The sequence below is a fragment of the Phocoena phocoena genome, chromosome 9, assembly GCF_963924675.1.
Source record: "Phocoena phocoena chromosome 9, mPhoPho1.1, whole genome shotgun sequence".
Taxonomy (NCBI): Eukaryota; Metazoa; Chordata; class Mammalia; order Artiodactyla; family Phocoenidae; genus Phocoena; species Phocoena phocoena.
The window spans coordinates 71471355-71615533 of record NC_089227.1 but is presented as its reverse complement, the minus strand read 5'-3'; the positions used below and the strand labels follow the sequence as shown (position 1 = coordinate 71615533).

Here is a 144179-nt window from a genome sequence, read left to right as displayed (position 1 = left end):
TATATTTAGTGTAGAATGCTTTTTGTTTCAAGTGACAGAAAATCCCAGCTCAAATTGACTTAAGCAAAAGTGTCAATTCACTGATTTTCATTGCTAAAAGTTGAGTTAGATCTCACTTCAGGCATTACTGAATACTGGGGCTCAAAATATGTTACCAGAAAAAAAGTGTTTTGTCCTTTTGTATCGACTGCCTCTGTTTTGACTAGACTCAAATAGGCTTTCTTATGCAACAATATGGAAGCCAGTATCTCCCAGGAACAGATATGTCCAGCTTCAAGTAAAGCATACAACAAGCAGGAGCTTTTGCTCCAGCAAATATCCTGAGTGCTTCTCTCAGGACTAACATCAGTCATGTGGCTGTATAATATCCAGGTTACAATAGGCAACACTGACTGGCTTGGATCTAAGTTACCTGCTCCTTCTTTAGGGTTGGGTAGTAGCTGTTGAACTGGTGGTGGGGGAAGGTATCTCATTAAGTGAAAATCAGGGCTAATGTCATGAGGAGGTGTTGAGGTAAATTACAAATAGTCAGTATAGTATGGTCCCGCTCTGTGTTTACTTCTTGATAACGTGGATTTATGGTTTGTCTATATTATTGGTTTTTCAGAGAATAAGTGCTTGTATTTACTTGAAAAACTTACCGTTTTCTAAAACATAAATTTCTACCTTTAAACAATCTTTTTCACCTGCTTTCTTTAGTTTTAATTTGTTAGTGTCTAACTTCTTGACTTGAATGCTATAAATCTCTTATTTACTTATGTATTAAGTTTTGAGTTAAGTTAAAACCAATTGGGCAGAAGCATCCAAAATTGATGAAAAGTAGCTTTACAGAATGAATTCAGTCCTACATAAATCTGAGCATCTTATTGACTCCAACTCAGCTTCTCATGGCTGCACAATTTTCAGTTGTCCTATGGCACAATACTACCAATGGAAAGAGGTATCATTATATTCAAGTAGAAGAATGTCAGTTCCCTATGAAACATGCATAGGAAAGTGGCATAGTGAGGGAGTCATTTTGGAACCACTCTAAAGGTAATATGATTTATAATCACAAATTGAGGGTCTTTTGACACGGCATGAATAGGTTACAAAGTGAGACTAATGGGTGTAATAAACATATATAAAGTTTCTTCACTGAAATAAGGACAGACCACCATGAGTCTAATGCAGATTTTTTATGTAGACATACATTAAGCTCTTTAACATCCAGTTTATAAACTAGCGTTCCACACCTCTCTATCTGCCCCTGTGTTTGTGATGGCACTTCTTTAACTTATATGTGCTGCTTTCTTGCTACTCCTTAGAAAATAAGAAATTGTTTAATATTAAGAGTAGCCACGCTTGGCTAGAGTGAGACACCGTGGAGTGAAGCTGTTCATAATTCTTTTACTGAGGCATTTAATTTAACAACAACGATACCCTTTGTGTCCAAGACAACCTATTTTTTCATGGAAATAACAGCACAAAAGGTCTTACAGGCATATGCTTTCTAAAGAACCCTGACATCCTTCTCACTGAATATTTTTGAGCATTTTCTTTAAGTTATGCTCCCAAACATCACCAGATCTTGCTGTATTTTTGTTCCCCCCCAAGCCTATATAATCACATTTCAGTCTTCTGAATAAAATCATTGTAATCTTATAGCAATGTTCCATTAGATACTACAGTCAAGAAGTAAGCCACTCGGGGCACAGCTGGCATTGCCTGTGAGTAAATGAGGAAGATCCAAGATGAAAAACCTTTCATTTCCCAATGCAGCCTGACTAAAGCACAACCAAGGTTAATTTACAAAGCAGCATGATAGTTGACCCCGGTGTTGCTTCAACACATTAATCTTGTGTCTAAGTGGCAGGCTGTGGAAGACCTTACCTCACCCACCTTATGAAACACTCTACATAAAACAAACACAGGGTGAAATTTATAAATTACATTCAGATAAAACTTTCTGCGGAGTGTAATGGTTATGAACACAGCTGGTAGAGCCAAATTTCTTTCCTATGTTCAAGTCCTGCTTCTGCCCTAGGTAGCTCTGTGACCTTGGGTGGTTGCTTTATCTCTCTCTGTCTCAGTTTCCACATCTGTAAAATTGGGATAATAATAGAACTTACTCCATAAGCTTCTTAAGATTGAATGAGTTAATATATCTACAGTCTGTGTAACAGTGTCTGCCCTAGAGAAAGTACTGCTCTTTTGCATTTCTTTTTTTAGTGAGGCTGCCCACACATATCCTCTACCTTTGTCTAATGTTTGGGGCCCCTATACAGTTATTATATATAACGTCTGGATGTTATATATAATGTTTAAATATATCTAAAGCAGTGGAGCCTGTGGACTTGAAAGGGCGTTCACACTGAAGCACAAAGCAAATAGGTGTTAGGATTTCTGTGACTTGGGCTGCTCCTCAGTCTGTGGAGGAAGGTGGCAGAGGTGAGAGCATCAGGGATTTGGTGCCTGATTCCCCAAGTAGTTCAGCTCTTCTCTGGCCAGAGAAAGTGACCCACAAAAAACAACAGGCAAGAGTAATGAGAATCCAGTAACTCCTGAGGCACTTCCTGCTCCAAGTCAGAAGGCTCCACTGCTCTGTGGGACTCTCAGAACAATTACTGTGAAGTTCGGTCCTCTCCTGATTTCTCAGACCTGAGACCCCAGAAGCCTGCTGCGTTATTCTCTCAGCACCCGTCCCTGACCCTGCTATCTGGCTTCAGGGTAGCAGAACCAATCAGCCTAAGCTTACTGTTTTCTTGCCCATAACGTTTGGCAGTGTTTCCACTGTGTAGCCCTCATAAGGCATGTAGCATAATCACAGACGTGAAATTCTTCAGGCAAAACCCTGAGAGCAGGGAGGCTGTTAGTCTTCCAAAAAACAGAGAGAACGCATCAGAGAACACACCTGCTCTCTCTGCCAAAAGCGATTGGCTGTAAAAAGCCTTTTTAAAATCCTAGTTCAGGCTTAGCTTTCAGATTAGAAGCAGAGCAGAAGCCAAAGGGTTAAGATCTTAGCCCAGTGCCAGACAGGTGACAAGTCTTCTATAAATGCTAGTTGTAATTTGATGATAATGGTGATGACGATGATGACTAAAGAGACAGAGTAGCCATTTACAAGCACATAAAAAAATAGCCAGAGAATTTTTCAGGGGCATTAGAGAAATCAAATCTCCTTAAGAATAGCATCAAAAAAGTTTGTACTTAAAGGGGATGGGACTACTAGAGCAAAATTACATAAATTTTCTTGGATAAAAAGTCTCACTGTTTCAGCCTTTCCTTAGACTTTCAGATGCATCTTCATCCTCCATAATCTGCTTGCTCCTTGACTTGTGGAATTCTTCCAGATGGCAGCCAACTCACGCTTCCAGACTCATTTAGCTTGGAATCTTGGCTGACACTTCTTGTCTTATTCCATTTCGACTTGTTAACCAGGATCCAGATTGTCTACTTCATGAATAGCTTATAAAGCACAAGACTTCCTAACACTAGAAACTGCCCTCTGTATTGCCTCTCTCAGCCCTAAGTGGGTCCTTAGAATTCCCACCGTAAGAGATCTGACAAAGATGGCCCCAGGAAGGGAAAGTGACATCTCAGCACTGTCAGTGTGGACAAGCACCCAAGGACTACCAATATCTGGACAATTTATAAGGTTGAGAAAGCCATTTTTGCTCAGAGACTGTGCTTCAGGAACAAGGGACTCAGTTTTCCTCAATCCCCAGTAAAGAATTGGATATTTGCATTAGAGCCTTATTGTACAGTATGGACAATTGTTTATTTTGAGTTCAATCATCCTAATCTAATTTTTTGTTACGTTTAAAGAGTCCGAAAGGGTAGATTATATCTATTTTATCAAAACATGGGTGTATAAAGTGGGGGAAACAATGAAGCAGAATCTCTTAATGCTGCCACATAAGAATTTTCAGTCTATGAGATGCTACGGCATTAAATATGAAGACCTTCAAGAATCTATTGTTTTCCTCTACTGATGTGGTCTACCTTGTTAATTTTTACAAAATTGAGACCAGGATCATCTAAAAAGTGAGAATCATGACTTCTGACTATTTTTACTATAACGCTCATCCTCACCCTAAATTTTTCTCATATCCTAAATTATTTCCTTCACAGTTTTTATGGTAACTTGTAATTACTTTTTTAACATATTCATTGTATCTCATGCTTTGTAAAGTTGATTAAAGCAGAGACTTGTTTCCTTGTTCAATGTTAAATTTTCAGCTTCAAATACAGAGCTGAGTACATAAGTGCTATGTTAACATTAAATTAACCTGGTCCAATTCCTTCATGTCGCATTTATAGAGGAGGAAGTGAGATTTAGTGGAATTATTTGATATATTAGATATCTTTTGTTCAATGGCAAAATCCAGAATTGAACACTAGTCTCCTGGCTCTTAGGAGGTATTATTTTACCTTCTACAACAAGTTATCTCTCTTAATATGTTGTTTTTAATGTGGTTCTCAGCTCTGAGTACACATTAGAGTCACCAGGGGAGTTTTATAAAACCCGAAGGCTCAGACCACACTCCTCAATTACTCAGAGTCAGTATGTTTGAAGTTCTCTGGAAGATTCCAAAGTGCATTAAGATTGAGAACCTGTGTGTGTGTGTGTGTACCTGCAGGTGCAAAAGGGCCCAGCCAGAGTTTAGATTTCATTCAGGAACCAATCAATCAAGAAGCAAAGCCACGTTGTGTTTTGTTTTTTTTTTTAATTTTATTTGAAGCATAGTTGGGTATAATATTATATAAGTTACAGGTATTACAATATAGTGATTCACGATTGTTAAAGGTTATACTCCATTTATAGTTATAAAACATTTGCTATATTCCCGGTGTTGTACAATATATTCTTATAGCTTATTTTATACCTAATACTTTGTACCACTTTTGAGAAGGCTGATCTAGCAGCTGCATAGGATAGCTTGGGGTAGATGTCAAATGACAGCAAAGCAACCTATTGCTAATGCAGTAAGAACCACCTGAGCTGAGGTGTTAACAGTTGAAATACAATAGAGGAAATAGGGAATGTATGTGAGACACATTGTGGAGACAGATCTATGAGATTTGGCAGTTGATTGAAATTTCTCTCCCCTGTAGCATTCACGTTCAGAGAGCCTTGACAATTGTGCCTAGCCTGATTCCAGAAGTAATTTGTTACCCACATGTGGTAAATTAATACTTTGAGTGACAGTATACCAATTTGCAAATTACTTCTTTCAGGACATTAATGACTGAAGAGCATAATCACCATGGCATTATTTTTATTGGCATTCGCATTAATAAATATTTCATGAGCAACCAAAAATTACAGTGCCTATATTTTGAAGAATAGGTATTCCTCCAAAATATGAAATACAAACCTCAGGCTATCACCAGTGCCGAAAATTCTATAAATATTTATAAACAAAATAACAATTCATTTGAGTAGAAAATTAATTGAGATGACTTGCAATTATGCTTAATGTTAAGTAGTTTTGTTTATGTCATTATAAATTGGAGGGCTTGAAGAACTGAGCAGCAGGAATTCCAGCAACAATTTAACTGTAACATTGGGAGAGTTTCATAAAGTCTCTAGATTTCAGTTGCCCCATCTGTAAACTGAAGAAAATAATATTTTGTCTATCTGATAGCAACAATTTGAGCCAGACTTTTCCCCCTTACTTTAGGTCTGCAAGGTAAAAAATATATGAATGGAAAGTGAGATAGTATGGAAAAAGCACTGGATGAGGAATTCACTGTTTTGAAATTCAGTCTATTTTCAAGCGATGCAAGAATTAGACAAATAATTTTTTAGTTTTCTTTTGCATTCTAAAGTTCAAAATTCAATATGGAGTTGACTCTTTCAGGAGGATGGGTGTAACAAGATATCAAGGAAAAGTAGCAGATTGAATTTCTAGAAAGATGAGGAGATGGTGGCTTGGATCCAAGAAGAAAAGATGAGTCAGAATTGTTCTTGAGCCTTTCTTCATCCACTGATGTTGTGAAAGTGCCTGAAAACATGATACCAATTCAAAGCCTTTCTAAAATATATTTTTTTTAATTTCATTTTTATTTTGTTGCCACTTTCAAATTTAGGGAGACAGGCTTTTGTTTTATAGAAAAATTGAAGAGAATTTGCAGGAGAAGTCTTCTGCTCTATACAAATGCCAGGGATGAAATAAAGAAGGCACTTTATTTTGTGGCATTTATGCAGATTCCTTTTCACCATGCCTATGTAGGCATGTCAGTAAAATAAATTCATGATTTAGTAGGATTGGGTTGATGAAGTGCAGCAATAAATACTGCCAGGTAGAGGAATAATTCAGTCTTTTATTTTAAGCCACTCAAAAGCTTAAACACCAGAGGGAAATAGTCACAGCATCAGCAAACCCTTAGAAAATGCTTTCACACCATTGGGAAAGGCTCTGCCAAATTTTTCAAGAAATTATGAAGTGAACCAGACAAAATAAGCCAAGTCATCAAACATTAACAAGACAGGTGTGAGTGGCTGGTCAGCACCATTTTCCTGACACATGTCATTTAGACAAGCAGGCCAGAGGATTATATAAAATGCAAATGCTAAAAAATTTAACATTGGGATGACTGCCTCAGTAAGGTTACTTTGAGAAAAACAAGGTTAAAAATAGAACTCTTAAGAACATGGTTCTGAGTTCTGGTAAAAATGGCCAAGTTACTTAACAGGAAAAGTAGAAAGAAGTTATTCAGTGTAGATGAAAGAAACAATTCAACAAATATTTATTGAACCTCTACTATGGGCCAGACTGTGCTCAGATCCTTCAGATGCCTTGGTGGGGCTTACATTTTGGAGAAAGAAAAACAGAAAATTAACATAGTAAATTAGACTTGTACATGAAAAGGGGATATGCAATAATACAAAGAGGAAATAAAGTATGGTTCTAAAGTTTCAGTTTTACTCAAAGAGATTACAGAGAGAAGAGTCGGGGTAAGATTCATTCAAATGTAAGCAAAGACTTAAAATCTTAGAGCATTAGCCAAGTGATAAGGGGAGAGATGTGTTCCAGGCAGAAGGAATGGATAGAGCCAAAGTCGTGAGACGTGAGTGTGCATGGCACATCGTGGGACAGAAAGGAGCCTAATGGCTGGCAAAGCAAAAATGGGTGGAGACTGTAAGTAACCAATGAGGTCAGAGAGCAAGTAGGTGTGCATACACTGTGTAATCAAGTTGAGCCTAGAGGACATCTTGGAAAACACTTTGGCTTTGACTCTGGGTTTTAGGCAGAGGAGTGCCGTGATTGGCTCAGAGGCTTTAGAACTTCCATGCTGAGAACAGACTAGGAGTGGGGCAAGGTAACCTGCTCGGAGGCTATGGCAGTATAGAAAGAAAATAGCAGCATCACTTTCATAAAGATGTGCTCTGAGCTGCTCACCTGGGAAGGGAGAGAGTTGTGTGGTATGTTACCTATACCTGCTTGATCCTACCGAAGACTCTCCTTCTAAGTGCATAAAGAACAGTGGGGATTTTGGAAGGGATGAAAGGAATTGACCAAACCAGGAGATTTTACTGCTGTCTCTTTAAACATCTGCTTCAGAAAGTTCATCCATTTCTTAATCCAAGTGCTTTCTTCCTCCTCTGAATCCAATGCCATTTTGCTGGTTCTTACCTCTAAACTGAGCTATTATTCCTTGCCTCCAACCCTGCTAGTTTCCACCTGGCCATGTGCCTATTTCCCCAAATCAGTGTTTCTAAACTTACCTTGTCGCCACACAACATAACTGTCTTAATCATGAGTCCACAAATGTGTCAGTTATTCTGGGTTAAAATCGGAAGACACTCTGATTCCTATCTTTTGATCCCATACACCTAGGCAATCTTTGAAAGGTGTTAATGATCCCTTCAGAGTATCTCTTGCTTCTCTTTCCTACATCCATCACCTAAAACAAAATGCACCTCATCCCTGTATTATTGTAATGGTTTCCCAAGTGTTACCCCTTCCATCCTACTTGATCCTACCGAAGACTGTCATAAACACTATTTTCATTGACACGCAGAACACTTCAACGGTCGACAATGTATACACGTGTCATCTAAAGAATCATTAAACGCACAAATATTGTTGGAGCAAAAGAAAAAGTCAATAGTTTTGGTTGTATGAAAATTAATATTATGGCATATCAAAAAACCTTTGAAAGACAGAAACCAGGAAAAGTAAAAGTTTTTAAAAATGAGATTCCATGTTTCCATAATCAAAAGTTGTTTTCAGTGATGACATTCATTGTTAATGGGTATTGGTGGGGAGGGGGGTCAAATGGGTCCAACCTTCCTATAAAGCAATCTGGTAATACCTACTGAGAGCTTTTTAAAAGTCCCACTGGCAGTACAATTAAAGTTCCATTAATTTTTTAAGGAGAATTTCAGGAAAAAATATGTTTATAAATATATTTTTCAAAGAATTAGTTACAAAGAACGTCTTTCATATCTATCCCATCTTCTCTATCTTTAGTGCTTCTGTTTCATAAAGGTCTTTGTCTGGACTCCCAAGATGTTCTTCTGGACTCTAGTCTTGTTCCCTTCCAATGCATCTTCCATGCCCGCCACTAGAATGAGCTTCCTAAAACACTGGTCTCAATGGTACATTCTGCAATGATGGGAAAGTCCTATATCTGGACCATCCAATATAGTAGCAACCAGACACACATGACTGGGCAGGTAAAATGTGGCTAGTGCAACAGAGGAAATGAATTTTTAATTGTATTTAATTCTAATTAAGTTGCCAGGTAGTCATATCATCTCCCATTTTACAGATGAAGAGAACGAGGCTTAGTTTAAGTCATTTATCCATTATTATATAACTGATAGTATGAGAGCAGGAGCAATGGATGAGATATGTATAAGCAGCATGATTGGATCCTAAAAACTTGATCTGAGTGGAAAATATAAATAATCCAATGTGCAATAATTGGATAGTAAATAAGCACTTATAATTAAAAGCTATATGTGAAAAAAAACCACTCAAGACACACTTAAAATATGTGCACACATACTACATATATGTATACTTATTTATATTTATATATTAAGATGATTGAGGCAGAGGGGAGTGGGGGCTGTGGATAAAAGAAATTGAATGAATGAATGAATGAAAATGAATGGATGAATGAATGAGTGACTGAATAAATGAATCTAAAGAAGCCTCTTGTTTGAGCTAATTATAATATGTCTGGACCTGGAGAGAGAGGAGAGAGAGAGAGACTGACACAGAGAGAGAGAATAAAACAATGTGTTAATTACAGCAAATGGTTTTCATTATGCTGAATATGTTAATAAGAGCAATTGTAATTGCCCTCAGAAGTTTTAAAATGTAAATCCATCACACTCTGTGCATTACTGAATGAAGGAGGTAGGAGCCAAAGTTGAGATTTCAGCAACATTCCTGTTATTACTCACAAATGCACTTATGTTTTGCTAGGGAACTGAGAAGAGTTAATTTTGTCAGTTTACCATTTGCTCATTTTATTTTCCAGTTGTCCACCACATGTTTATTTTTAAGCATTGATTCTCTTAGAATGAAAATTTCTGAAGAGTTGTTAGCTATTTAATTCACTTGATGTATATCTTCATGTAGTCATTCATCAAAATTATGTCTATATCTATTTCTGTCTCCTACTATGTGCCCAAAGCTATGCTGATCTCTTTAATGAATGTAAAATACTTCTGATGATGATGAAGTATGAAGTACTCCCCAAAACTGATTTTATTTTTTTCTTTAACCATCAAAGCTTATCATGGTTAGTACTAAATTTAGTCCTAACATCTAGAACAATCAAATCTATGGTAGGATATGCAGATTGTTTTAATTTTATAATTCCAGCCAGTCATTCCAGAAAATGATATCAAAGAAAGATTAAACTGAAGCCCTGAATAGCAGAAAGTGATACTAGAAAGATCCTATGTGCAAGAAATTTGATCCCTATTAAATTATTCTTCAAGATGTTTGTCAAAATTTTGCTTCCCTTTGCGTTCATCTGTGTATACGTTTCTCACCAAAATGACTGGCAGAAGAAAAATATTTTAAAAGTAATGCCTAGTCCAAAAAACCCAATATTCTTTTCCTTTGTTGTTGTTGACTGACTAAATCTGGTTCTAATACCAAGTGGAATTTCAAAACATGACCTGGGTCAAGACAGAAAGCAAAAGTCAACATATTGCCCAAGGTATTAAAACTATCAGAAGGAAGTTCTAATATTTCCTTAAACACACACAATGCAAAATGAATCAAGATATGATGTCATGCTTTATTGAAATATTTATTTTCATAACAATTCGCACAGTTCTTCAAGGTCAAAATGACACTGGTCTTACTAGAAAATATGGGATTTGCGTTGCATAAATCATTCTCTACTGTTTAGAAAACAAGCCATGAATTTTCATGAATTTGGGACACAACTCTAGGAACAAGATGGTATCAAACTTCAAAGATAAGTGACAGTATTTCTTTTCTAAAGGCTTCATTGGAAAAAGTTTAACTTTTGTGGTTATATCGGAAAAAAAAAATGCAAAGACCAGTACAGCCTATCCTTTTTTCTTTTAGAAGTTGTGGAGGCCTTTTTTTCAGCAGTGTGATTCCCTGACATCCCCCTACTCTGTCATTCTACTAAATTTCCTCTCACATCTTCTATACAGCCCCCTCCCACATACACAGGACAGAAGTGGAACAAGTGGAGAAGAAAATGATGAGAGTAATGCCGAGGGAAGACAGCAGTGTGTTTAACATCACAAGATCAGAGGGAGCCCGGAAGCAGAACCTAGAAAAATCCTTTCACAGCATGCAATATAGAACAAAAATCCCCAGAAAACTCAAATACTACTATTATCATGTTTCAAAACAAGAAAGCTAAGAAAGGTGACAAAAGGACCCAAGAAAGGATAGCACATACTTTCAGCCACCTGTGTGTCAGGTGGAAAGTTTTCATCAGAACGCTTTAATTCTTCCCTTTGATGTGTAAGCCCAATCAAGACAATAATATGTCCTTGAACCAAAATGAATCCTCTATGATACACTATCACTCTCCGTGATAAACAAAGCTTTAAAAGACATAAACTAGCTCCGTAGCTGGCCTTCACTCACTCCAAGAAAGCTTTTGATTAAAATAAAAATGTATGTAGGAACAAAGTTGAATAAAGGCATACCAAAAGTTTTATTCCATTTGGGAGAAATAAACACAAAAATGAGACCTCTTCGATACCTCTGCAGAAGTAGGCAAATTGATGAAACCAAACAGTAAGATAAAAGGAGAAATAACAACTTCCCTTCAACTGCCTCAAGATTTTTATTTTTAGGAGAATTATCATCAGGGGTTGAACTACCCCTAAGTAGTTCTTTTCTGTACTGTTGTCTAACGTGTTCAACAACAAATATGACCATCTGCTCATGGGCTTGGTTAAGGAAGCTGAAAAGTGAACGCAAGTTAAAGGAAGCTGTGACTTCTGACCTAATGGCAATCTATTTTGAGGAAGTCTCCTCAAAAGAAGAGATGAATAATGATGCAAACAAGTAAAAGAGACCAAAAAGCAAGTGAGAAATGGAAGAATAGTGGGAAACAAAGGGAAGAAACGGAGGCTGTATTTCAGCATTATGAGAAGAAATTCAAATGGTAGATATTTCTTCTGGCTCATAACTATAGGAAGCTACAATAGAAACGGATACCTTACTGCCTAGTAAAAATGGAAATATGGAAGAACTAGTTATTGGATAACACAACAAGAAGCAAGTATAATTATTGTAAATTTAATCACCTAAGAGAATATTCTGTTGGGTGTTGAGTGTAGCTTAAGACTTTCTAAAGACAACTCTCACAAAGGCAACTTCATGGGCATGATCACTAGAAGCTCAACTGTTTTTCAGACTTTGGAGCAGGTAAAAGATAATTCAAAATAGAGGATACTATTAGCAAACTCACCATTTAATTCCTCAAAGAATACTAGAGTACTTGAAGATGTCAGAGAATAGTGCCAAGCCGTTCATTTCAAGTCCTCTGAAAGCACATTTTTAAAAACATGAACCATTTGGGGAAGAGAGAGGTTGGCTTTGGTTAAGTTTTGTTAAATTTAGTTAGTTACTGTGTTTCAGGAGAAATAAAAAACTTAAAACTTACGTTAACCAACATTTTTAAGCTACTACACAGAAGTTCTGCTGATGGGTTTGATGGTTTGTGGAACAAAAATGTTATAATCTCACTCCACTACAGAGAAGACATAAAATAGAATGTTTTATTTTTTCATTTTAACTTTTAAATTTTTAATTGTTAAAAATTAAGGAAATATTAAAACGTTAAACATGTAAATAAGAAGATAAAATTTTAAGAATTCAAAATATTCTTTCCTGTAGTGAAATGAAAGTGAATGTAATGAACACAACAAACTACTCAAATTCTTCTACAATTCAGGTTATTGGACCAATCTTTCAAATCATATGCAACCAGATAGTAACAATTCTTGACTTGTCTTAGTAATAGGGGATGATAAGACAAGAAAAAATAAAATCAATATTCATTACCCAAACCTATTTAAACCAATGTTTTCCATGTTTCTTTTATCAAGTATATTTATTTTTTTATATCAGAACTGCAAATAATCAATGACATTTATAAATTTTCTAACAACTGGGACTGTTTTTGAAAGTTATATATATTTCACTGTTGACAGAGTGCTAAGTGCTTGAAGGAAGCATCAAAAACATTTATAATTATTAGTGTCCATAAGGAAATCATGTACCAATGAATTTAGGCAATCTTACTGTTTTATTCAAATAATTTTAATGATTCAGGGTAAGTGATGTTCGGTTTTGCATAAAGAATACCAGATAAATGAATCATCAGATTAAAACTGATTTTTAAAATATCTGGCTTCTAAACATTGTTAGCATTTTTTTTTCCGGCATTAAAAACTAGAGGTTTGGGAAATACAGATTACAAAAAGAAGAAGAAAAATCATTAGAAGTATCCTAATCTCACCAATTAGAGACAACCACTCTTAAGTATATTCTCCTGACAGAGGAAAAGTGTGAGCAAGATGGGAGTAGGGAGCAAGAGAGAGAATATTTTATGAAATTGAGGATTGACTATTAAAAATGAAAAAGAGCAATGTATTCCTATATAAAGATAGTGATACTTTGCCTGTAAATATTTGTTGTAATAATCTTCCCACTTACACATTTTGCCTAATAATTGTATATGTGTTTTTGAGTCATAGTCATTTCATTGTTTTGTGCATTCACATCAGTTGCTCTTTTTCTTAATGATTTCTCCATAGCTTTTAAGTCTAAGTCACTAAAGATTTACGTAGAAGGTATGATCTGTTCAGAGCTGTCTTTTGGAGCAACAATTCTCTAACATTTACTTCCAAAGAATGTGTATTTATGTTGATTATATCTGTCAATAGTTTCTAAGTTAGAAATTAAAATCAAGAAATTAAAAAAATCTGTATTTATTAATTCATCCAAAAATAGCAATAATAAGCCTTCATACATTAACACATATAGCATGTTTTTGTGAAGTATTTTTCAAGAGAAAATTATTCAGGAAGAAAAATTTCATTGATTTACACGTTAGCAAATCTCTTTCATGCCTGACTTAATAGAAGAAAGCAAGAGTCTGATACCTGCTTTTGTATTCAGTCTGTTGCAATATGGTCTTTGGTTGAAATATAGGAAGAAAATCCAACCTCACATGAATATGTCAATGGAAAAAAGAAAGAGTATCTTATACTCTTTTATCTCTTTTATACTCTTGTATTTTGTCTTATAATAGCCTTTTCATATAATCATGGGTATTCTTTTTTTATGCCTCACCAAAAAAAAAAAAAAAGAAAATGACAAGTAGTAGTAATTTCTTAAAGATTAGTTGCAAAGAGAAATCTAAAGCCATATCAATAAACTTTTTGTACTGTCGCATTAAAATCCATTGACCTGTCTTACACTTTGAATGGTCTTTGACCCATACATGATTTTTAAACACCGTTCATTGGTCTTTGGAAAACTTAGCTCCCTGAGTTTATAAGATCTTCCAAATGTTGACACATTTCATTATAAAATATTTTAAAAATCACATTCATTGCTATCTTGGCTGATTTAATTTTAAATCCTTTTAAAAAAAGATTTTGCATATTGGATACAAGTTTTCAAAACTCTAATTTTCACTTGAAAGCTCAAACGTTGTTATTTGCAACAAATACCACCAGTTGTGTTTCTTGACGTGACAGATTTAGTTCATCAATTTTTAAGACACTGTCTGCCAGATACCCAAGTCTGGATAACAATAGTTTGTCTACTAGTAATTCTTTTATGTAAAAAATGGTGTACCATGAAAAAAGTGGCTTGTTCATCTCACAATTCAATCATACAAATGTTTTTCCTCAAGACAATCATTTTACTGCAGCAGGCAGAAGTGTTCTTCTAATTTTGTCAAGCAGTATATTTTAAAAGTCTTGTGCCTAAGGGCTGAGATTTAATACTGCTAATAATTATTACTGCTTCTTCAAAGATATTCTCGAGTGAAAAGTCACCTTCTTTTAATTTATGTGGAGGTTCATTCCAGTTGAGCGCACTGCAGGCAGCATCACTCTCTCTCCTTGTTTACAGCATCAGCCTCCCAACTGTCTCCTTGCATCTACTCTATTCTCAAAATAGTAATCAAAATTATCCTTTTAAAACATAAATCATGCTTCCAAAGCATGACATATAGAAAGGAAAAAATAGTAACTGTAAGTGGAGAAATGTGGCAAATACTACCATAACCAAATGATGAAGGTCAGTATCATCAATGAGGTCATGCAGATATCATAAACCCTTTGATATGACATGACAGGATGAGCACTTCACCTCTGGGAATTCTTTCCAAAAACGGGTGACTTCATTCTAATCATGAGCTAAACATCAGACAAAACCAGAATGGGGGATATCATACAGAATAATTTGGCCACTACTCCTCAAGACTGTCAAGGTCATTAAAAATAAGGATGGAGAGACTATAATGGACCAGAAGAGACCATGGGGACCTGCCAACCTAAAGCCATTCAAAGCATGGCCTGGATCATGGACCAGACAGAGGACATTAATGGAGGAACTGATGAAATCCAAATAAGTCTGGAATGTGGATAATAGTAATGCACAAATGTTGGTTATTTACCTTGACAAAGAAACCATGTAAGACGTTAACAGTGGGGAAACTAGTGAGATGTACATGTACGGGAACTCCCCCTGCTATCTCTGCAAATCTTGAGTAAATTTAAAATTATTTCAAAGTGAAAAGTTTATTGGCAGAGAATATTTTTTAAAAGGCACATCATTTTACACCTCTGCTCAAAATTCTCCATTTGCTACTCATCTCACTCAAAGCTGAAGTACTTAACAATCCGTATATAATCTGGCTACCCATGAACTATTATCTTTTCCTTATAGTCTTTCCCTGGCTCACTTTGCTTCAGCCATGCAGAGCTCTCTGCCATTGTTCCTACCACATTAAGCATGTGTTTCCCTCAGGGCCTTTGCGCTGCTTTTTTCTCTGCTAAGAACTTACTTCTTCCAGATAGCAGCATTATTTATTCCCTGACTTCTTCAGGCCTCTGCACAAATTTCACCCTATTAAAGAGATCTTCTTTGACCATTTTATATCAAATAGTAGCCACCTGTCCCACTCTGGCAAGGCTTATTCCATTTACTCTGCTTTATTTTTCTCCATCTGCTGGAACATCAGATGGAGAAAATTTATACTTGTACATTTGTTTAATTCTTCTCCCTGGAAGTTAAACTTTTTGAAAGTAGGGACTTTGTTCACTGCTGTTCCTTAGCATTTAGAACAGAACCTAGCACACCACTCTCAGTAAATATTTTTTGAATAATAAGTCAACAGTGTTCATGGGTTCACTTCAAAACAAGAAATGCAAGTAATATATATTTGTTTCTGCCAACCACTACTTCTTGAGAAAACTTGTAATTTATTTTGATATTATATCTCTGATTAATTTTGTTTGTTAAAATCTTTGATGATATTAACAGGGGTTTTTTTAGTAATGTTTTTTCTTAGCAAAATAAAATAGTTGAAAATCTTATGTTTGTTCTCACAACCATTTCTGGAAATTTTACTGATCTAAGAAATCCAAAAGTCTGATTTTAAACTTCTATATACTACAAAGTTCTAGAGAAATTCAGATAAAACATGTACCAAATATCGGTATGGAACTGCATTTCAATAAGCACCATCATTAATTTAAATATTACATGTGTGAAATAGCAACACAAGTTTTATGTCTTATAATTCTGGTCACTTCTCTCAAGAATTAGGTAAAAAACACCTCTCAATCAATCTTCTCAAAGGGCATTGTTTTCATCTATTTGTAGAACAGAGAAATTGGCTGGGGATAGATTTTAGGTTTCTGCTAAGATAAAGATTTAGTTAAAGGATGTAAATTTTTAGGTTTATCTAATTATTTACCATATGAATATGTAGCTCTGCTATTTTTAAATATATACGTTCCTTATTTTAATTCACACTGTCACTAGGTAAGTGACAATCTAAGTAAAAATTACACAGTATTAGAGAAAAAAGTCCTTCAAAATCTGATTGCATTGTCCTTCATTAATTGTGCCTAACAATTTATTGAAAGTTTGAAAGTTTTTTTTAAAAATTATGCTTTACACCATTTATAAATAACAATAGGAAATTAAAGGCTATGTTATTCTATTTTGAGTTACCGTATTTCTTAAAAGACAAATTATTTTTTTACGTATTTTTCAGATTTCTAAATGGTAAAACACTTTCACTGGATTCAGACAGAGCTTTATTCAAAGGTAACTTCTTATTTTTTAATTGTTTTATTTGGGATCCACAGATGGTTATGGTTGGCCTGAAAAAATGTGCATTTTAAAATATTTATAGAACTGATACATTTAAAAATTAAACATGCTGATTCCCCATCTCTCCTGCCTCCATGGTCCCCACCTCCCAGAAAACTCGGTCTAGATTCTGGGTAATTGGTAGACTTGGTAGACCTGATAATAATATTTTATATATGGCAAGTATGTACGTATTTTAAGGTCATCAGGTTATTAGGGCATGGAAGAAAGTTCTGAGGTTGGAAGTACATTGAATAGTTGCTCTTCTAATAGAAAAATTCTATTGATTTAAACCCAGCTCAATAATAATCCTAAACTTTAGGTGTCAGTTTATAACCTTGTAAAAGGCTTATATGCATTTCCACAATTCTGTATAAATTACTTTTTTTTTTTTAAACTGGAAGTTTGTACCTTTTGATCACCTTTGCCCATTTTGCCCACTCTCCACCCCCTGCCTCAGGCTACCACCAATCTGCTCTGTATCTATGAATTCAAGTTTGCTTTTTTTTGTTTGTTTTTTTCGTTTTGTCAGATTCCACAAATTGGTGAGATCATACAGTATGTCTTTCTCTTTCTGGCTTATTTCACTTAGCGTAATGCCCTCAAGTTCCACCCATGTTGTTTTATGGCGAAATAATATTCCGTTTCTGTGTGTGTGCGTGTATGTGTGAGATATATATTTGAAAAATATATACATATAAATATATATGTTTTATATATATATATATATAGCACATTTTCTTTATCCACTTTTTCATTGATGAATACAGGTTTTTTCCACGTCTTACCTATTGTAAACAATGCTACAATGAACATGAAGGTGTGGATATCTTTTCAAGTTAGTATTTTTGTTTCCTTCAGATAAATACTAAGAATTGGAATTGCTGGATCATATGCTAGTTCTATTATTAATTTTGGGGGGGAACCTCCATACTGTTTTCCATAGTGGCTGAAGCAATTTACGTTCACACCAAGAGTGTACAGCGTTCCCTTTTCTCCACATCCTCTCCAACACTTGTTATTTATCTTTTTGATTATAGCCATTCTAACAGGTGTGAGGTCATATGTTACCGAAGTTTTGATTTCCCTAATGATTAGTGATATTGAGCATCTTTTCATGTACCCATTGGCCATCCGCTTGTCTTCTTCAGGAAGACGTTTATTCAGATCCTCTGCCCACGTTTTAATCAATTTCTTGGGGCTTTTTTGCATTTTGAGGTTTTTTATCTTTGGTTGGTTGGTTTTTTGCTTTTCAGTTGTATAAATTAGATTTTATTATGTTATAGTTGCTTCCAGTCAAGCGGTCAAGGTAGCATTGTAAGTTCATCCTTTGAGGTCCCCCATGCTCAAAATACATAGCAATGTGGAAAACAAAATATAATTTTTAGAAAAAGAAACTATATATATATGTATATGTATATATATATATATATATATATATATACACACACATATATAGCTTCCTTTGTGTATCTGAGCTCATGGCAAGCTGAATGGCTCTGTGGAATAGACTACTGGAACAGGTACACATAGTATAAGTAAAGCTGAGGCTGTGGGCGTGCTGGGCTCCACACCCAGATCAGGTCAAGACAGCAGGAGGTTCACTTACTGTGATGTAATGAATATTACATCAGCCTCAGTTCTTAAAACAAAGGTTTGGGATATTGTTTCCTATCCTTGCCCCCTGCTCCCACTGTGCTTTGAGAGGACAATGAAAATAGCTGCTTTGGATCACTAAGGACTGTGATTTAAAAGATGACACATACTTTGAGAGACTGGAGGGAGGGAACTCAGATTTGAAGCCAGGTCTGAACCCAAAACAGATATTGGCTCAATTAATCAATTTGAAATATCCCCAGTTGGGAGCAGCTAGTCATCAGCCTAAGACCTGATTCTGACAAGGTGGCCCTAGGGGACCAGATAGAGCAACTCAAAAATTCTTAGGCAGTAGAGAGGAAGACCTGGAATTTAGAGAGAGAAACAAATTAAAGTGCATTCAAGAAGAAGATTCAGAATGAACATTCAAAACACATGAGAAACTGCCACCAAGAAAGACAACAAACAAAATAAAAATTTAGAACATGAATTCACATCAAATAAATATAATTGAACAACTTGACAATAACTTAAAAAGTTTGGTTCATTCAATAAGTAACCCCGGGGGCTTCCCTGGTGGCGCAGTGGTTGAGAATCTGCCTGCTAATGCAGGGGACACGGGTTCGAGCCCTGGTCTGGGAAGATCCCACATGCCGCGGAGCAACTGTGCCCGTGAGCCACAACTACTGAGCCTGCGCGTCTGGAGCCTGTGCTCCGCAACAAGAGAGGCCACGATAGTGAGAGGCCCGCGCACCGCGATGAAGAGTGGCCCCCGCTTGCCACAACTAGAGAAAGCCCTCGCAGAGAAACGAAGACCCAACACAGCCAGAAAAATAAATAAATAAACAACTGTGGGGTTTTAAAAATATAATTTAAAATTAATCAATACAATCATAAATAGCATGTAGGTCAAATAATAAAGCATAATTAAAATTAGAAAAATATTAAAAAAAAAAAAAAAAAAAAAAAAAAAATAAGTAACCCCGGGAAAATAATTATTCAAGAAATAAAAACTTGTTCTACCTTTCCTGTTAATGACCATTAATAGGAAAATAGTTAATGTCTATGAAATTATTTAAACTTGTTTGTTGGGAGACAATCCTCCATGGCACCGCTCACATTTCAGCATGTCCTGCAAGAATGTTTGTGTAATGAATAGCCTTGGAAGATAGAGATCGTATCTCCCTCTGGAGCTCAGGCCATGTTTGTTTACTCTCCACTATAATAAACATAATATCTTCCTCCAGGGAAAAAGTATAGCTGGTTTGCTCACAGCTGATTAATAAAGATTTGGGTTCGCTAAGCTTGGGTCACTCAGTCTTCTGCATATGCAGGCATTGCCTGTTCTTCTTTGTGTTACCCTGTGGGAGTTGGAGTTCAGGAAATTCGTATAAATGCTGATACTCTGGATGTTGCTCTCGCTGTTAGTAAAAAAGTTCTTTGTTTCTAACAAAGGTGTCTGTTGTCTACCAGCATCCATGAAATTGCGGCAAGCTAGATTTAACTTGCAAATAGACTAAAGTCTCAGACCCTTCACAGCTGCGGACATCGTTAAAAAGTTGAACTAAGTCTCTGTAGAATGATGTGGAAAGATCTCTGAGACATACTGTGAAGGACAAAACAGAACAAGAATGTATATACGAATACACACATACCACGTAGAGTATAAGCCCATATTTGAGCACAACATACACAAATAGAATGTAAATATTTAAAGAGAATTCTGGAAGAATATACAGCAAATAATTTTAAAAAGCTTACTTATCTACTGGAAGAGAAGTATGGTAGGCATTTGAGTTAAAGGTGGGTGGGGCAATGAATAGGGTGCTATGATCCATTCAGTCTCCTTTGGAGTGCGGAGCACCCCTGGGTGAAAGAAAATGAGGAAAAGTGAATTGACCTAATCTCCTTATCAGCTGGACTTACACGTAAATAGACTAATAATATTTGCTGGAAGAAAGTGACCTTATTCACAGAATTCTCTCAGCAAGCTGCCCCTGACTAAAGGATTACTATAGTAAATAAATCCAGGATCTATGTATGGATTTATAAGGCATGACTCTTGGAGAATGTCCCTTAAATTATAGAATTCTCTTGGGTGTAAAATGGAGATGTTTCATAACTTATATGTTCCTGATTGTGTCAGGTAACACTGTAAAACCTTTTTTGGAGGCCTTACGTTATTTGGGGCCGGGGATAGGATGTCTGTTGCAGGAGGAATGACTTGGAAAGCTATGTGGAAGTTCCAGACCTATCTGTTTCATCTGTGCTTCTTTTCGAGGACATCCTTAAAATTATTTATAAAGCTTGATACTGGGTGAGATATCAGATTTGTGTCAGTCTGCTTTAATAATCCAATACTTTACTCCTCAGCCCACTATTCTCCTGCCCTTCTCTACCCAAGGTATTTTGATTGTTCTTGACAAAAATCATCAAAAATTCAATGAACTCTTTTCAAAGTCCTCTTATATATTTGCCTAATGAAAATTATCATTTGCTTCTTTTTCAGTGACTGTTTCTTGAACTCTATTACATAGTTTCTTCCTGGCACTTTTCTACTTTTCTAGTAACTCATCATTTAATGAGCATTTACGTTATCCTAGGTACTTTGCACATATTTATAGTACTCATAACACCCCTGTGATCTAAATGTTATCTCTGTTTTACAAAGGAGCTCATGAGAATCAAAGAATGCACTCATCTGCTCAAATTCAAATAGAGCCTAGATTAAACCCAAGCCTTTATGATCCCAAAGCCTGGGCACTAACACTTCTTTCCCCATCTTCTCCTCTCTAACCCTTAAATGTTATTTTCCAAAACTTCTTTTCTTGTACTTCCACTCTTGCTCCAAATTTGTGTTTCTTAAACTTTTCTGGGTCAAGGAATACTTTGAGAGTTTGATGAAAGCTTTGGGCTTATTTCTCAGAAAAGTTTATCTAAAAATAAATACAAATATATTTCATACTTTTTATAGGTTTACTTGTGAAATCTGACCATGTCAAGAGGTGCTGGTCTGTGTGTCTACTCTAGTGATCTCGTTAAGTTGAGGAGCTTCAACTAGCACCTATTTGTGTTTTTTTGGTTTTTTGTGGTTTTTTCTTGTGGTACACGGGCCTCTCACCGCTGTGGCCTCTCCCGTTGCGGAGCACAGGCTCCGGACGCGCAGGCTCAGCGGCCATGGCTCACGGGCCCAGCCACTCCGCGGCATGTGGGATCTTCCTGGACTGGGGCACGAACCCGTGTCCCATGCATCGGCAGGCAGACCCTCAACTACTGCGCCACCAGGGAAGCCCCGATTTGTGGTTATCTTTTATAGCAAATACATCTGGTGCCCTGACTCACATTTGCTAAGTGACATCTCTGTTTTTAGCTATGAATGGAGCTGATAGTTATGCGGGGCTTCTACCTATCTCATGCTGACCAAATCTGGCATCAAGTAACCCCTTACTGGCTTCCTGCACTAGAGTTTCTAGTTCAGACCTGTGAGAGTTAGGTGGGCCAGAGCAAGCACAGCTTGGAAGTATGGGTGTCAATACCCTCGGGGGATGTCGGCCAATGGAATAGAATGTTATAGATTAATGCCCTGGCCTCTTGTCCTCGGATACACGTTTCTGGGAAACATTCTGTGCCGTTCTTAGCTGGTACTAGCAGAATTGAGGCCCACTGCCCACAGTGACGACCTCAGTAACACCTTTAAATTGGTTTTTCCTCTTCGCCTGTGTCTCTCTCCCTGATCCCTCAATCCTGCTCTCTGGATCACCTCCCAAATAAAGTAAATACAAGTTCTTGCTTCGGACTCTGCTTTCAGAGCAATGCTATCCAAATTAAAATAACTCTCAAATTTACTTTTCTTGTCCTGACTTCTTTTTAGAGCTCCCGTTCCCCGTGTCAGGCTGCCTGGTTATTCCATGCGTATGCGACCCTTATTCTTAGCACATTGCATTCATCAAACTTCCTTTATGTTGGTTGCTGACACGATCATAAGGTGGTTCAAGATAAAACCTTTGGTGTCATCCTTGACTCTTTCCTCATTCTCATATCCTGTTACTAAGTCCCACATAGTCAATCATCAGTTTATCTCCTGAATGTCTCATCCCCCATCCTTTAACCCCTCTACCATAGACCTAGGAGCCTTAAGTATTGGACCATCGTTGACCTCTCTATAACAATAGACCAACATATCTGGTCTCACTTTCTTCCTTCTCTCTCCCTCATTTCCAGTACCTTCCCATCTATTTGCCTAAATGACCTATCTAAAACACAAATCTGAAACTGCCTTTTCCTGCTTAAAATTATGGCAAGTAGAATAAGATCTGAATTATTTGGCATAGCATAAAAAACAATTTAACCACAGCTTATATTCTCAGTCTCATCTTCCACCCCGTCCCTCTCACGTAAGTTGTTTTTTAGCCACTTAAACATTCTCTGGTCTTACTAGGACATGCATGTTCTTCCTTTATTTGTAGATGCTGTCCCTTCTGCTTGAACTGTCCTCCCTCCTCTCCTTGTCTGCCTGGGAAATGTGAAATCATCTTTCAAGAACTGGCTCAAATGATATTTCCAACCTAATTCTCATTCCTCCCAAGCCTTGGTCTTCTGCAGTCCCAAACAGTTTTCACATTTCTCTAAATCTCACAATGCATTTTCATAATTTCTTCACGTCTTTGTTTCCCTCAGTCTACCGTGTGCTCTGGAAATGCAGGAGCCTACTCTGATTTAGCTTGTCTTCCCAGTGCATAGTAGAAAGTGGCCAGTTAAAAGTGTGTGCAGAGGGACTTCCCAGGTGGCGCAGTGGTTAAGAATCCGCCTGCCAATGCAGGGGACACGGCTTCAAGCCCTGGTGGGGGAAGATCCCACATGCTGCGGAGCAACTAAGCCCGCGTGCCGCAACTACTGAGCCTGCGCTCTAGAACCCGCGAGGCACAACTACTGAAACCTGTGTGCCTAGAGCCCATTCTCCGCAACAAGAGAAACCACTGCAATGAGAAGCCCGTGCACCACAACGAAGACCCAACGCAGCCGTAAATTAATTAATTAACTAATTAATTTAAAAAGGGTGTGCTGAACTTAGCTGAATGGTACTAAGAATGTCGAGAGAGAATTAGACATTGAAGAGAAACACAGGGGTAAGAGGATGATGGACTTAAGAGAGGATATTATAAACAGGCAATTTGGAGGAAGCAGTGAAGAATGATTGAAAATGGAACTTGAATATAAAAGGAAAGTCAGAAGAAGAAAAACATCTGCAGATAGAATGCAAAGAGAGGAGAGATACAGATGATACAGACAGCTGTTCAGGGCTGTTGCTGTAGTTAAAAAAATATCCTACAGGTTATTAGCACTAAATTTCCTAAGTACTATTATTGTTTATACAAACTGTGGTACTCTCAGGGTTAATTTGATTTCGGATTTCAATTTATTCTTTAAAAGTTTTCTCTGTGAAGACAACATGTACAAAATAATGTTAAATGATTTAAATGATCATTTCTATTTTGAAAATATTTTACATTCTGGCATTTCCCTTTTGAGAATCTTGATGGTCCAGACTTCTATATCAGAATGGTGAGCATCACTCTGAGTATCTCATATTTTTCCTGATGTAAAAGCCAGAGGTGGAGCCCAATGAGCAGTGGTATCGGGCTGCCAAAAAGACTCTGAAATTTTCACAAATGAAAAACTCGACATGCTTTCATCATACAAGTAAGTTCAGCAGAACTTGATTTGAGTTATAGTGTTAATTCCCCTTGCTAGACTATATCGAGCAAGTAGAAAAGATTTGAAACTTTTTTTGATTTTAATATAGAAGATATGTTGGAGAGATACTAGACCTATTAGACTGTCCGAGATTTCTGAATTCATATGAAAAAGGATTTCTCATAGTTCTAATAAAAAGAACTTCCCCTACGAGTGCAGTGTTCTTTGTTGCTGTCTTGCAGTGACATGATATTCTTTGTGCCACGATACGACGTTCCGTGAATCCTTTTTTTTTTTTTTTGATACACTGTCAATGGTCTCTGTTACTATTTTCTTAATACAGTATGATTGTATTTTTCTGTTCTCTTCCTATCCACGTCTTCTGTTTAGCTGGGCTATTTTGCCATGAATTTTTCCTTTTAGAAGGAGACAACTGGGATTCTAATGCCTGTAATATAGTCAGATTTTGCTAGAAAAGAGTCAGCAACCCTTCTTCAAAACAGTTATTCTGGTTATTCTTCCAGGATATATAGGTGATTACATCAAACAAGGAGATACACACACACACACACACACACACACACACAAACACACGCACGCACATATTTTTATCAACACAACATAAAAAGCTTACTTCTGGGATTACTTTATACTTAAATCATATTTTTATACTTAGCTTATGTGACTGTCATAGAAATTTGTATTTGTAGCTGAATTGGAAGCAATCAGGAGATACAGAAGGCAAACTGAAAAATGATACAAACTGTTTCTAGACTAACTGAATACTATTGATACGTTGCACATATAAACTTAGATATTGTATGATTTTTATTTTTCCTTGATGAAGTTCAATATAGGTTATTAATATTTGTTCTGTCAGATTTTTTTTAATACATATATACCAGTTTCTCCCATTACCTTGTAGGAGTTTCTAGACCATAAACTATCCCGGCGAATTGATCCCACACTCCCTCAAATAAGACTTTTCATAAGCCCGGTCCTTTAAAAATACAACATTTCATATATTTCTCAGACTACATGTCAAATCAGTATCATGCAAACATAATACTTTTACTACTTTCTTAGAGCATGGTGTTGAGAGGAAAAAATTTAATATATCTGTGCTACATCTCTATTAATGCAGTGGTGCAATATTGAAACTGCTCTTATCTGCCACATTTCTCAAATGAAAGCAGCAGCTAAATTTTATGGTAGTTAAACCGTGAACCTTGCACACAATCTTGCCTGTGTGGATGTGGCCCTTTGGTATTATTAAGGCAGTAGTCTTTATTTTGTATCTTAGATGTTAAAATTTGCTGTGGATATAAGAAACCTATCATGTGGTCATGTCTACGCTGTAAAATCTTTTCAAAGTATGCAGCAAATTTTTGATAGAATTCATAGGCCTTTCAAGAAATTAGAGCAAAATTTTGCCTGGCGTTTCCGAAGCTGGCTATAGAGGAGACTGCGGTCTACCTAGGCTTCCAAAGACCATAGACATAGATTTATCAATAGCTCTTGAGTGGATTGGGAATAATCTACCAATTGTTTGCACCTCCTGCTGTTTACCTTATAATCTTATATCTCACACACAAGGAAAGTGTAAATTCCACCATTTGAACCAACAATGCCTACAATTAAGTGTTTTGAGATAAATATGGTCTCTATTAGAGTTTAGTTAAATCTTTCAGAGAAATTTACCATTAAGCTGAAAAGGGAGCTGCAGATAAACCACTTCCCATGCAAATGTGTTTAAATGGCTTAGAAAGGGATTATGTTTTAAATATTCTTATACCTTTATGTAAATTGAGTATGCTAGCATCCTTGCTGTGATGCTGATAAACTCCTCTATCATCCACAGTCAACAATATCTTTTCTTTAGCTGTCCTGATTAAATGAGAGACATTCACTATTCGCAAATCCCCCCTGGAGTAACGTGAGCTCCTGTGCCTAGCCACAATACCAGTAATGACATGATTCTGAGGGGATTTGAAACTCTACCTCAACAAATTTATTTCTGTTTTTCAACCTATATTCAAAGCAATACTTTGGCATTGTAATGCGATTCTTGACAGGGCTAAGGTAAATTCATCATGCTAAACTGAAATGTTTCTGGCAGATGTCTACTCTGTAACAATCAAATTGTGTGTGCTGTAATATATGACAACCACAGTGCTACTTCTAGTTGTAAAACTTACAAGTATAATTCTTTATTAATGCAAACGTGGCATGTAATTATGCAGTGTATTAGCCCACCATAGTTTTCATTTAGAAAAACTTTTTGAAGACAATCTGCCATCTTCCAAATGACGGGAAATTTTGAGTGAATATAGAAAGAATACAACTTTTTTGTCACAAATATATGCAGGCATTTGATACTTTTCAAAATCAGACACTTGTTGAAAATTAAGAAAGGATAAAAGTAACATGTTTTCTCTCATTAAATATGAATTTTACTCCCCATGGAAATAGTCATAGGCAGATACTCTTCTTTAAAGAAGAAATGATTAAAATGCCAATAGTATGCACTGAAATATTTTAAAAATAGATATGTTTTGAGCTAGCCTCTGACTAATTACTAGTACCACCTATATACTTCAGTACAGTTTATCATATTTAAGGTCAAAGAACCTAAACAACAAAACGTTTTGTTTAAAGGAAAATGTAATCTAAATAAATGGCAACCATTTGACTTCATAATATATGAAAAGCCTTAGCATATGACTCCTTTTATTCTATGATGTGATCTCTGAAAACAAAAACACTCAAGGAGTCAAAATAAACATTTTAAGAATCTAGCCAATTTAAGCTTTGGTTTGGATTTCCATTGCCTTGTCTTCCATACTTTCAATAATTAGGAAATATTTTCATGAACAGATAAAAGCCCTCAGTTCATATTTTATGATCTAGTTGCCAGATGCAAGTCAAACTTCCACCTGGGCAGCTGTATTGTGATTCCCTTCAAGTACCAGCCTCCACCACCAGGGACAAGTGGCTTCCTTTTGCCCTGGTGACTCTCCTTCTCCCTTATGATCCTTAGGACACACCTATATTTTAAAGACCTCCTTGGAAATTCATTAGTATTTGCAACGTGAATTTAAGTATTTACATTTTAACGTAATTATTTTGTAAAAAAACAAAATTTAATTCTATGATCTTTTGCAAATTTTTTGCGAAGAATAAAATAGTTAAAGCAGGTTTGGGTCACTTTGTTAGATAGAACTAAGGAAACAATGTATTAGGTAACGTATGACCTCAGACATGATGGGAACTGGACTTACTCACTAAGCCAATTAAAGAATGATTCATTTAACCAGTCAGTAATCAGTAACTGGTTAGGGATCTTTCGATTTAGTTAAAAATGATCCATCCATTGTGTGCGTAGCCCAGTGAAAATTTCCCCCCTCTTTCAGTTATTATGCCCGTAATTTTCATCCAGTGTGTTGTAGTAATACAAATCCAATTCTGCACGTTGTTATTCATGATATACATATACATATATGTTCATTTATTTACTCATTTGTTCACATAGTAATTCAGTAACTATATAAATGAACACCTCTTATATGCCAGGCACTCTGGAGATCCTTTGTCCATGTCCCTTTGCTTCTGTTTTTCTCTCACTTCTCCCTGTTAACCCCTGGCTTACATCCATTAGCATACATCCCTAGCATACTAGGGAAGTGGAAAATTTTACTCTAACATTTTTCTCACTGGTTCACCCACCTGAACACTATGTATACTACCATTCCCATCATATAAACCCTAAATGGAATTCTGACAAAGTTTCCTAATATTGGTGAAACTGTTTACAAGTACTTTCCGATCCATTAACTCACTAGTGAAGACATGACACTGGTGGCCTGAAACATGTATATACTTTAAAATTTCTATGAATTTGACTTTGATTTAACATTCATACAGTTTTGTATGCAAACACGGGGCACATTTAACTCGTTATTTCACCTGGAAGAGTCTTTCAGTTCTCTTTCAGAAATGTCTTTAATTCTGTCCCTGCCCGTGGCGCCCCCACCCCCACCCCCCAATCCGTTTCTACAGTCAGTGCCTTAGGTCAGGCCCTCACCATCTTTTGTGCAGATGGACCCACAGTCTTTTAACTCCCGACCCACGTTCATCCTCAGTCCCCTCTAATCCATCATTCCTCTGCTGTCCCAATAAAATTATATCCAAATATCAATTTGATCTTGCCATTTCCTTGATTTAAATCCTCAGAAGGCTTCATTTTGCCTACAGGTCAGAGTTCAGAAGACTTCAGCAAAGCAGTTAAAGTGCTGCCTTGTTGGACTCAGTTCTACTTCTTCCCATAATCACCAACTCTATCCTTTCCAACATTACTGCAACTTCAGAATGCACCAATAACTATTTACTTTCTTCAAATATTACCTCTTCTAGGAAAACTTCCTGGCTCTCCTGGGGAGCATTAGTCAGCCTCCATTTCTCCCCTCTCTTAGCAATTATACTGTCTCTATTATAACTCTTTAATTCTATCAAGTTAATCTGCTTTCTCTCTCTAACCTGAGAATTCGTAAATGGACGTCTTGCTATCCCTGTTCCCAGCACAGGGTCTGGAACAAACAGGTTATCAGTAAAGTCTCCTTGACTAACTGGGTGAATATTGAGGCATCAATTAAAATGTCGTCAGTTTACCAACTTGGGGGTTGAACTGGAGGACCAAGGTTGATACTGGACCTACTTTAGCTTAGAACTGTTTGACCCTGAAGGCATACAGATGTCGTATTCAATTGTTTTATTACCACTGGTTACATTCACATAGAGTCCCCAGATAGGACATTTCTGGAGGGATTCATTTCCAGGCTAAGGTTTCTATTGTGGGTCTGCTTATGTCAATAATGTTGAATCGTTTTAGGTTGTAGGGAAACAGGAAAACCTCATTATCTCTAGGGATCCTAAAGCTTTATAAACTCAATAAACTTTGGACCATTCATGGTAATGATACCCTCTTTCTTTCCATCTCCCACCCTCAGCTTGTTATAGTCTTAAATATTAGCATGGAGAGGTGTGATCGCTGAACCTGAAGTTGTCAAGTACGTTTCTGGAGTGTCTAGTGTAGTTCTTGCGATATTAAATTAGACTGTCCATGTTAGAGACAGACATCTAAGAGACCACCAGGATTTACGTTACTTTGATAAATCTTAGAAACACATGATAACAGTATCGGATTCAGACAACATGTGCATTTGCACACACACAAACTCACTTTTACTCATTAGTCAGAGTACTGGCAGGAAACAGATGGCTCACTCAAAGGGCTTAATTGAAGAGCATTTAATAAAAGGGACTGTTTACAGAGGAACCGTCAGTTGAAAGGTAACAAAACAGGGATTTTTGAAGTTCCAGGGACCAGCAGAGGTGGGAAATATTACTTCCCCATGCCGGAGGGGGCAAGATCACGGAGCTGTAGCTATGGGACAGGGGTCACTGCACAAGATCACCTTATATGGAGGAATGGAGTTGTTAAAAATCACTGCCTGGCAGGAAGGGGGCCTAGGAGCACAGTGGGAATTAGTACCTTGACCTCTCTCTCCTCCCACCTTCTGATTTCGCATTAGTGCTTGCCATCAGCCAGAGCCAATTAGAAATCAGAGAGCAAGGGATCCCGGCACAATGCAGGCAGAGACAGAGAACAGACCTGCAGGGACCTACGGAGAATGACCAGCAAATAGTCTTATGAAGAACATCTAACTCTTGGGTCTTCCCTGGTGGCACAGTGGTTGAGAGTCCGCCTGCCGATGCAGGGGATGCGGGTTCGTACCCCGGTTCGGGAAGATCCCACATGCCGCGGAGCGGCTGGGCCCGTGAGCCGTGGCCGCTGAGCCTGCGCGTCCGGAGCCAGTGCTCCGCAACGGGCGAGGCCACAACAGTGAGAGGCCCGCATACCGCAAAAAAAAAAAAAAAAAAGAGAACAGCTAACTCTTGACTCCTCATCCATCTAGGAAAAAACAAAAAGACTCATTGATAAGTAGGAACAGGACAGTGAAATATTGTGAGTTGATTGACTTTGGGGTCAATGTGTATAATAAGAAATAAGTAGCACATATAAGTATCTTCAGATAAGTAGCTATGATTTTCAGTCTCCCTTGGAGCCCATGCCAGGACATCCACTGAAGGTAGGAAAGATGGGAAACAAGGAACAAGGCAGATAAGAATTCAGATCCCAACTTCCTCACTCCAGTTTCAATCAGAGGCGTTGCAGCTGAATCTCTTTATTATATTAAGTTGTATATAAGATTGCTTAAAAAAATATACCTCTCTAATGGAAAGACCTGGGAATAGAAATCAGGTTTCCTACATTCTATCAGGGACTGTGTGGCTTTAGGAAGTGAACTTAAGCAGTCTGTCACAGTTTTTTCATCTGTAAAATGGAGGTAAAAATGTATATCTTGGATAAATCATGGCGTTGTGAAGATCAAATGAGAAAATGTCTATGGTTTCCTTTTGAAAAGTTAAACAGGCTCTACAAACGTCAGGCCCTATCACTTTTGGATACTATCTTATAAAGCTGGTCCCTGAGTATAAGCTTGCCAATCATCACATCCTCTCTTTTGGGCTATCTTTCCTCTACACATGGAGCACTTCACTCAACTCCAACTGAAACATCACATATAAAGAAAAGATAAGCAGTAAGAAAATCCAAATGTGTTGGCAATACCACTGCATGTTAAAAGGAAAGAACTAGACTCAGGTTGAACTCCGTTTTCGTGGTGCATAACTCCCCTTTCCGTAGGTCCTATTAACTTCAAAGGGGGCTCTGTGCATGTAAATGATTATATTTATTGGATGCGCCAACTCATTCCTATCCTCCGGGCACAATTAGAAATATCATAGAAAAATGAATGTAGAGACTTGGATCCATGTTTGATATTTTATGGGAAATTTCCCATAGTTACAGATATTAAAATCCTACAGATATTAAAAATGGTCCAGTTACAAATTTGTAGTATTTCTTCTTCTATCATCCCTAGAATTATTTTTTTCTCTGATTTTAGAATATTCTTTTTTACATTAAAGGAAAAATATTCTCTTTAGGTCCAGATAAGCTAGTGATAAAATCTGGGCTTGTTGTACAACTTGGTATTGTAATACAAATTTAGACTGCAAACCCCTCTCTCTTCCAAGGAACGATTAGCACTTCCCTGAGAGTATATCATTAATACTTACAGCAAACCTGTTCCCACTTCAAGTTCACTCTGGGAACTGCTGGTTGAGACAGTGTCTAGGAACTAAATTCCTGGGTGTCCAGTTTAATATTACATTTCACTAAACCATACTGTAATTTCAGTGTTTGTTGTAAGTTCAGGCCATTATCAATATTCTTGTTATCTAGTTGTAAACTCGGGTTTTTTTTCCAGTTGAAATTGCCACAGTTAGTGGAAAGAGATGGTAGGTATACGGAGAACTGTACTTACTGTACTTTTCATAATGATTTATTATTTGTTCTTTTTAAATTTTTAAATGTCTCGTGGTTCTTGGTAGAACTGTCTCTAGAACTAATTCTTACAAACAACTTAATATATTCACCCAGTGTTATCAGTGAATATAAGGGCCTTGCAAGTGTTACAGGCATGGCTTCTCAGCCATGCTATGTATATTATACACCCAAGAGGGCAGGTCAACTCTTTAACTGTACATTTTTTTTTTGTAAGTGACAAAAAAGAAAAATGGAAGAAGCCCCTCAAAGTGAATATTTAGAACTATGATGAAAGAGAAAACAGATACTATTCAGTGTTGAAAACCTTCACTGGAAATGTACCCACATGTGGTGGGTAGTGTGAGAGATACAAAGATTTTTTTAAATACTATTTTATTAGCAGTATGATTTACAAAAGATCATTCTAACTAGCCTTATAGAGAAACAAATAAAACCACATGCACAAAGTAATTGGGAACCACTTTGAATTATCTGTAAGAAACAAGTAAGCAAGGCAGTTTAATTTTAGTAAATATTTATAGGGCAAAACAATCCAAAGTATATATAACAATCAAATTTCTAGCGAAAATGTGTGTAAGTAGGTTTATTTTGAAAGGAGAAGTCCTACTCCCAGTGTCATAACCAATTAAATTCTCCAGGTAATGACCCCATTTGCATAGTGAGCGGAACCCACAAGTGGGAATTTTAATGGGCACACCACCTGAGTACAGTAATTGAGAGTGACACAACTTGAACTAGTTTTGTGCTTACCCCACTGAAAATTCGACTCATATTATTTTTAATGTCAAGCTACAAGTCAAATTTCAAGATGATGGATTTGTTCTTTTTTAAGCACTGAGTTTGAATAAAAGAAATGCTTTAATTCTGTTATGCATTGCATATCTTTGCTTTAACTAATCTGTAGTTCTGATTCTCACCATTGCTTCATTTTCTTCAGTGATTTGAATTTAATTTTATTCATTAATTTGTGAATAATTAGATAAAAAAATATCATGTCCTCAGCCAAATTGCTTTAGGATTGCCATTTAATGTACTTTTAGCAGAATATGTATTATCGTTAAGCTGGCATAATAGTTTACTAAAACGTAATTGTGTAAATATGCCCAATTATTCTTTCTGATGATCTAACAAAACCTAAGATAATATGTATTCATGGGCATCTCCCTCCTCCTTCACCTCAACACCAATAAAACGCAGTTCCTGCAGAGCTGATCACAGGTGCCTTGTCATCTGAAGGTGTTACTTTTAAAAGATATTCTCCTTATCTCTCAGGCACTATTCATGTCCTTGAAAGAATTGTGCATTCTGATTGAGGGATCATATGACGTCCACATTAAATTATATAATAAAGGTGATCTCGAGACTCTGAGAGTCAGACACATATGATGAACTGTGCTATCTAGGTTTTGAAATGACATTTTAAAACTTCTTTTGTTTCACTCTAAGATTGCTTGAGATCCTAACTATTTGTAGGTGTTTGACACCACTCCGCCACGTCTGTAATTGGCATAGCATCCAGCAGACAGGCTCTGTACATCTTTACACTGCAACCTACCAAGTTAAGAAATGTATTGGTTCAATATAAAACAGCAGGCTGTTTTTAGACATAGTTACTAGTGCACAAGCTTTAATATGGCTTGGCTTCATCCTATAATGAGATCTTTTGGTTCCCTGCTCAACGGGCTTTTATTCCTTTGCAAAAGGCTATGAACTATGTCAAGTGGATCAGCTGCTTTTGTACACCCTCTTTCTTGGCTTTGGAATGTAATTCCTTTGCTTCTACCCCTTTATGCATCAGACAGAACTTAAGAACCTTTTCAGTTTTTCAAGCTAAACTTAGAATTTGTTTGAATTTGCTTTTCACTATTTTCCTAATAATTACATCCTCCACTGAACCTCAAAGACCTGCCTGAAAATGAACACTTAATTGCAGAGCTATACTTTGTCTTTAACACACATAGCTATACTCGATGTTGGTAATATGTCCAGGCATGGGTATCTAAAGTGATTTCTTCATGGTCACCTCACAAATAAATTCAAGAGTCTCTTTCAGCAAGGGCTGAGGTGAGGGATCAAGGGCGTACATAATGGACAAACAACAGAACTGGAACTAGTGGCCGCGGTTCAGTTGGAAGGGAGGGAACTACTCAGGTTGACATTTGGCAGCTTAGGGGCTATAGTTGTTACCCTAGTGGGAGACGTCACACTGTTGTCCCAGTCTGATAAAGAATGAGGTGGTGCAGATTTCTGCTTGCCTAGATAGAGATCCTGCTTTCCAGGTGAGGCTCAGATGTGGCTTTGCTTAGAATCCTTTTCACGTGCAGATTGCCGGTTGACTTTATTAAAATTTGATCATTCGGATGATACTGATTCATAGTCCTTTAAAGTACAGGGAGCAGCCATTGTTCACTGGGAATTTTGCAGTGTGAAAACACATGGTGGATTTAGTCACCAATGACAGTTTTTGCAAAAACCACCCTCTACATTAGGGCTGCATCATAACGGTATTCCCTCTCCACAACCCCTCCCACTTTAACCAGAATCTCTAAAAGTAATCTGAAATGAGCAAGTATGTATCAGTAGCCTCACTGTTGGAACTAACAGTTTTCTCACGGGAAGTGCCAAGCTTCTTCCCTAGGATGAAACATCCTGAGGGTTTTTTGGCTCCCTTGAGGGGCTTAGAGAAAATAGTCACTATAAATTTATTGGTTATAGGGGACATGGAGATGAAGGGTTAAAAAGACTGCCTTGTAGTACCTAATCCTCGATTTTAAGATATAAATAGTGTAGAATAAACCCTATCCCTGTATTAACTGCCGTTTAAAACAAAAATGGTATGATTTCTTATATTAGTATTAAAATAAGAGAAAAATGGATATTATGGTATCTGATTAAATTTTATCTTGCTTGTCAGATTAGATGTAATAAACCTACAGGCCTACAAATCACAAGTAATTGGAAAGGGCATAAAGGTCTTGAATAATTTGAAAAATAATCTTATTAATAAATAAACTTATTCATTAGGTGGTTGGGTAAATCTAGGCATTTAAACTGGAATTCAAGAAGGCAAGCCACAGAGACTCTGGACTCAAGTCTTATTTATGTTAGGCAGTGAGTTTGACGTTTATAACATTAGAATCTAGGGCACTGATAGAGTTTGTATGGATAAAGAATGAAAAGTTATTACATAAGGTTGCCTTGGTTACTCCTTGAACTGTTCAGAGAAGCACTGACTGCTTCAGGTGAGGAAAATGGATAGAGTCGATATACTATGAAAACACAAAAATAAAATTATTATATTCCTAAGTAAAAAGGCTTCTCCTAAATAAAGTGATTTTGGGGGTTAAATACTAACAGTAAAACATTTTCTGTTACTTAAAAATTGTGACACTAAAGATCTTAGTTGAAAGTACTTCTGATGATTTACTCTTGGGTGAAATTCATTAAATTTAATACCCAATTGCACAGCTATTTTGTGTTTAATTTCAGTACACATATTAAAAAAAACCCTACCACAGTTTTTATAAGTTGGGAGATAATTCCAAAGCAAATGAGTAAAAGCAATTTACTAAAAAAATGTACAAAACATGCATTTTGCTCTATTGTGAATTTTTAAAAGAAAACTATGTTTTGAAATCATTTGTCAACTATGATTTGCAGTATAAACTGATCTGAATCTTTCATAGTTCATTTATGGGCATGAGCCATGTGATTTACATAATGAGACTAGAAAATCTTTAGAGAGGGATGTAAGGAGAAAAGAAAAGCTTAAGGTTTTAAATTATAGTTGAATTCGTTTAAATATCAATATATCAATTAGATTGAAAATAGGCTAAAGAACAATAGAGAAGTCATTTTTTAAATTTCAAAATAATATATTTGGGATAATACAGATCCAGTTGAAAAATATTTAAGATTAAATTTCCACATTTAAAAAGAGACCAAATCTGTAACTGTAAACTAGAGCACTTAGTCATGATGACCATATAATTCAACAAAACATTTTACATACAGAAATTCTAAAATACATATTGAAACTATTTTCACATTTGCCTACTTTTGTTTTTTTCATTTAGTTTTTAAAAATCATACATGGTACTTTATGGAGTGACTGCAGGATAGACAGAGCAAAAGTACTGTGAATATAAATATGAGAATAAAATTCTGCTATCAACTAATGCTCTCTGTTACAGAGAAACATTATTTTAAAAGTGCTAATATCATCATCGCAAATAGTAGCAGAATACACTTAAATATTAGTCAAACCATTTGGCTGAAAATTTTTGCAGGACAGAAAGTATAATATTTTAATGATTTCAGGTCATTAGGAGGTTTTATATGTCAATATAAAGTTGATACTCTCACATCCTAATATATATGCATAAGTTAACTCTGGGTATATGTAAATACTCAGACTCTGGTTACTATGAAATAGTAGAAAGATGTTCTTATATTTCATTTGTTACATCAAAGATGCTCTTTAGACAAGGAACAGAAAGACAGCTGTTTACTAGAACTCTATTTAAAACGGATAATTTAACAGTGTGTGTGTGTGTGTGTGTGTGTGTATGCGTGTGTGCGTGTGTAAACAGTACTGAAAGGGGGATTCAAGAGTCTGCTAACTTTTTTTTTCTTTTTTAAGCCTTTTAAGTAATGATATAAGTAGAAACTAAGTTTCATCTCAAAGGAAAAACCGTGGGTCTCATACCCATGCTTTAGGTTTAAAATCTTTCTTAAAAGCCTAAATTTACTAAAAGGCTTCCTAAAAGTATGCATTTGTTTTTACTGTCAATTTGATATTCAACTGGAAGAATCAAAAATAGCTATTCATCCAAAGGTATACTTTCAAAATTTCTACAAGGAATTACATTAAATCAAACCAAACTACAATTTGGGGACATCAAACTTAGTAGGAGAGCAGGTAGTATGAAAATTTACCCTCCCTTTCATCTGCATCACACGAAGTCTCTATGTATTAGCAACTTTGTAACTTACTAAGTCGCTAACACTTAGTAAGTCTTGTAACTGACTAATTTCTTTATACTTAAGGATATTTATAACCTGCCATAATGGTTTCATTTAATATAAAGTTGCAGTACTGAAATTCGGTCATAGTAGTGGATGTCAAGATTCCTACTGAATTGGAAGGAATGGTTTGCATTTAAGATTAACTGTGTTTATAAATATTGGGGGGTTTTCGGTTCGTTTCTTAACAACCCCCCCCCCCCAGCAAAAGACTTAAAGCTCTCAAAAAGAAAAGCTTTTGAATAAATCAAAATGAGAATGCTGAGATTTTAATATTAAAAAATCTCCTAATTTAAGTGTAACTTTTCAAAAGTATTCCACATTCTTTAAAAAACATAGCTATTTTAATAAAGCATTGTTTTTATCAAAACTTTATCCTATCTAAATTATGTAAAAAAATGCATATTATTAGTTAATTTTATAGTTTAAAGAAAGAAAATACATACGTAAGGCGTTTTTCTTCTAACAGCTCAAGGGCACACACAGCTCAGGCTAGTCACCTAAAACTTGGTCCTAAATCTAATTCATTCGAGCAGCAGATGAATCACTCATCCTAAGAGGCCTCCTTCAAATGCCAAATTCTCCTTGAAGCCTTCTGAATATTCCAGCAGACATTAGCTTTCCTTTCTGTGTATTCCTATAGCCTTTTGAGTTTCTCTCTCTCATAATCCTCACTTCAACATGCCCTGTGGGCTGGTTTATTCTTTACAGGTCTCTTTCCTCTTCTAAACTTTCCTATGCTCCTCTGGATTGGAGCTGAATGCCATCCATCTCTGTGTTGCAGCAGGAGATTACACACAGTAGGCACTCAGCGTTTGCTGAGCGAGGGGCGAACACGGCATGGAGATGAACACTGGGTCCCCAACAACTGTGTGGGTTTGTTTCCCAAAGTTTAAAGAATACTTACTTTTAACCATTAATAAACGTCACAAGTAAATTGTCTGATTTAAATAACCACCGAGAAATAATACGTTTGGAGCAGGGGGCTCCTAAGAATGGTTAAAAGAAATAGAAATAAGTAAATAAAGGAGGAGACATTTTGTCTTTTTCTTTCTCCCTCCCTCTCTCCCTTCCTTCCTCCCTCCCTCCCTCTCTCCCTGCCTTCCTCCCTCCCTCCCTCTCTCCCTTCCTTCCTCCCTCCCTCTTTCCCTTCCTTCCTCCCTCCCTTCCTTTCTTTCTGTTTTGTCAAAATGTCCCTCAGTCATTGTAACCTATTAAGAAGTCTAAAAGTAGTTAAAATTTCACATATTAAACCATGTAGATTTGGTTAGAGGAAAAAAAAAGGCTCTCAGAGATTTCCTAAAATAATGAGTTAACAGTGCAAATACTGGACTGTTTGATGAGAATCTTACCACGTGCTTTTCTTTCCCCCTTAAAAGAAAAACTTTAAAACACTCTCCAGTTTTAATGCAAACAGAAGATAAATATTTACGAAGGAAAACAAATTCCACAGCATTCCATACAGATTTCCAAACAGTCTGATGATTCACAACAGGCATCCATGATGCCACAATCCATGTCACAAGGGCAGTTACAGTCATCTCCCATTTCATCTCCGCAGCAACAGCAGCAGGCTTCAGAGGTGCAGATGCCACACGAAGCTTGTCCCAGGACAATATTGCAGAGGGTCAGGAATTCACAGAACAGGCAGGCCAGGATACAGTGGACACAGCAATCTTCATTTTCAGTTGGGAGGAGGCCACGTAGTCAGAAAAAGGAGGAACACAAAATATATAAATCATCAATATACTGAATAATAAGAATTGATGAAAATAATTGAGTGATCCAGAACCTAATGACATGCAGTCCTAGTAGTCGTTTGTGGGCTGGAAGCATAAAAAGAAACAAGTTAAATTCTAGATAAGCAATCTTTAGAAGTAGATACTGGATCTGGAAAAAAAAAAAAAAAAGATTGTACTTGTGTATATGTGTGTGTGCATGTGGGTTAGAGTATTACTCACACACGGTGCACTGGTCCTGCACTTTTCTATGCTTCTCATCCATCTTCGCTATCTACTGCTCTCTGCTAAATGACTCCATGACATTATAGTCCTTCAGAAAATAGAAATTGCTTTTCCACTTCCTGTGTGGCAAAGTACTTTACATTTCTATTATTTCCCGAGACATCTCTAGTGATGCCTCTCTAAACAATAAATTTCATGAACTGATATAAAAAAGTGAGAAATCAAATGGATTACAATCTACTAAATTTAGTACACCATGTTCTAAACTTCTTTCCTGTAGAATTTTGGGGCAAGTAAGTAAAAGGAACAACTGAAGAAAATTTCTATTTCTGGAGGACTTAAACACATGCAGTAAAAATAATTTAAGACCAATGTTATAAGACATTTGTCTATTTTCAGAAATATTTGTGAATTTTTAGCAGGATTATTTCTGGGTTTGTATTTGTGTTCCCTTCCTTCTTTTTCTTTTCTTTTTAAAATTTCATACAATGCAAGCTTTAATGAGGGGATTCTGCTTCCAACAACAACAACAACAGTACAGAACAATCCCTACCCGCATCCCACTGTCACATGACTTGTGTATTTCTGTATTCGGCTTTACGACTGAGTGCCTTTGATGGAGTTTCATCAAATTGTGTATTCCGTCATAAACTCCCCAACTCCTTGAACATTGCCGTTTCTCTGTAGTCTCTAACTTTGTAGAGAGTCTGTAACTTTGTAAAAGGGGGAAGTGTGGGAAATACATACTCTACATTGCCAGATGGCAAAAAGGGGAGAGAGTCAGAAAAAACTCAAAAAGGAAAACTCCAGAGTTGGCTGCAGAAATAAAGTCTAGGAGTTCTCTGGTGGCCTAGTGGTTAGGATTCCCGGCTTTCAATGCCGTGGTCCGGGTTCAATCCCTGGTCAGGGAACTGAGATCCCGTAAGACATGTGGTGTGGGGGAAAAAAAAAAAAAAAAAGCTAAAAAACACACCAATGTTTCCTCCCAATCTTCTCAGTGCCAAGCCCACTCTCATGTAAAATTGTCTATGGAGCAATTGGAAAAAGATCACAGAACTGTAAGACTGTGAGCTTCTCTCCATCTTCCCCTAATGTGTTTAGTGGTACAGTAGTCCTCCTTTATTACTGGGGGATACATTCCAAGACCCCCAGTGGATGCATGAAATCACGGATAATACTGAGCTCTATATATTACTATTTATTTCCCATGTATACACACCAATGATGAAGTTTAACTTATAAATTAGGCAAAGAGATTAACAATATTAACTGCTAGTAAAAGAGAACAATTATAACAATATTCTGTAATAAAATTTATGTGAATGTAGAGTCTCTCTTGAAATATCTTGTACAAATTTAATGCTTTTTCTATCTTAACTACAAACTTATTAGGTACTGTGGCCATAAGTTTTTACAGTTTGAGGTACGACAGCAAAATTATCACAAATTTCTTTCTCCTTCTTCACAATTTCATGGATAAAAGAGGCATTCTTACCGTAGACTTTAGCAACCTCAGCATATAATTGTTTTTCTTTCCTTACTGAGAACTTTCACCTTTTCACTTAAAGAATTACTTTACAGCATCTCTTTGGCATACCTGAGTTGCCAGCATCACTACTCTTGTGCTTTGGAGCCATTATTATGTAAAATAAAAATTACTTGAACACAAGCACTGCAGTATTGCGACAGTCGGTCTGATAACCAAGAGGGCTGCTAAGTGACGGTCAGGTGAAACATGCTGGACAAAGGGATAATTCATGTTTCGCGTGGGACGGAGTGGTAAGGCATGAGATTTCATCATGCTACTCAGGGCGACATGCAATTTAAAACTTATGAATTGTTTATTTCTAAAGTATTCCATTTAATACTTTGGTATTGCAATTGACTGTGGGAAAATGAAACCATGGAAAGCAAAACCACAGATAAGTGGGGATTACTATATCCAATCATATTAGGAGAACAGTAAGATCAACTTCATGGATCCAAGTCCACAGCCTTGGAAAGTTCTTTGTTTCTAGAGAGTCTATAGTTGCCCTCTTTCTACATTCTTTCTATAAATTTTTATCCTAATATCTTATATGTACCTGTTCAGTAGAGTTTTTCCAGGATTATGTTATCGCGATTTGTAAAATATCTGAAATGTTATAAAGAGCTAGCTTTATTATTATTATTCCTATTAAGAAACTAGTGTTTAACTGGAAAGCAGCCCAGTTCTATTCAGTATGCCTTCAAACAAATCTCCATATTAACTAATTCTAAGGACACTTCTAACCTTAACTTTGTATTCTACTGTGGAATGCTTATATTTCAAGACTAAGAGGAGGAATCCACAAAAACTCACTTGATACCGAAAAACATTAAGTATAGTTATTGAGCATTAGATTCTTTATGTGTTAATCATAAAATATACATTGAACTGTATGTAGTGAATCTATCAATCTTAAAGGGGAAAGAATGGCCTTCCCACCCAGCCTTAGAAATAGAGGGTAATGATACCTTTGAAGCCTCCTTTGGTCCCTTCCTAAATCATCTTCCTCTTCCCGTGCTTTTCATTGTACTTTATACAACAGTCAATGTGTAAATATCCCTACATAATCTATCAGAAAGGAAACGGTACCATATAAATTCCCATAAGTAGCATTTTTCCTCAGTATTATGTGTTTCAGACTTACCCTTCTTGATTCATGTAGCTAAAGTTCACTTGTTTTCTAGATGTACAGTATTCCATTGATTTAATACACTGTAATTTATTTATTCATCCTACTTAGGAATATTTTGGTCATTTCCAGTGTTGTGCTATTCCAAACAGTAATGTTTCAAACAGTTTTGTGCAGGTCTCCTAGAGTACACATGCCAAATAACTAGCAGTAGAATTGTTGGGCCACAGGATACGCATATGTTTAATCAAGTTAGGTGATACCACATTTGCTTTCAAAGTGATTGCTGCAAAATGGATTCCCACCAACCAAGTATGGGAATGCTCGTCGTTCCACATCTTCACCAATCTATGAAACTGGCGTATTTTCATATATGCCAATTCATTGAGTGTGAAATGGCATCTCATGGTGGTTTTATTTTGCATTTACTTGTTTACTAATAAGTTTGAACATCTTATCATGTTTTTGGCCATTCACGTTTCACCTTTGAAACAGGTGTTCAGGTATTCCCCTCACTTTTCTATTGAACTGCCTTTTTCTCTTACTGATTTGTAGAAGTTCTTGATATAGTCAAGACATCAGTCTTTTGTCAAGTATGATTGTCCTCTCTCAGTATGTGGCTTTTTGTAGTTAAAAGAGATAAGATACAGATGAGTTATCGTTTAGACCTTGAGAGTTTGAACTGATGAAGAGAAATTCAAATCTTGTTTTTAGCTGAAGATATGGGATAATAAGGCTGAGGAAGTAAAGTGGCAGATAGCCAAGTTTGGCAAATGAGTCAGTGAAAAGGAGAGGAGGCATTAACAAGATTCAGTGGCAGAATGAGATAAAAAGTTTTAGCGTTTGATTCAAAACAAGGGAGTCCAGCCATTCCCATATACAGAAAGGGAGGGGAAAACAATAAGTAATCAGGAGGGAGGGACTGAATGTAACGTGTGAAATCAGCTGCCCTCAGGATGACGAGGAATGGGAGTGACATTCCCAACTAAACAACTCATTGGTGCTCATAGAACATATTCATTTGGGAATCAAAGTCCCTTCCAGGGGCTTCCCTGGTGGCGCAGTGTTTGAGAGTCCGCCTGCCGATGCACGGGACAGCGGTTTGTGCCCCGGTCCGGGAAGATCCCACATGCCGCAGAGCGGCTGGGCCCGTGAGCCATGGCCACTGAGCTTGCGCGTCCAGAGCCTGTGCTCCGCAACGGGAGAGGCCACAACAGTGAGAGGCCCGCATACCGCAAAAAAAAAAAAAAGTCCCTTCCAGATCTTAGACAATAATGATGGTTGTTACACAAAAATCCGAAGCCCTAAGCCAAGAATAGAATCTCTCCAAACTCCTACCTTTAGCCAACAAGATCTACAAAGTAACTGAAGTCTGTTAAACTTTGCATTTTTAGTAAACAAGGAACATGAAAAAATAAATTCTTAGCGCAAGCAGATCGAACACTCGTTTTCTAGACTGTCTTCAACAACATAGTGTAATTTCTCGTTTTTTGAATTTTATTTTATTTATTTTTTATACAGCAAGTTTTCATTATCTGTTTTATACATATTAGGGTATATATGTCAATCCCAGTCTCCCAATTCATCCCACTCTCCACCCCACCCCCATCCCCCAGCTTTCCCCCCTTGGTGATAAGTTTGTTCTCTACATCTGTGTCTCTATCTCTGCCTTGCAAACTGGTTCATCTGTACCATTTTTCTAGATTCCACATGTATGCGTTAATATACGATATTTGTTTTTCTCTTTCTCACTTACTTCACTCTGTATGACAGTCTCTAGGTCCATCCACGTCTCTACAGATGACCCAACTTCATTCCTTTTTATGGCTGAGTGATATTCCACTGTATATATGTACCACATCTTCTTTATCCATTCGCCTGTCAATGGGCATTTAGGTTGCTTCCATGACCTGGCTATTGTAAATAGTGCTGCAATGAACATTGGGGTACATGTGTCTTTTTGAATTATGGTTTTCTCTGGGTATATGCCCAATAGTGGGATTGCTGGGTCATATAGTGTAATTTGTACAATAGATACAAGCGGTGGTTTTACAGAGAATAAGAAGCCTGGCATTAATGAAGAAAAAAGCATTTATTAATTAAGAATGTGTAATCTTAGCAGAAGAGATATTTTCATCACTCTTTCACTTTTTTTTAACTATTTAAGAAACTTGGCAATTCTGTTGAATTCTAGTTTAAGCTCTTTACAAATACTAATTCATTTGATTCAAATAACATCCCTAAGAAGCAGTAATGGTATTATCCCCATTTTACCACAGACAGATTACAGAAAACTTAGGAAATCTTCTCAAAGTCACAGAGTCAGGAAGTAGTAGGCAGGGTCAGAACCCACACAACCTGCCTGTGTAATCCATGGTCTAATCCAGTGTGTTATGCTGCCAATACAGGGATGGGTCACTTCTAACAGCTCATCTTCCTGGCGGGAAGAAGATCAGTTATAAATCCAACTGATTTCTGCTGATTTGTCTTGCTGATCTGTTTTCAGCCCCGACTCACATTTCCTTTCTAAAGATGATTCTGAATTTTAGTTTTAATGAAGACTTGATAGTAAGTATTATCCTTCCACACGTTAAGAGCAGAGTTGATGAGTTGGAGAACTCGTAAACTTCCAGTTACATTGTTGAAACAGACGTAAGACGTAGGCAGCCAAGAGAGAGACGATGTGTCAATCAAAAGAAATCTAAATTTAAAAATTAAGGTTCATATTTATATGAACAGAAGCACTGTAGAGATTATATAGGAACTCTACTGGTAAAATATACGGTTATGACAGAGTTCTCAAAAGAATAAGCCCTTCATGTAAATACTAAAACTTACAAAAATAGTCATCCTCTTAAAACATAGGTCCTACATAATTCACCAGACAAGCACTTTGGGCTGCTCTGAAAAATCAAATCTATGAATAGGGCACATAAAGAAGCCACAAACCAAAATTCATTTTAGAGATTAAAGTGATATTAAGCAAGGTGCATTTACAGAAACATCTACCAGAAACACATTCATTCTGTAGTTTATAAGTAGAGAAATACTTAAGACATGACAACAAAAAAAGAAACCAAAAAATGAATCCCTAAATTCTATCAAATCAATTTAATAATCTGGTTTGTATTCCTTTCCAAAAGCATTTTTCTTTTCAGTTGTGTTCTAGAAAGAGTAGTTTGATTGTGATTAGGGTAAGGAAAAGGTTAAAATAAACTAAGAAGAAACAGTTGTTACAGTTTCTGTCACTGCCACCCCTCCCACCCCCAGGGGGATGGAGAATCATAAAAGGCATTATGTTGTTGGTTTTATTTGAAGCAAAGGAGAGGATCATAAGAATTAACAAACTAAGAAGACCTAAATGGAGAAACAAACTTTAAAAGAGACGAGTCCTCTGCATCCATGTAGTTCACTATCAGAAATAATTGTTTTTCCTGCTGTTCTTGTGGTTTTTCGTTTTCATGGTTTTATTCGGTCATATTTGCAGTTTTTTGCCAAAAGTGTTTAACCTTTGAGAAGCCAACTAGGTTCTGGGAAGAATGCCTGTTCCAAACTAGGCCCAAAAGAATTGCACAATTCAGTGTATTACTGAGAGGAGAACTCAGCACAAGACTGACAGCTACTGTAAATTTAGGAAAACAGAGAAACATACCAGCAGCCAAGGAGCTAAAAAGATAGCATAAAAGGAAATCTTTAGCACAACATTTGACTCTTAAAAAAACTGTTATGAATTACTTGCAGACACAAACCCAAACAAAATCTCTGAGTCCTCTGAAAGGTCATCAGTGTTAAATCCATGCAGCTGGCATATCTGGCAAGTGTCTAGCTTCCCAACACCCTGAAGGTAACAACTGAAACTTACTTAAACAGCATCTTTGATGACTGGTGAAAATATCTGTGACTGATCTGAGGGCCTTTGTTCTCTTGAAATGAGATTGAAGACTTATTTTTATAAGAATACACGAATTTAATAATAAAATCCCAAATTGTTTTACCCAATCATAGGTGGCTCAAAATACTAGGCAAATGTGAGGAAAGCAGTTATAGTGAAAGGAACCCTGAGAACCGTCAGAAAACTCTTTGCACAGGAAACTCAGCTGTATTCTAAACAAGTCTATTTTTTTTAGTTTCCTTCTTTTAAGATGTGGTATGACAGGTGCTTTGAGTCTCTTGAAGCAAAGACACTGTACAGCAGAGTACAGGGAAGGGCAAAGAACAGTGAATTCTGAGAATAACCCACAACCCATTTTTAAGCGAAGGTAGATTTGTATGTGTCTTATCTTGACTGATCTCTAATAACATTTCCTGTGACTGAAAATGCTTGAAAATACTTTCTTAATCAGGTCCCCGTCATGTAGACTATATACTAAGAAACAGGGGTTCATTATTTTTTTCAACAGGTCAACAGTATGCCAAAGAGCAAATGCAGGTTAAAGCATGAACAGTCAGTTATGTGTGATTAGTAATTTGGGAAATTGTATTGCGATCAAACCTGACTCTAGCTTTATAATCAAAGCCACAGAGAACCCACAGGTGTCCCCATGTCTTTAGCTGCTAAGGCTCACATCCGCCCTGGGAGGGCACAGGGGGACTCACCATGCAGAGCAAGAGGCATTCCTCTTCCCAGATATTGCTTTGCTGCAACTGTTTCTCAATACAAAATCAAAAAGCAGGCTAAAAGTGGGTTTTGGTCATCCTGAATTGCAGCCAGGATGGCTAAGTCAGTATCTGGCCTCTGTGAAAAGCCAGCTGTGAGGGACGAGACACAGACATCTCCAGGGAGTTCTGCTCCTCAAGTGATCACGGGGGCAGGAAATATTTACTAAGACGGCACGGTAGCTTAGCTCCAAGTAGCTGCATGTCTCCAAGGCAGAGGACGCACAGCATTCTGGCCTACAGCCCTAGAATGACCTGCTGCTTGCATAAATTGGCCTGAAGTATGCCTCCCACACAGAGCCCTCTGGCACACTGCTGTCCCCTCGAGGCCATGCATCTTAGCCAAAACACAGTCAACATTTTCCTAGTAGGGAAGAAAGTGAGATAGGTCAGGAGGTAAAAGAAAGAGAGGAGCTACATTTTCCACTGCAGCACAAAGAGGACCACACTTACAGAAACTGAACAATAACCTTTACTATTATCTCTCCTCTCAATAAACTCAAAAGAACTGTAGAAAAAAACAGTACCTTTCTCCCACACCCCACAAAAGGACTCCTCAATCATATACCTAACACGTGTCCAAATCCTAGAATCCGTCCTCCTCCTGTGGGAAGTGCATTCATATTTTAAATTACAGTAAGTGGATAGCACAGATTTTTTTTGATTCTCTTATTTGTTTACCCTGCTGCCTCCTCTGTTGCTGATTCATTAAATATTCCAAACTCTCAAGAGAGATTTGATCCAGTAATTGTTGGTCATGACTTAACTATAGCACTGATTCAAGTATTCCTTTCTAAAGAGTCACACTTTATAAAGTCTAGGACGATAACATATATATCAGGTCACCTTTTGTTTCCCAGGAGCTTAACACACAAATCTGCCAGGGAGTAAGCACTCAGTTAGTAGAGGTGTTTATTTAAAACACTTAAAATGCAAAGTTAGTATGTGGACAGAGAGGCAGGGAAAGAAGAGTGAAAAAATAGCAATGGTGCAAGTATTATGCATATGAGTTTACTGAATCCCTACAGTACTTTAAGATCACACATTTGATAGCTGGTAAGGATTAAAAGAGACAATGTATATAAAGTACTCAGTAAAGAATTCGTGTACATACTTATTAATATTACTGTGATAGCAACAGAGATAATGGCAAAATATTTATTCTAGAGAGGGTACAACTCTCTACCTTTCGATGTTTCATTCGCTCTGATTACCACAACAGAATAGGGCCATTCAATTTTAACCTAAGGAGGTTTATAAAAGGCTGTTCATAGTTCAAATACTTAAAAAGAGAGAATCAAGAAGGTCGTTCTAAGAGACAGAATCTGCAGAAGAGTGGAGCAGAAATCTGCCCAGAAAGATTTAGTCAATCTTATGTTTGGCTATGACAGGAGATTTAAAAATAATAATCATTTTCCATATTTAAACTATTATCCATTTATTTTCTCAGGAAGCTAGAAAGCAAAAACAGAGGAAAACCATACTTGAACCTACTCAATGGTAATTTTATTAAGTTGGCCAGTTGAAATATCTCTAATCCAAAAAGTTTAATTAATAGGAAGGTTGAATATAACTTTTGGATAACAAAATCTACTTTAGATCTTAAAAGCATTTTCCTAGAAAGAGTCACTGTATAAACAGTCTGCTAAAGTTGGTCGCAATACCATCTATGGTTAGGACAAAAAATAAGTAAATCCTCTAGGTTTAAGGAAAATATATATTTGTATAAAAATGATGTAAGAAATCTCTCCCAAAAGCTTAATATTTTCCTGTTTTCACGTTTGCAACTGTGTTTATTTAACAATTCGCCTTTCAATTTCATTGCTGATTCGTGCTTGTTTAAATATTGTGCAAGGTATATTATGAAGAAAATCAGCCTTTTTTTTTTTTTTTTTTTTTTTTAAGCCATGTAGTACTGCAGTTGGGTGCACGGGCTTCTCATTGCGGTGGCTTCTCTCACTGCGGAGCACAGGCTCTACGCGCGTGGGCTTCAGTAGTTGTGGCTTGCGGGCTTAGTTGCTCTGTGGCATGTGGGATCCTCCTGGACCAGGGATCAAACCCATGTCCCCTGCATTGGCAGGTGGACTCCCAACCACTGAGCCACCAGGGAAGTCCCAACACTTCTTATTTCTTGTCTTTTTGACAGCAGCCATTCTAACAGGTGTGAGGTGATATCTCATTGTGGTTTTTTGAATCATATTGTTTGTTTCTTTGCTATTGAGCTATATGAATTCTTTATATATTTTGGATATTAATCCCAATTTGCATATACTTTCTCCCATTTAGTAGGCTGCCTTTTCATTTTGTCGATGGTTTCCTTTGCTTCGAATAAGCTTTTTAGTCTGAAGTAGTCTCACTTGTTTATTTTTTGCTTTAAAGGCAATGCCTTCGATTTTTGGATCAAATCTAAAAAATCATCACCAAGACCTATATCAAGGATCTTATTACTACCTATGTTTTCTGCTAGGAGTTTTATAGTTTCAGGTCTTACATTCAAGTCTTCAATCTATACTGATTTTTGTGTATGGTGTAAGACAGTGGTCCAGTCTCATTCTTTTGAATGTGGCTATCCAGTTTTCCCAGCATCATTTATAAAGTGTCTGTCCTTTCCCCATTGTATATTCTTGGCTCCTTTGCATAAATTAATTGACCAATATCCGTGGGCTTATTTCTGAGCTCTCTATTTTGTTCCGTTGGTCAATGTGTCTGTTTGTTATGCCAATACCATACTGCTTTGATTACTACAGTTTTGTAATAGTCAAAATCAGAGCACATAATTTCTGAAGTTTTGTTCCTTTCTCAAGCCTGCTTTGACTATTCTGGGTCTTTTGTAGTTCCATACAAATTTTAGGATTGTTTGTTCTATTTCTGTGAAAAATGCCATTGGAATTTTGATAGGGATTGCATTGAATCTGTATATTGCTTTCGAGGGTAGGGACGTTTTAATAATATTAATTCTTCCAATCCATGAGCACAAGTATTCTCCCATTTATTTATTTTCTTCAATTTCTTTCAACAATGTCTTATAGTGTTCAGTGTAGAGGTCTTTCATCTCCTTGGTTAAATTTATTCCTGGGTATTTTATTCATTTTGATGCAGTTATAAATGGGATTATTTTCTTAAGTTTGATAGTTTATTATTAGTGTATAGAAATGGAACAGATTTTTTTATACTAATATTGGATACGGCAACTTTACTGACTTCACTGATTAGATCTAACGGTTTTTGGAAGTGTCTTTACACGGTTTTCTACAAGATCATGTCATCTGCAAACAGAGACAGTTTTACTTCTTCTTTTTAAATTGGATGTCTACTTCTTTTTCTTGCCTAATTGCTCTGTCTAGGGCTTCCAGTACTATGCTGAATAAAAGTGGTGAGAACAGGCATCCTTGTTTTGTTCCTGATCCTAGAAGAAAATCTTTCAGCTTTTACTGTTGAGTATGTTAGCTGTGCGCATGTCATATATGGCCTTTATTATGTTGAGGTATGCTCCCTCTCTGCCCACTTTGAGGGTTTTTATCACAAATGGATGTTGCATTTTGTAAAATGCTTTTTCTACATCTGTTGAGATGATCATGATTTTTATCCTCCATTTTGTTAAGGTGGTGTATCACACTGACTGATTTGTGGATGTTGAACCATACTTGCATCCCTGGAATAAACACCAGTTGATCATGGTGTAAGATACTTTTAATGTATTGTTGAATTCAGTTAGCTGATATTTTGTTAAGGATTTTTGCATCTCTGTTCATCAAGGATATTGCCCAGTAATTTCTTTTCTTGTGGTGTCTTTGTTTATTTTTGGTATCAGAGTAATGCTGGCCTCACAAAAATTTGGAAGTTTTCCCTCCTCTTCTCGTTTTTGGAAGAGTTTCAGAAGGATTGGTATTAATTCTTCTTTAAAGGTTTGGCAGAATTCACCAATAAAGCTATCTGGTCCCGACTTTTGTTTATTAGAAGGTTTTGGGTTTTTTCGGGGTTTTTTTGCTTTGTTTTTTATTACTGATTCGATCTCCTTCTTAAAAATGGGTCTTTTTGGATTTCTATTTCTTCCTGATTCAATCTTAGTAGGTTGCGTATTTCTAGAAATGTATCCATTTCTTTTAAGTTGTCCAATTTGTTGGTGTATAATTGCTCATAGTAGTAGTCTCTTATGTTCCCTTGTATTTCTGTGGTATCAGTTATAATGTCCCCTCTTTCATTTCTGATTTTATTTGAGTCACCTCTCTTTTTCTTGGTGAGTCTAGCTAAAGGTTTAGCTAAAGGTCTATCAATTTTGTTTATCTATTTCACTTATTTCCACTCTGATTTTTGTTATTTCCTTCCTTCTACTAACTTAGGGCTTTGTTTGTTTTTCTTTTTCTAGTTCCTTGAGGTGTAAGTTAGGCTGTTAGAGATTTTTCTTGTTTCTTGAGGTAGGCATTTATTACTGTAAATTTTCCACATAGAAGTGCTTTTGCTTTGTCCCATAAGTTTTGATATGTTGTATTTCCATTTCATTTGTCTCAAGGTATTTTATTTCTCTTTTGACTTCTTCTTTGACCCACTGGTATTTGATAGCATGTTGTCTAATCACTACACATTTGTGAATATTCCAGTTTTATATATACATATATATAGTTGATTTACAATGTTGTGTTCATTTCTTGTGTACAGCAAAGTGACTCAGTTATGCAAATGACATTTTTTCATGCTTTTCATTATGGTTTGTCACGGGATATTGAATATAGTTCCCTGTGCTCTACAGCGGGACCTTGTTGTGTATCCAACCTATATATAATAGTTTGCCTCTGCTAACCCCAAACTCCCATTCCTTCCCTCTCCTAACCCCCCCACCCCCACCCCTTGGCAACCACATGTCTGTTCTCTATGTCTGTGAGTCTGTTTTTGTTTCATAGATACATGTGGAATCAAGAGTATGACACAAATCAACGTAAGTTATATAGTATCTGTCTTCCTCTTTCTGACTTACTTCACTTAGTATGATAACCTCTAGGTCCATCCATGTTGCTGCAAACGGCATTATTTCATTCCTTTTTTATGGCTGAGTAGTATTCCATTGTATATATGTACCGCATCTTCTTTATTCATTCACCTGTTGATAGACATTTAGGTTGTTTCCATGACTTGGCTATTGTAAATAGTGCTGCTGTGAACATAGGGGTGCATGTATCTTTTTGAACTATAGTTTTGTCTGGGTATATGCCCAGGAGTGAGATTGCTGGATCACATGGCAACTCTATTTTTAGTTTTTTGAGGAACCTCTATACTGTTTTCCATAGTGGCTGCACCAGTTTACCTTCCCACCAACAGTATAGGAGGGTTCCCTTTTCTCCACACCCTCTCCAGCATTTGTTATTTGTAGACATTTTAATGATGGCCATTCTGACTGGTGTGGGGTGGTACCTCATTGTAGTTTTGATTTGCATTTCTCTAATAATTAGTGGTGCTGAGCATTTTTTCATGCATCTATTGGCCGACTGTATGTCTTCTTTGGAGAAATGTCTATTTAGGTCTTCTGCCCATTTTTTGGTTTAGGTTTTTTTTTTGGTTATTGTTGAGTTGCATGAGCTGTTTGTATATTTTCGAAATTAAGCCCTTGTTGCTTGCATTGTTTGCAAATATTTTCTCCCATTCTGTAGGCTGTCTTTCTGTTTTGTTTATGGTATCCTTTGATGTGCAGAAGCTTGTAAGTTTGTTTAGGTCTCATTTGTTTATTGCTGTTTTTATTTCTATTGCCTTGAGAGACTGACCTAAGAAAACACTGGTATGATTTACATCAAAGAATGTTTTGCCTATGATCCCTTCCAGGAGTTTTATGGTGTCATGTCTTATGCTTAAGTCTTTAAGCCATTTTGAGTTTATTTTTGTGCATGATGTGAGGGTGTGTTCTAACTTCATTGATTTACATGCAGCTGTCCAACTTTCCCAGCACCACTTGCTGAAGAGACTGTCTTTTTCCCATTTTATATTCTTGCCTCCTCTGTCGAAGATTAATTGACCATAGGTGTATGGGTTTATTTCTGGGCTCTCTATTCCGTTCAGTTGATCTGTATGTCTGTTTCTGTGCCAATGTCACACTGTTTTGATTACTGTAGCTTTGTAGTATTGTCCGAAGTCTGGGTGGGTTATGCCTCCTCCTTTGTTCTTTTTCCTCAGGATTGCTTTGGCAATGCTGGGTCTTTTATGGTTCCATATACATTTTAGGATTATTTGTTCTAGTTCTGTGAAAAATGTCATGAGTAATTTGATAGGGATCCCATTAAGTCTGTAGATTACTCTGGGTGGTAGTGCCAATTTAACAATATTAATTCTGTGAGTCTGTTTCATAAAGAAGTACATTTGTATCAATTTTTTTAGATTCCATATATAAGTGATATCATATGATATTTGTCTTTCTCTGATTTACTTCACTTAGTATGATAATCTCTAGGTCTAATCCATGTTGCTGCAAATGTCATTAAGTCATTCTTTTTTATGGCTGATTGCAGGATCATACGGTAGATCTATTTTTAGTTTTTTAAGGAGCCTCCATACTGTTCTTGGATGGAATGTTTTGAATATATCTGTTAAGTTCATCATGTTGTTTAAGGCCAATGTTTTCATACTGATTTTCTCTCTGGATAAGCTATCCATTGATGAAAGAGGAATATCAAAGTCCCCTACCATTATGGTACTGCTATTTCTCCCTTTAGATCTGCTAATATTTGCTTTATATATTTAGGTGCTCCAATGTTGGGTGCATAAATATATAGAAATGTCATATCCTCTTGTTGGGTTGACTACTTATTGTAGTTAAAGTTATTTTTACTACTTTTGTCTTTTAACCTCATAATTGCTTTATAAGTGATTAATCTACCACATTTACAATGTTAGATTATTCTGAATTTTACTATATATTGACCGTTACCACTGTGATTTATACTTTCATGTTTTCCTGTTACTAATCAGTGCCCTTTCTCTTCAGCTTAAAGAAGTCCCTTTAATGTTTCTTATAAGGCCAGTCTAATGATGATGAACTTGTTTTGCTTTAGCTTTTTTGGAAAACTCTTTATCTCGCCTTCAATTCTGAAGGACAACTTTGCTGGGTAAAGTAGTCCTGGTTGGAAGTTTTCTTTCTGCATTTTGAATACATTGTGCCACTCCCTTCTGGCCTGCAAAGTTTCTGCTGAAAAATCTTATTGTCTTATGGGTGTTCCCTTATGAGTCACAGTTGTTCTTCTCTTGCTACTTTTAAGATTCTCTCTCTGTCTTTAAATTTTGACATTTTCATGATAATGTGTCTTGTGGGTCTCTTTGGGTTCTCTTATTTGGAAATTTTGGGGCTTCCTGAATCTGGGTATCTGTTTTGTTCTCCAGGTAAGGGGAGTTTTCAGCCATTATTTCTCAAAATAATTTTCCACGCTTTTCCCCCTCTCTTCTCCTCCTGGGACCCCTATAATATCTTCACCCTTTTTTTTTTTTTTTTTTCATTCTGCTGCTCTGATTAAAGAGTTCCACTGCCTGTTTTTGAGTTCACTGACCCTTCCTTCTACTTCATCTAGTTTGCTGTTGAATTCCTCTAGTGTATTTTTCAGTTCAGTTTTGTGTTCTTCAGCTCTGTGAGTTCTATTTGGTACTGTCTCATATTTCCATCTCTTTGTTGAAGTTCTCACTATGTTCATCCATTCTTCTCCTGAGTTTGGTGAGCATCTTTATGACCATTATTTTGAACAGTTATCAGGTAATCATTCATCTCTTCTTCATTAAGAGCTTTTTTTGAGAGTTTTTTCTTTCTCGTTTTGCCATTTGAAACATATTTCCGTTTCTTCAATTTCTTTGACACCCTGTGTTGACTTCTATGTCTTAGAGAAAACAGCCACCTCTCCCAGTCTTGAAGGAGTAGCTTCACATAGGAGATAAACCTTACTGTTCAATCCTGCCCTAGCTTTTGGTTGTCTCTCAAACCTTTGTGATTGTTGAAGCAGCCTATTTTATTTTTAGCAGCTCCCAGTATTTGAGGGTGTGCCAAGACCTAACAGTGTCCCTAAGAGGAGAATTTCAGTCAGCACCTAGGTCCAGGATGATTAGAAGCTAGACCTTAGTTAGCAGCTTTTAAATATATTACACTTCTGTGGGACCACAAGCATAAGTTCACTGGCCACCAATCTAGAGGTATCCCCTGGGTAGCAGTCACAAAATCAGGGCAGACGAGTTTACACGTTCCTTTCCAGGAGATACTGGTGATCTGCAGCAAGGAAGAGAGGCAGCGCAAAGACGGCATCCATTGACCTCCATCCCCAAGTGTAGCTCTGCAGCCCCCTAGATAAGTGCCAAATCAGAAGCCCGCCCCTCCGGCCAAAGCTCAGTTCAAGCAAACAGGCATCTTTCACAAAAACACTGGGGATGTGTTTTAGTCTTCTGTCTGTGAAGTGCCCTGGGAGTGATAGCTAGCCAAGAACTGTCTCTCCATTTGTTACGTACCGTGGGATCTAGGAATGCAAGACCTGCTGGCCTCCCGAGCTAGGCGATCATGGAGCATTCCCTGGCCCCCGGGTGGCAACCATAAAAACTGGCCCCCAGATGTGTATAAAAGCTCCCCTGGTGGATATATGGGTGCTCCAGAGCAGAGTGGAGGAAGAGCACACAGACAGTGCCTGCCCTCAGGTTTACATAGCAGGCCCTTAGAGGTGTGTTTAATTGAAAGCCTGCCCCTCAGGCCATAGCTATGAAGATAAGCTAATAGGCTTCTTTCACAGAAAGATTTTCTTAGACTATTGCCTCTTGATGTGTGTGTGGGGGGGGGTGGGGGGGGGGGGGGGTGTGTGTGGCCATTTAAGAACTCTTTGGTGATGGTCTTCTGGGACCCTTGAGCATAAGCCCCAGTGGCCACCAGAGCTAGGTGATCTAGAGATATCCCTGGGCAGCAGCCATAAGAATCAGGGTGCTAGAGGAGGGTACAGGTTCCTTTCTGGGAGATACCCAGTGAACTGGAGGGAGGCGGGGTTGGGGGGGGCACAGAGATGGAGCCTGCCCACCTCTGTCCCCAGAAAGAACTTCAGTAGGCCCTTAGATGTGTGTTAAATTAGATGCCTGCCCCTCAGGTCGATACTTTAAGTTAAGCAAATACGTCTCTTTCACATAATGTTTGGCACCTCTCGATTGGTTGTCTTTGCACTGGTCCCAGGTGACAGGTGAGTCACAGCAAACAAGCCCTTTAAGACTTGTTTCTCAGTCACTGTAGCCTTGTTGGTCTCACAGAAACGAGTCCCACTGGTAATTAAATCTAGATGTTTTGGGAGCTCATCTCCCCGTTGCAGGTCTTAAAAGTTGGTGTCTCTGATATGAGGTTTAATTTAAACCCCTCACCCTCAGGGAGAAACTCCAGGTTTTGAGTTCTCTCCTGATTGTGGGTCACTGCACCAGGGGTGGGGTTTACGGTGAGATTGTGTCTCAGCCTCTCTTACCTTCTTTGATGTGGGTTTTTTTTCTCATTTGCCTGATGTGTAGGAGTTGCTCAGCTAGTTTTTAGGGTTCTTTTTAAAGAGGAACTTGTCCACTATGTAGATTTGGTGTGTCTTTGGGAGGAGGTGAGTTCAGGATCTTCCTATATCACCTTCTCCCCGCGTAGAATGTTTTTCTACACGGGGGTGTAGAAAAAGGCCAATATCAGTGACTATTACGGAGCACCCAGGGTTGGCCATGTGACACGAGGTTTTTGTGGCAGTGTGGGAGTAAACAAACACGCTAAGAGGAAGCTGACAGTACACACAAGGCTGGGGTCAGGCACAACAACTCTCCAGGCACTTGAGCGTTCCTTCGCAAGAGTCCAAAGGGCTGAGCGGCCCCAGCAGTGACTGTTCCTGCAGGCCCCCATGGAGGCAGGGCAGCATCCCCAGCAGGACGCACAGGCCTCACGCAGGCAGGAGGAGCCTCACTTGAGAAGGCCCAGGATGTGCTCCCTGGCCCTGACAGAAAAGCCAGGCCCCAACCAAAGAGGCACAGCAGTCAACAGACACTGCAGGAAAGATGAAGGGAAACAAGCCGAGTAAAACGTTAGGGCAAAATGAGATACCAAAGCACATTTCAAAGCTGTGCACAGGAGGTAAATCCTGTTATTTATGGGATTAATTTGTGAATCAATGATGCCATTGTTCCTCTTTCCACATTGCTCTCTCTCCACCCATGTTATCTGTTAATACCATCTGATTTTTTTTTAAGGCACCATTACAAGTCTTAGATGAACAGGACATTGAAATTATAAGGTATAAATACCTCCACCTTAATTTAGCGTACAAAAAACTCCAGAACCAAGAAAAATCTATGATCTTGTTGTCTGCAATACTCTAGAATCGACAACAGCGTATAAACCGGGTCTTCTCATACAAAAAAAAATTGTGTCGCCTTGTTAGTTATAATCCTGTAAATTGTGGAAAAGAAGCTAAAACCCCTCTTACTTAGCTGCTTCCCAATTCTCTGCACTTCATCAGGGCCACGCCCCCAGCTGAGGTTTCCCTGAGTCACAGCTCATTACCTACTACGACAATTCAGGCAGCAAATGGCAGAACTACCAAAAGAAATGCTGTAAGTGGTGGTGGTTGCTGTTTGTACGTCTCGTTTTGTGCCCCCAAGAACGTTATTTCCCTGTTGCTGGAAGCCTCATCGAAACCAAAGATGTTTCCATTTATGATCACCCTGCCAGCTTCATGAGTGGCACAGACAGCCAAGTATTATCCTATGTATTAGGATCTGGAAAATTAAACCCTGTTTTCTAGTCTTGACTCTGTCACTCGTAGGCTCAGTGACCTTGAGCAAGTCATTTCACTCAGTGTCCATATGCATAGAATGAATGGGGGGGAAAATGATCTCCAAGTTCTTTTCAAGCACTACGTTTCTATGATGATACAATCTACTATTATCTATCTATAAACAAACAGTAGATTTTAAAGCTCAGGGTCTTTTCTTGGCCTTGAAGAGAGCCATTGCTTGATTAACACAAAGGTCAAAGCACAGTGGAAAGTTAATTAATGCTGAACAGGAGTTGACTCCAAGGCAGCTAAGTCCCAGGAGCAGATGGTCAGCTAGCATGTGTTTGTTTGTTAGGTGAAGAGAAAGCAAAGATGGATACAGGTGGTGGAGAGGCTATGCAAAGGCACACAGACAAGAATATGGTAGTTTTAGAGATAAGAGTGGCTCGGTATTGTTGGAGCAGGAAACCCAGGTAGAAAGCCTTAAATTTTCTATTTCAGAAATGAGGAGGTAGGGACAGCATCAGTGGTAATAATATGGTATCAGTGTGGGTCAGGCAGGATGACTCTGAGGAATATTAAAGAAGGTGGGATTAGTAAGAGTTGATAAGACCCTGGGGAAGCAGTGATGGGAAGAGAAGAGTCAAGTGTGACTTCCTGGAGCTACTGACCAAGAAAGAAATAGAGGAAGGGAAGAAAAATAGTTTTGTTAAAAATATTTTGAATGTAAGACAGGTTAAGCCTGAGAACACTCAAATAGAGATGTCCAAGAGGTGGCTGGAGACACTAGTTTGGAGATTGCGCGATAGTCAGAGCTGGGCTAGGGAGTAAGGCGTGCCTGAAACTCTTAAGAGTGAATAAAATCAAGTAGCCCAGGGAGAATGTCCCGAATGAAAAGAGAAGAGCTGCAAGGGAACAACAGCATTTAAGGAAAGGACTGAGCACTGAACAAGGGAGCAGAAACTCCAGGAAAGGGATGTGCGTTGGAAGCACGAGAGAAAAATATTTCTGGTGTCAACTCTGTTTAGCCAGAGAACTTTCAAGGATGGAAATGAATAGCAGTGAGATAAGGAGTGAGGACTGAATAGAGAAGTAGGGACTACAAATGCAGATAGCTTTTCAGGAAATCTGTGAAGGGAAAGAAAAACCTGAGGAAGCACTACAAAGGGACGCAGAATTGAGAAAGAGACATACACAAACACTTGGATATGCTCACAACATATATGCTGTGAGACAGGGAAGACTTGCCTAATTGCAAGAGTTAAAACAATATGGGAAGGGGTACTCAGAGGGCTAAGTGGATGGCAGGACCTGCAGTAACAGGATGTGCTGCAGCAGAAGGGAGCCATCTGTTCCTTTGAGATGGGAGGTAAAAACAGGTTCAGATTATTTAGGTAAGTTTGCGGGAGAGGCTCGAGGTGGGGAGATACTGAGGAAATGCTGGATGGCCTCCTCTCCCCGGGCAGAGTGAGGGCAAGTTTCAGAGAGCTTTGTTGAAAGAGTAGCAACAAAATGAAGCAGTCATTGTGGAAGATGGGAGAGGGCAGGTCTGCACAGTTTGCTGCTGTATCCTGGTACCTGAGGGTCTGTGAGAATCCAGCTGAGACCCAGGACCACACATGGGTAGTGACAGTGCTTTTTATGGATATCAAGGCTTCTTCACTATTGTTCAGCTCCTTGGTATAGAGAGAAGGTGAAAAGACAGTGTAGATTTGGGGTTCTGAAAGACAAGTATGTCAGAATGACAGGGTCTCAAGCAAGTTACGAGATTCGTCAAGAGATCCAAATATATATATATATATATATATTCCAAATACATATAAAAAGAATATATTAGTATATATATATTCCAAATACATATAAAAAGAATATATTAGAATATATTTATTTTAATGTATATTATTTGCATATATATTAAATGCCATCATATAGATACTATTATGTATATATATATTATAAAATGGTCAACTGGGGTTCAAGAGCCAGTATGTTCATATTTATTTCTGACTAAAACTATAGTTTTTTAAAAAGTAACAACAGTAATCAAAGGCACTAGGTTAAAGAATAAAATGGCACTGCTGTACAGAATTTAGTGCACAAGCCTGGGCACATGGCAGACCCTTAGTAAATACCTGTTGACTTGAAGAAAGTCGTTTGTAGGGCCTGAGGCAAAGATTCCTTTTGAGTTTACTTTCACTTCTCCTATCACTCTACAGAACACATTTTCTAGGAGATAGCTACCATCGACGTTAAAAAGTTCTTTCTAAAGTAACTACTCTTCTATCATTCCAAAATACAATTTCTGCATCCCTCACTGAGCATAATTATTAGGAAAAAAAATAAACTTCAACTTCTAGTGTCAACTTTAAATTATGTTATGTTATGGGATGTTATTCCCCAAGAGGGCCGGTTCCTCCAGTTTGATTTCCCAAGAGAAGTCAGAGTAGAAATTTAGGCAGGTTTAATACATGGTTGGAAAAGTAGGATATTAATCCATTTTGCTCTTTTCTTTCAATTATCTTCACATTTCCCCCAAACTCCTGGATTTCTCAGTCTTTAGGAGACAACTACTATTTATTTGTATGAATATTTTCCCCTTCAAAATAGGAAATGATTAATTTCCCTGAGCAAACTTTTATAATTTTTCGATTTTTTTTTTTCTTCTAATTGCTTCCTATATCCACTTGAGAGAGGTCTACCACCTTCCATTTTCCCTTCTGTCAAGCGTACAAGAAGTAGGGAAGCCCGTACAACTTACAAAGGACCTGTGCTGGGAAGGGGCCCGAGGCCACACTCTGCTATATATCAATTAAAATCCCTTCGGAAGATTGATTAGTCTGAAACATTTTTCACCAGATTGTTGACTTTGATTCTTTCCTCTCCTTTCTCCCATACTTATTTATGGAGACTTACATTAAGATTATTCAAATGGTGGCAGGCAAAACCATGAAGTTAATTCTCTCCATGCCTCTGTGTCCTGGTATTGCCGATAATGCCTTGGTAAAAGAATATCATTAAAATGTAAAAATAAGTACAACAGTAACTTAGGGATTTACTATTTAATATAATTTTTAAGGTAGAAAATTGAATACGTCAATTTAATATGAGCAACACTTAAAAAGCTATTTACGAAAATGTGTCCCCTGCATTATGAAAACCGCACACAGAAATGTAAGTTTACAAGACAAGTATGTCACAAAAGAAATTTATACTACGAAGAATGTTATACTACAAAGGATGCTTAGGATCCAAAGGGAGCTAGAGTAGGGATCCTTGTTTATTTCCAAGTGCCATGGACACGAAATAATATTCTTAAAGGTGTAAAATGAAATATAAAAGATTTCAATGGAAACCAATTATGCTGGAATAGTTATCATCATAGTATTAAAAGTTGAGATAAATATGTGCTGCTTTTTTTAACACATTAAAAACAAGCTCTAGAGATGATCTCATAACTACTATAATTTTAAAGTAGTGACTGACATAAATAATATTTCATGATTTCTGAAATAACTGTAATGTAATATAAAAATATCAGTCCCAGGTACTACTAACGCTACTTAAGTTTATTGCTTTCATTTATAATTAAGTAAAATTTAGCATTTCCTTCAACGTTTAGCAGTTACTGACATTAAGTTGACTTTTTTTTTTCCCCATCGAAGTCATGGGCTCCCCCCAAAGCTAAGAACTCCTGAACTGAAGGATTGTAAGTGGATCTTTCAAATAGCTTCCTTGTGTATTCAACTGAACCCTTCTATATAAAACATTTTTCATCTTACAAGAGTTTTTCAGAAATATGGCAACTTTATACCACGAGCTCCCCTCTATCCTATTTCATACTATACTAGTTGAGAGTCATATAAATTAACTATAAAAGGTCCTCAAAACTGTCATAGTTTAACACTATATGTAAGTATTAAAATTAATGAGAAAACTTCTAAGAGAAGCTAGTGTTTTTGTGTTACCTCAATTAGTTTTAGGACTCAGGCAGGGTCATTTAAGAATGCGGTTTAAAAAAAAAAAAACAAAGTACCTATGTATTCTGAAGGAAAAGAAATCAACTCAAATTCAACCTAGAAAAGAATCACCGTTAAAAGTCTTGGGTCTTAGAGAATTTTGGAGTTGCTTCTTTTAAGCTATATACCGATACAAACATACAAACTAAGAATAGTTTCAGATAGTTTTATCTGAAAAGAGTACTAAAACATTTTTATTGAAAATGTCATGAATCACTGCCATTTGAGTTCCTCTAAATTGCAGTAAATTGTTGAGTGAAATCAGGCAAAAGCTCTAACTGAAATGAGTCAGGAGGGAGGAAAGACAGAAAGTAAGAAAAAGAAATGAGGAGGCAGGGTGTTGAAAGACTGACAGACAGGTGGACAAAGATACAGAAGGTATGCTTTAGAATAACAACCAAAATAAGATAACCAAAATCCTGGGCTCGCAGGCCAGATCTTTAAAGATGGAAGCTTCTCTGATGAGTGTACAAAGCAGACATATTTCTAGACGTGTTCCTGTTCCTTAAGAATCTTCTTTTTCAAAAATTCTTTGTTCAAAGTTTATTTCCCTCCAATATTACAGTTCTCTGTTCATAAATATTTTAGTGTCTATTTAGCCAATAAAACACGAGATCCTTTAAGTGTATAGAGAGAGCGGTGGCAGGCACACGAAGGAATTGGAAAAAAAAATCTAATAATAAAACACTGGGGAAAGGGAAAAAGAAGGAAATTTACAACAGCACCAAAGATAGATAACAATAAAAAAGTATAGTATTACTGAAACCGTTTTAGTTAAAGACAAAGGTATGTGAATAATCGATTTAGGTTTAAAATTCTGAATTTCCTCTTTCCTCCAGATTGTCAACGGGCAGACCACATGGCGTTTAGACGTGAGCTGAGGGACAAATTATACATCAGTATTTTCTTCAGTTCATCAGCTGAGGTAAATATTTTTATTCTTCTATCCTTAGAAATGAAACTAATTTTTAAAAAGTGAAAAACACTTTAGCTAAAGTGGTAAAAATTTAGGCTAAGGTGAAACACAGAATGTAACGAAAATGTGTTGATTTGTCATGAGCATCTAAGATAAAGTTTTGCCCTAGGTGGTCACCTCAAATGTTTGACGACAAATTAGATTAAATGAACAATGCTCTCTGATACTATTTTTCTTCATAAACTACAAGAGACTAATGAGTCACCAGCCAGTTTTCGTCAGAAGATTCAAAACATCCTGCATCTCTTCCCAAAAACTTCTTCCTTTGGGAATTGTAGTATTATGCAGTGTCTAGTGCTATTATTATAACTAGGAAAATAATATTTTGAAATCCTTCTAAAATGAATGGAAACTTCTAGCATACTTTACAAATGATAAAATAGTTTCTTAGATGGAAGGTTTGCAAAACTGTAAATCCACAATGTCAACTCCTACTGGTCATTTGAAAGGTCACCGGTTAAATAAATACAAAGTGCCTCATATGTGTAAGCCTACTAAAGAAGGCACTGTAAAAGATAATGGCAAAAAGTGGGGCTTCCCTCGTGGTGCAGTGGTTGAGAGTCCGCCTGCCCATGCAGGGGACACGGGTTTGTGCCCCGGTCTGGGGGGTCCCGCAGGCCGTGGCCGCTGGGCCCGCGTGTCCAGGGCCTGTGCTCTGCTGCGGGAGAGGCCACAGCGGTGAGAGGCCCGCGTACCGCGCACACACACACACACACACACACACACACACAAATGTGGCCACTTTTTGCTAATGATCTAAAATCTGAGAGGGGTGATAAGAAATAGATACAGAAATCAATAACTACAAAATAGGCACCTTCTAATGGATCTCTTCTGCTTCACCTACTCAAGGACATCCTTGTCCTGCAGAATCTACCAACTTCTTCTCCTCTACTAGCTCATTACCAATAACACTCAACCAATACATCCCATTTCTAAAAATATTCCCCTTTAGCTCACAGCCCTTTTACTATTCTCCTCTAGGAAAACTCCTTGAACAGAGTAGCCTAGACTTGCAGTCTTTAATTTTTCTCTCTTTTCATTCTCTCTAGAACCCACTTCAATCAGACTTTTGTCCCCCTCACAACACCAAAAGTATGACGGTCACCAATGACCTTCACAGGACAATGTCAATGGTCACTTCTTATTCATCTTACTGGTCTTCTCAGTTGCCATTTGACACATGATCACTCCCCTCCATCTTGAAATACATTCTTCATTTGGTTTCCAAGTGGCCCCCTCTTTATTGGTTTCTTCTCCATTGCTGACTACTCCTCCCATTTTTTTCAGTTCCTCTTCATTTTCTGATGCCTACACGTTGGACTGGTCCATAGCTCAGTTCTTGGAATACGAATCAACTTCCTGGGCAGTAGTTCTCAACCCTACATGTATATTAGAATCACGTGGGGAGCTTCTAAAGGATGCTGATGCCTTAGCCCCACTCCACTCCAAATGAATTAGATCCTCTGGGGTCTATACCCAGAGTGATATTGCACATCCTACTCCCTTTGCCCAGAAATTCTTACTCCAGGTACCCAGGTGCTGGAATTGAGAACCAAAATCCAGGGGATCCCATCCACTGAACATTCTGTACCCTGACGACTCACAAAACATCTCAGGATGCAGAGCTTTCCTCTCACCTCCAAACTCCTCTATCCAACCACTTAGAACGACCATGGGCATCTCAAGTCCAACATGTTCAAACCGAACCCTGTTCTTCCCATCTCTGTTAATGGTAAATCCATACTTTCAACCGCTCAGGCCAAATAACCTGGAGTCATCCTTAATCCCTGTCTTTCTCTCACAGTGAAATATCATGCTTCAAGAAATCTTACTCTGCCTTCAAAATACATCCGTATACAACAATATCTCACCACTTCCACCACTGCCACCCTGATCCAACCCCATCGTCTCCCATCTGAATTACTGCAAGGGTCACATAGCAGGCCCCGCTTCTTTGGCCACCGGGTACCTGGGGTCTACTCTCAGCACAAAAGGTAGGTGATACTTAAAAATGGTAAGTCAGGTCATGTCAGTCATCTGCTCAAACCCTGTCACTGGCTTCCCACCTCACTCAAATCAAAATCCTTACAGTGGCTCATTAGGTCCCCCATACTCTGCTCCTCACTTTACTGTTTAGTTCTTAGAGAGATTTGATTTTAGAATAAGACAGCTGAAGGTATCCAGGGTCTTTTGTTACCTTCAGGAATAACACAAGCTCTAACAGGATTTTGTTACTACCTTAGAAACCAGAGGGAGAGAATCATAACTGTTGTTGGATTTTCAAAGAAGCCCATGAACCAAATATAATCAGAATCTCTAAGAGACTATCACAATTAAATTAATTGGAATTTTGATTGTCTTAACCTTTTAAAGCCTTTGCTGGTGATAGTAATTCAGTGCAGAGTAGACCACATTAAAACACAAATATACTTTCAAAACATTTTAAAATTAAGCTACTGGATTCTGCAGTAGTTTCCTTACTCGTGTTTCCTACACCTTTCTTCTAACTCTTTAACTGCGTGTTTACGTTCTATTTCCTGTCTTATACTATACTGTGTGTCAAAGCTATGGTTAAATTCAATCGAGGGCCTTAGCAATCTGAAGTGTAAGAAGCTATCAACTTCCATCAACTTACGGTCTCAAACACAAGTCAGGAATTTGGAACTCAGAATCATAAATGTCTGCCCTGTCAATGTCTTCCATTCAAATGCAATTAACGCTCCTGGAATGAGGTACGAGTGGGGACTTGATAGGCTTTTTAATCATTTCTTCATACCAACGTATTCCATAGAAGTTACTCAAAAAGCTTCTAAGATTAATCAACCGTACAACCCATAAAGAGTGGAGTTACCTAGGTTAACAATTCAGTAAATGCTTCTCTGATTACTCAGTTCTCATGCTTTGATAATGGATGTGCATTTACATAATTCAGTATACTGAACTCTAGATCTAAACTCTAAAGAAATGACACGCTGGCTTGTCAATAAGGGTATCATTATTGCCTTCTTAAATCTTCAACCTTTCCCCCTCTCCAGGATCTTTTCCGTCCAAATGTAAACACACACAAACCTTTCCCATCTTAAAACAAAACAACCCTCCGTGGACTCTGGCCTTTCTAGAGCTATTGTCATCAGTGTGTTTCTGTCATCAGTGTGTTTCAACCACAACCCCCATCATTCTGGCTTCTCCATAAAAATGGCTCTTAATTAGGTCACCAAATGACATCCACATTGTTAAATCCAACAGAATTATTTCAGTTCTCATCCCACTGAGGCTGTCAGCAGTAACTGGGGCAATATTGGGTGCAGGCCTCTTCTCTGGCCTCCACGACACCACCCTCTCCAGTTTGTTTCTTCTCTCACCTTTCTTACTGATTCCTCTGGGCCAGATCATCCTCCTCTTCTCCTTTCTGACCTCTCCCCTAGGCTATCTTATCAGTGCCACGGCCTCACTCCGACGTCACCGCTGGAGAAAAGTTTGAACTTTCCATGGGACTGTCTCCCAAGTGCTCAAGCTGAATCCACGCTCCCATCCCACCAAGCTGGCTGTGTCACTCAGTTCTCAGCCATGCGACCTTTGCTCTTAAATCTCTATTTAAGAAATCTCATCCAGATGCATCGTTTCAAATATCCCCTCTATGAGAACAAATATAAATTTAGTATGCTTGCTCCTAACTCCTTCTCTGAAGCTCCAGTGGTATATTTCCAAATGTTCTTGGATTGTATAGCATTATTTGAAATTGAACAGGTCTAAAACTCAGCTCATGGTCAGCCTCAAACGATATTCAGCTATTCTGCATGATTTCATGATTTCCTAATTTCTATTCATTTTCCCAACTAGTTGAATGAGACGATGAATGGCAGCCCTGCTTAGAATGCCTCTCTGACTGCTGCTTCAGTTCTTTCTATTCAGCTTTAGTCCTGGGCCAGAGCCCTTAAACTCAATCCTGAAACCCTAAAGAAAACCTTCACTGCCCACACCTGGCACAACTCTTGGGGTTGAAAACAAACTGTAATCTGGGACAAGCCTGGCTGCTGCACCTACCTGTTACTGTTTCACCTAATAAAACATCACCTAAACTTACCATCACCAGATAAAGAAAAAATTAAAACCTGGATATATTAATAGGGTCATTAGATTTATTCAATTCTTCTTTCCACTTAGCCTATTATTCTGAAGCTGGGTTTCTAAATAGTCTCTTCACTCAGCTACCCCACACCCCAGTGCTTCCTGGCCAATCTATCTGTATCTCCATTGTTTTATTTCCTCCCCACCCATCTCCTGAGTGAATGCTAAGCTAATTTAAATTCTTAGAGCAGTGGTCTAAGCGTGCCTACAAAACCAAAACACCAAAGGTGGAGTCCACATACAGTGGATAGCTGTGTCTATCTCTTCTTTAACGTGGCCCACAAGGCTGTAGATTTGAGGCATATTTTGAGGTGTTTCAAATGTCAAATATATATCAGAACCTTGTGAAATCTTTGCTTTTCATCAAATGCATGGATATGAGAATAATTTACTGTAGATCATAAATTACAAAGTTAACCTATTTTCCTAAACTCAAAAGGAAGTGTACTTAAATACTTACTTTTGGTCCTAAAGTAACACTTAGCACTTGTAAATACTTTGATAGATAATTGTTTTAATTTTTTAAGGACAGCTGATTCAATCTTTCAAGTAAATAAGAAGCAATGATTATATGTGCAGAGTGACATAGTCAAGTTTGATCATGCCTGCTCTCCACACACACATACAAACACCCTTCTCTTTGTGTTACTGTTGTTCCAGTTAGCTTGCTGGCTGAGCGATGAAATTTATTAAAATCCTGTTTTCCACTGGACTGGCAAATATTGCATCGGAAAGCAGAATTCTAAACCTTTCTCCCACACAATTATTCTGACATGGATTGGAAGGCACTGTGCCTGAGAAAACAGAACAAAACACCACATCATCCAAGCAAGTTAAGTATTTTGACGGATGCAGCAATATATCTTGCCAAAGTTGCAGGAAACTTGTTTCTGGAATCTCAGATTATAATACTATGGTCATACTATGGTCACATCATGAAGTCCTGTTATTATCATTCCGCTAAAATACTAGTACTTCTACAAGAGAATTTTTTATGGGGGAAAAAAGTGAATAAGATTTTATAATACTATTAAAACTAAGAATGAACCATTCAATTCCAAGTTTACCTAATTTTTTTTTTTATGGTTTTAGGATTTGGGCACGTATAGTTGACCGAAAAACCATACGGAATAATGAGAAAACCTGAGGGGGCTGGGAGACAGGAGTTCTGAGTTCCAAGTCTGCCCTGCCTCAGCTGAGTTTCTTTTTTACCTTTCTTTTAGCTCAAATAGCTGCTCTCCCTTTTATCTCCCCTAAGGCTTTCAGCAGTTCCTGAGGTTTCAACCATAATGTCTGTGAAATGTTAAAGAGTAAGTATCTATGTTCTCCAATTTATGTTCCTTACCTGAAAAATGTTATGTTTCAACATTTATGATAAGTCAGGCACTAGGCTGTGTGCTCGAAGCTAAAAGATGAATAGAACAGAATCTTTGCCTTCAATGAGATTACATTTTAGTGCCGAAGACAAGAGAGTAAAAGAAACAAACTCCAGTATCATTTTGTATTTGGAGGATACTATGGGGACCCAAAAGAAGAGCAATTAGCCCAAAACTGGGGCATCAGGAGATGATGCTTGAGTTCTGAAAAAACTGTGTAGAGGTCCGGAAGGCAAAGTAAGTTATAAGAACATTCCAGGATGAGGGAAGATAAGCGGCGAAGGCATTCAGCTGTGTCATTAACCATGTGTGCAGGGAACTTCAAGCATGCAGAGAAGGCACAATTTCAAGTGCAAGGAGTTAAGCCAGGGTTTGCAGATGATGAGGAGAGAAGGGGAAACGGTGAGGTCAAGGAAGGAGGGGGAGGGATCTATCTGAATCACCTAGTGGGCTTTTCAAACTGTCCTGCTCAGTTGTGCTATATCTCCTTTGAAGGCTGTGTGCCCCACCCAGACTGCCTCCCGGTCATGGCTGTACTCCTCCTACTGGTGACATGATGCCTGTCCCTATGGTAGTTGCGAAATACGGCTACACTATGAATGCAAGGGGAAATGCACTGAAAAGAAGAGGAACAGGAGTCTAAAAGCAAGACCGAGGAAAGGTAAGAAGCCAAGAGACTAGTTTAAAGAAAGGGAAGCAGAGAGAACGAGTAAAATGGGAGGACTGGGCTTAAGTCCCTCCCTATAGGTCCAAAGCTTTCCTAAAGAACTTGTTAGCATCCCCAGCTCAACAAGTCTGAGACCAATTCATCGTTTTATCTGTGGTAATAGTTCTTTACTAAAATACAAAAGGATTATAAGGGCAAGCAGAGTACAGATGCTTAACACATAGCAGTCTTCTGGGTTTACATAATTGCAACCATAGAATTTCTGCATCATGGAGAAAAAAGAAATACGTTTCGTGATATAAAATGATGTCCTTCAGAGAAGTTGTAAGTATCTGGCTACATAGTTTTGGAAGAACAGGGCATCCCAGGCTGCCTAGGGACTGGTCCTTCCCAGTCTCATCTTTGCTACTTTGACTCCTCAGCAAAATACTATTTGTGGTTCTCTGAACAAAATACATTATTTCACAAGCCCCCTTCAGCCTTGAATGCCTCTTTCAACTCCCTAACCTTGTCTTATCCTTCAGGTCTCCATCCAGGCATTGCCCTGTCCAGAGAGCTGACATTCCTGACCCTTCCTTCCCTGTGTGCTCCTTCATGATGATGACGATAACAGCAGAGCCTGGCCCGGATGAAGTATACGCTAACTCAACGGAATGCAACATCAACTCAACTCCTCTTCACAACCGTCCTATGATACAGGTAACTAATTCTACCCCCATTTTACAGCTAAGACCCTGAGGCACAAAGAGATTAAGTAACCTACCCGAGGATACAACATGGGCCACTGATAAAGCCAGTATTTGAACCCAAGAAGACTGGTTCTAGAGTCTGCTCTAATCACCAGGCTATGCTGCCTCTATGATTTAAAACGAGAGTGTTCCTAGATATTGCCACGTACGCAATGCTCATGACACTTTTGTGCAGCATTTATGTTCAATGAGCTGCTGGGATGGGATATGCAATTTCTCTGTAAGTACTAAATCTAATATGAAGTATGTTAACTATCAAATATTCCTAAAAAGTATAAAAATCTCTTTCCAAAAATATCTTCGTTGAAACTTAATTTTTACAAAAACATATAGCTATAACTGGCACACCTAAGACGTGTTAGGGTTTACTATTCCCATAAGAAAAATCGTCTTAGAGTCTAATGAAAACCCTTGGTAATTTGAATATTATAAGATACTAAATTATACTATAATTATTTCAAAGGTCAAGAATCTTAAACATTTAGTCTTAAAACTTTCTACCTGGGTGATGCAATCAGGAAATTGAAGTATGTGTGAAAATAACAAGTAGAAATCTACTAATTTAATAATCTTTAAATAAAATGTACAATATTTTCCCACATGGGTTTTTTTTCCCTCTATCTCATAAAAGGAACTTTTTTAAAGAACATTTTTTTTTAATGAATATGAGTACATATTTTAACTTTCCAGTGCTAGTTTCAAGGAAGTGGTTTGGTTTCAAGGAAGTGGTTTGGAATAAAACATTGCATCACTTATTAACTCGTGTGAAACTCTATGGAGCTATAGTACTGAACACCACTGTAAATTTTTAAAAACTGGACTCAGACCCAATCCAGCCTCTTCAGAAATTTATGGTCTAGTAGGGAAGGAAAATGGACACAGGTGTGAGAACTGTTTTTAAAATTTTAGAAGAATTTAAAGAAGGCAAATGTTTACTAATCAGAAGATCCCTGCCTGACTCACAGCTGCAATGATATGAACATCCCCTGTGATGTTAGAATGGCCACTAAATTACCTTTTCCTCAGAGAACTTTAAGGCAAAATACCATAGTGGTTTCGAGCGTAGCCTATAGAGCCAGAATGATCTGGTTTGAGTCTCATTTCTATCATGTATTAATTTGACTTTGGCGGGTTCACTTAACCTTTCTGTGCCTCAGTTCTCTCATTTATAACTAAATAATTACATACAGTTCATAGAGTTATAGTGCTATTAAGAGGATTAAATGAGCTCATGTGAGTGAAGTAGGTGGAACAGTACCTGGTATACAGAATGAACCTACATAACTATGAATCAACATAGCTTAAAAAGAGAACCTGATGAAACTGTACTGAGGCCTTAAATAACCCACAGTTCAAGACATATGAAAAGATGTCACCAACCCACTGACCCAGTTATGTGGCTGGGTCCATCCTTACCTCTGTATAAGCAATGGACCCACGTCATAGCAGTGTTTTCCAAACTTGGTCAGCAAAGCAGCCCTTAGTGCCCTTAATGAAAGACTGTGAAAGAGTTATACATTTAATTCCACCATCTAATTCCACCATCTGAACCAGAACAATGTCCCTCTGGTTGTCAATATTGTCTATGTGCAATACAAAAATCATAACCGCAAGCACCATTTATCCAGAAAAAAACACATTGCCAAACTGGGCAAGGTTAACTGTTTTCAGCGAATATTGTTTTGCTAGCATTTGCTCACTTTGCTATACGAACAGGCATAGACGATGAAGATTTAAGAAAAATGTGAAACAAAAAGAAAAACATAAAATGAGAAAAGTCTAGTAATTAAATCCCCCATTGTTTTTTAAAAAATAATTTCTATCCATTTTTAATAGTATCACAAATCAAGCCTGTTCACTGTTCAAGACCTACTGTTCTGACATACAGGCCTCCTGAAATCCAGATATTATCTCTGTTTATCGAAACTATTTACAATAGCCAAGACATGGAAGCAACCTAAGTGTCCATCGACAGATGTATGAAGATGTGGAATATATACACAATGGAATGTTACATACACAATGGAATATTACTCAGCCATAAAAAAGAATGAAATAAGCCAAAGACAAATATCATATGTATAGACAACAAATATTATATGATATTGCTTATATGTGGAAAGTGGGGGGGGAATAAATTAGGAGTTTGCAATTAAAATGTAAACAAACACTACTACATATTAAATAGATAAACATAAAGGACCTACTGTATAGCGCAGAGAACTATATACTCAAGATCTTGTAATCTCAAGATCTTGTAATAACCTATAACGGAAGAGAATGTAAAAATATATGTGTGTATATATACACACACACACATATATATATAAAACTGAATCTCTCTGCTGTGCACCTGAAACGAACACAACATTGTAAATCAATTATATTTCAGTAAAAAGAAATAATTAAAAAAAACTTTCTCCCGTTGCCCTGTTCTATCAGCAGTTATTAGATTTCTACTTGCCCAGAATTCACATATTCTATACAGCAAGAGACCTGTTCTGAGAGTCAAGCAGCTTTGCTATAAAGAAATCACCACAGAATCCTGGAATCGAACCTAACCTTTTAGATATCTAATCCAAGGCATTTTCTAGAAAAAAGCAGCCCCAGACCCAAGTGTCCCAGCTAGTTGGTGGCAGAGCTGAGGTCCTTTTCCTTTTAATTTGCCATCTACCAGTTCCGTGCTTTTTGTTTGTTTAAACTTTCCTTCAAAACTGAAAGTCAGAAGAAACAATAAAATTTGAAGGCACAACCTTAATAGCAGCAAAAAGCAGGAAGATGTCTAGCTTTGAGAAAATATGTAGTAGGACAATGGAATTTTCATCTAAGGTCAAGTAATCACAATAAAAGGAACCTACCATCAGGCTAAATTGTATAGTGTAAGAGTGAAGTAAATGGGTAGGACATTGTACAGTATATTTACACAGCTCCACTGGCATTTCCTACTCCTCATACCCCCGATCCAATCTGGAACAGATTTTGTAATAAGAAGAGAAGGATTACAAGGGACTTCCCTTATCCACACCTTTGTGGTGTGGGGAAGAGGAGGATAGTAGAGAAAAAGCAAGGAAGAGGAGAGAGGAAGGGAGAGTAGAATTATATTTCATTTATATTACTTCATTTATCTAACTCCTGGTTTTCCTCTTCCTTCATACGTTACTTACAAAGCTGCATTCTTCCATTAGAAATCAATTCAGACATGGTATTAAAAATAATAAGTGAATAATAACAAATTTTATAAAAATTCCATAAGCTATTTCAAGTTGGATATGCAAATGTTACCATTATTTAAAATCAGTAAATATCAAATGGCAAATTAGAGGTTAGGGGCACAATAAGAAAAGTCAAATGTATGAAACAAGAAGATTTCAGTTGCATTCAATTATTTCACCCAATCACCTAGAAGCAAAGATTCTCTCTCAAAAATTGCATTGCCTTCCCAACTCCTTGGAGAGCCAGTTTAGTTAACAGCCTACCTATGCTTCAGAGATGACCACGCAGCTTACATGTCAAACTCATTTTAAAGTGTCAATCATGTCCCTTTCAATCTAATTAGTTTGGAAAGTAGTGTCACTGACCTGGAACTATGCAGACCATTTATTATCATATCATTTGATCAACCTAACACTTTACCTCAGTTGAGTCTGAGACACCTGTAGCCAAAAATGTAATATCCTTTCTCCCACTCATTACTGGTAACTCTCAATACAATTTCCTATTTACAACTCAATTTCTCTCTCTATGAATAAGCATGGCCAACTTCACAGAAGCATCCCCAGAATTTCCCTTCTTTAAGATTTCATGATAATTAAAATAGAAAGGTAAGGGGAATAAGAAAAATATTTTATATTTTATCTATATGAATGTATATACATACACATACAAACACAATACCTGAACCAGAAAAAATACATATATATATTTAAAAGAAAAAAGATTTGAGTTTTTGATGCCCACGAACTGCTGAAAGGAGGGAAGAGGTAGAGCAGAGGAACATGCATATATGCTGGGAGAAATCTGGGACCTTAAACTTGAGGGAAAGCTATTCTTTTTTTTGACACAACACCACCGCCATTTTTACAAAAGGAATCTGTAGGTTATAAACCCAACATCACCAGATGGGTTTGTGTTATAAATACACAAAAGCTTTTCCAGCTTCATAGTATTTAATTAACAAGGTAATCACTAATTCCTGAGAGGTCAGAGAACGTAGCCTAGTGCCTCTAGGGAAGGAGCTAAAGGCCAGACCACAGTGAGCTTGGAATGAGGCAGGGCTGGGGGAGGGGAGCTGTCCAGGGCAGCACTGGTAGCTGGAAGATACTGGTCCATCAAGCAACAGAGATTACCTAGCCCACTCCCTGGCAAAAGCACGAAAATTACCAAATCCTTGCTTTAAGTTTTGCATATTTAAAAACTGATTTGCAAGACAAAAATACAAGCGGGTGTCTCTGAACCACAGCATAACATATTGAATCAGGGATGAAAAAACTACATACATTCATATGCCACCAAAACGTTGTATTTGTATTTTTAAAGGTGGTATTAAAAAAAGAAGTATAGCAGTCATATTTAAAGTAATGACTGTTCACTCTAGAAGACAATCTAAAAGCAGGATGTCAGCTGCCAACGCTTCCGTTCCCGGCCTGTGCTTTCCTTTGGGGAAGCTGCATTTTACCAAAATTCCTGTTTGGAGGATAAGCAAGATTCTTCATTTATGTTTGCTTGATCAAATAATTATTCGCGAATATGATTTTACATCTGGTCAAATAAAATATGCATATATTTCACACTTACCTTCAGGTGAAGAGCCTGTCTTTTGAGAAAAGACAGCATTTACTTTACTCTTCTTACTGATGTCACTGTTTACAGACAGGCTGGATTGAATTTTTCTATGCATTTTTTGAGAAACGGGTGCTGAAAGTCTTCGATTCTCTGCAGATACATGTTTGGCCCCGTGGTGGATTCCATTTCCATTGCTCAGACTTGGGTGGCCGTTCTTTATCTTGCTTATTTCCTCCTCACTTTCCTGTGCTGCAGTTTGAAGCGGAGGCAAGCGCTGAGGTTGGGCTAAGTGAAAAAAACAGGCAAAGTTTATCCAGTTAAAAAAATGAATATTTGAAAATAATCAAAATAGACTCAGTAACAGACTTTCTTGGATTTTACCCATGATCCTAAAAGTGAAGAGGCAAAAAAAAAATAAAAGGAAAACATGAATAAACATGAACGTAGAGAAAGCATAATTACTAAAAGGGAAAATGGGAGGGGGGTCATCAAGGGTGACTTTCCACAAGGGATATAAAAAGAGGAGAAAAAAAGGTATTTCTTTTCTTTAAAAAATTTAAGTTGCAAATCTGAAAAACGTTAATTCAAAACTCATTCAACAGCTAATGTGGATTGTCTTCTAAGTCCCAGGTCCTTTTTTAGGTGCCATAGACAAACAGTATTATAGCAATATCCCTGAAAATGATAAACTGCTCAATTTACCTTTTGAGATAAGAGGCAAGGAACAATGAGGTCAGGTATCAAAGCTGGATAAGAGAGAACGAGATAGTTGTTTTTCTTTTTAATTCCACTTTAAATTCTGAAGAAGAAAACCTCTTCCATATTCTTTAATTTGATTTTAAAATAAACCATTTATGGAAAGACAGGAATAGAAAAGAACTTCCTTAATCTGGCAAAACGCATCTAGCAAAATTAAAAGTCAACACTGGAGAAGTGCTCCTGTTTGGTCAGGACCGAGAAAACAATGCCCACCTTCACCCTCTTATGCAACATTACACTGGCAAAAACAATAAACACCAAAAAGAAAAAAAAAACAGGGGTGAGTCCTGGAAAGGAAGAAACAAAATTTCTGAGATGGGTACATAATTGAATATTCCAGGGGAAATCTAAGAGACTGTACATTCTGAAAAACTAAGAATTTAGCAAGACTTACACACGATGAACCATATTCAAACCAACCAAATTCTACAAGCCAACAGTAAGCAACTAGCAAATATGCAAGAAAAATTGAACTCTTCATAGCAACAAAAAAAGAAAAACACGCCAACAAACAAAAAACCCTATAAGCATCTAGGAATTAAGCTAGAAAAAAGGCGGCAGAGATTTCGTGGCAAAAATTACAAACTATTACTGAAAGACATAAAAGAAAACCCTAAAAAATGGAGAGAGTATAAATATGTTAATTCTGATAATATGTTAATTCTCCCCAATTTGTTTAATGTAATTCCCATAAAATTTCCAAAAGGCTTATTTGCGGAACTTGACGAGCTGATCCCAAAATTTATAAGTAAGAGTACAAGAATCACTAAGGAAATTTTAAGGAAGAAAAAGACAAATGTGGGACTTGACTTACCAGATATAAAGTCTTATATTAAAACTACAGTAACTGAGACAGTGTGGTGGTGGTCCAGGCATAGACATAAACCAATGGAACAGCAGAGAAAGTCCCCAAAATGTATATGTGTGCACATGCAAATGCATGTGTAGCTCATACAAAGAAATTTCAGATGTAGTAAATGTCTATATATGAAGAGCTTAAAAGAAAATTATAAAAGAACATTTTATTAGCACGACACTAAAAAGGGCAAACTACTTTGATTCTTTGGACAACAAATCACAAAACAAGCGGGTGACTAGTGATCATCTGTCTGCCCAGCATTTCTGAATACCCTCATAGCTTTTGATAACGTGCTCTATCTCTTCCCTACATTCCTCTCGAGTTAGAGGGCACATGCGTGACTTACATTCTACCAAGGAGAAGTATGCAGAAGTGCAGAAGGTGCAGAAGTACCAATGCAAGATGGCAGCCACACCTGGGTCGTGGAGCCTCTCGCACGGACAGCGAAGAAGGCATTGGTTGGTCTTGGCAGTGGGTGCAGTGTCTGGTGTCCACTTCCTAGCAGACCACTGGGCCTAGGGTGCAGCATTAGCGGGGTTTTCATTAGGGAAGCCCCGTTGAATGGATGCGCATGATCCTTGGCTGTGTAACTCTTGGGAGAATCTATTGCTACTAATACATTTATTTTCTATAAATTAGCTAAAATGGATTCTGGTTTTTGCAGCTAAGAGCCCTGATCTCAACCCAAAATGTTATCTGTTTACCTTGGTCAGGTAACGAGGTTCTTAAAATCAACATTTACCTTGCTTGTGTAGCTCCTAAGCAGAGTGACCAATCATAGCATTTCATCAAAACAACAGCAACAACCAAAAACGTTCGGTGTCAAATTTTACTATTATATAATTGCCTGGAATTTTAAAATCTGAAGCTGCTGTTTTAGTCTTTTCTGTTTATGATTATGAACAGTTAGGAAACGTAAATTAAATCTGAATACTAAGAGGTCTTTGGTTTAGAAAATGTATTGCATGCAAAACTGTACCAGTTATACATGGCACTGATAAGTCTAAAATGGACTAATTATCTGTCACCTGGAGACTACCTAAGACTTGGTATATATTTTTGACAAACAAGACAGCTTGCATTTGAGTGACTCTTTAGCACACATTGTTTACTTCCATTCTTGTTCACATATCCTGTGTCTCTTAAGGAAAAACATCTTAACATACCAGAATATTTTACTCGTGAACGTGCATATTGTAAGAAAAAAAGTTTGGTGTTTTTCTGCTTAATGAAAGCATGCTTTCATGCCAAGTCTATTAACAATAATACCCAATTTATAAAACTAATATATGAACTCCTCTTAGAGTTATTCAGTTTTTTAGTGATAAAGGAGAATAGTTTTCTAAACATTTATTATTTGGGAAGAACACAAAGTAACAGCTATAAAATTTATCAAAATGTTCTGTTTTTCTCCTAACTTCTGCTGAAAAGAAAAAAGAAGGTTACTCCTCTGTTTACTAGCTATACATGCCCTTCTCAAAACTGAAATCAACAATCAAGGCTTGTGCAGAAGATCTGTTCCTTATGGGTGTGCAATCATTTAATCCAGAGATTAATTTGCTGCTCCTGTAACTTCTTGTATCAACTAGAATGACATCCTAATGACTGCTATTGAACATAAAGCTAGTTATGCATATGTATTTAACGGGGTGCCAAAGAAGACAGTTAAACCTAATTTGGTGTTCTTTTCAGAGCTCCTTCCAATAATCGCACCAAATAAATGGAATGTCTTGGGCCACTTCTTCTCTGCAAAGAATAATTCAAGCAATCTGAGAGCTGGGTTAAGTTGAAATGTTACTGACCAATGCTGGGGAGACTTATCAATCAAAAAGGCCCTGTCATATTCCATAATCCAAGATCAATTTAAAATTATTATGTAATAAACATCCTCCATGAGTAAAAATAAAGGTGGCAAAAGACATCAGGTCTTGCCACCAAATTCTGAAACCGACAGGTCTGACCTTTTCCTACTATCAAAATTGACTTTTTGCAAATTACTGGGTATGGCCAGAGTGATATTCAAACATATCCTTAATGATTTACCTACATTTCAATCTTCAAAATGATATCTATTTCTGTTGGCAGATAAATGATAGTACATTCATTTTTGTTTCACTGCCACCTAATTATTTTTAGTGTAGTTTGTATTATGGGTCAAGTAACCAAGTATTCTCTCTTCATTCCAGTTTCTTAACATTATGATTTTGTCAGATGCATGCAATATATAAGTCAAATTAAAACTGGATAAACCCTAGATATATGAATTATCTTAAGACATTTAACTTCACTGATCATTTTTCATAGATGTGCATTAAATCTTACAGTAAAAGTACAACTAAAACCAAATCAGGAATGTGATTTTATTCTTGAATAAAGAACAGAAACGTCTGACTGATTAAACCATAACTACTTGGTTTTAAACAGATTTCTTTTCCTTATTGTGTAAAAGTTGTGTATGGCTTAAAAAAAAAAAGCACACTAATATGGAAACGACACAATGCTTCTTAAAACACAAGTGATGCCTAGGGACCCTCACTCTCCCTTTAATGATCCACTGCTCTCATTCAGCTGTCTTTCTTTTTTCAAATCTTTACATATGTGACAGCTCTCAAAAGTAGACCATAGACCATCTGGCATTTTCAGAGGTGTAACTTGTGCAAATTCAGCTCTATTGGGAGTGCACTGCTATCTTCTGCCTGCGTTATAAAGGGACAATAGAATGTAGAACTTATGAGTTGTTTTGAATTATTCATTTTTTTGCCTGTATATTCAAGAAATTTTACAAACTCTGCATTTTGTACTACATAATCACATGCATTAAAGGTACAAAGAAACTTTTTGACACCTCTTTTCTACAGAAGGCTGGCATTTTGTTTGATATGTGAACATTCAGCATCTGTTATATCATTCTAAACAGGATGGGTGCTTCTACAAAAGACCCCATTTTAAACTTACTCTATGTGAGCAAAAAACTGTATTCTTGATATTCAGTAACAAATGCAATACACATCAAAATTTCAAATACCAGTTATATGAACATTCAGCATCTCCAAACCTGGATAGCAGTGGTCACCCGCTTACCATATGTGTAAAGAATTTCTTTTTTAAATCATTGTTCACACAATGCACCATGATTGTAATTTTAATATCCATGATGAATAGTTACAAATGTCTTAAGAAATACTGTGCTTTCTAGGTTCAAATGTTTTCAATCAGGAAGGAAACCAACAGAATTAGATCTAGTGATTTTCAATAATAATAAATATGGGAGTAATGAGTCAATAGCGTGAACTTCTTTTGATAAAATTTTTTTTAAAAAACTGGGTGATATTGGAGCTAGTAATAACTATACTTGAAACTGCAGCTGCTGGAGTAGCAATATAAAGCAACATTCTGCTATAGCGTATAATCTATTAGCATGTGCAAATCATCTTCAGTCGCTGGTCTCTTTACACAAGTCAGATTTAATAAAATTACAAAAGAACTCTCATGCCATTTAGTCAGTTTAAATGGTTGTTGCACACATACAAAAAAAAATCTAAATTAAATGCTTAGGATTTAAAATTGTCAGTAACAAAATGAACAAAATAGAATATGGGGAATAGACTATGGACAGGGGAAACTGACTTGGTGTAAACCGCATTTACTCTTCCTAGGGATAGTTACAAAGCTTTTATTGGGTACCAAGTACTATGCTACTCCACGGTCACTATGAGACAGACAGACAGACAGACACACACACACACACACACACGCAGACTTTATTTATACATATCTATAACAAAATAGTGTTTTATTATATATACATAAAATATGCATCTACACACAATAATAGCTTTAAAAGTTTCTCACTTCAATATGCACTAATATGACAAAACTATACTACTTTATTGTTATAATCTAAATTTAGGCTAAAATTAACTAAAATAAATGTGCTATTAGACAACCAGGTATCAGCTTGATGCAAGCCTTTCCCAGTGTGCAGACCCTGGGTAGACCCAGCATCCTAACACACACTCTGGAAGCTCCTGGCATTTTCTATTTCTGTGTCCTTAGTTCCCCTCCAAGGGCCTTCTGATTTTCCATCTTCATTTTATTTAATGTGTATACTAACATATTGAGATATATTTTGGAACCTTGATCATTTGAGAATCCCAATTAAATTCTGATTACATGACTGAGGCCTCACAGGATGGAGGGGATTGTCTTATGATGCTATCACAATGGTTAGCATTTTTAACAGTAATTCCTTTTTAAGTATTGCAAAATAAATCACCAGATGTCAGGGCTTAGATGTACTTCTTCCCAAAACAACACAATACAACTTTTAGAAGTTTGGAGAATTGAGCACTTTCCCCCATCTCATAAAGAACATTTAGGAAGTACTTAAACGTCTTTAAGTAGAGCCTGGAAGAGGGTGATTGCTAGCTGTTCACCAGATCCATCCTCCCCATTGTCCTGGGCGTGGGGATAACCCATTTCCCAGCCTCCCTTGCAGTTCAGTTCAGCCACATGTCCATGTTCGCTCTGAAGGACTGAGAGAAGAAATTATTCTTGCCACTTCTAGGCCGGGGCCTTAAGACTTGGGTGTGTCCTCCCTATACTATTTTTCTTGCACTTGGGCAACCCAGCTTTGACCACAGCTGAGGGAAATATGTTAAGGGATATTGGAGAAACCGAACAGAAGGAATCTGCGTGGCAGCAGGGAACAGAGCCTCTCAGTGACCTGGAATACTCATCTCATACTGTTACATAAGAAATAAACCTTGAGGCGAGCGCTGTGCTCCGGGCGCCACAATCCTGAGGACACGGCCTCTCCGACACCTCCGGCCCAGGGGAATCGGCGGCATGCGCAGCGGGAGCGGCCACAGCCACCTCAGCTCCTCACTCGGGTCCTTCCCATCGCCTATGCTGAGAGCCTGTCCCGGCCACAGAGACACCTCTTTTGTCCTCCCTCCGAGGCTCACGGGACCGACAGACGGCTGTGGCAACCGAGGGCCAGACTGCGGGCAGCAGCAAGCTGGCTTGCTCTATGCCAACCTGCTTCTCCACCTGTCTCTCAACAAAACCTGTTCCTACACCTGTAATTTGAAAACAAGACCTTCAAGATGGCAGAGGAGTAAGATGTGGAGATCACTTTCCTCCCCACAAATATATCAGAAATACATCTACATGTGGAACAACTCCTACAGGACACCTACTGAACGCTGGCAAAAGACCTCAGACTTCCCAAAAGATATAGATTCTTTTTCCTTTTTCTCTTTTTGTAGTGTGTATGTATATATATGCTTCTTTGTGTGATTTTTCTCTAGCTTTGCTTTTACCATTTGTCTTGGGTTCTGTCTGTCCATTTTGTTTGTTTGTTTGTTCTCTTTTTTGTATAGTTTTTAGTGCTTGTTATCATTGGTGGATTTGTTTTTTGGTTTGGTTGCTGTCTTCTTTCCTTGTTCCCTTTTAATATTTTTATTACTTTTTAATTTTTAATAATTTTTAAATTTTTTATTTTAATAACTTTATTTTATTTTTATTTCTTCCTTTTTTTCTCTCTTTTCTTCTGGGCCGTGTGGCTGGCAGGGTCTTGGTGCTCCGGCCAGGTGTCAGGCCTGTGCCTCTGAGGTGGGAGAGCCGAGTCCAGAACACTGGCCCACTAGAGACCTCCCAGCTCCAGGTAATATCAAACGGCAAAAGCTCTCCCAGAGACCTCCACCTCAATGCTAAGACCCAGCTACACTCAACGATGAACAAGCTACAGTGCTGGACATCCTATGCCAAACAACTAGCAAGACAGGAACAAAACCCCACCCATTAGCAGAGAGGCTGCCTAAAATCATAATAAGTCAACAGACACACCAAAACATACCTCCAGACGTGGTCCTGCCCACAAGAAAGACAAGATCCAGCCTCATCCACCAGAACACAGGCACCAGACCCCTCCACCAGGAAGCCTACACAACCCACTGAACCAACCTTAGCCACTGCGGGCAGACACCAAAAACAACAGGAACTACGAACCTGCAGCCTGCGAAAAGGAGACCCCAAACAAAGTAAGTTAAGCAAAATGAGAAGACAGAGAAACACACAGCAGATGAAGGAGCAAGGTAAAAACCCACCAGACCAAACAAATGAAGAGGAAATAGGCAGTCTACCTGAAAAAGAATTCAGAGTAATGACAGTAAAGATGATCCAAACTCTTGGAAAATGAATGGAGAAAATACAAGAAATGTTTAACAAGGACCTAGAAGAACTAAATAGCAAACAAACAATGATGAAAAACACAATAAATGAAATGAAAAATTCTCTACAAGGAATCAATAGAAGAATAACTGAGGCAGGAAAATGGATAAGTGGCCCAGAAGATAAAAGAGTAGAAGTAACTACAGCAGAGCAGAATAAAGAAAAGAGAATGAAAAGAATTGAGGACAGTCTCAGAGACCTCTGGGACAACACTGAACACACCAACATTCCAATTATAGGGGAACCAGAAGAAGAAGAGAAAAAGAAAGGGACTGAGAAAATATTTGAAGAGATTATAGTTGAAAACTTCCCTAACATGGGAAAGGAAATAGTTAATCAAGTCCAGGAAGCACAGAGAGTCCCATACAGGATAAATCCAAGGAGAAACGTGCCAAGAAACATATTAATCAAACTATCAAAAATTAAATACAAAGAAAACATATTAAAAGCAGCAAGGGAAACACAACAAATAACATACAAGGGAATCCCCATAAGGTTAACAGCTGATCTTTCAGCAGAAACTCTGCAAGCCAGAAGGGAGTGGCAGGACATATTTAAAGTGATGAAAGGGGAAAACCTACAACCAAGATTACTCTACGCAGCAAGGATCTCATTCAGATTCGATGGAGAAATTAAAACCTTTACAGACAAGCAAAAGCTAAGAGAATTCAGTACCACCAAACCAGCTTTACAACAAATGTTAAAGGAACTTCTCTAGGCAGGAAACACAAGAGAAGGAAAAGACCTACAATAACAAACCCAAAACAATTAAGGAAATGGTAATAGGAACATGCATATCGATAACTACCTTAAATGTAACTGGATTATATGCTCCAACCAAAAGACATAGACTGGCTGAATGGATACAAAAACAAGACCCATATATATGCTGTCTACAAAAGATACACTTCAGACCTAGGGACACATACAGACTGAAAGTGAGGGGATAGAAAAAGATACTCCATGCAAATGGAAATCAAAAAAAGCTGGAGTAGGAATTCTCATATCAGACAAAACAGACTTTAAAATAAAGACTATTACAAGAGATAAAGAAGGACACTACATAATGATCAACGGATCAATCCAAGAAGAAGATATAACTATTGTAAATACTTATGCACCCAACATAAACATAGGTGCACCTCAATACATAAGGCAAATGCTAACAGCCAAAAAAAGGGGAAACTGACAGTAACAAAATCATAGTAGGGAACTTTAACACCCCACTTTCACCAATGGACAGATCATCCAAAATGAAAATAAGTAAGGAAACACAAGCTTTAAATGATACATTAAACCACACGGACTTAATTGATACTTATAGGACATTCCATCCAAAACCAACAGAATACACTTTCTTATCAAGTGCTCATGGATCATTCTCCAGGATAGATCATATCTTGGATCACAAATCAAGCCTTGGTAAATTTAAGAAAATTGAAATCATAGAAAATATCTTTTCCAACCACAATGCTATGAGACTAGATATCAATTACAGGAAAAAAAATCTGTAAAACACTACAAACACATGGAGGCTAAACAATACACTACTAAATAACCAAGAGATCACTAAAGAAGTCAAAGAGGAAATCAAAAAACACCTAGAAACAAATGACAATGAAAACACAATGACCCAAAAACTACGGGATGCAGCAAAAGCAGTTCAAAGAGGGATGTTTATAGCAATACAAGCCTACCTCAAGAAACAAAAAAATCTCAAATAAACAACCTAACCTTACACCTAAAGCAATTAGAGAAAGAACAAAAAAACCCAAAGTTAGCAAAAGGAATGAAATCATAAAGATCAGATCAGAAACAAACGAAAAGGAAATGAAGGAAAAGATAGCAATGATCAATAAAAGTAAAAGCTGGTTCTTTGAGAAGATAAACAAAATTGATAAACCATTAGCCACACTAATCAAGAAAAAAAGGGAAAAGACTCAAATCAAGAGAATTAGAAATGAAAAAGGAGAAGTGACAACTGACACTGCAGAAATACAAAGGATCATGAGAGATGACTACAAGCAACTCTATGCCAATACAGTGGACAACCTGGAAGAAATGAACAAATTCTTAGGAAAGCACAACCTTCCGAGACCGAACCAGGAAGAAATAGAAAATATGAACAGACCAATCACAAGCACTGAAATTGAAACTGTGATTAAAAATCTTCCAACAAACAAAAGCCTAGGACCAGACAGATTCACAGGCGAATTCTATCAAACATTTAGAGAAGAGCTAACACCTATCCTTCTCAGTCTCTTCCAAAATACAGTAGTGGGAGGACCACTCCCATTCCAAGAGGCCACCATCACCCTGAAACCAAAACCAGACAAAGATGTCACAAAGAAAGAAAACTATAGGCCAATATCACTGATGAACATAGATGCAGAAATCCTCAACAAAATACTAGCAAACAGATTCCAACAGCACATTAAAAGGATCATACACCATGATCAAGTGGGGTTTATCCCGGGAATGCCAGGATTCTTCAATATACGCAAATCAATCAACGTGATACAGCATATTACAAACTGAAGGAGAAAAACCATATGATCATCTCAATAGATGCAGAAAAAGCTTTTGACGAAATTCAACACCTATATATGATAAAAACCATCCAGAAAGTAGGCATTGAGGGAACTTACCTCAACATAGTAAAGGCCATATATGACAAACCCACAGCCAACATCGTTCTCAATGGGGAAAAACTGAAACCGTTTCTTCTAAGATCAGGAACAAGACAAGGTTGCCCACTCTCACCACTATTATTCAACATAGTTTTGGAAGTTTTAGCCACAGCAATCAGAGAAGAAAAAGAAATTAAAGGAATCCAAATCAGAAAAGAAGAAGTAAAGCTGTCACTGTTTGCAGATGACATGATACTATACATAGAGAATCCTAAAGATGCAACCAGAAAACTACTAGAGCTAATCAATGAATTTGGTAAAGTAGCAGGATACAAAATTAATGCACAGAAATCTCTGGCATTCCTATACACTAATGATGAAAAATCTGAAAGAGAATTTAAGGAAACACTCCCATTTACCATTGCAACAAAAAGAGTAAAACACCTAGGGTTAAACCTACCTAAGGAGACAAAAGACCTGTATACAGATAACTATAAGACACTGATGAAAGAAATTAAAGAGGATACAAACAGATGGAGAGACATACCATGTTTTGGATTGGAAGAATCAGCATTGTGAAAGTGACTATACTACCCAAAGGAATCTACAGATTCAATGCAATCCCTATCAAACTACCACTGGCATTTTTCACAGAACTAGAACGAAACATTGCACAATTTGTATGGAAAACACAAAAGACCCCGAATAGCCAAAGCAATCTTGAGAAAGAAAAACGGAGCTGGCAGAAACAGGCTCTTGGACTTCACACTATACTACAAAGCTACAGTAATCAATACAGTATGGTACAGGCACAAAAACAGATATATGACCCAGCAATCCCACTACTGGGCATATACCCTGAGAAAACCATAATTCAAAAAGAGTCATGTACCAAAGTGTTCATTGCAGCTCTATTTACAATAGCCAGGAGATGGAAGCAACCTAAGTGTTCATCATTGGATGAATGGATAAAGAGGATGTGGCACATACATACAATGGAATATTACTCAGCCATAAAAAGAAACGAAATCAAGTTATTTGTAGCGAGGTGCATGGACCTAGAGTCTGTCATACAGAGTGAAGTGAGTCAGAAAGAGAAAAACAAATACCATATGCTAACACATATATATGGAATCTAAGAAAAAAGAAATGTCATGAAGAACCTAGGGGTAAGACAGGAATAAAGACACAGACCTACTAGAGAATGGACTTGAGGATATGGGGAAGGGGAAGGGTAAGCTGGGACAAAGTGAGAGAGTGGCATGGACATATATACACTACCAAACATAAAACAGATAGCTAGTGGGAAGCAGCCACATAGCACAAGGAGATCAGCTTGGTGCTTTTTGACCACCTAGAGGGGTCGGATAGGGAGGGAGACGCAAGAGGGAAGTGATATCGGAACATATGTATATGTATAACTGATTCACTTTGTTATAAAGCAGAAACTAACACACCACTGTAAAGCAATTATACTCCAATAAAGATGTTTAAAAAAAAAAAGAAAAAGAAGAAATATAGATCAATGGAACAGAATAGAAAGCCCAGAGATAAACCCACACACATATGGTCACCTTATTTTTGATAAAGTAGGCAAGAATATACAGTGGAGAAAAGACAACCTCTTCAGTAAGTGGTGTTGGGAAAACTGGACAGCTACTTGTAAAAGAATGAAATTAGAACACTCCCTAACCATACACACAAAAAAAACTCAAAATGGATTAAAGACCTAAATGTAAGGCCAGACACTATAAAACTCTTAGAGGGAAACATAGGCAGAACACTCTATGACATAAATCACAGCAAGATCCTTTTTGACCCACCTCCTAGAGAAATGGAAATAAAAACAAAAATAAACTAATGGGACCTAATGAAACTTAAAAGCTTTTGCACAGCAAAGGAAAACATAAACAAGACGAAAAGACAGCCCTCAGAATGGGAGAAAATATTTGCAAACGAAGCAACTGACAAAGAATTAATCTCCAAAATTTACAAGCAGCTCATGCAGCTCAATATAAAAAAAAACAAACAGCCCCATCCAAAAATGGGCAGAAGGCCTAAATAGACATTTCTCCAAAGAAGATATACAGACTGCCAACAAACACATGAAAGAATGCTCAACATCACTAATCACTAAACTACAGTGAGGTATCACCTGACACCAGTCAGAATGGCCATCATCAAAAAAATCCAAAAACAATAAATGCTGGAGAGAGTGTGGAGAAAAGGGAACCCTCTTGCACTGTTGGTGGGAATGTAAATTGATACAGCCACTGTGGAGAACAGTATGGAGGTTCCTTAAAAAACTAAAAATAGAACTACCATACGACCCCGAAATCCCACTACTGGGCATATACCCTGAGAAAACCATAATTCAAAAAGAGTCATGTACCACAATGTTCATTGCAGCTCTATTTACAATAGCCAGGACATGGAAGCAACCTAAGTGTCCATCGACTACTAGAGAATGGACTTGAGGACACGGGGGAGGGGAAGGGTAAGCTGGGACAAAGTGAAAGAGTGGCATGGACATATATACACTACCAAATGTAAAATAGATTAGATAGCTAGTGGGAAGCAGCCACGTAGCACGGGGAGATCAGCTGGTGCTTTGTGACCACCTAGAGGGGTGGGATAGGGAGGGTGGGAGGGAGACGCAAGATGGAGGGCATATGAAGATATACGTATATGTATAGCTGATTCACTTTGTTATAAAGCAGAAACTGACACACCACTGTAAAGCAATTATACTCCAATAAAGATGTTAAAAAAAAATAAACTTTGAGTTAGCCATGGAATTAATGCTGGGACTCATTTTAAAACATTCATAGCTTCTATCAAAGCCTGTGAACAACTATGTACAGTATATCAACATATAATATATGTAAATTGTCCCTAGCCCAAATGACCCAAAAGACACCACTCTTCCCTAGCAAGAAAGAAACAAAACAACATATTAGTAGCAGTGGAAAGACCCCTGCCAAATCCACAGCCTCTGGTGGATCTTAGAAAGCAGCAGCTCAGCTTTGTAACACAGGATCCGACTATCACTGAGGGATAATCACGCATCACGCAGTTCTGCAGGAAAAGTACCCCAGCCTTCAGCTGCCATTCGAGGACAGTGATACAACTCTGTCAAATTTCTTCCTTTACGGTGGCTGGAAGGAAAGCCAGCAGGGTGACCATCCACCACAGTTTACTCAGGACTGAGGGAGGTGCTGAGAGGTAGAACAGTGGTTTTAAAAACAGGACGGTCCCAGGCAAGCTAGGACCAGTCGGTCTCCTTTGTATCAGGAGCAATCGGTACACAAGTGTCTTCTTCAACAAGATACTGCCAACAACAGATGGTGGGACGCGCGCAGGCTTTCACAAACAAGACCCACTAGGGTTTGAATTCTGGAGTCAGTATTTCCTGGTTCTGTGAGCTTGAGAAAGGTATTACATCTCCCTGGGCAGTAGGACCTTCACTGGCAAAATGATAGATCTTCATGGGCCTGGGGAGGTTTATCTTCCCAGTTCCACCCCATTGATTTCTCCCTCTTCACTTTCCCCTACTTAATCCCCTCCCCCGCCATTTCTTTCTGATTTATTACTTGCCTTTTATTTTTTATTCTGTTACCAGGTGCTCTATTTCCCCCCTATAAATCAACCCCAAACCTTCTTGTAAATAAACAGGCTTCAAATAAATATACAAACAGAAGAACAAATTCAACAATAAAGATCATTAAAGAAAGCGAGCTACACTTTCTTTTAATATTTGCATGTATTACCGAAAAGTCCCCAGATAGTACATCGATGAATAACACAAATTTTATTACATCCCATCCAAGTGGAGCTTTTCTCTCATGCTTGTTTTTATCCTCAAATGGATGACAAATTTGGCCTTACTTTACACCAGCTATTGAATATCAGTTTCTAGTTAACTTATCTGGATAACAGAAGCTCACCACCCATATATTCGAAAATAGACTATTTTCAGTTTAAGTTAGCAGCTTTCATTATGGATTGCTGTCTACAAGCTTCATTTATATATTAAAAGAGCATATCATCCTCCCATCTAATCCCACAGTGAAGATGAGACCTCTGGTTGCTGTGGTCTCCTTCGTTCACTGACTCAATAGGTATTTCCCTCATTTGATTCAACTGATAAAGTGACCTCTGCACAATTATTTATAATTGTATAATAAATATCTAAATAAATGTATATGTGCTTATATTTTGCAGAAAATCAATAGCTTAAATGGTGTTTTTTGTATGACTGAAAATACATGAATAAAAAATAGCACAAAGACACAATCTTCCAAAAACCTCTTTTACATACTACAATATTTTTTAATATGGTAACTTTAAAAGGGATGTGATGCCTTCATGTTCTTTTGAAGAATGACTCCTGAGTTTTCTAATAGGTAATAATGGGCATATTCAGGACAAATATATATATATATATATATATATATATATATACATCTCACATATACTTTTTTTAGGTATAAAAAGGCATTTCCTTTGTTGTTATTGTTGTTTTTAAGATCGATAGTGGGCAAGCAGAAGTTTGAAAAGTCCTACTGTTCCTGTGTTATGTTTCAACAAATAGAAGTTTTCCTCAGAATTCTCAAAACAATAGCAAGTCAGGAAGTATTAAGTAGCTACACCTCACTTCAATTTTCAGACCATTAATTAAACATTTCCTTGACCTTGCTAGTGTTTCACCATGAGGTTTATAGAAAAAGATTTTTCAAACTATTATTATTTGTTTTTAGAAGTAATCACTTTAAAAGCACCTGATCTTCTATCACAATGGGATAGAACATATTCAAGTATTACCTTTTTAAATAACACATCAGAAATGCCTTACCAAGTCACCATTTACAAACATTAAGCGACGTATGCTATAGTAAAATTAGGGTAGTTGGCAACTAAAAAAGCAAATACTGAAAATCCCAAACACTTGAAACTTCAGAATTCACCCAGAGTCTTTACACACTGATTACAGCTTTCAAGGACCACAAAGCATGTAAGAAGACATCCCGTTAAGAAGCATGCAGCACTCTTAGGTTTTAACTTAATATACACATTGACACACTTGGATAGGTGCAGACTGCTTTCTGACGTAGGTCCTCGACCCAGCCTGCCTCTGGGTGCCTTCAGCCCTTCTCTATATGATAAGGCTCTCTGGTAAGGCAATGTACAAGTCAAAAACCTTGAAACAAAGGTCTGTGATATAATATAAAAATCTGCATCAGGAGTAGGTTATTAAAATGGGAAACTAAGTAAAGGCAAAACTAAGTTTGGGGAAAATGAGGATCACTCCATCCTAGCTGGAAAATAAGCTGTCAGTATGAAATAGTAGCAAAGTAGCTAGTTAAAATAAGCAGTCATCAGTCCTTGGGACACAGATTGCACGCACAGGAAGGCTGGAGCTTTAGGGGACTTTGCAGAAATCTACCCATATATTGGTATACTGGATTTCTCATGGCTTTCAGTAGCTGCTATAATAAAACAACAAACTCGATTCTAACTGGCCAACATAAAAGCTGACTAGAGGGCTTCCCTGGTGGCGCAGTGGTTGAGAGTCCGCCTGCCAAGGCAGGGGATGCGGGTTCGTGCCCCGGTCCGGGAGGATCCCACGTGCCGCGGAGCGGCTGGGCCCGTGGGCCATGGCCGCTGAGCCTGCGTGTCCGGAGCCTGTGCTCCGCAGCGGGAGAGGCCGCAGCGGTGAGAGGCCCGCGTACCGCAAAAAAAAAAAAAAAAAAAAAAAAAAAAAAAAAAAAAAAAAAGCTGACTAGAAAATGCGGACAGTCTTATTAAAGAAAGCTTTTTTTTACCTGCAAGCAACACAGCCAAAGACAGCATCACACAAATAAATTTGCTACTCTGTAAACCGAAAAAGGTACTGTCCTCTGTAGAGACAAATTTCAAAAAGCCTTCCTTGCCTAAGCGCAAACCTTAGTGAGTAGAGCAAGGGCTAGATTTTGGCCCCCACTTGCCTTTGTGCAACTCACAGATACAAACCCGTAAGAAACAGCCCTGGTAGCCAGTAATGTCGGACCACTAAAGTTCAGATATGTTACCTGAATTTCAGCAGCCAAATTATTTGTTACAGTCTGAATGCAGTGTGCTGACTGGGTAAATGTGAAGTGCTGGAAAATGGAATAAGGGGATATTAAGGAGGCGCAAGAGCTGCAGAAGCCTGAAACTCCAGGCTCTCTCAAGTGCCCTTCCTACTAAGTAGTTCATGCAACTCATTCACAAGGGATACAGCCTGGGGAAGGAGCCTGGGGAAGCATACAGCCTGGGTCAAGCTTCACCACCCACGTAAGTAGAGCTAGTGACAGGAAGCCATTAGATCAAGACTAAAGGAGACAGAGGGATCCCTGAACTCTGAAACTAAAGTGGCAAGGCAAGGGACCAGAGTCAAAGATCATTATTTGACACACAACTTTTGTGCCAGAGAATGAAGTATGCCACCCCTACCTCCAAAAAAAGGATATTGATAAGCACCTAACAAAGATGTTAAAGAATTTATATTGCTAGAAAAAAAAAAATCCCTAGCCTAGCAAATAAAGACCTGTAACTTGTTCTACCCTAAGGCAATCCCTGAACCTAAGTCCTTGTTACCAACAAGAAAAAAACTGCTAAGGCCCCTGCTAGGGAATTCTCCCCAAAGCCCTTCTCAGAGATGGCCGTGAAGGTGACCCAACAAGGGAAAACTTCTTAGCAGATAATCCTCGGGAATCCATCCACTGGCCACAAAACCCAAGGTTAGGGTAGAAGCTGAATAGAGATGCTTAGATGACAGTCCCTGAGCACAGCATCTTCTGGACTATCCTGAATCAGGGGAATATGGATATTCCTTAGACCAGGACTGTAACTGAGTTTACATGGCAGCTATCCTATACTTCCTTCGCCCTTATACAATCAGATATGTTTTAAGCCATCATTTCCAAGATCATGAGTCACTACGTCCAAATTTGATTGAGACCAGATTTCTGGGTCATTCCAGAGGAATAAAGGTCACCCAGAGATCTGTGGAATAGCCATATGACACTAGCTCTAGATATATCATCGGGATGTAACTTTGATTTGTCTCTCATTAGGCAGAGGCAGAGTACATAATGTTTGTTCAAAAGATAACTGGATCTCATTAGGTAGGAGTATTTTGAAATGATATGTAGGGAAGAAAACTATATCTGTGTAGACACACACAGAAATGTGTGCCAGTCAAACGGGGACTGGGCCATAGTAGACACCTGTTCTTGGTCCACCCAATGCCCCCTTTCTCCTGGTGGCTGTATAGGTATTAATGAGAGTGGGACCTCCATTTGCTGACAAGAACCCTAATATTTTCTGTTACATAGGTTTTGTACACAGAGCTTGACAACTCTAGGCATTTGCTGACTTGCCTTTGATTATACAGCAAAGTGCCTTAAGGGCAAGATTCCGTCTTCTCAGAGTCCCATCAACCTTATCAGGCACATACCTGCTGACAAAAAGCCTTGTACGATGTTCAGCACCCAGTGGACACCCAGTGAAAATTAACTGATGATGATAAATTATACTAGCTTTTAAGCTGTCACTTGATCCCAGTATATAACAACCTTCCTGAATAAATCAAGCAACAGTTTGGTATTCAATATCATTATAAACTTCATCCTTCACCTTCATGAGTCTAGGGAATTGCTGTAAAAGCATAATATAAGGATGGTGAAGCTATAGCAAGGATTCAGGAAACTCTGTTATAACAAGGGAATTAAAGATTCAGTTAGAGATATCAAACTATGTGTAGGGAAATGCATCAAAAATACTAGTTAAGTGACCTTTTTGAAAACAGCCTAGGAAAAGTCAGTACCAAATTATAGAGCTAAAAGTTTTTCCCCCTCCCTGTAATAAAAGTAAATCCAACTTAATGTACAAGTAAAACTGGTATCTCCTTCAGATTACAGGAGTGGCAATGCAAATGAAGTTCCGGTTAGGAGATATGAAATTAGGGAGAGGAAACTATGAATTGCTAACTGAACGTTTAAAAAGTCCGTTTATTTCCAATAGCTTATACAAGTGAATCAGAAAAAAAGTAAATTCTGTTACTATGAATTCCTCAGAGCTTTAATAGAGCACATAACCATTAAAGTTCATTGGTGAGTATTTGTTATTAGTATGGCTTTTCACTCTTCAACAAATTCTTTTAAGATATGGCCCAAGACAAGAAACCTTTGTACTTAACTTTTTTTTTTTTTTTTTTGCGGTACGCGGGCCTCTCACTGTTGCGGCCTCTCCCGTTGCGGAGCACAGGCTCCGGACGCGCAGGCTCAGCGGCCATGGCTCACGGGCCCAGCCGCTCCGCGGCATGTGGGATCTTCCCGGACCGGGGCACGAACCCGTGTTCCCTGCGTCGGCAGGCGGACTCTCAACCACTGCGCCACCAGGGAAGCCCTGTACTGAACTTTTAATAGCAGTTCTCATTATAGATGATGCTGTCTCTGACATAATTTGAAAATAGGTCTCCAAGCAAAGTTTTCAGAATTGACAGTAAGACTGGGATGGTCCTAACTGTCACGTGAACCCTAATAGGAGATCCTGTGAGTTTCCTCCATAAGGAAGTAATAAATAAGCTGCTTATCCCAGAAACTAACTGACAACAATATTCAGAATAATGGTGCAATACAATTTTCCAAACCTGTAGAGCTAGATTCACATATATGAATTTAAAATTCTTTCTTATATGTAAACAACATATTATAAACTTAAACATATTGGAAAGGTTTCAATATGCAAGTGAATCAGTGAAAATAACACTATTTTCTCATTATCTTGTCTCCTCCTGAGATAAAAGCTCTCCCCGCCCCTCCTTACAGGGCTGCTTTAAATTTCTGGAGACTGATTGGAGGAATGTGAATTTTAGATTCTTGTCCTCACCAATGTATCAAGACAATTTTAGCCTCTGTGAGAATAAAACGTTTCCCACACATAAGCACCAGGAAATGACTAAACACAGAGGAACAAACTCATTAGCCACATTTAAAGATGAATATGATTGAGACCATTTATACAAACATTTCTTCCTCTGGTTTTGCCACTACAACCAACATACAAAATCCATCAAGGTACCTCTGGCTGCATACTATTGATAAATTAAATAGGTTATTATAAAATATTTGTTGAGTATATACTCTAGTCCCAGTCTTTGTTCTAGGCATAAGGGATTTACAATGAACAAAATGTACAAAGACCTTGCCCTCACTGAGCTTATGGATACACATTATCTTGCATAAAAAGAAATCCAAACACGGTAGCTCTAGTATTATTAATTTCACAGGTTCTATCGATATATTTTCACCACCATCCTTGGCATGTCAACTTTCCCATCTGACTGTTCCCTTCATAGTTACAAGACTCCCTGACACCGGTCCACGCACCATATCCAGAGATGATGACAGTCCTTGAAAAAAAGAGGGAGCTCTTTCCAAATGTCCTTTTTAAGAATATAAAAATACCATTCCCAGAAACCCTCCAGGAGACATCCCTCAAGGTTCATTTGTTAGCACTGCATCACATGCTGACCCCAAATCTCCTTCCTCTCTACCCCTAGAGCAAAATTTGTTTAAAGGTCTGCCCTTCTCGACCAGACTGCAGGCTCCTCTGTAGCAAGAAACATGTCATTCATGCACTTGTATAGTCACTCAATGAGCATTTATTAAGTGCTGAAGTGCCCATCACTTCAGAATATCTGCTCCAGCACTTTGAACAGTGGTCACTTAGAAAAAATGAAGGAATGACACAAGGAAAAAGTAATGCTCATTTTACAGCTCCCAATTTCAGCCATTTAAATAAAATCTTAATAAGTACATACTGTATACCTAGAAAAGTAAACAACGGAAACATAAGCACAATTGCCTTCTCCCATACCTCCCTGATATAATGACTTCTACTTAATCCAGATGATTTTTAGAACCCCTAGCAACTACCTTCATCCTCCAAAGCTCCACAACTATTCCACACATTTAAATGGCCAATTATTATTTGTAATTCAAAAGAATTGGAAAAATGAGAATGTCAAGTTTATTCATCACCACTGACCTCATATTAATTTAATCAAAAGAACGATGCTCTGTTTTCCGATAGTAGACAAAAACACACAAATAATAACCGGAGCCAGTAGAAAAAAACTAAGATTGTTACTTAGCACTTGAAGATAAAAGAGTGGGTGGAAGTACTCATTATCTATGAAATTATGTTTTCTTTATGTGTTATGCATGCTTTTGCCAAATATTTATTGAACATCTACTATGTATCAGACAGAGTGCTGAGACTAAACAGGGGTGAAAAAAAGACTTTAAACATTAAATAAAAATAAATAGAATATGCAAGTTAAAATGATGGTAAGTACTATATAGGAAAAGTACTGCTACCAGAGAGAATAACAAGGGAAACTATTTTGGTCTGGATAGCTAGGAATGGCATTTCTACAGAGAGCTGAAGGGGAAGGGGCCTTGCAAAGAGGAGTAACAGGGTTTCAGGCCAGGTTAACAACTCATGACAAGCCCTGAAGCAGAAGAGGGCTCAGCACATTTGCTAAACTGATGGGAAGCCAGTTTGGCTGGAGAATATTCCACAGCCCTTTGGACCACATATTTATTGCCTAATTCAACATATAAACAAATATAGTAGAAAAATCATAGACTGTGCTTCCATAAACAATTCCTGACAATATTTTTCCAGATATTATGCTTCTTTACTATATAAGCCGTTATTATAATAAATTATTCACTTGTAAGACCACTCTCGGTATAACTGACCAGAAATTGGCTTAAATACTTACTGTGAATAAAGACACTCTCAATAAAAGGGTTCTTAGGAAGTTACATAAAGGGGCCATCAACTGTATATAAATGTAAAATACAATCACAATTTGGAATATTAGGAAACATTTATAGAAATCTTATCCTTTAATTACCTTCCAAGAAAGAAACACATACATCCATTTCCCTGCAACGCACAAATCTGTTTATACTGAAATTGGGTGAAAATTGTTCTGAGGCTAAAGAGAATTGCGTGAATTATTTGATGTTCTTTAACAGTAAAATGAATGGTTGTGAGGGAATCTTGCTACTATTCTTATGAATCTGCACAGATTTTAGAAATAACACTATCACTCTGATTTGTCCTAATCTTCATATTTTATTCCAATTTCCTAAATCAGATTCCATTACTCAGTTAAAACACAATCCTCTAGCAGTAAGTCTCAACCTTTTTCCGACTCCACAGGGTTTATTTGAGCAACACACATGCTTTAGTAACATCTTGGTGAGGTTCCAAAAAACATACTCTCCCTCCAGGGATTCTCCTTGTCTCTAGCCTCGTGCACTCCACTGGAGGAAGAATCAGAATTCTAATACCAGAACCACAGGTGGGTAGAATGCTGACCAAAGCAATTTTTATCATGAAGATAAACTCTTAAGGGAGAACAAAATGGGCAACTGGACAGTGAATTGAATAAATGTATCTACCTGGGGACTTTAAAATTCCTATTAATTTCTACTAATTATTTTCTATTAATATGGCCTTTCAAATCCCACACTGTGGTTTACAAATTGCAAGGGGTAACTAGATATTCTCATTGATAATCAAAGACCATTTTCAAAAATTATAGCCTTGCTCCTGCCACTAACTACCTGATTATCTTTGGACAAACTGTTTATTTCTTTCTGCTTACTGAAAAAATAGAGGTTGAACGCACTGATCTCTAAGGCACCTTCCTTAATTTTAATATTATAAGAGTATAGATCCATGATTCACTGTCAACATGTAGAAAAACAATGTATATATGACATGATATCTAGAAAACAATCCGAAAAGCATCAGTTTAAGTACCCACCTCATTAGGACCTTGTCATTTAAAATCTAAGCCACCTGGATAATATCTATTAACACAGTTGTTAAAATTTTCTTCTTTCTCTAGAGAAAGAAGTATGAGGCGGGGAGAAGGTGTGACACCTCAAATAGAGGGACCTTCATTGGGAGCCAGACTAACCTGAAGGGGTCGTAGTAGGGATTGAGCACTTTTCTGTCCACCTACAGCCAACAATGACTAATTGAACTAGCTTCATAGCCCCTCTGCTCGCAGCCAGTTGTTGGGAGCTCAGGAATGCTACTAGGGACTATGGTAGCCGACAGGAGGTAAGATGAAATCTCTTCCATTTGTTTTTTTCCAAAATTGGAAAACTAATGAGCAAGAAAAATATAAAAGTAAGTACTTTTCTCTGGTTTGTGATATTTGGTTCATGACCATCAATGATTAAGGGGCAAGGAGGTTGGGACTGCGTCTGTGTCTTGTCATGCAGGGAGTTAACTGTCACCGAGCACCCTGTGGTCAGTATGTCACTTGCTCCCATGCTCTGCCATTCCAGGTGTCCGAGGTCTGGAGCCTCCCTGGTTTAAATTCTCTAGAGCATCACTCTTTTGTGTCTTGTGAGGGTTGGAGTGGGAGTAGCACAGCTGCTCAGATTCAGTGGGTGGAAGGGACCTGATGGTCTAAGCCTTGTGTATGCAAACTTTCCACCTGCCCTCTTCTTCTCAGTCCAAATTTCACCCCAGATTCCAAGATCCCAGGTGTCTCCAAATCTTGAACTTTTAGGGGGTATTAAGTACCGTATTGCATTATACTGACACTTCAGTTCTGGCCTTCAGTGCTACAAACTCAGTTATTCTTTTTCCATCTACTTTCCATCATTCAGAAAGCTCTTAACATTTCTGATCCACTGTTGTGTCCTTGTCTGTTCTCTATTTAAATTTGTCTTCTTTAATATTATTAATTTACTATCATTTAAGGGAGATTTCTAAAGAGAAAGGAATATATATGTTCAATCTGCCATGTTGAACAAAACATGTTTTATTTTTTTTTAAAACAAACTGAGAAAACAAGAAAATTTGGCAAAATGTTGACACTTGTTAAATCTGAGCATGGTTGGTATATTGGTATTTGCATATTCCTTTATTTCCCATTTTTAAAGTAGTTAATTTAGTGTTAAGAAAAGTCAGGATTCCGTTTATTAAGCACATAAATCCACACAGAAGTAAATTCCTATTGTTTAGTAACTTAGGTAGAAGCATCATTTTATACTGAAAACACTAATACAGTGGGATATTACCAGAAATCAAGGACAAGAAGAGTATTCTTTTTGTAGAAGAATATTCTGTTGTATATTTTTATCTGACTGAGAGACTTCATTTATTTTTAAATTAATTTTCAGCTTTAAATATAAGAGGGGCCTATTCAGTGCACATTTTCTGATGATCTGTTTTGGGTGGTTATTTTTAAGATCATATGAAAGAGGCCATGATATGTGTACTTGACTCTTCCCCCAACTCTGGATAACCAGTGAGAGCATTCAGAGAATCACACCCCATTTTCTTCCCTGGTTCTCTGCTTAGTTTCTCTGGATCAGCCTAAAAATGCAATTATGGAAGAGATTCCATTCTTTTCAAGGCATAACTCAAAGTGGTCCTGCACTTTGACCTTTAAACCAGGTACTAGTTATTCTCATCATTATACATAACTAATATCCATCTATAAACTTAGATTTTAAATATTTCCATTTAGATTTCCATGTTTGACCCTTCACCAACCTCAGGAGGTAGTGAGGGAAGGTACTCCTCCCATCTATATTCTAAAGATGCAGAAGTTGAAGCTGGATGACAAGTGACTTACCCAATGCCCCACAGCTAATGGGTTTTGGGCAGGATTAGAATCCAAATCATAGGACTCCACCCCTTACCTTCTCTACATACACACAGCCTTTCTCTAAGCACCAGTGTTACATGCTGCTGCTTTACTATGTCTGACCAGAAGGCTCACTCCTGTCAAAATGGAGCTGGGAGACAAGTCAGTCAAGCTTTTGGCCGTTATTCCATTTTCCTCCAAATGCTTTGTCTATTTAGAATTTAGGAGTCAAGTTAATTGGCTTGCCACATGTATACCTTCCCCTACTTTAAAAAAGCACTATGCTATGTCTGTATCCATCGCCAGTGACACCTCCAGTTCTTCCAGAGTCTTCATACATAATCATTAACAGTATGTGAGACTTCAGCAGTTAGTTTGCAAGGCATACTAGAGTGGATTGCATCAGGCCCAACTGACTGGAAACTCTCTAAGTTGAGGCAGCCCTTATGAAGACTTACAAAAATTAAGTTATCTGAATTATGACATTTTCCAAAGGACTAAGTTTTAATACTGTGTGCCAAAAAAAAAAGTCATAAGGATACAATGAGGGTGAAGATGTACATAGTAATAAGCCTCTTTTCCAAATAGACCATCAACAAATATTTTCATATTTGTATTAATATGCAAAGAAGTGAAAACAACAGTGTACCTGCAATTAAAAGGGAAAAAAAGAAAACCACCCTGAAATGATGTAACGTCATCCACAGCCTCCAAGAAGTGCTATTCTAGGACTATAAACGACCTGTTTTTCAACTCATAATTTAGTGTTTCATACACTAAAACGGACACTAAAATCTGTCATTATTACTGACCAAGCTATACTCGCAGCTATTCTGCTTCCTAGAATGGTAGATCCTGACTCTGTAAGCTGAGTTATCCTATTTTGTTTTTTAGATCCAAGAAGTAGTGGTTGGGCTTTTGTTTGTTTGTTTTTAGTAAAAAAAAAAGAAAGAAAGAAAATGAATACTCCCACACATTTGTGCTTCTAGCACATTAAGTATGCACTCTGTGAACGGTTTCGTTTAAATATTTTTACTTTAACACTGTAGATGTCATCAGAAAAACAAACCAAATGGAAGAGTTCTTCCCAGTGAGTGTTGTAACAAACCCCTGATTTTCTGTAGGCTTAATGGAGACAAGGAGCTGATCATGAATCCAGTGTTTATCAAACTAAGCAAACCTGAAAAAGGCAATGAGGAGCGAGTGATGAATCCTTGGCTAAGTAATGGGCTCCGTTTCTCAGAAAGACTCTTGAACATGTTTCAAATAAGGATGATAACCTGTGCTAATTTCCCAGAGTGCAAATTTCACAGAGTTGTGCAAAAAATGAGAAGGTACAGTCTTTTGTTTATGTCTCAAAAAATTAAGAGTCGATGGAAAATTGCTTGCATAGGGTCTTATACTACACATACTATATATATATATATATATATATACATATATATATATATATCATAGCCTAATTAATTTCCATGATAAAACAGAAACCTTAGAAAGAAGTCCCTCAAGGTTAGAATGATTAGATTTTCTACTGTGCAAGTTTGGAATATTTATTCCTGGTAGCAAAATAGTTCCTTCCATAGAGGTAGTTTCTTCATTTTTACTTAATAAAGTCAATTTATTCCAAACTCTATTCCTCCTTTCCTCCCTCAGAATATACTTATTGCACAGATCTAAGTCTTCTTACTCTGTTAAGTGCTGATTTTTCTGGAGTAGGTCCATTATTCAGTGTTCTGTAAAGGAGTAACTCATAATAACGATATAACCAAGCCCTTTTGAATATTTACATACTGTGATACTGATTATTCTTATACAAGCAAGTGATTAGTATTTGGTTTATTGGCTACAAACAATGGTGCCAGAAGTTGTATAGAATTAATGCTTTCCAAGCAGGCCTATACATTTTTGCTATTATTCTTCTTTTCGGTATCCAGTTCTAAGTAACAAACTATGAACTTCTACATAGTAAGAATGGTTTAAAACCGCCCCTAATAAATCTTCTCAGTCTTAGGCTATACTTCCATACCATTGAAAGAAATAGCTGATATTGCACAAAGTTTTGAAATACACTGTTCTCCAAAGTATATACTTCATCAGCAATTTATTCTAACATCCACATCTTCCTCTCAAAGGGAATTGAAACTAATTATGTTTTATCCCAAATGCCTAGATACCACTGATACCATATGAATTCATATATTATTCAAAAAGCTGATTTTTTTTTTTTTTTACTTATTAATATGATGCTTAGGTAAACTGTATCTCTATTATAAGAGACTTCGCTTTACTCTAAGAACAAACTCTAGCTTTAATAGTTAGGGAGATATTCTTTCCCATATATCTATAAGACACTTAGATACAGTGTTTGGAAGCCTGCTTATTCCAGAAATTTTTAACTGAAAGAGACAGCTTACTCTAGTTTGGAACATAGTGTCTAAAGCAGATGAAAGAAGCAAGCGTTTGTAATTCTTCAGAAAAAAAACAGGCAAAAGCGTTTTCATACTTGAAACACTTGACTTACGTAACAAACTTCGATTTTGACTTTATAAATGCCAAGATCCTAAGATACACCATAATTCCTTATAGTCACATCAAATTTTAGATTTTCAAGTCTTTTCATTGAACAAGGCTAGGGGTACAAATTATAGTCGTTCTTTACCAATGTAATAAAACTTAAAGTGCTACATAGCAAAATTAAAAGAAACGCACATTCTCAACAATGTAAACATCTCTTGAGAAAACAACTTCCCCAAAGGGCTAAGACAGGTAGCCAGCACCTGGACTCTCCCCAGTAGGCGGCCATATCCATCAGTTCCTCTGGGTCTTATGGTCACAACTATTAAGGAACCACTTTAAAAAAAAAAAAAAAAGTCTTTAAATGTTCAAATAAAAAACTAGTTTTCAGCTTATCATACAAGCTTATTTGTTGTAGGGCAACATATTTGATTAAAAACTTTATGAGTCCTAAGTCTGAGCTGTACCTCAGAACTAACTGGGGAGCTTTTAATAATTAAGATTGCCTAGACCCTACTCCTAAATGATTCTGAGGTCATTGGTCTGGGGTGGGGCCTGTTTTTAAGCTAATGTGAAGAGATGAGAACAAGTGCTTTGCACAAAGGGGTATGACTATAGAATCAAACTCCTGCCCATCCCCATCCCCCAGATCTTCAGCTTCCATTATTAAGATCTCTTTTTGTTGCAGAAGGAAAATGCCTATCTTCATACCACAAAAAGAATGGCAGATGCCAAGATTCTTTGCCCATCTCCTGAAATGAGAACAAGTTCTCATGGAAGCAATGAGTAAATAGTTCCGAAAAGTAAAGAAGCCTTTTTTTCTAAGATATCAAGTATATATTAAGCCCAGGAATTGTCTTGAATTTATCACAACAAAGATGACATTCCAAAGGAGTATGATTGTAATTTTCCCAACTTTGTTTCTGACCTAAGACAAAGGCAGGATGCAGTCATATCACTCATAGTGGTAGAACGGCAATAAATCCCAACTAGGAAATGGATTAGAACTTTCAGCTTGGAATATGCTTATAATTTGGGAAAACTGTCATCTCCGCCTGTGACTTTAATGCATTCTCTAGGGGACCACAAACAGCACAAAGTCCTTACCCTTTCCTCTGCTCCACCCCCCACGTGAGAATCACCGCTAGGTAATCGGGATATTAGCTGTGCAGCCCTAGGCACACTGCTTGACTTTTCTGAGCTCAGTCACATCTATGGATAATAATATTTATCCCACCTGCCTGATAAAGTTGCTGGTAGGCCAAGTTAGATCATCAATATGAAAAATTTCATTAGCTATAAAACGCTCTAAGTAATAACATTGTTAATATAACTAATAAAAAGCATTCTTTGATATGCATGAACTGTAGACGGAAAATTAGCTCCTTAAGAGAAGCAAAGAAAGTCAGTCCACATTTTAAGACAAATTACTACAGCTTAACCAATTCAAAGCCGTCAGACTCCTACAGAGAAGCTAAGTGCAGTCAAAAGGTACCAATTTTCATTTATTCAACAATTAACATGTACGTATTGGGAACAAGCTCTCATGCATGGCCCTGGGCTAGACACTGCGAGGGATGCAAAACTGAATGAGATGCCGATACTGCCTTTAAGGAGCCTTCAGCTCGTGACAGGGAAGAGGGCCATCCACACGTGCACTACAACTTTGAAATTGATGAGTCCTTTAGGAGAGATGAAGATAAATACTCTGCAGTTCCAAATGAGGGAGAAATCACAGATGTCTGGCTGGAGATGTGGAAAGACAGGTAACGCAAGTGAAGCTTGGGAGAAGGAAAATACAGGTAGAGGGAAGAGCAAGGAACACATTTTAACTAAGGGAAAAGTTCATGAAAGGAAGTAGTGGAGGACAAAGTAAAATTTATTTTATTCCCACAGTCATTCATCCAATATAGTTTACTGAAAGTTTCTCGTGGTCCTAGAGTAATGCTGATTGCTAGGAGTGCAACGTAAAGCCAGCAGATATCAGACATGTAATAGCAAAAATCAATTACAAACTGTGACAAGGGCTAGGAAGGAAAAGGTGCTATGAGAAATAGGGAAACCCATTTTAGATTGAGAGGTCTGGGAAAGCCTCTCTTTGGAAGGGACAATTAAGCCTGGGGTGAGATCTGGAATGCAAAAGCCCAGAGACAGAAAGGGACTCAGGGCATCCGAGGGACTGAAAGGAAGCCAGTTATAGCTACAGAGGCAGAAAGAGGGGCAAGAGTAGCAGGAGGAGAAAGAATTTCAAGAAGGAAACGTCCTATCAAATTTTACAGAAAAAATGAGGACTGAGAAGAGGCCACTGGACCGAGAAAAGTGACCTATAAGAAGCCTATTTTAGTTGTATTTAACCCTTCCATAACATAGATCAAGAAAGATAAGGTATCAGCTATACAGACCAGAACAGGCTTTGAATACCAGGAGGTGGTGTTTAAATAGGACATAACATCATGTCTCCGTGATGAAGGAATTAGAACATAATCTGAGTCCTTATTAAAAAATGTCATAAAATAAAAAGGCAAGAATGGACCACAAGTGGAAATCAACCAGAAATTGTACCTCTAGTACTAGCAGAGATGCCTTAATTGAGATTAGAGACCACGTATTTATACCAGAGCTGCTCCATCTGCTACACAACATTTTTGGTCTATGATCCACAGCCCTTGGAATGTGAAGTGAAAAGCCTGATGGTATGGTCGGCGACTTTAGTTTCAGTGTAAGCTTGGCAGATACAGCATAAGGTTGTAGAATTTAGGGGATAATGAAGGATCATTTGCAGGTCCCAGATGGCCATGAAAAAATGGTAGGTGAAGTGAAGGAGGAGATGAGATACTATGGGGGAAAAGAACATAGTTAGCAGATTAGGCATAATTATTATTAAGGTAAAGTGCAGGAAGAAATGAGAAAGTTAATTTCTGATTTCAAAATCGTAGAATAGAGCAGATCTCATTGATGGCAAGGTCCAAGGTGTGTCCATATTTGTAAGGTGGCTAAAGTGAAAGAGACATAAAGTCTTTAGAGTTAAAGGAGGCAAGAATTGATGTGATTTCAAAGAAATTAAAAGAAGCTCTGTATCAGTCAAACACTGGGAAGCCTTGACTTAGAGGACACACAAGATGCTAGTTAAACGTAAAATTGATTATGCTAGAAGGTGGAGCTGACGGCATGAATAGAGTCACAGCTATATTACACCCAACACCGGTTCACACAACGACTGACTATGGTTCTGCCATTTCACTGGCAATGTTAACAGGAAACTAATGTACTACCAACACCCCTTCACATCAACTTTCCAGGTACCAGATTGGCAACTAGGCTCAAATTTAAAGTAGAAATGATGAGAAGATTTTGTAGCCTGAAATTAATTGTTCACCCTGCCTTGAATTAGTCCAAACAGATTTGGACTTCATGGCAAAAGTATTATTCAACCCTCTATAAAAACAGATTCATATGTATATTTATATATATATTATATGTATAATCTTTGAAATTTAATAAATTAAAAAGGAATCTTTTGTTTAAAAAATTAAAAGGCAAGTCATGCGTATCTAAATAAAAAATACCGAACGCCTTTTGCTCTGTTTCCTGCAAAAGAAGGCAGACCTAAAGTCAACCCTCTTAAATTGGCTAAAGTGAAAAATATTGAAGTCCTAAATATGTAAGAATATGGGCTTAATTTTACATTCCCAGTAGTAAATTTTCATATTCTTAGCTATTTGGTAAGACTTTAAAAAGCTTACTGGATATGGGAGAAGTGCAATGAGAAGCCTAACTCAGAGGACTAGTAAGACAATGTTAATTACACACGCTCACACCGTTCACTAGGCGTGTTGTTGTCACCGCTGAAACCTACGTTATCACTCACCTTTGTGATCAGGACGGCACCTTGGTAATGTTGAAGGAATATGGAGAAGATAACCTGCAAAGACAGGCCTCTACATAGAAGACAGGTGAATATCTTTTTCATAAAGACAAGTAATGTACGGGCAGCATCCAAAGATGAGACGTACGGTCTTATTATGATCACACCAGCATGAATCAATATTTGTGACAATTCGAGACTGTGGGAATCTTAAATCTCCCAATCCAAGTTCTCAAGAACCATGGAAAATGTATTTAATTAAATATAATATGCCAAAGCAGAACGAATTTCTCCACCCACTCTCTTCTCTGGTTCACTTAATGCAATTTCACCCTCTAAACCAGCATCTGAGGGTTTAAAAAGAGATTTCCCTGACTTTTGTGTCTCTTGCTACAGAACCCAGGGACCTGGGAAGAATCCAGCTTCCGGTGGAGAACCATGGAGCTCGGATTTACCACCAAGTCCTGAAGGACTCCTTGAAAGAAGCACAGGACAAGTCACAGTATTGACTCTCAGCTGCGCTAAGCTGAAGGGCAATGGAACTCCTGAAAGGAGTGGAGAGGGAATTCCACCAATGCTCCTCAATCCGATGCAGCCCCTCCCTCTCAGTACTGAGCCTAGGTAAAGCTGGAAGCAGATCTCACCCCTTCTGTGGCTGGATAAGAGCTGGGAGCCACTGTCTCCCTTTGAGAGCTTGCCGCGTGGCAGCTGTTTCACATAGCTATCGTCACAAGTCACTCATGCTTGTGACTAACAACATAGCAACTGATTTGACAAGCCCAGAAAAACTCCTTCGTTCTTGAATTTCAGGAACATACTAAAAAAAATTATAAAATGTGCACAAAGTATACCTTTTTTGCTTACCAGAACTAAATCCCCGCTCTCTCAAGGCTCCAGCCAGGCCCAGCTTCATAGGCACGTGACCCGTGCAAGACCACTTGAGCCCCAAGTTTAAAAGGAGCACTGAACTTGGTTTAACGCTCTGCTGTTGCCACGGTGAAATTCGTAAGTTTTCAACAAGGGGCCCCGCATTCTCATCTTACACTGCTCTCCACCTCCAAAATGATATAGCTGGTCCTGCCTTCTGCAGAACCTGAAGGAAGCGGAATCTCCTGGCTTACCTGTGACCTGAGCCTTTCCTACAGGTAACTGGGCTCTAATGCAGCTTTGGGAAGCTAGGCCCTCACCCTGAGCAATTTTTGCTATATGGGAGAATTTTCTTTTTCAAATATTATTGCTTTTAATACAATAAAATAATTCCCCTCATGGGGGAAAAAATACAGTGCAGAAGATAGCATACAGAATATTAAATGGAAGTCTTCTTCACCCGTATGTCCTCACTCAATTTCACATTACTCCCTAGAGCTGACTATTGTGAGGAGACATCTTCCATGAAGAAAAAAATAAATACACACTTATACTTTGATACGTACACTGATCGATATTAATCTTTTTTTAAGTCCCTATTTTGTATGTCTACTGGACTAGATGGAGAAGATCCTTTAGAACCTTCCAGTAAAGAAAACCAGCAGCTTCAAACCATGTGTATTATTCTTTGCTCATTTCAGGGTCCTCAGCTTAGAGGATATCAAACTACTATCTCTCTGATCTACAGCAGGTGACTGACCTTAGCACAAAGCAGCGAAGACCCAGAGACAAGTTCTCAAGAACCATGGAAACTGGCTGCCTTCTTCTTAGCCACCAAGGTTTGGTGAGGAATTCAAGAGATTGAGATGCAAGAAAAACATAGATGAAGCCCCAGCTTTGCCATGTTGCTTGGAGGAAACATCTGCATTTCTGTTTCCCCACCTGCCAAATACGGCAATTTTTTGGTTTTGTTTTTGTTTTTTTGCGGTACGCGGGCCTCTCACTGTTGCGGCCTCTCCCGTTGCGGAGCACAGGCTCCGGACGCGCAGGCTCAGCGGCCATGGCTCACGGGCCCAGCCGCTCCGCGGCATGTGGGATCTTCCCGGACCGGGGCACGAACCCGTGTCCCCTGCATCGGCAGGTGTACTCTCAACCACTGCGCCACCAGGGAAGCCCCCAAATACGGCAATTTTTATGAAGCTTCCAAAACCTCTTCCCAATCAAGTACTCTGGGTTTAGGGAAAGCTATTTCCATCGCATCCTCAGGACCACACTTCGGTCCTTGTCCTCACCTGGGATTGTTCCACCTCAGAAGTCTTAAATTCCTATTTCCCATTCTCATAATCCATCTTCTCTTTCCACTTATCCCATTCACCTACTGCATCTATACCTCTTTTGTTTAGTTTCTTTAAAAAAACCAGAAATCTTTAGGGATTCATTAGGATCACTGGTTTTTCTTTCTTATCTGTAAGATCCTTCCTGTCTTCACTTCTTTCCCTACCCATCTGCCATTCACAGCCCATCACTTCAAGCTCTAGTTGGACAATGTCCTTAACTCCTTTGCCCCACTGTCCTTTCATCACAACTATCATTTGTCCAAAATAAAAACCTTGGCCTCCTTCCCAGCACCTGCCATTCCCTTTCCCCAGAGGTCTTACTGATTGATTGTACCCTATAAAAAGCTGAATCCATCTACTTCTTGCAAACCCACCTGCCACTACCCCAGTCCAAGCCACCTTCTTTTCTCAGTTGGATTAACACAACAGGCTCAGTTGATCTCCTAATGCCTTCAGTCCTTCCCATTCTTATTTATTTTCTAACTATTGCAAAAGCAATCATCCTAAAATATAGCCAAACTAAAATATAAATTGAAGTCACTTCTCCCTTCAATACCTTCCATCTTCCCTCAACGCTTATTAACAGATTCTTTCCCTCCATCTTTCCACCCCTCATCTCACATCTTACATCCCAGCTTACACAAAACTTCTCCAACTCTCCTCAAGCTGGCTCTTGAGGTTCTCTCTTGCCTCTAGACCTGTGGGTGTACTGTTCTTTGGGCCTGGAACACTCTGGCTCCACTCCGTCCCCTGCTCTGCTTGAGTTGGCCAGCTCCTTCAGGTGTCAAAACAGACACCACTTCCTCTGGAAAGCCCTCTTGGACTCTCCCCTACCTGAGTATTTGTGTTTCTGAAATGTGAACACACAGCTGCCTGCACCCATCACAGCATTCAAAGCACACACTATCATTTCAAGATGAACTGTACGTCTCTTCCACCAGACTGCAGATTCTGGATGTGGAGACCGCACCTGTATTATTCATCACTGTGTCCAACACAACACAATGTCGGCACACTATTAGCACTCCATCGTTATGTAACTGATTTTTTATTCAGTTTTCAAAGTTATATTTTGATTCCTAATCCTGAAAGTTCATTATAGTAACATGCTCTACAAATAATAATCTATGAGTAAATTCACAGTGTTCAGATCCAGGAAGTTTGAGGTTTGAGAACTAAAATTATCTAGACCACAGTATTTATGGTCTTGATCATTAAAGGTTATTTATTTCTTCAGTGGTTAGCATTTTCAGGGTGGTCTCTAAGCGAGTTCCCAGGCCTCAGCTCCTCCCTGAGGCTCAAAGAACTCCCAAATGGGAAAGGAATAAATCTGGCTCCCTCACTGAGCCCTCATCCACCACTTCTACTTCAATACCATCTCATCTCCCCCAGTAAAGAGCAAAAGATTCTAGGAATATCTGAAAATCTTTAATGAAAGTGTAGTAGGATATAGATTGGCAATTGAATGAGTCATGGTATTTGATAAAGATGAAAGGTAAAGTAATAGATTACATGATAATATTAATAGGAATAATAAGAATAATAAAAATATTGTATTTTATAGAATACAAAACATAAAAACTAACTTAGAAAGGCAGCGAAAGATATAAGAAGAAAGGAGGGAGAGAAGGGAGGAGAGTGGGGAGGTAGGGAGAAAGCAAGGGAAGGAAGGATAAAGAAGGAAGGAAGGGAACTAAAGTAGTCTCAAACTTTTTTTCTTGTAGGTAGGCAAGAAAAGTAAGGAATAGGGGACCAAAAAAGGCCCTACATAAAGCGTCATCCCTACCCACCTAGGCAGACAATAAACGTTATCCAGAGCACTGCCACAGTTCACTGAAAACGCTTCAGAAGAGCCTTAACAGTGAACAGCGGTCAAACTTAGGACTTGATAGCTTCACATCATTAGAGTATCTATGGAACTTGGAAGTTCCATATGGAACTTGACATGAATGAACCAGGAATCTCTGCCCTCCTCTCATTAATTCAATACACTTAAGTAATCAAGCATTTATTAATCATAAACCATGTAGCAGCCACTACGCTGGCTACTGTTATGGACGTAAATATCAATGGTCTCAGAAAGACCTGGCCTCTGTACCCAGGATGTCTGGACGTGTAACCCATTGGAAACACAGAGAGAAAAAAATAAATAAAAAGCCTTATAACTGATACTTGGGCCCAAGAATAATCATAATAAAAAATGATAAATTCACTTGAATGTTTACCCATTTAGCTCTGTGCTAATTAAGCATACGATGCGTTTTCCTGTATAACCTTTAAAATAACACAATGAGGTATACAGAATTAGTACCTCCGTTCTAAAAATGAGCAATTTGATCTCATAGAGTTTAGGGAACTTGCTCAACACCAGTACTAATAATGCATCCAAGGTCTGAACCCTGGCAGTCAGCTTTCATTGGTCTCCCGGTCCCTGAATCTAAGATGCTGAAAACAAAACACGGACAATGGTTCTCCCTAGCTTTTGGGGCAGAACCCAGATGAGCACCGGGTAACGCACGCACCACGAGGAAAAAGTGCGTCAGGGAACTTGAGCTCCATTCTAGATCGAACACAGCCTAATGGCTATCGTTTACCAACGTGTTAAATACGGGGAGCCATCCGAAATGGCTACTGGTTATCCACCCAACCCTAAAATCAAACCATGAGTTGGGTTTTACATCGATTGATGGTTAATTCCTGTCTACAGCAACAAGTAAAGCAGCCGAACTGTAGCTACATCACCACTTGGTCAGCATATTAAAAAAGAGAATTTTTCTGAGAGACAAATAGAGGACTAGACACTAAGCAAGATAGACGTCACCATGACTTACTCCCAGATGAACGAGCATGAAGTATTGATATCAGGGAAAGACTACCAGATTACCTAAGAAACACAGCAGGAAAGCCACATCTCCCAGTCCTACTGGGTGGTACTTACCTGGGGGGAGAGGGGGTGGGGTGCTTGTTTATGGCCTCTTTTATATAAAGTGAATTCTAAAGAAAACCAAATACTGCTTACTGAGATGAGCATTAAAACATGAGAGCCGCTGAAAACATTTAAATCCTGACCTCTCAGTGTTCTCTCCCTATAGTCAAAGTGAGAAATGCTCTAAGTATATAAATAGTACACCTGAGTAGGCTCTGCCTTTCTTTCAGTATTTTAGATAGAGGAAGCATTCCCTAATGTGACGAAATGGTATTCATTAAGGAGTGATCAGCAATAAGTTGGCAAAGGCGAGTAAAAGAAACGATAGAGCTCCTAACAACAGAGCCTGTTGAGAGGAAACTCAGAGGACGCCAAGAGGGTCTCAAGTAGAAGCATGAGTGAAAAAGCATGATGCACCAGCCCCATCAAGAAGAGGTGAGTGTGAATTAGAGAACGAGGGCTCGCGTTCTACTACCAATTAAGTGCTTACTATTATGAGAGCTAAAACCTCTTCAAAATGAATAAATGGGTTAAACAGAATGGGGATTACCATTTAAGTAGAGCATTCTAACTTTGCTTCAGATCATGGGAATTCTACAAAATCACAAAGGAGAGAACTGGCTGAGCAAAATAGTTTCATTTAATGGGAAATTTATTTCAGAAGAGAAGCTAAGGAAAATTTCTAGGGTGAAGTAATGACATTTAGAATTAGGAGGCGTTTATGTAAAAAAACAATGTCCAAGGATAAAGTTAAGTAGTAAGAATTTTCAGAAAGACCTAGAAAAAACTGAGAGAGAGACCTGAGGCATTTTAGAAAGAAGAACAAAGAAAAACGTAAGCTCTCTCTCCATAGGAAATAATTAGAATAGTAGAATTTGACCTAAATTAAAGGAAAATTTACTCATGCCTATGAGTATAAGCACAGTAACACACACACACACACACACACACACAGACACACTCCTTCCTACCTCAGAAATCCCCCCCAAAGACTGAGATGAAATGTTACTTCTGTTCCTTTTCTAGCCTAATTAAAACATGAAATGTTGCCTATTGCCTGGTATCAGTTTATGCATATCATGGGTTAAATAGAAAACTCAATATTAATTGAGGAAGTCACTCACTGCAACATTTATTCCACTAAGTCAGAGGACTAACGATTAGTAAAACAAGGCATAGCTCCAAATTCTATACTGTCCCATATATGCTAATCTGAGGGGAAAAGCCAGTCTTAACCATAGAAAGATACCCTTACAAATTCTAAAATGTAAGCCCCATTCCAGAAATTAAATTATACACCAAAATATTTTCTCCAAATACGAATGACTTTTAAACTGTATAAAAGATAAAAATTTATACAGTAAAAAAAACCCTTTCCAATTATAAAATTTCCTCACAAAACCTCCTTATGTTTTTAATTCTTTACTGATTTGATTTAGATTTTTTTAAAAACAAATTTAAGTGGTTGGAATCATCTTTTTCATTTAAATTTCATAAGAAAGAGAATCACAATGCACATTCCCTGACCAGATTGTATATGGCCTATTTATTTGAAATGTTCGATTCCATATGGATTTCTTCTCCTTTATTTATAACTTCCAGAAAGGATTCTAATAAGCCAGCAACTCAAGGGCAACCAATTTGAAATCTAAGCCCTGAGAGCATAATACCTCAGGTCTGCCACCTGTGATGTTTTCTAGACGGACCGGAGAAGGCACACGAAGCTGGAAGGCCTGTGTAGAGCCTGCACCAACTTTGAGCCACAAGTGGGTGGTCCACTGAGGTCAGGGTTAAAGTTCACAGAATAATTTGGAAATTATTCTCAGCTTGGATCTCGTTTATGAGGTCTGAGAATACACCCTTTAATTAGAATACGATTTCCAAAGCAGCCACTCCCTTGACTTTCCAGAGCCCGGTTATTCTCAGAAAAGTAAAAACAGCCTCATCACACTGACAGCTAACAGTCCCCTATAAATTATGCCTTAAACATCTAACAAAGAAGGCAGCAGGCATCTGGGACAACAGAGACATTAGCGGCCAGCCCTCACTCACCACTCTCAAGAACAGATAAGAAAAACGTCTCATTAAACAGTCACTCCCCTTCACTTCTTGCTTATGCAGCTGAACTGTCCCATGGAAGCTTGGAAAAAGAGAGGGCTGCACATTTGAAAATGTTCCCACACCCTAGCCGGCCTCATTTTTCTGATGATGCCTCCATCCAGCCAACCTCGCACTACAGTGGGAAACTAAAATCAATTCCATGAGAGCAGGCTGTCCGCCTCTTCCACGGTGCTCAGGGAGCCACACAGGACTCTGGCACAGGAGCCAGCCCAGTCCTGACTCACCACAGATGTTCCCCTCCTCCCCCATGCAGCTCTGAGCCACCGCCTTCTTTCCAGGGCCTATTGTTATTACAAAAGACTCACTGGGCCCCCAAAATGGGCTAGATGCTGAAGCATCTCCCTAACTGCAGGGTTAAGACAGACAGATGTTAAATGACACAGAGATGGCCAGCGACTCAATGGGGAAAGCCAAAGATGGAAAGTCAGGCTAGGTTTGTAGAGTTTAGTATCTGGGAGTTGGAACAGCAGAAGCTATTAGATTATCAAACTTGCAAATGCTATCCAGACTTAAATCGGTTTTAAAGATGACATACAATGCTCCATCCCAGCAAATCGAGATATCAAACTTTTCTGTAGACCCAACAGAGTAGCCTTTGTCTAGAAAAGTATGACCAGGAAAATAACAAAAATGTAGTTTTTGAACTCTGTCATCAGAATTCACAGTCCAAAGTCACCCACAAATATCTGGAAATTCTTGGCAACATGTTTTGGGCCAGAGAACAATACTGTCTTTGGCCATTATCTTTCAATATCCATTCATCTGTCAGTTTTCCCAGCAGCCCTCTCAGAGGGGGCCATAAAGCTCTCTCTCTGCATTCCTTCAGTGCATTCCTTCTAGTAGGCAACTAGACAGTTGTTCCCAAATACTCCACTGCCCCATGGTACAGGCTGCATCGTCATCTCAATAAAGAATTTCATGCACTTTACAATATTTTCTTTTTATCATTGTCCATGTAACCAGTATAGACAATAGAGAGAGGAGTTCATTTTAAATCCATTCCCTTTAATGGTATGAATTCTGCAACTAAAATGAGCTTCATCAAATAGCACAAAAAAGTTTTAACATGTTAATATGACTTGCCACATCCTTACACAACAGTACTTATATGTTGGGTTTTGTCCTAAGAGTTCTTACTCACGTTTTCCTAGTGTGGGCCCTGGGAAGGGAGATTAGGGGAATAAATCAATTAAATGAAACACACACACTTAAAATTCTGTGACTATGGGAAAAAAAAAAAAAAGAGCAAACAATTATGCCTCCCAAAAGATGAAGTTAAAATTGTCTGTAAGACCCCTTCTCGCTCTAACTCTCTGGTTGTTTGGGAAATCATAGATAAAATATGCCAGTATCTCACAAAACCTTAAGTTTCACAACAGTAGAGTCAATATTTGGATAGAGGACAACCAATATATGTTTCAGCGATAAATGTTTACTTGAAATAATGTTTATTTGATTCTTTGGAGAAAGCTATATAAATCTCGCTCCTCACAAATTTCTGAGTTTCATTTCCTTTCTATTCCCTTCCCAAATAGAAAGGTGTAAAAAACCAAAATGGTTCTAAAATTAAGCTAAAACACACTCACTTTTAGAACTTTTGTTTGAAAACTTGAAGTCTCCTTCAGTACTGTTTCTATTGTTATTTTTTGTTTTCTACAAAGTTGGCTTTTTCCTTCTACCTGCTTTTTTTCTGTTTGGTTTCAGTTAAGGACAGATACTGGGCATTCTAGAGAGGAAAGGCAATATTCCAAGATTCAAAGTAAATGTAACATGTAACACGAAAAAGGGTCTGTATTATGAAGTTGTCTGAAGTGAAGAATTAAATTTAAAAAAAATAAAGTAAAACAACGCTTGATTCCCAGAATAAAACTTCTCCTCTGTCTACTCCGGAAAACTGAGAAGTGACACGATAATTCTGTTACCATGAATGAGAATTTCAAAAGATGTAGTACTCCTATGCCCTTCCAGGTGTGGTACAGTAGTGTTCTTTCTACTTACACATTCACTACAGAAAATTGTTCATTATATGGCAAATTCATCTTGAATCCACCTGGGGGAATTTAGCGACCAGAACAAGTAAAACCTGACATTGACAGGCATTCTGAATAGCACTCAAAAGATACTGACATTTCAGTGTATTCCCAGAGTAAAACAAAACTAAACCAAAGCTTCTTATATATTCTACAGAGCAATTTTAAGAAGAGAAAGAGAATAAAAAGAAGCCAAGTAGTGATAAAAGTGTTAACTGTAAAAAACAGGTTGGAATCATTTGGCCAGAAGAACAAGGACCGCACGGCATTACCAAAGCACTACTCATCGTCCTTTACCTCCGTCTTTATCTTTTTAGTTTCACAGTCTATTTATACTTCGAACTGTCTGACTTCTACTTAGTCACTGCTCAAGAAGGTATTAAGTTTTGTTTAAGTCTCTCTGAGGATGGAGTCCAAAATGTATAGGTCAATTCTTCCTTTTTAAAGATGGGATGAAAGCTGACAGTATTATTTATACCCTACTTTTAGCGCTGCATTTTAAAAGACTCATGAAAAACACTTTCAGATGAACTCTGTTGATTTACAGATTTCTAGCAGAATTATATCAGACGATTAACTGAGAGCATATTATCATAGTCATGTCCCCAAAGCACTCCAGTTTTCTCCAAAAATACTTACTTCTGATGAGTTTGTCATCTGAACAATTTCCCCAAATGGACTGGTCTTGCATCTCTCCATGTGTGAAGCAGCTATCAGTGGCTTGAGTTATATCTCTCTCATTATTTTCTTTATCACATTTTTCTAAAAAAAAAAAATATATATTTATTATCATTAAATGTTACATATTTTTCTCTATCTTTTCATTTTATAGATTTTTTAAAAAATGCTTCTAAATCTGCCATAATTTAAAGAAATGGGAGCAGTATCTCTAGTAACTGTTGCATATGTTATTGACTCAATAGCAGAGCTTTATTGAGCACCTACTATATGGCTAGCAGTGAAGATTTTACTGTAAAAATTATGTTAAGATTATTGTAAAGAAGTCGTTGAAACAGCAAATGATCTGCCATAATAGAAAAATGTGGAACGGGTACATCAAGGATCGAAGTGAGTCCATACATGCAGAGGGCAGGGGTGGCAGGGAAAGCATCAAAGAAGATGAGAGATTTATATGTGGGTTTATGGGTTCTCAAGGGGGAAGCCAAGAAGTAAGGAAAAGTAATGTCTTATTAGGAACATAACTCAGGCAAAAAGCAGGCTGTAACATAAGGTACAATTAACATTATAAGAGGTCTAGAGCACTAAAAAAAAGGTTCAAAGGAAGAAAAAGAAACTCATCAGTATTGAAAGCTCAAGAAAGGTGCTATAGAAAATGGTGCATGTTGGATGGTCTTTAAGATCAGAAGGAATTCTCAAAGTAGAGATGGGAGAAAGGCCATTCCAGGTGGAAAAACAGCATGGGTTAACTCAAAAAGCAGACACCTGGGCAAAAGTTCCAACTTTCTGCACTGTGAAGTACTTAAAGAGGGATATTAGGAAATAAGATGGTAAAGGTTTGAACAGGGACATGCTATGCATAATTGAATATCAAGGTGAAAAATCTGGACCTTATTTCAAAGTGAAATAAATAAGTGATAGTAGCCACTGAATCTTTATGAATTGTCTAATCAAAGCCACACATAAGAAAGATTAATGAACTTGTACACACCAGTGGTTCTCTATCCTGACTGTACTTTAACTCACTCAGGGGACTTTTTAAAAAAGATTCCTGGGCCCCATGACCTAAAATTCTAATTTAATTTGGGGGAAGGGGGCTTAGGTGATTCTACTATACTTACATACTTGAGAATCACTGGAGTATGGATGCATCTAAGAGGGAGAGCAGAGTAAGGGAAACTAAAAGGGAAACTTAGCACAGTCCAGGTAGAAGTTGATGAGAGTTTCGACAACTGGATAAAAAATGGGAAAGGAGGTAATTGGGAGAAAATAACTAGAGGATTCACAGATTATCAGAGAAGATGGGATTGGAGCTGACTGAGTTCTCTTAGTCTGGAGTTGACTGGAAAAACCTAGAGACCAGGAGAATAATTTTAAAAATATATATTTGTACATGGTAGATGTCTGGGCATCGTACTATGCAGTGGGGATACAATCAGTTACGAGACACAGCCCAGGCCTTCATGGAGTTTACAGTCTAGTGGATGAGTTTAGTGTTGAACATTTGAATCTGCAAGACACAAATAACATATAGCAAGAAACAGTCACCTTCCTAAATCTGATTGCTGAAGCCATTCAAATGAATACACTCACCAAAAGAATGAGTATATTAAAAGAAGACTGTCAAGGGGGGTCTGTACAATTAGAAAGGAGTCAGAGAAGGAAGAAAAACTAGATAATGTCAAGCCATGGAAGCAAGGAAAGGAAAGAGATTCAAACAGAAGTTGTTAGTCAACTGTAGTAACGTTTCCAGTGGAAGGAAAAATTTCTGCATATGCAGAAATTTCTCATGTACCATGGGGATTTCACAATTGAAAAGTTCTGCAATAAAACACATTTCAACACATGAAAATGCCCGGACACTCAGGAATAAGTCCAGAGGCTAAGATTTCTGAAAAAAATAGGGTCTTCAATGCTAAGTATTTTTAGAAAGCAAAACCATATTCAGATAGCAGTAAAATATAAATTAGAAGCATGCTAAACCAATATGTTCTAGATTTATGTAACATTTACTCAGCATTATCCTAGAGAAAATGTAATCTTCCTGAGATGTGTTACTTTCAATTAAAATCTTGACTTTTTTAAACAACTCTAGAAATCTTTCCACTGCTACAGTCAACCCAAGGCCTTTCTGAGATGATCAACAGAAAAGATTTTTCTACCAACTCACTAGTACACAGGAACTCTCTCACCGCAGAGTCCTACATACTTGCTGCTACTGTCATGTAGCTGACTGCCGCCAGGTGTCATGCTAGTAGGCTTGATTCAATTAGTAACTCTAATTGTAGCTGAATAAAATTAATTATATAATTTTGAGCTGTTCAAGTTTAATTCCATTAAAATTAATTCATGAAACCAGGGTATTATGAAGCATTGCTGACTAAAAGAAAATAGGTATGAATAAAGCCTCTAGACACACTTGACTCACATTTGAATCATGTCCAATATTCAAGTGCTAAAACACAGACCCCCTCAACTCTCCATTGACTAAAGGAAAATGCCATGTGATCCATACACACATAACTTAGTAGTGACCCACTACTAAGAGGAAAATAAAGTTCTTCCTGCTCTGAATACTTATTAAGAGACAGTTATCACATTTTTTTTGAAGTTTCCTTATCTGTGAAATTCTAGAATTAGATGATCCCAGGAGTCCTCAAGTTGAAAAAGAAAAGAAAAATTATCATCCTCTGTCTCATTATATTCAAGAAATTATAAATATGTAACTACTATTAAATCACAATCATCAGTCTATCCAACTTTGCCTCCTTTGAAAACTAAATGTCTTAGCTCAAAAGTTAGTCTGACCAATCACAAGAAATTGAAACTGTGATTAAAAATCTTCCAACAAACAAAAGTCCAGAACCAGATGGCTTCACAGGTGATTTCTATCAAACATTTAGAGAAGAGTTAACACCTATCCTTCTCAACCTCTTCCAAAAAATTGCAGAGGAAGGAACACTCCCAAATTCATTCTACGAGGCCACCATCACCCTGATACCAAAACCAGACAAAGACACTGCAAAAAAAGAAAAGTACAGACCAATATCACTGATGAATATAGATGCAAAAATCCTCAACAAAATACTAGCAAACAGAATCCAACAACACATTAAAAGGATTATACACCATGATCAAGTGGGATTTATCCCAGGGATGCGAGGATTCTTCAAAATACGCAAATCAATCAATGTGATACACTGTATTAACAAATTGAAGAAGAAAAACCATATGACCGTCTCAATAGATGCAGAGAAAGCTTCTGACAATATTCAACACCCATTGATGATAAAAATTCTCCAGAAAGTGGGCATAGAGGGAACCTACCTCAACATAATAAAGGCCATATACGACAAACCCACAGCCAACATCATTCTCAATGGTGAAAAACTGAAACCATTTCCTTTAAGATCAGGAAAAAGACAAGGATGTCCACTCTCACCACTATTATTCAACATAGTTTTGGAAGTCCTAGCCATGGCAATCAGAGAAGAAAAAGAAATAAAAGGAATCCAAATCAGAAAAGAAGTAGTAAAATTGTCACTGCTTGCAGATGACATGATACTATACATAGAGAATCCTAAAGATGCCACCAGAAAACTGCTAGAGCTAATCAATGAATTTGCTAAAGTTGCAGGATACAAAATTAATGCACTGAAATCTCTTGCATTCCTATACACTAATGATGAAAAATCTGAAAGAGAAACTAAGGAAACACTCCCATTTACCACTGCAACAAAAAGAATAAAACACCTAGGAATAAACCTACGTAGGGAGACAAAAGACCTGTATGCAGAAAACTATAAGACACTGATGAAAGAAATTAAAGATGATACCAACAGATGGAGAGATATACCATGTTCTTGGATTGGAAGAGTCAATATTGTGAAAATGACTACACTACCCAAAGGAATCTACAGATTCAATGCAATCCCTATCAAATTACCAATGGCATTTTTCACAGAACTAGAAAAAAAAATCTTAAAATTTGTAAGGAGACACAAAAGACCTTGAATAGCCAAAGCAGTCTTGAGGGGAAAAAACGGAGCTGGAAGAATCAGACTCCCTGACTTCAGAGTATACTACAAAGCTACAGTAATCAAGACAAATGGTACTGGCACAAAAACAGAAATACAGATCAATGGAACGGGCTAGAAAGTCCAGAGATAAACCCACGCACCTATGGTCAACTAATCTATGACAACAGAGCTAAGGATATACAAAGGAGAAAAGACAGTCTCTTCGATAAGTGGTGCTGGGAAACCTGGACAGCTATATGTAAAAGAATGAAATTAGAACACTCCCTGACACCATAAATAAAGATAAACTCAAAATGGATTAAAGACCTAAATGTAAGACTGGACACAATAAAACTCTTAGAGGAAAACATAAGAAGAACACTCTTTGACATAAATCACAGCAAGATCTTTTTTGATCCACCTATTAGAGTAATGGAAATAAAAACAAAAATAAACAAATGGGACCTAATGAAGCTTAAAAGCTTTCGCAAAGCAAAGGAAACTACAAACAAGACAAAAAGACAACCCTCAGAATGGGTGAAAATATTTGCAAACGAATCAACGGACAAAGGATTAATCTCCAAAATATATAAACAGCTCATGCAGCTCAATATTAAAAAAACAAACAACCCAATCCAAAAATGGGCAGAAGACCTAAACACATTTCTCCGAAAAAGATATACAGGTTGCCAACAAAGACATGAAAGGATGCTCAACATGATTAATCATTAGAGAAATGCAAATCAAAACTACAATGAGGTATCATCTCACACCGGTCAGAATGGCCATCATCAAAAAATCTAGAAACAATAAATGCTGGAGAGGGTGTGGAGAAAAGGGAACTCTCTTGCACTGCTGGTGGGAATGTAAATTGTTACAGCCACTATGGAGAACAGCATGGAGGTTCCTTAAAAAACTACAAATAGAACTACCATACGACCCAGCAATCCCACTACTGGGCATATACCCAGAAAAAAACATAATTCAAAAAGGCACATGCAGCCCAATGTTCATTGCAGCACTATTTACAATAGCCAGGTCATGGAAGCAACCTAAATGCCCATCAACAGATGAATGGATAAAGAAGATGTGGTACATATATACAATGGAATATTACTCAGCCATAAAAAGGAACGAAATTGGGTCATCTGTAGAGACGTGGATGGATCTAGAGACTGTCATACAGAGTGAGGTAAGTCAGAAAGAGAAAAACACACGTCGTATATTAACACATATATGTGGAACCTAGAAAAATGGTACAGATGAACCAGTTTACAGGGCAGAAAGAGCAACAGAGATGCAGAGAACAAACGTATGGACATCACGGGGGGAAAGTGGTGGTGGTGGTGGGATGAATTGGGAGACTGGGATTGACATATATACACTAATATGTATAAAATGGATAACTAATAAGAACCTGCTGTACAAAAAAGTAAATAAAATAAAAAAAAAAAAAAAAAAAAGTTGGTCTCAGGCTTTTGCTATAATCCATAGAACCCAGCCCAAAGCAAGGCTCAGAAAAAACTCCAAGTTTAAATTGACTTGCTAATTCACCACTTTTATAAACTTCTGTGACCACTTGGCTGTTCTGTGATTTCCTAACATATCTATTTTTATTTTATTAACATCTCTTTAATATTTAATGGAATACCAATATGGAAGCCTCATAAATGGTGTGCAGTTATATCTAATATTGAATAAATGCAATGAGAGTGAGATTTAATTGATAGATAACTGTAAAATGGGCCCCATGATGTCCAGCCACAGAACCAATCTTACTACAACTTTCAATAGGTTTGGGTTAGCCACTACTCATTAAGATGACAAAATAGCAATTTCTAATAACAGATTTCTGTTATCAGTGTAGACTGTCTATCACTTCTGAATTGCAGCAGCAGAAGCCATAGTCCTTATTTAGTTAATTCCTTTCTGGCTTTATGAAGGTTTGTAGTTGCAATTCAACTGCTATGTGGGCCCAAAAGACATATCCCAAGAGCAATCAAGTAATTTCAATGATGCAAAAAATCAACCTGTATCTTTCTACAAGGTTTCTATATACACATCCATTCTTCCCCAACTATATATATATAAGCACTCCTTCCCAACTTAGCAACTTTCTCTTAACAGGGGACCTTATCTCAATGATGCTGTTCTTCCACGCCAATGGTTCTCTACCACAGAGCACTTTAAACATAAAGATACACAAGTCCCAACCTCAGGGGTCCCAATTCAGGTGGTATGCGGGGAGGGGGGTGTCATCATCATATATGGCCAGGTTTGAGGGGCACTGTGCTAGGTAAGCTCTTCTGTACTATACAACTTACAGAAAACTTAGAAGAACCCATCGAACACTGAGACACAGACCTTGCTTCTCATCCCCTTTGTCACAGTATTCCAAGTTATCAGAAAGTACAATTTTATCTAATCAGTAATTAATACAGAGGTATTTAGTCCTGTCTCTGTGTCAGGACAACTCTAAGAATACAAAACCTGAATTACATATAACATTAAACAGTCCCACTAATAGATAAACATATAAGAAATATGTTTTCAATATTAATACAAAAATTGCAGACAGCTTAAAAATAGCACTAGAACAAAGGATAGTCATATACCACTGGCATCTGCTACCAAAAGGCTAGCTTCCCAGCATTCTCTTGTGCCTCCACTGAACAGGGGCAATGCGGAAGAATCTTTGGATAAGGGGAAAAAAGCTTGGTCCCTGACAACGAATCCTCTTGCTGGGAAGACCAAACATATACACAAAACAATCAAGCAACTACAAAACAGAAGCGAATGAAAACTGCCCTGGGTCATAATTCTGGCTCAGAAACTGACCAGCTTTGTAACTGGGGCTGGGTCTCATTCTCTTTATCCAGAAATGAAGGCACTGAGCTGGATGGTTGCAGAGAACTTTTTTGGCTCTAAAAATCTGTAAATCTGAGTCTGCGCAAGTCTAAACAACAGAGCCAAAGCTTCATATACACACTGTAGGGTGTTTAGAATGAAGTGGAGAAAAACCTAGAAAACCCTCTGTAAAGCACTGGATTTGAGTTAATTTTCAAAGAAAATGATGAGCATGAATTACGCCAAAGAGTCAAAGGAAAAAAGTAATAGTTCTAAAGGATCAATTTAACTATAATATGTCCTACTCAGAAATGACTGTCTATCTTACAGGATCAATACTCTTTATTTTTTGCTATTTTTCTAAAGAAGGGCATGATGGTGAGAAGCAATCTGTCTCCAATCTTGATTTTTCTTGCTAAAGGATAATGAGACAGATTCAGGTAAACAGAATTTCCATTTGATTTAAAGTTGTATAATATTTTACCTAGTTGGCATTATCTAAATTTAAAGCTTTGCGAGTTTTACTTCTCTCAGGCAGTTGGGGAATAAAATAAGTGAATGGTGGTTAAAAAGAGAGAAAAATCTAAATGTATTAAAAGTAAGTCAATTGGATAATAATACATGTAAAATATTATATGTGCCATATAAGAGCCACTCAGCTGGTACGTAGTCATTAAATAAGAAAAAAAGGAAAGAAAAAATGCTTCCTTTTGTTGAAAGAATTAATGAATTATTATAATTACAGTATTAGCAATTTTCAAAGGACTTTAATATATAATATTTATTTGATCTTCAGAACCCATCAACCATACAATAAAGAAAACGTTAGCTCAATTTTACTGATGAGACTACAGAGTAAGTCTCAGAAATAGATATTCAATTGGAAATAGAATGATGAAATGCAGAGTTGGAAAGGATCTTGCAGCTCAGCTAATTTCATATCCCTCCCAGGATAGAAAGCCCCCTGCAATACTAAGTCTTTCTCCGCAATTCCAAGGAATGATATCCCATAAAGGAACATATTCTATTCTTCGTCAGTTTGATTCAGTAGTAAGTTGTTCTTTATTTTGAGCATAAATACACTGACAGGTGATCTTTAACTAGTTCTAGTTCTGCCCACTGTAGGTAGAAATAATAAACTTAAACTTACTCCTATAAGACAATCATTCAAACTATTGATGAGGGATTTTTTTTTACCAACAGTTTGTCGTCAAGCACATTTATTATCTCAATAGTTAAATGGTTTTAACAAATAAGAGTAACAAGAATTTAGTAATGTCGTATGAGGATGAAATGAGCTTGTCAAAGTTACGAATGAACTTTTAAAACATGTACAATACTGTTCATGCCATGGTTTTCCAAGAAATAGAGACAATATTGTCACCTAAAAGTCCAGATATTTGAATCCTTCCTGATAAATAAAGACTCTCATTAGGTTCTCTGAGACAGAAATACTATCCTTAAACTGTACTTTTTGCTGGAGAAATGGTTAAGAGCACAGGATCTGAAATCAGAGTGCCTGGGTCCACCACTAACTATGTGAGTCCTGAGCAAATTACGTAACCTTTGTCAGATTCTTAATCTTTAAAATGGGAATAACACCAGTACCTACATCAGAAGGTGGATGCGGAAATAAACGGAACCATGCCGGGAAAGCAGAGTGTCTGGTATACAATAAGGGCTCATTCACACTTGCTATTAGTATTACATTAAGTGTCATTACAATAAGCACCTTTTTAAAACCTTAGGGATACGGTTGAGGACAGTATCTATCTATTCAGTAATCCCTATGTAAGAAACTGTGCTAGAAATCTGTTTCCAGACTGAATATAAGGAAAACTATTCCTTCCTCTGAGAAGCTATATGTTATTTTTTTTTCCTTATGGACAATGAAAATCATATGAGGGACAAATGTTTTCTTTTTGCCTCAAATTTGCAGACAAAATTGAGTAACCGGGTTGGACCCTACAGTTATACCTGTACATTTCTATTTTCCCTCAGGTTTGGATCTCCTGGGCTACCATACTTCCTATTATTCTGTTTGAATCTCTTTTTAAAAATGTACTCTTATGGGCTTCCCTGGTGGCACAGTGGTTGAGAGTCCGCCTACAGATGCAGGGGACGCGGGTTCGTGACCCGGTCCGGGAGGATGCCGCATGCCGCGGAGCGGCTGGGCCCGTGAGCCATGGCTGCTCAGCCTGCGCGTCCGGAGCCTGTGCTCCGCAACGGGAGAGGCCACAACAGTGAGAGGCCCGCGTACCGCAAAAAAAAAAAAAAAAAAAAAAAAAAAAGTACTCTTATAAGTTACCTCAAATGTTCTTTTGAACTAGGCAGAGGTAGGTGTAAATGCACGAGCCAATCATCAAGTACGTTGGTCTACCTGTTATCCGTACTTTATATGCTTACTTTGCGAAGAACTAATATAAATGCTGGTCCTTGGCAGATATCCTTATAAAACCTCATAAAACTTAATCAGTATATAATTCACTCAGTTCTTATAGAAAGGAGCACTAGCAGCTTTCTTCATGCTTAAAATTTGGGACTGTTGCATGTTAGATCTACTTCAATTAAATATTTGATTTTAATCTATGATAAATCATTTATAATCTACATAATATGTATATTCTTACTGCTATGCAATCTATATTCATACCTCCTTTATCTGTAAACTTTAAACCATTTCATTTTTACTCTTCCATTCAAATACCAGCATTATTTCAGATCATCTATGTGTACTCCAGATTATGAAATCTCAAGGAATCTGAGACTAAAATGTCTGGGAAAAGTAAAAAAAAAAAAAAAAAAATCTGGGTCTCTATTTCCCAGAGGCCAAGAACAATGTGGAAATCTACAAATGCTTCCCAAATGTAACCTTTAAAAACCAAAGATAAGGCAGCTTTCAGGAAGACCTGAGGCTCTGGAATTCTACTTCTTCACTGATCCAAAAAAAAGAAAAAAAAAAAAAAAAATCCCTCAAGCTTAATGACCTTTAAGAAACACTGCAAAGCCTACCTGCTTAGCCTAATGTTCTAACACAGATTAAAATCTCATTGTCCAAATCAACATTTTAAGATAACCAAAGCATTTTTAACAGATGAATGAGCATATGCACAAAATTTTGTAATTTTATAAGTTATTATATAATCAGATATACTATGTTTGTTGAATGAATTAAATGCTTAAATCAATTTAATCAACTAATCGTTATTACCATTACTTTGAAAAATAATAAGATTCTGAGCAAAATCTAAATTCACTCCTTCAAAGGGCTTCTTATGCGTTTAGCAGCTTATGGTGTGTTTCGATTCAAAAGAATGAGAAAAATGACATTGACTCAACTAGTTTACAGGTTGGGGGTGGGTAGAGAACAGCAGGTTTTATACACAGCAAAGGGGAAAACAATTACAAAAAAATTACATGGATATGCAGTTGAATACAGATACGCAAATGAATAGGTGCAAAATGCAGCAGTATTGCAAATAATCTCTCAATAATCTGGGCTCTAAATAAATGGGGGGAGAAAGAAGTAGACACTTTCCATTGTAAAAAAAGTAGTGCGGAGGTTAGATAAAGGCAGGGTGGTGCAGGGGACCAGGACACATTATCTCAGTTATCTTAATCTCCTGCAACTCTTACATCTAAATCTAAAGTTCCTCATCCTAAAAATGTATTTTCAGGATAACTGAACCCTGACTCCTGCCTCCTCAGATACAAGTTCAATTGTGTTCTTTCTACCAGCAAATATACTCATATTAAGAGCCAAACTCTCATAGGCTCATGGAATTTGGAGTGACATGGGCTCATAAAGATCTCTTAGCCCAACCTGAAAACATGAACTCAGTTAAAAACAATCAACATTCAGCATTGCCAGGAATAAGCCAAGGAGAGTAGGCATGAATACTTCCAGGGATAGGGAAACAGCCTCAGAAGACAGCTTACTTCAACTTAGGACACCTTAATTATTCAAAGACTTCTCCACAATTGTCTAAAATCTACTTACAGTTTTCACTGATTCATCATATTTTGCTTTTTGCAATCAAAACCTAATCTTCCCTCTTCCATATTCTATCCAATTTTATAAGCACGATAGTCTTCTTACTCTTATCTAAAAAGCTATCATGAAAGAATTTGCCTTACTGACTGTTGAAATCCAGAGATCCCATATCTATAGCAGTTCCCCTACTCAGCAGTCAATTAACCCTGCTACAATATAAAAAGGAACTGAGGATATTACCTTCTTCCCCTTTTTTAAAACAAGGGTACACACCCATCTTTAGTTTTTTTAGCATCATCATTATTCTAAGTGCCACAATTTTTAAAACTTTTCTGTTACCTCTCAGTTAAACTGAGTGATTTTATCAAGAACACTTTCTGCCCCAATCTCTCTGGTTAAGGAATAAACCCTTATTTGGCACTGTTACAAGAAGGAAGGCCAATGGAAGTCAAAAGTGAACCAAAGGAAGTTGTTTAATTTGTCAAGGCATTTGAAAGCTATGATTTGAGCCTGATCTTGAAATAAATGAGAGAGGATGGAGAAGAGCATTTCAAATAGTGGTGAAGCCACAAATAATAAGAGAATTTGCAGTATATTGAAATTGATTTCTCGGACTTCAGAATGACGGATATGAGTTAGAAGTCAGGGGATACTTCCTCTCTGGTAATTCTCCTACAGGACAAAACCTGGAGCCTCTCATTTAATTCACCAACACAGCCTCTGACCTTCTGGACCATCTCTTTGGGGCACTGCCTACTTTAAATTCTCCTTTAAGACCACCAACCCATTTTGGTTTTACAACCTCTGCAATCTCATTAACTATCGCAGTTCCAGTCACCTCCAGGAGGATAACTTGTAGATCCATTACCTTCACCCTGATTCCTGCCCTGACCTGTAGATTTGGAGTTTCAACTCTACACGACTATATCTTTAGCAATTAACTTAATATTTCCCAAAATTCATCACCACTTCTCTTCAGTCCCCGCCTATTTCTCCAACTGTAGTCTGTATATTGGTCGATGGTATCCACGGAATCACTTTTAGCTCTCTATTTTCCCCTTATTTCCCCAGCCCCAACAATCAGTTACCAGACCCTGCTAGTTACAGCACCCCAATTTCTCTTAAATCTATACTTTCTCGCCCATACCCACTACCAGGGCCTCCCCCCTTTTTCTGCTCCAACTGGAAATATTTTTCTAACACAAAGATTGAACGTGCTACTCCTTGGCTCAGTAAGAATTAAATTCATTTTGCATATGGATGAAAAACTGTTATTTTAACATTGTACATATTTTAAGGTTGTCAACTCCTACACCTTTCCCATGCTCCATAATTTCACCTTGTATCTCAGTAAGAAATAAAGAGTAAAACCCCTCAGAAGATTTTCCTAAAATCCTGCATGTTGCTTGGATGATGTGATGGAAAAAATAAGAACAGGATAGGCCTATATTCATAGAGACCCAGAAGATTAAAGACTGATCCCCTATGAAAAAGAGTAGGAGAACCGTTTCTTGGAGTACAGAAAGTGAGGAGAGGAAGCTTGTTCCCCTGCCCTCTGCCACCTGCCTTCAGAGGGCCTGTCACCTGCTCAACCACAAGGTGCCTTATTTTTGGTGCTCAACACTGCATAATCCAAACCAAGAAGACCTACAAACTGTGCCTTCTTCAGCTGGGGTCACTCACAGCCCAACCCAGACAAAACTGACTCGTTATTCTGAGATTCGCTCTCAACCTCCAGAAGCCAGAACTGTACCAGTAAGCTGGCAACTGTCCATAAACTCATCTGTCACATGGTACTTGTCGTAATCTTGAATTGATATTTAGACAAGGGATTACAATTTAATTTGGCACACATGTAAACATCATCCTCTCTCTCACCTAGTTTACAAATTCCTTCCGGGCAGAACTATGTGTTGTACATTTTCAACCATCACGGGATTTTCTACATAGTAGGCGCACAAGAAATATTTGTTGACAGGGTTTCCTGTTCAAATATGTCGATATATTTGATAAAATATATGTGCTAGCATGAAAACGTATTTCAGACTTTATTCCTGAAACTACTTAAAAATCGGGCATAGGGCTTCCCTGGTGGCGCAGTGGTTGAGAGCCTGCCTGCCGATGCAGGCGACGCGGGTTCGTGCTCCGGTCCGGGAAGATCCCACGTGCCGCGGAGTGGCTGGGCCCGTGAGCCATGGCCGCTGAGCCTGCGCATCCGGGGCCTGTGCTCCGCAACGGGAGAGGCCACGACAGTGAGAGGTCAGCGTACCGCAAAGAAAAAATCGGGCATAAAAGCACATGCGTATGAATCATCTTACTTCAGATCATGTGGGTGTGAATCTGAAAACAGAAGCGGACTGCGAGTAGAAACCACAAACAAAACTAATGTTAAAATAACTCTCCATAGTTCCTACTTAGTGAACTCTAAGCGACTAGAACCTGTAAAATACAACTCAGTTTCAAAAACTTACAGTAAAAAAGCTTACCTCCTTCAGGATGTGTATGCTAATGTCAGAAGAAAATATGAAAAGTTTAAGTAACTTCAGTAAAGTGTTAATGGCAAGAGAGAGAGGAGGGGGGAAAAAGAGAGACACAGAGCAAAAAAGGTAAAGACAGAGAAAATCATCTAAAACCCAGGACTGATTAAGATAGCAGGAAGGGCTGCAGCATCTTTTATCTGCTCCAACGAATCACCGAAGTTCAACTATCCAAACATCTAGACTCTAGCCAGTGCAGAATCAATCCCCCCTTAATAAAAATTGAGTAAAGATTTTTCGGAATAGAAACATAAAAATCACATCCCATGCCTTTATACAGTAGAATAATTACACTGCCTCAGAAAAACAATTTGGTTGAATTGTTTCCCTCCTCTGTTTGTTGTTGCTCTAACTAATTTTCCATTTGCAAATGGCCTAACTTTAGACTGTGACAATTTATGTGTTTCCTTTTCCCCAAAATCTTTTATTATAAAAATATAATGCTAGTAAAATAATTGCACACTTTTATTAGAACTTTCCATGAAATCACCTCACCAAGATCCAGGAAATGAGGTTCAAAGAAACAGGAAAGGCTCTTACACACCCAAAAATTCCACAGCTCCCCCAGTAGCCCTGTAAAGATCACTCAGTTATGTATATTAAATCCTTGTATGTGAACTGACCAAACAAGGCCAACAGGCATGATTCTTGCTGGCCAGAAACCATAGCCTTCTAACTGCACTGCTGGTCTCTCCAGCTCCCCATACAGCCTGGAACACGAGAGCAGTTGGTACAAAGACACTCTTCCCACACATGCTTAATCCTCCTCCCTTGCCCCAGCCCCTCCACTGCTTCCATTCTGCCAACTTCCAACCCTATGCTAATACAAAAAGTCCATTCTATCTGCTTCTATTCCCAAGGTCCCGAACGCTTCTTGCTGAGAAAGGCAATCAACCATGCTGACCGTGTCCACTAAAAATTCATGCTGTTCATTCTTTGTTAAGCCCTCAGTGTTACTGAGCAGTGCTTTTGTTTGCCCCAGATTGACTCCCTCTTTAATTCTTCATTCTTCCCAATCTTTTCTACACATCTCAAATTTCTTGACTCATCCTAACACGCCCCCTTGCTCTCAGCAAATGTTACATCTATTTTGCTGAGAACATCTAGGCCTTCAGTAATCTCTTTCTCACATGAAATTTTCTCTAGATGATCACTCATCGTTTTTTCCCACCCCCACCTCAAAGGGGAACATTCCCCACTTTCCTAAGACTGATCTCATCATCTCCTTCCTTCCTACAACTTTACTCTTTCAATTACAAACACCCACTGCAGCACCGTCCACCCCCATGCTCTTTCATCTTTTCTCTCTCTATCCCCTGGCTTTCTTTCCATTAGTGTGTGGTGGACATGCTCAAAATCCGCCCATCCAAAAGGAGCCTTCTATACCCCCTGCTTCTCCCTTAACAAACCAGAACTCTTCTCATCTTCCATGACCTCTAAACACCTAACACTTCTGTGACCAATCCTTACGGACTCTGTATTCTTTTCCTTCTCCTCCCAAAAGGGCAGCCATTCTCCCAAGTCTGTCTTCAGTCCTCTCTCTCTCACTCTTGTGCCCATCCATCAGCTACTTGGTGGTGAACTCGTAGTCTGTGCGCCTGACCCTCACCACTCTCCTAGTAACAAATTCTCTTTTTCAGTGGCCTACTGGCTATCCTGGCTTAAGGATAAGTTCCATGGAACCAACATGATCAAAAGAAGACTCAACGGCTCCTCCCATGTTTCCACTCAGGCTAAAAAGCAAACGTGTGGATTACCTTACATTTCTACCTTTCCACCTTCTCCCATATTAAATATTTTGCCCAACCACATCAATTCCATTGAACAAAATTTAGACACTGTGCCTGGCTTTAGGAGATTCAAAAATGAATAAGTAAAAATCAATGCCCTGAACAATTTCTCACAGCAAGATAGAGCTCTATCCTACTTTTGCTATCGCTCTTAAATCCATATTCTCAATTCTACTCCCACTGGTACTGCCCTAGGTCCTCTTACCTTTTGCCAGGCTATTATAATAGCCTCCTGGAAAATCACTGCCTTCACTCTTGCCTCTCCCTCCAAAATCATCCTTTGAACTGTCACCAGATTTATTTTCCTAAAAACACCAATTTGGTCCTATCCTTACCCTATCAAGAACTTTCAGTGGCTCTATTGCCTACAGAAAGGACATACAAATTCCTCAGCGGGAAAATCAGGGCCCTCCTCAAAATTACTTTAGCTTATCTTTACAACTTTACCTTTTTCTCAGCTCCTTTAATGCAGCTCACACAATGGTCTTAGTGAAGTCCTCCACACTCTGTAACAGTCCTTTCCAAGTCTTGCTTTCCACATCCATGTCCACAGAGGAGAGTTTGACTATGCTTCTTAGTCCAACTCAAATCAAAAGTTTTCTTTGAGGTCTTTCCAAATGCCCCAGCTAGAGATGCTTTCTCCCTCCCATGTTCTGCCATCATTTTCTTTGTGCCTCTGTTACAACCTTTCCATCTACCTTATATTATAGGTATGTGTAAACTTATTTATTTCTCCCATCACTCTGCAAGTCCCAGATTTCATTCATCAATCTATTTCTCTCTGTATCTGTCATATAGCATCATATATATCTATCTATAGATAGATAGATATGATGGAACATTCACAGAGCACCTGAATAAGGCAGAAATAAACGATGTGAAGACAAACAAAAAGGCTATAGTAGAGATGAAAATAGGTATTAAAAATTTATCCTCTGTACAAGTATCCTGAATTATAAACACAAACATATAAATGCTTTCCCTAGTCCCACCCTCCACCCTGACCCCCAAACCGATGCTGTTCATCGCCTTTTGCTGCCATGACTTACACTTGTTCTGGACAGCAATCAAGCCCTCCATTTACCCAATCATTTATTCCACAAATATATACTAGGGCCTACTTCAAGGTAGGGCCTCTCTCAAGATTTTGTGCCATCATCTTGTTTCTTAACATGGTCCCCTCCAGCTCAGTTCATACCATGCTATCCCTTAGAACTTTATTCGCAGTTCTCAACTCAAACACTTCAACCTCTCCAAACACTTTTTAGTCGTACCTTTTTTAACCACTTCCTTCCTCCCTCCCCTCTTAGTTTTTTCCCAGTTACATCCTCCCCTTACGCATTTGATTCTTTTACTTAGAAGGAAAATGACTATGCCTAGCTGATAAGGCTTGCACTTCTCTAACTAAGCTTGTAAAATGAACGTTAGTTCCTTTAGGCATAAAGAGAATTGGGAATATAAAGTCCAAGGTGCTTGAAAATGCCCCCAAATCCTCTTCCAAATCTAGACAAGTTTCCTTATAGTTTTCCAGTTAAGGCTGTTCTTTCTCAAGCATCTGTATTCAAAATGTTTCACTCAATTTTGTTCTTGGTTATTTGTATGTGGTTGCCAGAATCATAAGAGTATGTTCTCTATAATTTATCATTGTAAATATATAAAATTTTCAACAATCTTTTGAGATTATGGAGGTAAACATAAGTTATCATTCTGTTTCTATGAGAAAAGATAATCCAGATTCCAAAAGTCCAATTTACAGGTGAATACAGCTCACATGCAAATTAGGGACTTCTTTCCTTATTATTGCATAATGCTGGGATCCTCAGAGAGGAAGTGTAGGGTGGTGGGACAAAAATATCTGCTGAGGTGGGCAGAAGAAAGTATTAAAAGATCTATTTATTTACTTATTTTTATCTCATCCTTTTAAATTTTTATTCATATATTTCTTTTCTAATAGTCACAATATATTTGTACTATAGCACATATGATCTTGACAGGAAACTTTTTTGAGGATGAATACTCAGGCCTAGTTTTATTAATTGGGATATGGGATAAAAATGCTGGCGAGCTCTAAGAGACGGTACACGTGGAGTGATATGATTTAAAGTCCGGAATTTGAAAAAGGGACTTTTCTCAAGATTTTTTTAAGGCTTTCTACCAAATATTATATATATATATATATATATATATATATATATATATATATATGGCATGTCTTTCTACAGATAAAAGCCTCTAAAAAAATGATTCTCAACTAGAGATAAAGAGCACCTGGAGCTTGTTAAAAATGCAGATTCTTGAGTCTTACTCTCAAGATGCTGATTCTGTAACTCTGGAGTGGAGCCAAAGATGTCAGTAGCCTTGAGAGACTAGGATAGCAAGTCAACACCATTGACATTCTGGGCCAGATAATTCTTTGTTGCGAGGCGCTGCCCTGTCCTGTGTGTTGTCAGTTGTTTAGCGTTATCCCTGGCCTCCACCCACTACATCCCCGGAGCAGCCACCCCCACCCCTGTTACGACCACCAAACATGTCTTGAGAGGTTGCCAAATGTCTCCTGAAAGGCACTATTGTCCCCGATTGAGGACCAGAGATAGAAGCTGCCCAAAGATGACACACTTTGAGAAATGCCACTCTTAATCAAAAGGATAAAACGATATGATAAAAGTTGAAGAATATGGATATTACGAGCATACGTGGTATAATTGAAATAAACAGGCTTCCCATACAGGAAACCTGATTAGCCACTATAAATTCCTGACAAATCAGCTAAGCTTCTAAGTCAAAGCTCTTCTTGTGTAATTTCAACTTGAACATCTTCTCCCTAGCTTCTATTTTAAATTATTTTTAATTAACTTTACTGGCATTTTGCATCCTGCTATGAAAAGTCCGCCTAATAGTCTCAGAGGACTCTCCCAAGAGAGAAGAGTGCATTAAATCACACATTATCACATTAAAGAATATTCCAGCACACAGTCCAACAGTCTAAATCTTGGCAAATGCAATGGGGGAGGGAGGGGGGCTGCAGGGGCCGGAACAGGCTCAAGCGATTCGCAGTATCCAAAGCTGATTATCTTCAATTCATCCATCCACAGGAAAAAAAGCTGTATTCATTCTCTACTTCAACCACATTTACCACAAAACACCCTGATTTCTACTGTGTATGAGACCTTGGGCAAGTCACTTAAAGTCTCTGGACATCTCTTCTAGAAAGTGAGCCAGTTAGACTAAGTTATTTCTAAAGATCCTTCTAGTTACAAGTCACAAATATGGAAGCACTTAATCAAAAGACTCTTTCAACCACGTGGATTCGAATAACTTTTGCACAAAAAAGCAAATACCTATCAGGATTGATAACACAATGAATTTTAAGATGCTTGATCCAAAAAAGAAAAAAAATGAGAATTAGGTGAACCCCCTATATAAGAGCCATTCTCTCTTAAAACAAAAATAAGTTTGGCCCAAACTGTCCGTCACTTATCGAGACACTTATACACGTACTTTGCTTGAGAAGGCAAATCAAGTCAATCTTTCAGAAGTTCGTCATAAACAGGGAAATGGTTTTTAAATCACAGGTTTACTTCCTATTTTCTATAATAGAGATCACAAATCAGCTGCATACAGGCCATTTCCAGCCTGCAGGTGTGGTTGTTTTGTTTGGCCTGGATAAAAACTGAATTTAATTAGTTGCCAACTTTTAAAAAGGGCGCAATGATACATAAAACTCCCTATTTCCAGTATCTCTTGAAATACCAGAAGATATTAACCCAAATGGCAACAATGAGCTGGACCTGAGAAGTACCGTCTCCTGGGCCTGCGCTCTACAGTTGTCCCCAGTCCCCACTGCTCCCTACCTTCCCACACCCATTCTGGTTCCCTCTGACAGCCTGGGGCATATGAGCTTAAGTCCTTGATCTGTAACAATTTTCAGAATGCACAAATAAGATGTTTCATGCTTTCAGAGCAATAGAATTGTGCTTGCAGAATCACAGCCAAAGGGGAGAAGCTCTAAAGAGAGAGAGCTATGCTCTCGATACGAAAAACTTTCACAACTATGAATGCTGATAAGGAGAATGCACTACACTGTAGGTGTCTAACTAACCATCTGAAAGAATGTAGAAATTCTAGATTTGATGGGGAGTTCAGACTAGAGACCCCCTAAAATTACTTTCATCTTTAATTTTCTATGCCTTTGGTTAGTAGTACAGATAGGGCATTGCAACACAGTAATATCTGTATAGATTATACCGCATGTCCTTATGTGATATAATATGTATATGTATGCACATACATATTAATACACATATATATTGTACTTTGTTAGCAGGGGAAGACTTGATCTTATCCTCTCCCTTCATGAAAAGACATTTTCTGTTAACTTTCATAGAACATTCCATTTTTCTCACTGATTTTAATATATAAAATTGTAAAATTAGGTTTCTATTAACTAAGCAGGCTTATCTTACCAGAGTACTATTCAACTATTATTCTGAAAAGATGATCAATAACCCAAGGACAGAAGGATGAGGATGAAAGAACTCGAGCAAGAGCTTAAGAGAAGAATGGCTCGCGGGCAAAGGTTCTTCACTAACGTCTTTACCAATAAAACCACCCTAACCATGGCGGCTACGTCTTGAAGCTTTCTCCCTACCCACTTGCTCCAAAACTTTTTTTTCTTTCAGCTTATGAAATCTGCTTGTTTGAGACACAATCTTTTAACAAGATTCTGAGCATTTTCTTTTTTAAAAACTCAACTTTATATTACATTTACAATTAAATTGATGCCTACTTAGAGGATGTGGTGAGTCAAAGTTAAACTACTAAAAAAAAAAAAAAAATGTTGCTGAGGTTAAGTCAATTTTCAGGTAAAACATAACCCGAGAGTTTCCACACTGATAATGTGTTGTATGCAGTCCACATTCTCCTTCAGACCATTCTAGATTCTGGCTTCTTAAAGTCAGATCATGTGATACCTTACAGCATTACATCTGTACGGTGCATTATCACTGCAACTCCTACTGACTTAAAAAATGTGTATTATTAAAGTTGGACATTGTAGATATCACTAGTTCTAAATCAATTGTTTTTCTAGTGTGTTTGCGGTTGATTTTTGACATAAGCATTTGTTAACAATAGTGATGAACATCTCAAGTGTGAACCTAAACATCCCATCAAGGAGTTGATATGACTACTGAGGGCAATACAGTGTGAGGAACATGGGCTGCTTCTGGGAAAACGTGTTTATCGTTCTAGTTCTGATTTTCTGATTTTCTGTTTAGAAAAAATGACTCACTGTTTAGAAGCAAAAAAAAACAATGATAAACATAATTCAATTTCACAGCCCTTGAATTCCACATTTTAATTTAGTCATGCATGTTTTCTGCTCTTACCTATTGTGGGTTTGACACTCACTTCTTCTTTTCCACTTTTTACTGCCTTAACAAAAAGAATCCCAAAAAGCTCATTACGTTATTGCTAAAGGGGGTGGGGGCGGGGGGCATGGATCAGATAGGCTTAAAATCAAGAGAAAAAGTAAAATAGGTTTTGGAGCCCTGGAAAATTATTTAGTTTGTATCAGTGTCAGAACTCTTTAAATCAGAACCACCCTAAGAGGAAAATACATCAGGAGATTAAGATCCTTGCTCTCTGTCACCAATGAAAACCTGAAGTATGTTGCCTTCAAGAGAAAAAAGATACTGTTTGACTTGTTAATAAATAAATAAATGTGGAATTTTCCCAGAAACAGAAGTATTTTCTTTACAGGCTGAATGTGTTTACGCTTTGGAGGAACACAAAGAGCTAATTCATCCTTGAAAAGCATTTCTTTTGAAGCCTGTGTATTTCAAAACAAAAACAGTTATTGAAAACGTATGCCATGAGCCATCCCAAAGCAACTGGTCACAGAAACCTGGATTATCAGAGTTGCAGACGAGCCCACAAGAAACAGGAAGATGAAGGGAGAGTGCAGGCTTGTTCAGAAAGCAGCGGCAGTCCTTGATCTGATGAACGCACAGAACTGAAGAGAAGTAGTGGGGAAGCGCTTCAGAGCCCACACTGTCGGGTCTTAGGCCCTGAAATGCATATGCTTAAGAAAGAAGCGATCCTGTTTCTCCGCAGCCAAAGGAAGAAGAGGGGGAGCGGAGGGACCAACGGATCCCGCCCTCTTATCCGGTTGTTGATCTAGGGCTGCAGTGCTGGGGAACTTGCTTGAGTAACGCTAACTATGCAAAAGTTCACAAGGACGAGGTTGGCTCGGTCCTCGCACCAATTCCCCACACACAGACCCCAAGCAGTAAATGTGCGAACACATTTTAAAATGCAACAATGACAAAGGAGCTTGCAACTTGCAAGCGACACTCACCCTGGGCCGCGTCGCCCAGCCGGCCACCACCCGCCTCGGCCCCGAGCTGGGGCCCGGGAGCGGGGTCTTCACCCGCCCCGGACATGGGCCGCTTCACGGAACCCTCGCCGCGCCTCCGCCTAGCTCGCCGCCCTGCGGGGCGGACACACTAAGGGCTCGGAGATGTTGGGTGCAGGCAACTGACCGCTTCTGGCGGGGATTAAAAAAAAAAGTGTTTTGAGAGAAGAGCACACCACCCCTGCAGGACATTCCCTCCCCCTCTGCTTCCCTCCCCCAAACCCCACCCCGGGGAAGTTTTGACTTGAAACCCGGGAGGAAAACTGTTACCCAGCAAGTTGACAGCAGTGAGTCCTAGGGGGTCGAAGGGGGGCGGGGGTACCCAAGGGGGAGAGGCTGGGAGATCGGATTTGGGATCAGAACCCATCCTCCTCCCGCCCGGGGGACCGCCACCTACCTCGGCATCCCCCCAACTCACTCAAAGCCCCTTCCTCCTCCTCCTCTTCCGCCTCGGAAAGTTAGCGAGGCTCCGGCAGGGGCCGTGGGTCGCGCTGTCCCGACGGCGGCCACCCCTGGGTGTCCCTCCCCTCCTCCCTCCCGCTCAGCGCACACCGCAGTGGCGGCAACGGCGGCAGCAGCCGCTCCTCTGCTCGGCGCTCTCCGCCTCCTCTTTCCAGCTAGCTCAGCCCCGCTGGCTCCCCTCCGAGCGGGGATCTCTCCCCTCTGCCTCTCTTTCCCCCTTACAGCGCGCCTATACTCCAGAAACACTTCTCCCTCTGTGGCTCCTTTTCAGCATATCCGGGTCGGGGAGGCCTCGAACTCTTGGCTCTCGGCCCCGAGGCTGGGGGCGGCGCGACCCGGGCTCGGCCGCAGGCTCCCTAGCGCCCGGCTCTGTCTGGGTCAGAAGGCCAAAGCCCTACAGGGCTGGCGCTGGGGAGGATGGGGGGCAGGGGGGACGCCGGTGGGGGTGGGGGGAAAGGAGGGAGCAGGCTTTTTCCCTGGCTGCCCCAGAGTGCCCCCCACCCAGAGAGTCACCGCATTCCCTCTCCCTACTCCTCTTCCCAGCCCTGCCTCAGACCCACTGACATTCAGGGGATGCCCTGAGGAAAGTAGAAGCCTTTAGGGTGAACAATGCAAAATGAAAAAAGTATCAGACTTTCCTGGTGGAATACAGTAAGGGTGGTTTTGAAACCTTGACCCCTAGCTGAGTGTTTAATCTCTGACCCTAAAGTAACCTTTATTCTGTTTTTCAGTTCTTTCTTTCTTTGTATTGGTCAAACAGGATCCCGGATAAGGAAAAACCTTTTGCAGTTGCATGAAGACCCTGGAGGCGTCCAGGCAAGCAAGGGTGACACCCTTGAGGATGCACTGGCCCAGGGCCTCAGGCCCAGTCTATTACAGGAGGAATGCCTCCCCCACAGATGACTTCTGTGGTGAGATAAACTTGTGGTCGGAAGTAAAAAGCTGATCAACTCTCCATTTATAAAGGAGATGTTCCAATTGCAATTTAATCTGATGAGCCAAGAATAACAAGTATAAAATAATTTGCAGATGTAAAGTATTTCTGATAACTTTTGCTCTTTATTTCATTGTGAATGAAATGCAAAATTTGTAGAAAGCTAGAACAAACTCATTCTCTGACTTTCCAGGACAAGAGTAATGACAATAATGTTCTCAAAATTGGAGAAAATGTACATTGGATACATCTTCCTTCTAGGGTATCAATAATATCCCAGGAATTTCATATCTTCAAAAAACCAACTGGAATTGATTCCAATTGACTGAGAAGTCCTATTTCTTACCTTTAAAGAATTGGTGCAACCAAATTTACTTTCAATTAAACCTGAAAAACACAGCCTTTGAAGTCTCTGCTGACAGTTATTCAGACCATATCCTGCCCCAAAAGACGAATGACATTTTGCCCAACGACCTGTGACTAACAAATGCCTTTTTTTTTTTTTTTTAATTTAGAGATTTCAGGAATGGTATGTATAAAAGTGCCTTAACTCTCTGAAAACTTGTCTGGGGGCCTGGACTATTTGGAATCTGCTTGATGAAAACAGATCAATTCTGATCTGCATTACATTAGAGAGCAAACATTTGAGGAAGCTTCACGCCTAGATACTATTTTATCCCTATTTTATATATTGCTTTGCCTTTTTAAAAAATGTACCCTCACTAAGATGTTAAACTCCACGAATATTTAAGAAATTACAGCACTCTTCTAGAAAGTCATAGTCAGCGGTAAATATTTGTTAATTAAATTTCACACAGTACTTAATGTTGCACACATGGTAGGTGATTCAATAAATACTCCTTGAATTAAATTTAAATATCTTACTCTTTAACAGTGAAGAAATAAGATTCAAATAAAAATATTAGGAACAGGGGTGGGATAGGGAGGGTGGGAGGGAGGGAGACACAAGAGGGAAGAGATATGGGAACATATGTATAACTGATTCATTTTGTAATAAAGCAGAAACTAACACCCATTGTAAAGCAATTATACCCCAATAAAGATGTTAAAAAAAAAAATATTAGGAACAAATGAGAGGCTGTGTGGTAGAATCACCAAGACAGTCAAATGCTATATTTTTCTCAGCAAAACTTTGAGCAAGTTAGTCAATCTCTCTATGCCTTGGTTGCTTCATAAGTGAGAATGATAAAAGAAGCTCTTCACAGGGTCCCATAAGGACTAAATAAGATAATTTTCAGAAGGACATCAGCTATGAGGAAAGGTATCAAAACTATTAACTATTATTATTCAGCAGAAGCATTTTGATGGGTAGTGTTGAACATGGCATAATGACTATATCACAAGGGCCACATCAAAATACCAGGTAACCGGGCTTCCCTGGTGGCGCAGTGGTTGAGAGTCCGCCTACCGATGCAGGGGACGCGGGTTTGTGCCCTGGTCCGGGAAGATCCCACATGCCGCGGAGCGGCTGGGCCCGTGAGCCATGGCCGCTGAGCCTGCGCGTCCGGAGCCTGTGCTCCGCAAGGGGAGAGGCCACAACAGTGAGAGGCCCGCGTATGGCAAAAAACTAAAAAAAATTAAAAAAAAAAAAAAAAATACCAGGTAACCATGCCTGGTATACACGTGCAATCTATACTTGACACAAATTATCTCAAAGACTTCTGACATCAGCCCTACCAGTACCTTGCCAGGATTACACTGCTAGGATTTATGGCTCAAGTCTGTCTGACTGAAAGCCTATCTTGTGTCTTTAGGTAAACTCAGGTCTGCCTTCTAGGAGCACCTAGAAGTCCATAAGATTAGTATTTGATAAACCAGCAATTAAGTGTGGGCTCCTAAGTGTTCCCCAGGCTGTCCATTTACCCCATCCTTTGCTGTATTTCTGTCTTTCTGACTCATCACTTAGCCTGGTTCCTGAAGAGCACTCCAGTGACCTTATCCTCTCATTCTTTTATTCAACAAATATGTATGGAAGTGGGAGGCACTGTCATGGGTGCTGGGGATGCAGCAGTGAAGATGATCAACATGGCCACTGCCTTCATGGAACTCAGTCTAGAAGGAGATATGGACACACACCACTCAACAACAGTCACTGAATGGGATGGCAGGGAAAGTTCTGGAATGCCATGGTAATTCTTTTTTGCAGGGAGATACAGTCTGGTCTAGGAATCAGGGAAAAGTTTCTGGAAAAACTTATGTCTCTCCTGGAAGCAGAAGAAGAAATTGATAAGAGAAAAGACCGGTCTAGGCAGTGTGGGTGGAAGTGCAGAGGTTTGAGGGCAGCCTAGCATCAATGAAGAACTGAAAGAAGTCCAGTATAAGAGGATAACCCAATGTGAGGGGGAGAGAGATGGAAGCCAGAGAGAAGAGTAGAGGTCTTAGCAACTCTGAACAAGGAGGATATATTTTCCAAATTTCTATTTATAAAAGGAACCCTGGTATAATATGTAAAATGATTTGGAGGCACTGAGATTGGAGCTCGGAAGTCCAATTAGGAGGCAAGGGATGATGACAGAAGTGGGAATGGAGCCAAATAGGCTGAGATAAAGGATAAGGAAGCTAGAGGAATCAAGGATGACTTCCAGTTTTCTGCATCTTGATGAATGGGGGTAATACTACCTACAGAGATGGAAACATTCAGGAGAAGCAGGTTTGGGGAAAAGCTGCTGAGTTAGTCATGTGGATGATGTAGTGTCTGAGAAACCTGTGAAATGGTTCATTGGAACCATGCAGTAGGCTGCTGGATAGGTGTCTGGAATACAAGCACATAGATGGTATTTACTGGCAAGGAGGTCATGAGTACCCAAGGTGGGCATGCTGTGTAAGAACAGAAGGCCTAAAACACAGCTATGCCCTGAAACTCAATCCAAATGTGTGCTTACTGGCCCCTCTCCGTTTCTCCACACCATTCTCAATGCGATAATACTTTTATCTGACTAGCTTCGAGAATCACCATTATTTAGTACTACTACTGCCTGTGCCCCTCCACCAGCCCAGATGCCCCAGGTGTATCACCTGATGGTCCTGATTAAACCGGATTTGATCATGTCTCAAACTCCAGTCATCTTGATAGATGGAAACCTTCCCCGGGGACCAGCCTTCCTTTAGAATTAAATACCCTAGCCCTGGCTCAAAGCCCTCTGCCACTGAAATCCCAATGTGCCTTACAACCATTCCTGCCTAGTGATGTACACACTGATGATGATGTAATAATACGTAAACACGTTGTGAAAGAGATCTGACATGAGCTAAGCAAATGAAATGAACTAATTAAAAGGATTGATAAAGCCTCCTCGTGGACTACCACATCTTCATCACTCAGTCAACATTCAAACATTTATTGTGCACCTATTATATTCTAGGCCACATGTTAGTTTCTGAGATTTTTTTTTTTTTAGTTTGATTTAATGTCTTGAAAAGCAGCTAAATTACTTTTCAGTTGGGTAGAGGCCTATCTGCCTAGCAAACGTCCAAATCACTATCTTTGCATAGTTATCTAAGCCAGAGGTCTACAACTGGGGTGTGCTATTATGCATACTTCCCAGGGGGTAGACAAGACAATTCTCTGGAATGTGAGGAGGAAACAGTAGAATGAGTATTTATATTTGTTTTTTTGTCATCATTTGTCATTTCAATTCTCAAGTATGTTTTAAAACTTATACAAAGAATTAGTACAAAAGTATGTATAATTTATAAATAAATATAAATTAGGGGTTCACGCTTAAAAGTATTTTACTGCTTCCTTGGTTAAAAAATGATTTAAACGCTTTATATCATTTAAGGTGCATTCAGTCAGTACATTCACCCAGATTGTACCAAGGTTAGTTTTTCTACAAAACATATATACCTACCTCATTTAGGTAGAAGCATGACTAGCAATCCCCAAACCCAAGGACGTATAAACATACAAACTGAGTCTCTTAGTACCCTCAGGTAACCTCCATAACCTTCACATAATGCCAACACAACGGCCATCGACTTTCTCAAATTCTAATCATTTTTTTTGGTGCACGTATACTTTTCAACCAACTTTATTTTCTATTGTTTTACCTCACAGAAGATTTAGGGCACAGGGGCTTTGAGGAAAAGAGATTAGCTCAGGGAGCTATTAGGTCAGAAAAAAGTGACAGCAGAAGAAATGACAGCTGACAGGGAAGATACAGGGAAATAAACACGTCATAACAATGCCTTTGTGAATTCAACTCAGTGAAACGGACTGTTCCTAATGAGGGCCTGAGTCATTAAGGAAGGATTCAGTTATGTTAGCGCTGCATTCCGTTTTTTAAGGAGGCAGGTGAGTATTTTTACATTTAAGGAAAAATTCCACCAAAAAAAAAAAGTTCACATAAGAAAATGTTGCTACTTGAAAGAACTTTCACAGGATTACACTTTTATAGCTGCCAGGGAAATGAGCACTCATGATTCTAGGCCAACTTGCTGTGACTGTATTTCTCCACCTTCTGGTGCCCTGTTTGAAGAGGAGAGGTCAAGTGGACAGATTTCTGGAATTCCATCCTTACTTCAAATAGAGCACTTTGTTCTTTTTCTCCATAATGCATAGGTCCTTCCCTTAAATTTAACTGAGAAAACTGGTTCTTCCACTTTTTGAACATTTGAAAACTGCCGAAAGGCCCAACTCCTTCATTCAACATATAAAGAAATATAACGACATAAAGTTCATTCATTAGGTTCAACAAACATACACTTAAAATCTACTGTATGCCAAACCATATGCTGGGCATCAGAAGTTCAAAGATAGAGGAAAGACTGGCAGCTCAGAATGTATGTGTGAGGGAAGAGATGGGCAGAGAGCAGAGTGGGAGAGGGCCATTCACGTCAATAATGACTGTACAGCAGGAACTTGAAGGCAGCAGCGCCTAACTGCTCGAGCGTGGGCGGGGAGAGCCAGGGGATGTTTCAGAAAGAAGAAGATACCAAGCTGAGTACTGCTGATGAGTAAAAGTTTGCCTGTCAAAATGCTTAGGGAATTCCAGACTGAAGAGATACTGCCTACAAAGCACAGAAGTGTGAAAGCCCCAGAGAAGTTAAATGACTCGGCAAAGGTCCTTTGGTAGGTTTGCTATAGAGCTAAGTTTCTAAACATCCAGGCTTCTTGCTCTGATTGATTATCTCGATAAGCCGCGTAAATGAATCCATCACTTCTAAGTGATGGTGAAGTTAGGGCATATCTGATCTTCCATTCAGGAGTTCCAACGATTTTCTGTTGTGAATGTGTGACCAAAGAATGCAGCATAGAATCTCCTGTTGCTGAATTAGCTTGACTTGTCCTTCCTACCAAGCTCTCAGTTAGTGTCCCTTTCGGTTGTCTGACTCCTCTGGCCTGGGGCACTGGCCTTCAGGTATTTCCTTGCTGTCACTGTACTTTCCTGCTTGTGTTTTGAAGGAATGGAGGGAGAGGTTAAGGCAGCCAGTGGCACATGTCAGAGAACAAGTGGAGTGAAGGTAGAAATGGAAATGTGCTTCTGTCGTATGCAGCCAACAAGAAGGTACGTAGATAGTGAACCTGGATATATAAGGTTAGTAAGTACAAGAGGTCTTTGAAAATGACGACTGATGTGCTGAACTCACAATTAGAAATCATTTTAGCATGATGATCCAGACAAAGATATTTGAAATAATGTAGAAGATGAGGATTCTTTTGTCACCATGGTCCCTAAACTCGTTTTTAGTCTCAGGTAAAGAGGAACTTTCAACTCTGGGATTTAAACCAATGCCTCTATTTCTCCAAATTTTCTGTTAAGAGATAGATGCTAAATAAAAAAATGCTGGATTACAGATTGATTATATTGTTCATTCAATCCTGAGACCTATAATCTACTCTGGGAAAAAGGCAAAGCTTTCTCGAATATTCTCCCACCTCCCATTATTCTCCTCCCTCCTACTTTGAACAGTCCCTCCTCCCCAGGCACCTGGATCCCCATTCTATTCTCTTGCTGACCCAGGTTTCCAACCTTAAACACAAAGATATTAGTAACTCATATTCCTCCTAATTCTAGGAGCAACAAACCTGTTCCCATGTTCATAGTCCCCCTAAAATGTATCCAGGCCCATAAAGGGACCTAGGTTATTTGCTGCCACGTTGTTTTGGTGGCAGGGAGCTGGAGTCAACCCGGGCAGCCATCCCTGGGGGAGCAAGCAGTTGATGGCGTGGTTGCAGAGCATGTGCGTTGTGTAGCTACTAGAAGAAACAGATTATACGCACGTGTCAGCCACAGAACGGATCTTTAAACATTGTACGTAGTGAAAGGAGTAAGGAACAATGTGATTTTAGCGCAGCACCAATTAATAATTAAAATTATATACACACAAAACAACAGAGCACAGTTTATAAGAACGCACACAAGAAAAACGCACACACACTTACATACACATCTTAGAATGGTAATGGGAGGAAGGAAAAGAGCGAAGAATAGGAATCAGGGGATATGGGGATATAAGTATATGTATAGCTGATTCACTTTGTTGTACAGCAGGAAATAACACCATGTAAAGCAATTATACTCCAATAAGTATGTTTAAGAAAAAAGAATAGGAATCAGAGAGAACATATAGAGGCAGATAAGCATACATATAAGAAAAGGGACTTGGACAGACCATGATAATGTGCCATGTACCAAGGGGCTGATAAACTCAATTCTTTGCTCTAGAGGTCCAAAACCATGACACCTATTACTGCCAATAATAAATAAATAAATAAATAATAAAGTAATAATAATCTACCAAACAAAAATTCAAGCAAGTCTTATTACCAGGCAATGCAATAAAATGACAAGAAATGAAGATGTTATAGGATATGTATTGAAAGAGGTGTATCTTACATATATCTCTAAAATCACTACAGAGCTGATTACCTAATTTATCTGTGTTAAAGATAACACAGCAACACCAGAACACTTTGGTTACAACAGCCCATCTATACAAAGCCATATTTTCTTACTCACTCTCATATAGACTGTTGTAGTCTGCTGGTATTGGCCCCTAAAAAGATATGCCCACATCCTAATCTCCAGAACCTGTGAATGTTACATTACTTGGTTAACTTGGTTAAAGGGCCTTTGCAGACATAATTATTTTGAAATGAAGAGATCATTCTGGATCATCCAGGTAGGCCCTCATGTCAACAGCAGGTGTGATGGTTAATTTTAGGTGTCAACTTGACTAAGTCAGGGAATGCCCACATAGCTGGTTAAATATTACTTCTGGGTGTGTCTATGAGGGTGTTTCTGGAAGAGATAAGCATTTGAATTAGTGGACTGATTCAAGCA

At 38.2% G+C, this 144179-nt stretch overlaps 1 protein-coding gene across 5 annotated transcripts; it reads right to left on the bottom strand.

Annotated features, from left to right (window-relative positions):
* Window positions 1-37820: 37820 nt before the first annotated feature.
* On the bottom strand, window positions 37821-136351 carry MDFIC (MyoD family inhibitor domain containing). 5 transcript variants are annotated; one of them, XM_065883814.1, is made up of 5 exons: window positions 135874-136351; window positions 135420-135605; window positions 113836-113958; window positions 73350-73622; window positions 37821-38312 (listed from the first exon to the last, which is right to left on the bottom strand). In XM_065883814.1, exons 2-5 carry the CDS (start codon window positions 135502-135504, stop codon window positions 38065-38067), a joined length of 729 nt encoding a protein of 242 aa, XP_065739886.1. In that variant the 5' UTR covers window positions 135505-135605; window positions 135874-136351; the 3' UTR covers window positions 37821-38064. The 5 variants fall into 5 exon arrangements, with proteins under 5 accessions (XP_065739886.1, XP_065739885.1, XP_065739889.1 ...); XM_065883813.1 differs by having other exon boundaries at window positions 135420-135608; window positions 135874-136330; XM_065883817.1 differs by having other exon boundaries at window positions 135420-135551; window positions 135874-136218.
* Between the last annotated feature and the right edge of the window lie 7828 nt (window positions 136352-144179).

Excerpts from the sequence above, each read along its gene's own strand:
- MDFIC (XM_065883814.1), bottom strand. The coding sequence starts at position 135,504 with ATGTCCGGGGCGGGTGAAGACCCCGCTCCCGGGCCCCAGCTCGGGGCC. Across the intron at positions 113,959-135,419 it reads GCTGGGCGACGCGGCCCAGG|AAAAATGTGATAAAGAAAAT; the intron begins GTGAGTGTCGCT and ends TTTTTTTTTTAG. Across the intron at positions 73,623-113,835 it reads AGATGACAAACTCATCAGAA|CCCAACCTCAGCGCTTGCCT; the intron begins GTAAGTATTTTT and ends TTTTTCACTTAG.